We start from the raw sequence: 144,179 nt of genomic DNA, 5'->3' as shown, positions 1-144,179 counted from the left end.
TTACAGACTTCCCAGCGGATCTCATTGGTGTACGGCACCGGTCCACTGCAGGAGAAACAGGAAAGATCACGACTGACCTTCAGGATCAGAACAGGGGGGATGGGAAAGGTTCTGCCTTCACTCTGCAATTAATACACAGTGTTTTTAGCGCTGTAGTGTCAGCGTTGTCCCCAGGGCCAAGAGCACAGAGCAGGACTTTCATATTACGCTACATACTTCTGCTCTCTTTGAAAGGTCACGGATCTGATCTGTATTCAGAAAGCTTTAGATCTCGGAGCTGCCGCTGTAAACGGTAGAAAGCGAATCTGCAGAGTGAGGTGGAAGACGAGAGGGCGTTTGTGTCAAGTGTGAGGTCAACAGCATTTAAGAGCCTCAAACTGGACGTGATGTGTGGAGCGCCACAGAAAATATAAGTGTGTGTAGAAAAAAAAACAAATAACTGTGACTCACTTGACTATTTTGACCCTTTTAATTAAGTAAAGGCTTGCAGCATTCAGCCTGGAATGAAAGACTATGAGCACTGCTTTTGAATGGGCAAATCAAATATCAATTGAGTCTGAATGGAAAGTCGCATATGGCATGTTTCTATTCTAAAAGTCTCAATGTGGGATGTGTATTATTCCTGCTTGATATGTACCTCTTTTCACATTTTTTTCTTTCAGGAAGGCCTGGAATGTCCAATCAAACTTTAAAATGATTTATTAAGATTTCATTGAAAATTGTATTGACACAGTTGATGCGGTCTGTATGTCCGATCAATATACAGATTATTATTTTTTTTTTCATAATTTTAAAGTAAATGGAAACTTCAGTTTCTTGCTAATGCAAGTTGATCGTCATGTCAGAAAATATGTGAGTTGAGTGGAATATTTTCACAATATACCTCTATGTCCTGAGGACGAGAGGGCATTTGTGTCAAGTGTGAGGTCATCTGCATTTAAGAGCCTCAAACTGGACATGATGTGTGGAGAACCACAGAAAATAAAAGTGTGTCGAGAAACAAATAAATAAAATAACAGCGACTCACTTGACTATTTTGACCCTTTTAATTAAGAGTAAGGGTTCGCAGCATTCAGCCTGTAATGAAAGACTATGAGCACTTCTTTTGAATGGGTAAATCAATCATCAATTGAGTCTGAATGGAAAGTTACACACATTCTGAAAGTCTCAATGTGGGATGTATAATATTCCTGCTTGATATGTACCTCTTTCCACATTTTTTTGTTTTTCAGGAAGACCCAGAATGTCCAATAAAACTTTAAAAGGATTCATTAAGATTTCATTGAATAATGTATTGACATAGTTGATGCGGACTATTTGGGTTGATCAATATTTAGATTTTTTTATTATCCTAAAATAAATGGAAACTTCAATTCGTGACTAATGCAAGTTGATCGTCATGTCAGAAATATGTGAGTTGTGTAGAATAATTTCACACTATACCACTGTGTCCTGAGGACGAGAGACGCTTGTGTCAAATGTGAGGTCAACAGCATTTAAGAGCTTAAGGGTGCTTTCACACCTGCCTTATTTAGTTCGATTGAATCGCACTAGAGTTCGTTTCCCCTTTTGGTACGGTTCGTTTGGGCAGGTGAGAATGCAGCAATCGTACTCGAGTGCGCACCAAAAGCGGACCAAATAAGCGTACCGAGACCTGCTTGAAGAGTTTAGCTAAATTAATTCACGTCTCCTCCTGAAGTGACGAGCGATGCATTGAACATTGCTTTCCAGCCGCGGCCGCGCTTCATTTTTGTATAGTTTATCTAAAGCAGGGATATAATCACCCAGCGCAGTCGTCCCTCCAGAGTAAAAGGTTTTGTTTACCTGCGGAGTTCACTGGCATTTTCCCACACGTGTACTCTGACCAATCAATAAGCAGTTTAGAAAATATGTTCAACAACATCTGGCCAATGAGAAATGTGGATTTTGTAAGATGACTGCATTTTGGTTCGTTTCAACTGGTTCGGACCAAAGCCAGCAGTGTGGTGTGAAAACGACCCAAAGACGGCAGAAGATGCAACAAAGTATCATTTATTACCCTTGGTCGGGACCAAATGAAGCGAACTACAGATGTGAAAGCACCCTAAAACTGTACGTGGTGTGTGGAGCGACACAGAAAATATAAGTGTGTGTAGAAAAAAATAAATAAATAAGTGCGACTCACTTGACTATTTTGAGTCTTTTAATTAGAAGGAGAGGTTCGCTCTACTCAGCGTAGGATGAAAGACTATGAGCACTGCTTTTGAATGGGCAAATCAAATATCAATGGAGTCTGAATAGAAAGTCACATATGGCATGTTCCTATTCTGAAAGTCTCAATGTGGTATGTGTAATATTTTTGCTTGATATGGATGTCTTTTCAACTATTTTCCTCCAGAAAGACCAAGAATGTCCAAGAATGTCCAATAAGAGTTTAAAAGGATTCCTTTAAAGCTCATTGAATATTGTATTGACATATTTGATGGTCTGTTTGGGTTGATCAATATTTAGATATTATTATTTTAAGTTAAATGAAAATGTCAGTTTATTGCTGAGGCAAGTGGATCATTATATCAGAAATGTGAATATGCAAGTTGTATTGAATAATTTCATACTACATTTGTGTCCTTTTGAAATGTAAAAGTTTTGTATTTTAAGGACAGAAATGTTTATTTATTATTATTATTATTTAATGTTTTTTGTGTTCTTTGATATTTAAATCTGTGGGATAAGCAAGTCTCATGAAAAATGCAATTATTTTAAAAGATGGACATTTTGCATAAATTTGTGCCATCATTTTTAGAAAAGAAAATGTATATACACTCAAAAAACACTAAGACCTAACAGATAAGATTTATTTATTCTGATTGCATATCAAATTTCCATCCGTTTGGAATACATACTTTAACATAACTGAACTAAAATTTATGTGACTGATATTTGTTAGCTAAACTTAATTGAAAAAATTAAAAGCTAGATTTATGTAATAAAATCATCTACAAATATCAAACGAGTTTTAAATGCTTGTTATTAATCCATCTATTGTGTGGAGTATGAAGCTGTGTCATCTTTGCCCCTGATTATTAAGTAAACAAATCTTAAAGAATTTAACTAACTGGATCTGGCTTTTCTACAGCCAAATATATTTAACATAGGCTCATTCTGAAACGTAGCCCAATATACATTTCTGGAGATGGCAAATTATGTAGCCAGTGCTATATATGACTGTATTTTGTCTTTAAAACTAACCCTACTAAGTGGAATGATGCTGTTCCTTTTCTCGCTTAACAGCTGAGCTCTTACCTTCGTATGGATGGCTTTTCCACTGGTACCAGTTTGTCTGGTGGGTCGACATATACGTCGGCGTAATTGAGACAAAGAGTGTTGTTGACCGCGACAACGGGGTTTCAGTCTGGTAAAGAAAGGTTCCAGAAGGCAGGTAAGACAAAAACAAAAGCTAAAAAAAATATATAAGAAAAAGTAAATGACAGGGTGATAATGTGGTAAAATCTGAAAACGTAATAAAAATCGACTTCTTTTTTTTTCTGGATTGCTTTTTAAGACACTTGCAGGTGGGTTTAGGGAAGGGGGTGGGCGGGTCAATCTGTGCTTTTTAAAACACTATTGGTGGGTTTAGGGAAGGGGGAGGGTGGCAGTATCGATCTGTTCGTCAGTCAGTCAGTCAGTCAGTCGACAGTGCCCTCTGGTGGATTTATGTGAGAACAGCAGACTTGAAATGGCATTCATGAGAGAATTTTGAGATCTGAAAAAGTGTACACAACAGCCTCTAGTGGATTTGCGAAAACAAAAACTACAAAAAAAAAAAAAAAAAAAAGAAAGTAGCTTCTGGGATGTATTTAGCTCACTCCAGAAACGTATACAGGGGTAAGTAATCAGAAAGAGCCGGAGGTTGTATATATTATAATAATATTATCAATTATATTTATTTATTAAATAATTATTCCTTACATTTATAAAGCACTTTTCTGGACACTCAAAGTGGTTTACACATTATAAATAAAATAAGTTCCAGTCCTTACTTTGCCTTACCTAAAATAAATTACATAAAAATATATACGAATATAGGAATGAAATGAAAAATAAACAACAACTTTTCTTTTTGAGTGAACTTCTTTAAGATGATGGACATCTGATGCCAGTTCTGACTGAAGTATGGTTGCAATGGTATAATAAGATATATATTGTTATGTAAGATTTAATTCTATGACACATGCACATGAAGGATTTCAGTGTTCTAATCTAATTCCAGCCAGTGAAAGGAGAAATACATGCCCACACACTCATAACACAGTTACACAGCAGCTCCGACTGTCTTAATTCAATACATATTACATCGACCAGGGGACACCATGGAACCTGGAGCAATTACAGGATTGCTTGTGCAAAATCTAGTGGGTGAAATATACACTTGACTGTCATCAAAGTGGATTAGAAAGGATTATAGTCTGCATTGCAATAAAATCAGATGAACTACATCGCTCAAATTATGTATGTTAAGAAAAAAAAAATCCATGTGCTTGCAAAAACAAATAAAATATGCTACAGCTAAACAATTTGTCTTTTACATTGGAAAACACCATAACCAAAACTGCTAGCATATACAAACTCCTAAGTCAGTTAAAGTATTTACATTATGTTTTGCTTTGTTTCTTTCATTTTAAAGCAGAGTTTATGTGAGCAATGCTTTAATAGTCTTTTTTGTCATTTATTTTTGATACTTGATTAATGCCAATCGTTCAGACACCAATACTCATTCATTATTATTCTACATTTTATGACAAATGTTAAATGTAAACTATGAAATCAAATGGATATATGATCATTATGTTAAGTGACTAAGGCCCAATTTCAATTCTATTTTTACCCCTTCTCCCTTGAAACAGAATGTAAAGGAGAAGCGCTTCAAAATGTTTTCCTACGAATTGGAACAACACCTGCACACATCATCATATGCCATCGCGATCTGTTACTTCATATGAGATCTATGATCGTAACTGCTGTAGTTATTCCAGTTGCGTTATTTTTTTGGTGTTTATCTTCAGGAAGTCACTGAAGGCAACGATATCATGTTATCATAACTAATTAATTTGGCAATAAGCTTGTGATTGTTCTGTGCATTTACACCATGGAGCAGAGATGCTTATACAAGTTTGGGGTTACATTCAGTATGGGGGCGTGCAAGAGATCTGCAGCGTGAATTGCAACATCAACAGCTTAAGGTATCAAGACGTTTGTGCTGCCCATTACGTTACAAACCACAGAAGAGGGCAAACTCTTCAGCAGGATAGCGCTACTTCTCATACTTCAGCATCAACATCAAATTCAATGAAAGCAAAGAAGGTCAAGGTGCTCCAGAATTGGCCAGCCCTGTCACAAGACATGAACATTATTGAGCATGGGGTACGATCAAGGAGGAGGCTTTGAAAATGAATCCAAATAATCTTGATGAACTCTGGGAGTCCTGCAAGAACGCTTTCTTTGCCATTCCAGAATACTTTATTAATATGTTATTTGATTTCCCAGTGTTGGGTTGATGGAAGGGCATCTGCTGCGTAACACATGCTGGATAAGTTGGCAGTTTGTTCCACTGTGGCAACCTCTGATTAAAAAAGGGACTAAGCTGAAAAGAAAATGAATGAATGAATGAATAAGTTATTTGAGTCATTGCAGATATGTATGGATCCCGTCCTCCAAGCTCATGGGAGTCATACATAACATCAATTCTTTCTCCACTGCACCATGTCTTTATATTCTATACTGTATGTTATTTGTGTTAAGTGACAACACTTTAAAAGTCAAGCTTAAGTTTAAGCGAAGTCACACCTTTCAGTGCTAAATAAATAATTAAAAATCAAGGTCATATTGTATTTTGCCTTTCAATTTGAGCCACTTCTGATACCAAATGATCAACTAGAAGTCACGTTATTATTTGTTGTTCCTAAAACGTGGATAGGCAACAAGACTTTTGCAGGTAGTGTACTCAATTTGCCACCAACGCAAAGTACAATTGGTATGGTTATGAGTATTAAAGTTGAAATTTATCAAAATAAAAAAGCAAAGTAAAACACTTTCAAATTACAAATGAGCGTACAACAACTTTTCTCAGTGTCTTGTATAAGTAAATATATAGCTTGTGCTTCAAGAATAAAACAGCCTTCTCTATTCATCTCATTAAGGCCGTGACCTCACACATGGTGTGCAGGAAATAGGTTAATCAGGGGTTCAGATGTTAACACACACACACTGCTGGTTGACAGTCTGTGTTAATGACTGAGTAGGTGTGTGTTCGCCAGGCCTGGGTGACCTCAGCATGTCCAGCTGCTGTTGGGAGGGTTCACCGATGGAAGGAGATAATCGCCGGAGGTCTCAGCTGGGAAGCGGGGTCATCGGGCAGAAAAAAAAAAGAGAAAAGTTAATGCGTTTGAAATCACTTTCTTTTTAAACAGTTGTTAAAAAAAAAAAAAAAAAAAAAAAAAAAGGATTTTTTTTTTTGTTGTTGTTTTTTTGGTGGGTTTTGCTGGTTTGGTGCTTGTCTAGTTGGTCGACCAGCAGAGATGTTTCAGCCAATGAATCAGCAGGGTGTTGGTGGTTAATTTGGCCATCATTTGTGTCGCTGGATAAAGCATTTATTTGAATAAAGCAGTGAACCAGTCTTTAACCGGAGCATTTAAAATTAGCTGTTCTAGTGTAACATTCATAAGTTAGCATTTTGTTCTAGTGTATATGATTCTGTAACATTTAAATCATATAGCATCTTGGTATGTTTGCGTAGTTTTAATTTGCAAGATTTATTTATTTGGTTTATATATAAATATCTTGATGGAGATCTCTAACAAAAGATCACTGAAAAAATAGAATTTAACACTTTTATACATTATTTTGTTAAATACTTTAACACGTTATAGATAATCTATAAATATAGAACTTGTTGATGTCACTATAACAGAAAACAAGACTTGTCAATGGAAGTGAGTGTGTGCTGCTTTAAATAGTGCATGTAATTAGTCTTTGACAATCCTCAGGTGGTGCTAGTGTAATCAGTCAGAATGAGGAAGCATATGTGTATGTGAGCGAAGTTCATGTATGAAAATGTAGTCCAGAAATGATGGATTTGTAGTCCATAGTGATTATGAGTGAGATCCAGCGATCTTAGAAGTTACGATCGCTGGTGATCGTGACAATTGCAGTGCACTGACATAGTTTGAACAATTAAAATTTTTTTATGAGAATCAGTCAATGAGAAAATCATATTTATTTTACCAATTTTGTCCAATCTTGACTTTTTTTAAGGTTTTGTTTTGTACTTTTAAGAACTTTGAAACAATGTGATAATGTCTAGGTTGATCGTGTGAACCAGTGTTTTCCAGCCTTGTTTCTAGAGGCACACCAACAGTATATTTTGGATCTGAATCCTTCATTTCAGGTTTTGAAGTCTTTTCTATTGTTCTGATGAGTTGGTTGAGGTGTGTTTGATTAGGGAGAGGTTGAAAATGTTTACTGTTGTCTGCCTTCAGGTAAAGGGTTGGGAAACACTTATGGAAACTATGTTATAAAAACATGAAGTGAGCTGATAGTATTTTTCTGTTACTCTAAAATGTATTTTCTATATCTATTACTTCATGCAGTACATTATTAGTGGTGGAAAGAGTTCTAAAAATGATACTTAAGTAAAAGTACCATTACTTGCCAAAAAATGTAGTGCAAGTAGAATAAAAGTATCTGTTGTAAATATTACTCAAAGTCTGAGTAAAAAGACACATGTAACATGTAATTTGTGGATGTGTGCAAATGTAACATTCTGTAGTGCATTTAGTTATTCCTCAGCAGGCACACAACACCATAAGACGTTAATATTAGGTTAGATTTAGGTTGTGATGTCAGGTGACCAAAATTCAATGAATACCCAGTATCTAAGGACAACATTATTTTAATGTCCAATAACGACGTCAAATGATGCTAATATTTGGTTGATTTTAGGTTATGTTGGAAAGTGACCAAAATCCAGCGATGAGACAACATTTTAAATCAATGTTATATTGATATCAAATATTGACATTTATTTGTCAGGTATGGCAACCAAAATCTAACATCCGTTTTACGTCATAGTGGTAATGTCCACACAACGTCAAGCTGTAACATCATTAGACGTTGATATTTGGTTGATTTTAGGTTGAACGTTAAACAGTGATGTGGACCTGACGTTCAGATGTAGGTGTTTAAGGTTATGTCTGTCATCTTACAGTAAACGTCCGTCATCATCTCATCTGTGACATGTTTTTTCGAATAACTTCATGAACACTTTTAATGCTTCTAAACAGTTTGCTGCAATTATAAATCACGTCTTGAGGTAGTTCCTTATGATGACTCTGAAAGTTCCCAGACAATGTTTTGTGGCTGTTGTTTGTTAGGTGTTACCTTATCATTTATTTAACCTGTATGTATTTAATATCTAAGAAATATAGATTGCCTTGGTGGCGGACAAGCTGAAAACTTTATCTCAGTCACCTCATGTCACTCTCCTGCCTTATCAATTCCTGTCCAGTTGATCGGCTGCTATAGAACGGTGGGTTCTGCTACGAGGCACAGATGCGAGGTGCACTAATTTGGCACCAGGACTGCTAACCAGCGGACTAAACCAACCAGAAAGCATCATGAGCTGAGGCCTAATCCTTCATGACTGCTTTAGACCTGGGGAGATGGAGTTGGCTGTCAGTCTGTGCTGTACCGTGACCACAGATGGCGGTTCAAGGATGAAAAGAAAGAAAGAGAGAGAGAGTAAAGTGAGTCAAAGAAAGCAAGATAGACAGCCAGGGGTCACTATATCAGCATGGCCGGTCTTTCTTTTCCTGCAGTGGTCAGATGTGGAGAGAGAAGGCCTTTTTGTCCCTCTCAATGGGGGATCCATTCTGCCTCTCATCCTGAGTGCACCTGCTCGGGCTGTCACAGCGGTTTGCTCACAGCTCACTCCAGCCTCTTCCCCGGCTTTAACGCAACACTTTATAGGAAACAATAGCTTTGATTTTCTCGAGACGCTTGACTTGGTTTTACACTCTGTTCTTTAGTCGAGATATGTCATAATCATAACAGAAAAACTTGACCACAGCAGCCTGCCCTGTTACTGAAAGCACCCAGATCTGTTGAAGTTGTACGCCGCCGTTTCTAAGAAAAGAGGAGAGATCTCAATCAGGCAGTTTCCTTCACACACCACCTGCCTGTCAGTGTGATTACACAGCTCTGAGTGTCTTTAATTGAAATACATTGAACGCACGCACAACCACCCAAACACACGCATGCACGCATACAAGCACACACACAAAATGATGAGGTATATACTGATATTACTGGAGGACATATGTTCCCAACAATGTAAGGAATACCAGGATCACACACACACACACACACACACATAGACATATACAATTAAAATGCTTTGCTGTACACACAGCCTAACTGTACAGTTTTGAAAAAACTACAATAAATCTAAAACATTTTTATTTCTTAAATTGACACTTTTGGGAGGGAAATATTTTTAATATATAGGCTTTTTGCCAGATAAAAAAAGAGCAATCTTAAAGGGTGGTCCAGAGTGTATTTTTTAAGGCTTGATTGTGTTTATAAGATGCAAAGCAATGTGTGCTAATGCTTAATTTGTAAAAAAAAAATATATATATATATATATTATTTGAAATATCTTACTTTGATTATATACAGCTATTCAGCTAACACGAAAATAATTGTCATATTTCCTAGTTCCTCCAAAAGCCCGCCCTCAAGAGGCTCTGATTGGTCAGTTAACATAATGTGCTGTGATTTGCGGATTGGCTCCACGTCACTAGCAAAAGCGTCATGCCTCTAATAACATGCGCTCTGCCTCGGCTGTGTAAATACTGTCAGTCAGGGGTGCGTTCCCCAAACAACGACGTAACTCGCGTCGTGAAATCATTACTTATTTTATTCTAAAACTATATTTCTTCTAAAATAAATAAATAATGAGGCTATTAAGAAATAAATTTAATATTTATTATTTATTAGGAAATGAAAAATAGTTCTTTAATTATAATGTTAATATTGATAATAATAATTATTATTATTAAGTAGGATATTATTTTTGGAAAAGTCTACTTTTACTATTTGACACATACAAACCACTGCAGAAATGTTATTTCAAGTAGGCCCATGTCATGTACAGATACTTAATAAATGACCTACTATAAATTAAAAGCATTAACGGATGCTATGTTTTTTTTTTTTTTTTTTTCACAAACTTTGGAGATGTAACATAAATTCCGTTTTTAAATAATAGATCACCTGACATCAATGTTTTCAAAGTGCACTGCGAAGGGAGTGTAATTGTAAACATGAAGATCACTAAAACTTAACTGTAAAAATACTTTGAAAACAAATTACACCTAAGAGAGATTACTTTAATGCTTAAAAAAATCATTCTAAATTTAGATGTTTGACTGTTCTAAAGGAATAGGGCATGGGGGATAACTGGTAATACAACACAGCCAGGAACTGCTTTCTAACTACAGCTCCAGAGGTGTAGTTGCAACCATAGCAGTTTGTGAGGCAGTATACGAATGTTTGTTGGAACAATGGATTTGGGAATCACCAAATCAACTAACTATATTTGTATTGACACTTGAAACCTTAGTTTGCTAACAATGGTTTTTGGAAATGCACCCCATGAGTAGCTGTTATTTGTAGCAGTTTGAGCCTACTGTAAATCAGACATTAAATGAAAAGACACAGCTGAGCTTCACGCCTGCTATCTGAAATAAAATCTGACAAGTGTCTTTTACATAAATTCAGGATTAGCATGTGTAATATGAAATGTTCGTATATCTTTTTTGGTGTTTGTTATTTGAGATGTAGAACCCATGGACATCGGCCGCATAGAGAGACACTGCAGGGCTACTGAAGATTGTGTGTGTTTACAGCAGTTTGACTGATAAATATAAATTTGTAGCTAAATTGTTAATGGTGCCAAACAGCATTTTCCATTGTTTAAATGCTTGTTTAACTCCTTGCTACAACATACCGTTAATTGAAGCTGGAAGCTGGCCATTGTCAAATGCTAGCCATATCGTTTTTTTTTATTAATTCTCTGGAACATAATTAACAATAAATTATAAGCACATCTCTTGTTGTGTCATGTCCTTTAGGAGCCCAAATACAGAAACAGAACAAGCTCTGTGAAAATAGCAGCGTTTAAACGGCATTTTAGCTTTCTCTGTTATAACATTACAATGCCTCTGGCCAGGCCCCTTCACTGCGTGGGCTGTATGCATGTGGTGTATGCACGTAACATGAAGCATTTGTCATCTCACTAACCTGGATGTATTTTTTTTAGACCCCAAACTTAATTTTCTAAAGGCATTAACTCTGCAACTAACTCTGCAAAAGCCAATGTCTTTGAGCGTATTACATTCAGAGATGTTGTTTATTTACACACATCTACATTACACATGAACTAAATATGATATCGTAGTGGACCACCCTTTTAAGGTGCAATATTCCATGATTTCATAGGGGTTTTTTTTCAGTTTATTTAAAGGTATGAGCTCTGCTCTGTCGACTTTTGATGTTGAAAATCAAACTCTGTGATGTAACAAAGAGATTTTTATATACATTTGTAGTAGTTTGGAAAATCTACATATTGTTTAAAAAGCAGTGATTATTTTTTAAAATGTGAGGTCCTGGAACAGATCGGTGTAACGGATCCGGCATGTTACCAGAGGAGAGAGAGGTGTCACAGATAAAATTGAAGAGGATTGGGGAGTCGTGAAAGAAAGTGAAGAGCTGGGAGGGGAGGGGTGCATGTGAGGAGGGGGATTAGTAAAATGCAACTGAATGGGTTGTAAAATGAGGTGCTGGATCAGATTTTAGAGGTGCCGGCTCCGGATCCAGCTTACTTTGGCACAAAATAAGCCCTGGTAATAAGTAATAAATAGGGAATTAAGCAGAATATGTACTTACAGTTTATTACCAGGTTTTTGTACTGTAATTTACAAAATCAACTCAAACAATATATCACTTTAAAAAAAATCTAATACAATATTTAAAGCAAAATGTCAACAAAAATCAAAATTTATTAGAGGAAAATTCATGGATCCATGGTGCCACCAATAAATGGGGGAGGGGGAAACATGAATCACAAAATATAGAAAAATTATTAGAGATTTTGAGAAATGTTTAAGAAATGTTTCAGATTAATTTGCCTTGATTGGACTCTTTTCTGGTTTTGACCTGTACCTGCCTGATCTTGTCTAAACTCTGCATATGGATCATGATTTTGTTTCTGTCTCCTTGTCACAGTTAGAATCAGGACAGAGAAAACCATTTTCACATTTCAATGCTTTAGATGTTGAATGATTTATCCAGATTAGACCATTAGCATCTTGCTCATAAAATACAATATGAAATTTATATTATCACGATTCAACTTAATATCTAATTAGACAAAGCGTGACCACACTGTTAGGTATAAATACGCTTAGATGGCTAAAACTAAATTTGAAAATAGTTTAGATGAATGCATTGTTAATACTAAATGTATTAATATATTATTTATAGCATGAATAGCTAGTGTAAACCATAGTCTTAGTCAACTACTTTTGACTGAAGCACCCAATATGATGTTAAAGGGGTCCTATTATGATTTTTCACATTTGAATTTAAGTTAGTGTGTAGTATGTTGGCACAAACATTGATTCATTCATTCATTTTCTTTTCAGCTTAGTATCTTTATTAATCCGGGGTCGCCACAGCGAACCACTAACTTATCCAGCACGTTTTTACACAGCGGATGCCTTTTCAGCCACAACCCATCTCTGGGGTACAACCACACACACTCATTTACACATGCATACATAAACAATACAAACAATTTAGCCTACCCAATTCACCTGTACCGCATGTCTTTGGACTGTGGGGGAAACCGGAGCACCCAGAGGAAACCCACGCGAATGCAGGGAGAACATGCAAACTCCACACAGAAACGCCAACTGACCCAGCCGAGGCTCGAACCAGCAACCTACTTGCTGTGAGGCGACAGCACTCCCTACTGCGCTGCCGTTGGCACAAACATATCTACAAAATCACAAATCTCAAATTCCGCTCCAAAGTGAGATATTGTGTGGTTGTTGTTGTTTTCCATTGTTTGTGATGTTACAAAAGGGGCTATTAGAAGATAATTGAAATAAATTTCAAAATATTATTATGAAAATGTTTTAATAAATTGCTGACGGTATAATTCTGGGCAGTTTAACGTGATTTAGCCAAAAAACAAACTAAACTAAATAGTTTCATTACTACTCTGATGTCTTGCAGTATCCATGCATGCAGAGGTTCTGCGAGATCCTTTTGATCACCATTCTCAGGGTCTAAACCTGTCAGAAACTGATATGGCAATATTGACATCATTCTTAATCAAACTGGAGCAGACAGAACTTGCTTCTTTGGCAGGGGCGTGGCAACACTAAAACACCCTCTAAGCAGTTTATCAATCACAACGCACTGAGGCAGTTAACCAATCACAAAACATTTAGCTATTTGGGGAAGACAGGCCTTCATTTAATTGAGTCATTTGTGCATGACTGGAGAGAAAATGATTTTAAGTGTGAATTATGTTTAAAAAATAACATGTTTTTTAAAAAAAAAACATTAGGGCATGACAGCATATTTTAGTTCATCCCTGCCAAAAAAATACAAAATTACAATATTTTTGTAAAAAAGCATAATAGGACCACTTTAATAATTGCTTATGTAATTTGTGATATTCATTAAATGTTACAAATCAAAGACTTTGATTTTGCATTATACATTACTGTGATTTATTTATTTGTTTGTTTGTTTATCATCAAGCTTCCGCTAACATCTGACCCTTCTATTTATTTTTACAACATAGGCTCATTCTGATAACATAGCCCTATATAAATTTCTGGATATTGTGAATTATGTAATCAGAAGTACGTATGGTCGCATTTCGTGTTTAAAACGAATGCTACGGGTTGGTATGATGCCAATCCTTTTTTGCACTTACCAGCTGATCGCTTACCTCCATGTGGACAGCTTTCCCGCTGTTACCAATTCATACAGTTAGCTCGCCATGTACGTCGGCAGACTTGAGATGCAGAGAGGAGTTGACCACAACGACAAGATTTGAGTCCAGTGAAGAACTGTTACAAAAAGCAGGTAAGACAAAAACAAAAGCCAAAAAAATGAATATACAAATAATTAACAGGGTGAGAATGTGGTCAAATCTAAAAACATGGTAAAAACCAGGCGACGGCTTTTCTTTTTCTGGATTGCTTTTTAAAACTGTCGCTTGGGTTTAGGGAAGTGGGCGGGTGGGTCAATCTGTGCTTTTGAAAACACTATTGGTTGGGTTTAGGGAAGAAAGTCAGTCGATTGGTCAGTGAGTCAGTCGATAGCGGCCTCCGGTGAATTTACACTAGAACAGCAGGTGCGAATGTCACTTGCGAGAAAAACCTAATGTCTCAAAAAGCATACACAGCGGCCTCTGGTTGATTCACAAAAACAAAAACTGCAAAAAACATACCTCCAAGGATGTATTTCGCAATCTCCAGAAATATATATAGGGGTACGTTTTCAGAATGAGCCTGGGTTGTATTTTTCAGACATACAGTCTGACATAAATTAATATTCCTGTATTTTTTGAGAAAGTACAGCTCTCGATGTGCCCATCGTCACGTGTCGCCTTGGCCACTGACTCCGTTTCCACAGGACAGGCCTGGAATCAATACTTCTCGCACTGTCATTTGTCATATATTTACAAGGCTGAGAAGCACTCCATTTTAAGACAGTGTAATCTATCAGTTCAGAGTCTCTGGTTTCTTTTCCTCCCTCCTTCTCTCTCTTTCCCTCTCTCATTTCTTCTCTCCTGCATTGACTGTCCCGTCTGACAGATGGGATATGAGCACCACTAGAAAAGAATGAAGCCCCAAAGCTTGAACGCTTCTTTACTCTAAATGGTTTCTCTATGCTGATTTGTATTGGACTGCATTTAAAGCAGTTATTAATCTCAGTTGGAACTAGATTAAAATATAGTTATCACTTGACTTAAGGTACAATACATAGCCATTTTTTTTTGTCACAGATTCCTAGAAAGCCTATGGCGATTTACAAACAAATTGCAACCAGGGGAAAACCATATCCTAACCTTTGCACACTCCGAGCTGTGAAATAAGCCAGCAACACAAATTGAAGGGTTTTTTGAGGCACTTTAAAGGAATATAATCAATTTCCCCCATTTGCTGTGGAGCACTTTACGAAGGGCTTGATATCATTTCATTCAGAGTGTCTGGCTGGTATGTAACACATCTTAAAGGAAGAACATCCTGTTTTATGAGATTTTCCATCACTTGGGATAATAAACTTGATCTCTTATGTTACCCAATAAGAGGAGTGACTAAGGATGGTTGTAACCTTTTTCGCTTTTAATATAACCATTTTTTTATTGTTGTTGTAGTATTTTTTCCACTATCTCAGACACCTATGCTGAAAATTACAAATACACATTTAAGACATATCATCCAAGATGCAAACTGTAAATATTTAAAATCATTTTCCACCAACACCCATCCATAAATACTAAACAAATACAACCCCAAATCAGAAAAAAATTGGATATTGTGGAAGTTGCAAAAAAAAAAACATTTCATGTTTTGTCTGGTCAACTTCATTTAATTTGTAAAAATACTTACTTTCCCATCATTCAGACCTGCAACACACTCCAAAAAGGTTGGGACAGGAATTTAGGTCTAGCAATCAGGTAAATTCGTTAAATATTGATGTGATTTTAAAAAGGTGATGTCAACAGGTGATTGTAATTATGATTTGGCACAAAAGCAGCATGCGAGAAAGATCTAGTCCTGTAGTAGCAAAGATAGGCTGAGGATCGCCACTTATCACCAAGCGATATCACCACATGAGCACATGACCACTTTGGCAAACCTCTGTCAAGTACCACAATACATGGATACATCCACAAATTGCAGTTAAATTTGAACTGTGCCAAAAGGAAGCCCTACGTTGACAGTGTCCAGAAGCTCCATCGACTTCTCTGGGCTTGGATGTATCTGGAATGGACCAAATACTATTACAAACAATATGCTGCTTTCTTTTTTAGGGACGCCCTGCATATTTCAACAATACAATGCAAACAAACAACTGCAACAAATGTTTGTTGTATTGTCTGTAATGAATCTCATTTATATTTTTGGACAGAAAGTTTTCTCTAAAAACAATCACATATTGTCAAATCTTTAAAGTGAAGTGTTCTCTAGCTGGTGCAAATAATAATAATAATAATAAGATATAAAATACAGTGTTGTGTTGCATGCGTTGTCAAGAAATTATGGATTACAGAAGTTACAATAAATAAATAAATAAAATAAAATTTAATAACTAAAATATATTTTTTAGACTTAAACCTTCTATTCTATTTCTAATGAACAAAATCCTTTTGTTTTGTTTTTTTGTTTTTTTGAGAATTAGTTTTCTCAATAATCTTAATCATTGACAATGGCAACATCTTCTTCCTTTTAAATACTGAAAAATCCAACAAGGTGAAACCGTGACTCAGTGGTAAGCACTGTCACTTCACAGCTAAAACGTCACTGGTTCGAGTCCCGGCTGGGCCAGTTGGCATTTCTGTGTGAAGTTTGCATGTTCTCCCTATGTTCACATGAGTTTCCTCCTCTGATTTTTAAAGACATGTGCTATAGGTGAATTGGTTGGACTAAATTGGCCGTAGTGTATGAGTGCATGTGTGAATGCAATAGTGTATGGGTGATTTCTAGTACTGGGTTGCGACTGGAAGGGCATCTGCTGGGTAAAACATATGCTGGAATAGTTGGCGGTTTATTCTACTGTGGAATCCCCTGAAAAATAAGAGATTAAGTCAAATTAAAATGAATGAATGAACGAATGAACGAATGAATGAATGAATGAATGAATGAATGAATGAATGAATGAATGAATGAAAAATCCAACATCCTCTGTTCCACCTGTAAAGGCAAAGTTTGTAATTTTATCACTACATGTGGCATCAAACAAAACTGAAAATGTGACTTTAGAACACAAATGCTATTTCTTAGGATGTGCTGTTTACACTTATAGCCTCAGATATTAGAGTACTGTGTCTGTAGTCAGTGTATATATACAGTTGTCACTATATTTGTCACTGAAAAGGAGTAATTGAGTATATTTAACCTTCAAGATCATCTTGACCTCAGACACTTCTTTAGTTAGTCAGTTTTTTAACTGACTGTTTATTTAACAGCCAGTCTTCAGCATGATTAGTATATTATTTGGTCACACTTTTACTTTTGTTAATTTTAACATGTATGTCATGAGGTTGTCTATATTTTAATACCGTAGTGTTTCCTCCATAATCCTAATCATTAAAGATGGCAACCTTTCACTAAAATAGTGAAATGTAATAGATTAAGTACACTAGTGTGGTGTAAACATCCTGTGTCTAAATACAATTCAAGGTTTACACCAGAGGAAGCAAATCAAGCCATTCCAGTAAGTATGTGTTCAGTAAATCACATGTTGGGGGGGGGGGGGAGCAGAGATGTGACGATATCCATTAACACTATACTGCAGGGGTCAAATACCCACATATGACATCCCAGCATTCAAATGAGGATGCACGCCTCTTCCCTGGTTGTCAACAGACCCATGGGCCTGTTTGGTGTGACCCTACACCCCTTCAGCCATTACGGCCTAATTGAAACACATCCACTGGGACGTAAACACACACACAAACACAGACAGATTTACAGGAAACTTCACCACTTCCCAAAACACTGGATCCCGCTACCAGAAACAGCAGTGAGTTCCAAGAAGAGGGGATCCATTAATAATGGATCAGTTTAAAATCACATCCGAAACGTATGGATTTTCTGTTGCGAGGTGAACGACAGGCCTTGAGTCAAAGATCTCTTGCTGGAGACCTGGATGGGGAGAGTGAGCTAACATGGGGTGAGTGCTGAGTTTTGAACATCGCCCATTGATTGGCAAAAACCTCGTATAACCCTGTTATAACAGCATGTTCGACAGGCTGGAGCACGAGGGCCAACTTCTTGTCACCAGTTTCTAAGCTTGGCTGGGCAGAGCTCTGTTAAATATTAAAGATTAACCACAAAGCATCCAGCTTCTAAATCCAGACTGAGAGAAATCACACCTAAAACCTGAGGGAGTCCAACTGTTAGCTTCGGACCGTTCGGGTTTAGCGGTGCTACAAAGGGACATGTTTTCTCCATTTATGTACATTGATTTTGTCTATGACTCGCGTGTTGTGGTTGTTGTGATAAAAGGTTGCCATTTCATAGATGACATCTTCTTGATTTTAAATACGGAAAAATCCACGATCCTCTGTTCGACCCGTAAAGGCGAAGTTTGTCATTTTGTCACTACTCGTAGCATTAAACAAAATTGTAAAAATGTGACACGAGGAAAGTCATAGATAGATGTTATAATAGACACTGTGCTATCTCTTAGAGTGTGCTGCTTATACTTATAGCAATAACTGTTAGAGAAGATGTCAATAGTCTGTATTTGTCAGTGATAAGGAGTAATTAAGTATATATAACCTTCGAGAACAGCTTTACCTCAGACACTTCTGGAAGTTGCCACTGGCTCTGATGTATGTCTCTACCTGTAAACAAAGGATTTATTGTTTTGTTTTTTGTTTTTTTTATCTGACTTTATCTGTTTTTTTTATCTGACTGACTGTTTATTTAACAGACAGTCTGTAGTGTGATTAGTATAGTATTTGGTCTTACTTACTTTACTTATTTATGCATATAATGCTACAGGTATGTGCCCAAAAATTTGAATATAGAGGAAATATCTATTTATTTACTGCCCCTCACTGACTTTTTTTGCCCCCCCCCCCCCCCCCCCCCCCCTCAATAAATCCCCCACTCTCCTCTAACTTATACTCCTCACAATCATCGCACTGTTTAACCCTCTGGGGTCTGAGGGTGTTTTGGGGCTCTGGAGAAGTTTGGACATGCACTAACAATTGTGTTGTTTTCAGTATCTGGTAACACTTTAGAATAACTATCCGATATAACTATTTAATAGATCAGCAATAAACTGTTAGTCAATGTGTTATAACTGTGCCTTATAGATAGCCAAAAGATAACTTACAAGCTGTTAGCTAACAAGTTATAAATGGTTTGTTAACTGTATTTTAATGATTTATAAGTATAACTAATAAATTAGTAATAGACCATGAACAAGCTGTTAGTAAAGTACTTACTAAAGACTTGTTAAGTATCAGTTAATAGTTTTTATATGTTATTGCAACTATCATTGTTATATGTTATTGCAACTATTCTTCATTTATTAACTGTTAGTAAATGAGGAATAGTTGCAACTAGAATAACGTTCCAATAACACACATAAGCTAACAACTAATACTTAACTAATATATTAACTCACACTTTACAGATCAGTTAATCATGGTTTGTTAACCATTTACTAATACCAGTGAAACTTTGTAGAACAGCAAATTGATGGAACAAGTTCAAGCTACAGAAATTTGATGTGATATTTAAAATATACACTTTTTGTACCTTTACCTTGTTCCACTCATAGGCTTTTCTGTGTGTACCAACAGCTTGTTCATGATCTATTGGTAACACTTTACAATAAGGTTCATTAGTTAATGCATTTACTAACATGAACTAATAATGAACAACACATGTACAGCATTTATTAATCATAATTAAACATTTACTAATGCATTATTAACATCCAACTCCATGCTTGTTAACATTAGTTAATCCACCATGAGTTAACATGAACTAACAATGAACTACTGTATTTTCATTAACTAACGTTAACTAACATGAACATATACAGTAGTAAATGTATTGTTCATTGTTTATTCATCTTAGTAAATGCATTAATTAACATCAACTAATGAACCTTATTGTAAAGTGTGACCACTAATTCAATAGGTTTAGTTTTAAATCATTAAAATACAGTTTACAAACCATTTATAACTTGTTAACTAACAGCTGGTAAGTTATCTATTGGCCAGCTATAAGGCACAGTTATAAATAATTAACAAACCATTAACTTTTTATTTAACAAGTCATTTAGAACTCATCAACTAAAAGTTTAGTAATGATCTATTAACTAGTTATAACGGATAGTTATTCTAAAGTGTTACCCAGTATCTTAAAAACATATAAATGGCTAAAGTATGATAACACTGTAAACAGCACAAGTTGGGCTACAATAATACCTAAACAGAATGTTTGTATGTGTTTGTGTTTTTGAGAAAGAAACGTTTATGCGTGGTTAGTGAAAATTTGCACATATTCATTGCACTACATTGCGCCGAGTCACTTATTTGAACTGTACACACTCATTGCACATGGACATTTGTAATTATGTACACACCCACTGTGCATATACTTTTCTAATTATGTTTATCTATCTGCACACACTTTTTTTATTGTAAATCTCTGTTCAAAGCTAATACAACCTGTATATAATGTCCATAGTACATCCATCTATAAATATTACCATAGTTTTTCTATAACTGCACTTTATAACAAATACATGTATCCTGTATCTAATCTAATATATGCATACTCCACATGTCTTAGTTACATTTCTGTTTAGTTTAGTTATGGGTTTAGTCAGATTAAGGTAATTAAAAATCGCTGATTCGAGCTAATGTAGCCCCACGGTTCAAAACAATTGGTTCAAAATTCAAATTATTGAGTCAAACTGTTGAACAAATGTGAAATCACACTCATTTAACATGCAGTGACATGGCTGTATTTAAACACTGTTGAGATTTGTTCAACCCAGGCTCATTCGGAAAACGTACCCATATATACATTTTTGGAGAGTGCCAAATATCTCCCAGAAGGTAAGTTTTTTGCAGTTTTTGTTTTCGCGAATTCATCAGAAGCCGCTGTGTACACTTCAAATTTATCTTACAAGTGCCATTCGCATCTGCTCTAATTGTGTAAATCCACCAGCGGCCACTGTTGACTGACTGACTTGCCGATAGACTAGCCATACAGACTTCAGGCTACATAATTTGTGATCTCTAGAAATGTATACAGGGCTACATTTTCAGAATGAGCCTATGTTGGATTTGTTGGAACACTGTAGCTGTATTGCTGTGTTACTCATGAGATATTGCACATTTAAGGCTGCGTCGAGTGATTGGCGTGACCCACGGTGCCTGCCTTGCGCATAGCCGTGCATTTATACAGTAATTCTACGTGCTGTTTGTGTTGCTCTGCAATAACACTTTCGAACCGCAACCTGGCAGTAGGTTTTTATGTTCCTCTGTGTCGAGTTTCTTCATGGGTTTTTTTGTTTTATTCTGAAAGCTACCTTAAAGTACAATTAGCTAAAATTTGCTTATTTAGAGGTGGAAAAAGACGGACGTGCAACAACTTTATTCATAAGGTAAACACAAAAACAATAATTCCTATCTGGCGCTCCTTCATGGAACTCGACACTTGTAAACACTCACTCCATCCGGCTCGTGGTTATCAGCTCCGCCCACATTTGTCACTGCTATCTAGCCGACCAATCACAGAGCTTACGGCGAGGGCTATGCGACTGCGCAAACACTGCGCCCAACCATGCGTGTGCACTTGATGAAGAAGTATAAATCAGCCTTGTTAGCTTTGCTTTGGCAAACCTCTTCACTTTTAGCAGAACATTTTACTTTTGGTAGATTCTAACTCTGTTTTATTGTTGACAAAATAATAATAATAAAAAAACTTTTCTACATAATAAACCAAATCATAAAGTAAATAATATGGTGCAAAGTATTTCATTAAGCAAGATGGTGTAATAGTCAAATATTCAATTCTGTGCAGTATGGCTCTATGTCAAAGATTACAGAAGGCACACAGCCTGCAGTCTTATTTCAGCCAGCTACTTGTGTAACTTTGCTTCGTTCTTTATGTACTAACTGGCTCGCTAAGCTGAACAGCCAATCAGCATTCTCTCTCACACCTATGCCAATTTAACATGCTCAGTCGGCCAAAAAGCTGTCAGTGAGCTCTGACCATTGCTGACGAAGCAGAACATACCTCAAAAACTAAGCTGACAGATGCTGAACACAGTTGGCTTGGTGTGCTTGAACCATTAAAGTTAGGATTAGGTCATAGGGTTGATTATTATTTGTTACAAGTGCATGCCTTTGCTGCTTTTTAAACCAAAATGTCATACTAAGATGTTGTTGTGAACACTTGGGGCTTGGTGGTGATATTACCCCATCACTTTGACTTGAATAGCTCCACTAAAAGTTCACAGTCCAAAAACACCTTTTGTATTGTGGAAATACATTGAATGTCTACAGAGTCAGTGCTGTTCTCTTCTACTCACACTAACAGACAGCAGTTCCATTTGGTTCCACTAGTAGCAAAATGAGACACTTAACCTTTAACAAAGGCAGAAAAAAAACAGACACCATAGATCAAACCGGCAAGACCAGATCTGAAATGGACCCTTCTCAATATCTCAGAGTACAATCTTATTAGACAAGTCTCAGTTTCTCTGAGTGCGGTGTATTTATAAAAAGTATTGCTGCTGCCTTAGGGCTCTGCTCTGTTTATCCCAATTAATCAAGACCTTATGATTCGGTTGAACTTTGGGAAACCTGAAGCAACATCTACAGACATCAAATAATGTCATCTCTCTTTGCCGACACATTTAAGTTATGGCAATTAACCTTATAGAGCTATACTGAGGAAAGCGTATGTGCTCAATCCAAAGCGCTGTATTGAAATGTCATAGTTTGGAAAATGTCAAGCACTGCAGTTATATAACTGATCCACATCCATCCTTTCAGAAAACTAGACCCTTAAAATGAGTTCCCTTCAGCTGGGCTGGTCTTAAATGAACCATATAAAGGCAGTCTATCCACGCTTGAGTTACAAAAGTCTCCTTGGGCCGATTTAGGCCTTTTACCGTTCACCACTTCAGAAAAATCTTTGCTCCTTTGGAGGTGAACTTTTGTGATCAAGAGCCCAGGACGCTCATTGCCACAAGTGGGATAATGGCCAAAAGTTACCCAAAGCTAACAAGTCCAATAAAAGCCAATTACCCACAATCACCCTGGAAAAATGCTCAACAGGCAATTTATGCAAGTCTTTCTTTTCCTTTTTCTTTCGCTCCATCTTCTGTCTCTTCAACTGCAAAGTCTTTTCAAGCTGTCATTTGTCATCATTAAACAACAATGCAAGCAGCTGTCTCAAAAGCCATTACCGAAATTGCTGGAGATGATTTCTAGTGTCCTCCTCGTATGGCCGAAAAAAAAAAAAATCATTTTCCCCAATGGAGGCCTTTACACCCTTCACTATGGATTCTCAACAGCATCTTCCTTAAATTGAGAGAGAGAGAGAGAGTGTGGAGCACTGGGCTCTTTTGTCCGGCGGTTTGAACTAACACAAATGCTAAACGATCAAAACTTCCTACTTGACTGATAGTGGGGAGTCATTGCAACACTCAGGAAGCTCTTACCTCACATAGAGAAAATGAATGAAAACTCAACAACTCTTCTATTACTGTTTTCATTTGACATTAAGAACGCCAGTTGTTGAAAAGTTATAGAATCTTCTAAAATCGTCTTTATTGCTTTCTTAATTGAATTACTTCAAAAAGTGAGTAATCCTTTTGACAATTGAAGAGTTCAGATGCAAAAACCTCTAAATACCATTTCAATTTTTTCAAGACTTAGCATTTTTATCAGGATCCTGTGTGTAGGTTCAATAACATCACAGTTATGGCAAATAATACTTATATACAGTGCATCCGGAGAGTTTTTACTTGTTACACCTTTTTTATGTTTACAGTCTTATTCCAAAGTGAATTCAATTTATTTATTTCCTCAAAATTCTACACACAATACCCCATAATGACAATGTGAAAAAAAGTTTATTTATAATTGTTGCAAATTTATTAAAAATAAAAACCCCTGAAAAATCACATGTACACAAGTATTCACAGCCTTTGCTGTGAAGCTGTAAATTGAGCTCAGGTACATTCTGGAGTGAGATTCTTATGGTCTGATCTCTGAACTCTTTTGAGTGAATTCCAGGTGTTACATTTGGAGAAAACCAGGCACCGCTCATCACCAGGCTAATACCACTCCTACAGTGAAGCATGGCGGTGGCAGTATCATGCTGTAGGGATATTTTTTTCAGCAGGAACTGGAAGACTAGTCAGGTTAGAGGGAAAGATGAATACAGCAATGTACAGAAACATCCTGAATGAAAACCTGCTTCAGAGTGCTCTTGACCTCAGACTGGTGCTACGGTTCATCATCCAGTAGGACAATGACCTGCCAAATAATCAATGAAGTGATTTCACGACAACTCTGTGAATGTTCTTGAGTGGCCCGGCTAGAGACAAAACCTGAATCCTATTGAACATCTCTGGGGAGATCTAAAATTGACTGTACACCGTCTCTTCCCATCTAACCTGATAAAGCTTGAGAGGTACTGTAAAGAGGAATAGGCAAACATTTCCAAAGACAGGTGTGCTAAGCTTGTGGCATCATATTCAAAAAGAATTGAGGCTGTAATTGCTGACAAAGGTGTATCAACAACTTATTGAGCAAAGGCTCTGAATACTCATGCACATGTGATTTTTCAGGTTTTTTATTTGTTATAAATTAGAAAAATTTAGATTTTTTTAAAAATCACATTTTCGAGGAAATAAATGAATTTAATCTTTTTAGGAATAAGGCTGTAACATAAAAAAAAAACTGAAAAAAGTAAAGTGCTATAAATACTTTGTGGATGCACTGTAAGTGACTTTTCCTGGTCTTTAAAATGGGATAACTTAACATGAACAAAAAAGGCTGAGAAAAATGTTCATTTTCGATGGAAGTTTGAGACGACACTTATAGGTTTTTGCATCTGAACTCTTCAATTGACAACTTAATTTTTAGAATCTTGCATATAGTTTATTTCCTGAATCATACAAATAACTTTCTTAACTACTAATAGTTTTAAAAGCAATGGATTTATGCACTTAAATTAAAGGGCACCTATTTTACCCCTTTTACAAGATGTAAGAGAAGCCTTTGGTGTCTTTGGTGTTTTGTGTCTGTCCAAACAGCTTATAAAAGTTGATTTTCATCATAGGCGCCCTTTAAAGATTATCACTATTGTGTACACACTTTCAGTTACAAACTGACTTTTATAAATGAATTAGGATGTTCTGTTGACTTGCTTGAGTCATATCACAAATAGCACATGCATGCACTTTTAAAAAGCTTTTGGTCTGGATAACATCCGCTCTGTACAGAGATCTAATAAACATCTTTCAAGGGACTGCTTTACAGATTTTATTAGTTATTAACGTAATCATTCTAATAACATAAATATGTTAGTTTACCCAAAACGACTCTTTTACTCAAACCTTTGAGTTTCTTTACTTAATTGACTCATTTATTTTTCCTACAATGGAAGTCAATGTTACAGGTTTTTAGTTTTCTTCTGAATATATTTTTTGTCTGTTCTACAGAAGAAGGAAAAAACAATAAGGGCCCCATCATACACCAGGTGCAATAAGGCTTAAGACGTGTATGGCGAGATTTGTTGCTATTTTCCAGACCAGCGCAACAGTAATTTTCAATTTTTGCGTCATGTTGTTTAAATACCAAATCCATTTCCGCCACTTTAGACTGGTCGAAAAAGGAGTTGTGTTTTGGGGTGCATTGTTGGTGCGTTGCTAATTTGAGGAACTGAAATAAATTGCACCATCGACCAACTGAAAGCTGGTTTAAAGTCCAGCGCAGAGCAGTTAGTTATGCACCTATGCGAGTCCAAACACTTACACATTGCTTAATACACACAGGATGAACAGCAAAACACAAATATCTTGACAAAAAAATAAAGGATTAAAATGTTACAAAAATTATTATTTTCTACATAAGTATATACTACCTCCATGCCTTGTCTTAGTTTGCATTTGAATTATGTCATCATTATTAGCAGTATTACTTAATATATGCATATTTATGTTTTAATAAAGTCAAGTTTAGATTTGTCCACCTGTCGGGTTTTGGAGACTTATGCATCACTATGGGGCATAAGAAAAGGACGTGTGTTTGAATATAACTCAATTTCACCACATTTCATTATTATTGTTCATTTATTAGTTTGCTGGAAATTAGAACTGAATTCAGAAATAGCTTTAAAACAAATATTTGTATATTTTAATTATGTTGGCTAATGGATGTCTTTAGTGAGTGCATACAACACCATTTCCTTATCCACGAAAGTAAAAGAGTAAAGTGTTAAAGTAAAGAAAAAGTAAAGAGGCCAAATGGAGGAAGCTCAAACTTTATCCACAATCTGCACATAGTGTGTTTAACTGTTTTCTCGCTAGTGAAACGTTCAGTTTTTCCTTTTTCAAAGTCCACCATCTAAATAGCAAATATACCATGGCGTGGACCAACTGACTCTTAAAGGGAATGTGAGATTAGACTCTGCCTGTTTTAATGCACATTAAGCTCAATACTCGATCATATTCCATTAAGAGAATAATCACAACCCTGTTAGACCATGCGCCAGAGTGCAGACCGTATTTTTCTGTTCTTAAAATAGAAAAAGTAGATTCGGACACACCCTTAATGCTTTTGCGCCATGTGCATTAGACTTTGCACTTAGATTATTAAAATAGAGTTCTAACGGTTTAAACTATCAATATCAGGTATGTGTTGGAGGACTTTCAGGCATGTGGGTAGAGAAAGAGCAAGGGAAAACAGGTTTTATTTAACAATAAAGTCAAAAAAAGGCAACAAAAACAACACATTAACTATTAAACAAATCTAGACTGGGCTGGCAAGGCAGGGCAGGGCAGGATTAGACAAGACAGGTGAAAAAAAGAACAATTTCAGGGAAGTAATCACAAACAACAAACTGGCAACACGATGAGACTTGAATTATGACAAAGAGTATGATATAGAGCTAGACAATAGGGAGAGGACAGCACAAAAAAAGAGCAAAACAAAGCCATGTGCTCAAACAAGATGGGACGTGAACACACAACCAATGGTAATACTCATTAACTGCATTTTTACACAAAACAAAACAAGAAAGTGGGTGACGCAGTGGGTAGCGCTGTCACCTCACAGCAAGAAGGTCACTTGCAATTGGATAAACTAAGTTGCCCGTAGTGTTACCTTAACTTAATGGGTTTTACAGTGCATGAAAAAAAAAATCATTTGCCTGTTGTTGTTTTTTTTATGTAACTATTAACTACTATTTTTATCTTCTGTGAGTTATGGATAAAATATAGCAATTGTAGTATAAATGTAATGTGTATTTATATAGTGTATTTACATGTGAAAGCTAAGGTTGCTGCAAGAAGTGGGGTTAGTGAGGCCCAGAGTAGGTGCTCAGCCTGTGGTCTGGGTCCTAACACCCCAGTACAGTGACGGGGACACTATGCTGCCCAGTGGGGTCCTGACTCTGTGGTCATTAAAAATCCAAGGATGTCCTTCGAAAAAGATTAGGGGTTTAACCCTGGCATCGTGGCCAAATTCGCCTCTGTCCATCAAGGCCTCCTACATCAGATACATCAGATATGTCTAGATATTGCCGAGGCGTATATATACACACACAAAATATTTTAGATTTAAAATTGTCCAGATGTCAATGCACACATCTAATAGATGACTCCTTGAGTCTCTGGACCAGAATATTGGGTCTATAACAACCTAGCATCTATTCTAACTATCTACACTAATGATTTCATGCAAGGTAAAAAAAAAATAAAAAATGGGAGTACATATATACTTATAGGGGCCACACTGATGTCACCCCCAAATCCCTTAATGGCAAAATCCCCCTACTCAAACGTGATTTTGACAGGAGGACCCAAATATAAAAGAAAGGAAAAAAAAGATCTGTGCAGAATCCATTGTCACTCCCCATAACATACAAGCAGCCTCATCCATGCAATACCTACAACATATCATTATTCTAAATATTTCTGGCAGAGCTGAAAAGGAAACCTTTTTACATGATAATAACACGCGCCCGACCCCCGGTTAATCCCCAGTTTTGTTTAATGACTTCCATACAGGAGTGCCTGGTCAATGGTGCGATTACTCTGTCATAGTAGAATGCAAGTAGTTTGGAAGCAGTCTAGACTCAACACTATGAAGACACAGGGCCACATCTTCACATTGATTTCAGATCAACAGCTGTAATGAGCTTTAATGTCACTCTGCCCCTTGTTGAACATGATAAAAGCATGGGGATACACCCTCGCTTTCCCTGTGGAAATTATATCATTTCACTCACACATTCCAAAAATTCACACCAACACTGTCATGGTGATTGAAGTTTTTTGCACTAAAGATTTTTGGCAAAGTCCCTAAACCAGGATTTAGCGACTGAAGAGAACCTTTGGAGCACTTGCTCACAAAGCTGTCAGTTGTCAGCCATCCCTTTATTTTGATGGTCCGTTTGTTGAATTTAAGGTACATTGCAACTAATTCTCATTACAAAATCTAAACTAAACTAACTAAAATTACAATTCCTGAGAAAAACTACTCAATTTGAGTATTTATAATTTGTTACTTTACAGCAGTGGTCCCTAACCCCCGGGTCGCGGACCGGTACCGGTCCGTGGATCAATCAGTACCGGGCCGCACAAGAATTAATTATCTTTAAGTTGGCAGATAAAGTAGCTGCATTTAAAGCCAAACTGAGTCATGTTAGACATGTTTCAAACATTAGCGGGGATTTTGTGTGAGACTGAGCCTGGGCCCTCATCATTCTTCGCTGTTAAAGGAGTTTGAGCGCTACTTCCCAACCCACAAACAGCTAGGGAATGGATACGTGACCCATTTGTTAACAAACGAGCTGAATCCAGCATGTCTGTGCAAGAAGAAGACCCACTGCTGGAGATCGTAAATGACGGTGCCGGTGTTCTGGATTAAAGTAATGGCAGAATACCCAGAGATCCCTAACACAGCGCTGAAACCCTGTTGCCATGTCGAGATGTACATAATATGTGTGTTCTAGCGCTCACGGGCTTATCATAAGCATCTTATCGATAATTATTTACACGGTTGGCATTAAGATGAACATATAAACGTTATCTGCTTAATTTCTAGCAGCTAAATGTGTCTGAAAAAATATTCAAAGGCTTTTATTCTCATAAACCGCGCGGACGTGAACGCGTCTAACAGTTCTGATTGGCTAAAGCAGACGTCTCACGTCAGCACGTTCTAGACGTGCACGCGCTCGCCCCTCACAGCCCCCCACCCCCCGCTCATTTTTTTTTTCCCTTTTGTGCAGTTCTAGGTTTCTTTATTTAATTGAATTACTAAAGCTTTAAGCACAGAGACAGATACAAAAGTTGAAATCTTTTAACTAACCTTGGACTGATTGTATTTACAGTTTAATTCAGATTCAGTAGGGCTTACTTAATACTTGCTGCCATGCAGAATAGCTTCAATATTCACACAATTGCTGTTGTTTCAAATTTGATCCATTCTCATCTCGGACAATAACTCCAAAGTAATTTAGTAACTTGCTGACCACGGCCACATTTGTGTCAGTGTTTAAAAATCCTGCACTGGCCAGTTTGCTGACAGATGAGTCCGAATGAGTCTATCTGTGGTGTGAGCTCTCCGGCCATTGGCTGAATCCTCCATGGTCATCCTACCTGCCTGACACCCGGGAATCATGATGAATCGGCCCCAACTGCAGCTCCAGATTGTTTTTTAACATTTAATTCAGTTTCTTCCTGTGCTTGGATGAACATGGGCCGTGTTATGGATTTCTGGTCTAATGTACTCCAGCAGGTTGGGAGAAGGGCCCCAGTAAGCCATGGAAATTATGGAAGCTTGGATCAATACTCAAGGTCATCACCTCCACACAACCCCCACACCCCCGCCATCCTATGCGTGGTCCAGCCTTTGATTCACTGCCGTGCCCTATGATTCTTCCTGCTTTGGTCACCACGATCGCCAGTGCCAAAGAGCAAAGACCTCCTGGATTCAGGAACCAGAGAGATGGGAAGCCATGAAAGAAAAAGAAAAAAGGAGAAAGAGATCTAAATGGATTGAACGCACCCCATCATTTGATGAAATTATTGTGAAAACAAACACATGAATGAAGAAACAGTCACCATTGTTTCGCACAGTCAGAAAATAATACTAAAATGAAAAAATAATTAGGACAAATACATAATTTTTATCAAGTCATTATTGAAATAATAGTTTGAATGGATGAACCTAAACAAAACATAAAACAAACAAACAGCAAACAAATTCAATTTCATACACCCATTATAGATGAACAATAACAAATGCATGAATGAATGAATGAATAAATGAATGAATGAATGAATGAACAAGCTAGATAACTAAATAAAACATAAAAAATCAACAAATGCACAAAAGCAGGCAAGCAAATGTATTCCATTTTATAAAGCCATTGTAAATGAACAATAACAAATGAATGAATGGATGAATTAATGAATCAATGAATGAATGAATGAATGAATGAATGAATCAATCAATCAATCAATCAATCAATCAATGTATCAATGAATTAATGAATGAATGACCAAACAAACAGTTATACTGGTAAATATCCAAAAAAAAAATTGCAGGAAGATTACCAGTAGATTCAAATAAGTGCTGTTCACACAGGCAAAAATCATTCACAGATCCATTCCAAAATACCGATAAATCTTGACATCATTAACCAGAAATGAGCTCTAAATGGCTGAGTCTGCATTTGTAAACATGGAAGTTGTCAGGCTTTTGTTGATGATTTCACTTTTATTTAAAGCTTTAGCATTTCTGCAGCTGCTTTTGTCCCTGTGGGTTTCCTCCGTGTGCTCCTGTTTCCCAGACAGTCCAAAGACATGCGGTACAGGTGAATTGGCTAAGCTAAATTGTCCATAGTGTATGTATGTGTGCGAATGAGTGTTTATGGGTTTCCCAGTGATGGGTTGTGCCTGGAAGGGCATCCGCTGCGTTAAACAAATGCTGAATAAGTTGGCGGTTAATTCCGCTTCCGATCCCAGATTAATAAAGGGACTAAGCCAAAAAGAAAATGAATGAATAAATCAATGAACATATTCGCATGTCGAGATGTACACAATATGTGTTTGTACTGGTGCTCACCAGCTCCTTCGCAAACACACGGGTCAAGCAACTAAAGCAGAGCGTGAAGGTAAACAATCAGCGGTTAATCATTAGCATTTTACCAATAATTCTTAACACAGTTGGCATTAAGAAAGAACATAGAAGCATTATTTGACTAACATCTAGCAGCTAAATGTGTCTGGGAAAATATTCAAAAGCTTTTATTTTCATAAACAGCGCGAATGTGGATGCATCTGAGTATTCTGATTGGCTGAAGTTGACATCTCATGTTAAGCGTAAATGCACTCTTTCAAGTATTTTTTCTTCTGTGTTTACACAGAGCAGCATTCCGGCTAATTACTGGTGATGTAAAAACTTCTCTTTCCGGAAAATTGACAAAACAAATTTACAGGTTTTTTTCAAAAAAGGCCTGTTCACACATAATCACTTTTCAAAAAATCAACAGTAATTTTCCGGAAAGGTCTGTATGTTTGAAAGGAGCTAATGAAAGAATATAATTACTCTAAAATGCTACAGAATGATGCTACAGAAATCCATCAATCACCAATCAAAGAAAAGTAAAAATGAATAAAGTAACAGAAAATGTACGACATATTAAAAAATGCAGGGACGAAGGAATGGACAAACAAGAAATGCTAATGTAAACAAGTAAACAAAAGAACATTTTTTTTTTTTGTTTTTTTATACAAAAACAACAGCATTCTCTCACAACACAAAAAGAATGGAACACAACTGAAATGTTTCAAAGGAGCCCCAAAAAATGACAGAAACTGCTGCGTCGTGACTATTGCTCAGTGAAGTTGTAAGTGATCTTTTTTGTTTGTTTATTTTAATGTCTCAATTCCCTTGTCTTTAGTAAGTCAACGCATTCATACAGTAAAGTGTTTGCATTGTGTAAAAGTGCATATGCAATCAAACTAATAAGGATCTTTTCTTAATTTGCTGGTGCTTTTTGTAATTGCATGTGCTTTTTTTAATTAAATTAAATTTAAATGCTAAAAATAAAAAGGTTCATGGGGAAAATATGCCCTTCAATGGATAGAAAATCAAACAAATCAACAAACAAATAAATAAACAAATTATTAAACAAATAAATTGGCTAAAACATTTTTTTTATAAATTTTATAAATAAGATAAATAAAAAGACTTGAAAAAACAAACAAACATTAAAACCAAACAAATGAAAAAAACTAACAAGCAAAAAAGCATTGTTAATTAAAAGCAAACAAACTAATAACCCCCCAAATAACTGCCAAAACAAAACTAAACAAACAAACACAAAAGTAAAAAAAGTCAAAGTAATTGCATGCTCAATCAAACAATTATTGTACCATTTAAAACCAAAGCAAGCAAGAAAACAAATAAAAGTCCTACAAATAAAATGAAAAGAAAACAATCGGCCTAGATTAATTGGCCAAAACTAACATAGGCAAACAAACAACAATGCAAGGAAAGTGAAAGGTCACTTGATCAAAAAGTCTGAAATGAGTGTCAGAAATCAAACATCAATGTTAAGCTAATAAAAAAGAAAAAAAATCCCAACTACAAGCCACAACTACACCAGATTTTAACTCTATAGTGGAACATTATAAACTGATTTTCTCTATATTACACTTTACCTGCCCCATTTCTTCTACATTTATTGAGTTTCTTTTCTTTATTTTTTCTCTCTAAAGTACACAGAGAATAAAAGGAACCCTGATATCTAAGCCACTCAGATTGCTGCATTTGAGCGACGCTAAACCCTTTAAAACCTTTAGCGAGAGCTGTTCTGTTTGTACGGTTCTCAGTAAACGATCCGAATTACAGCACACAGCAGTGGCTCTCTGGTCGGTCGGTGGGACATTACACACGTCTGTCTGTCCGACGTTCCGTCTGTCCATCTGTCAAAGTGTCACCCCAAAACCCTCATCATCATCATCATCCTTCCACAAACTCTCCCTTTATTTAGCTCCTTTTTTCTCTTGCCCCGTTTATTTCAGAGTGCTGTTCTCCTCCTCTCTCCTGGGGCAAGATTACCCTTTTATTTTGTTGTGGTGGTAAAATTACTGGCTTGGGAAGATTGGACCGTGTTTGCTGTTGAGGAAATCAATTTTCTTTCTCTCGTATATGATCAACATGTCAGAGCCATCAGCTGGATAATAGCAGTGTGGAGCTCAAAATGGCTGCTAATACAGGACTACAAGGGGGAAGGAGGGTGCGCGCGGAAAAATAACACGTCCACCCGGCTGGACACGACACTGTGGTTACGAGGAGGCAATAGCGAGCTGGTGTCACAGGGCAATCTGCCCCCCGGCCTCGTCCGGCCCCCTTGATGTCAGGAAATGGCTCCCTGAAAGATATTTGGGGATGAACGAGATGGTGGCAGTGGCAAGAGTCTTTTGTTTGGGTCGTTTGGATAGCTTTCAATCAACTTGTTAATGGGCAAAGGAGGAGTCCAGGGGGAGGGTCCCAAAGGCATGATGGGAGTGCTGGAGTGAGTCTTAATTTGTCCATCACAAACACAAGGAAACATCCCGGCGTGACCTTGGCGCTGGTGTTAATGGTTTCTCTGTCCATCAGCAGAGCCTGTTTAGTGCTCTGTCCACATCCTCCACTCACAGTTTACTGACAAACAAAAGTACTCATTTACAGCCACTGCCACACTTATAGGAAGAGTTTGGGCAAAAAAAGGAATTATTTACTGATGGTAATGGCATTTCAAGCATTGATATGGTTTTCTGTCAACCATGAAAGGAGGTTTTTTTTTTTTCTCTTTTTTTTCTTTGCATTTCCGTCTTCCATGCAAGTTCATAGAGAACATGTCAGTCTTCAACAGAAAATATGGCTCTTTCTGAAAACATGGTATTTTTGTGTGCAATTTGGCTACTAAAATATTGCTGTGTTATGACAAATTATCACTTATGCGTACAAATATAGTGTTATGTATTTGTGTAATGTCATCAAGAAAACAAAATGTAGGCTTTATTTATTTATTTTTTTGTCTAGGTCTAAAGCGCTAGCGCAAAAGCATTAATGGGGTGTACAAATCCACTTTTGCTATTTTAGAACACTATCTGCAGTTCAAGGATAAAGAATGAGCCTCCTCTATTTAGCCTCTTTACTTTATCCTTTCTTTACTTTTTTACTCTTTACTCCTTTACTTTTGTAGATAAGGAAACAATGTTGTACACACTCCACTGAAAGCATCCATTAGCCCACTTTGTTCAAATACTATTTCTAATTACAGTTCTAAATTCCAGCAAACTAATTCAAGAACAATAAAAACGAAATGTGGTTATTTAGCTATATCCAAATACACGTCCTATTCTTATGCCCCATATGGTGATGCATATTTCTCCAAAACCTGACAGGTGGACAAATCTAAGCTTGTTTTATATATATATATATATATATATATATATATATATATATATATATATATATATATATATATATATATATAATAAATAATATTGCTAATAATAATAACAACAATTAACAAATGCAAATTGAAAAAAAAATGAAAAAAAGACATGGAGGCATGAGGAAGGCATGGAGGTAGTGGTTTTTAAATTGATGTGAAAAAATAATATATTTTTGAAACATTTTAATGCTTTAATTATTTGTGCTGGTCAGAAAATAGCAACAAATTGTGCCAAACACGTCTTGTGCCTTATTGCGCAGGATGTATGATAGGGCCCTTAGTGTCTAAATTCAGAAACAAGAGTGTATATGGATGTAACAATACACTAATATGTCTCAATCAAATACCTAATGACACAGTCTATTGACTGTGTGTGTGTGTGTGTGTGTGTGTGCGTGCGTGCGTGCGTGCGTGCGCGTTTGTGTGTGTGTGTGTGTGCATGTCTACCATTAATTATCTACTTGTAGCTAAATAAACTCCCAATTAGCTTCTTATTCATATCTATTAAAGGGCACCTATGATGAAAATCATCTTTTGTAAGCTGTTTGGAAAGAATTCTGTGCAGGTAAAGTGTGTCTACAGTCATAATGGATTAATACAAAGACAATAAGTCTCTTTTTTTGAAATCTCCTGACCTTAAAATATGATCCAAATCTCTCTCATTTTGAGGCTCACCACAATTTGACATAGCAGTGTGGTTTCCCCACCCACGGAATTGATTCACAGCCGCGTATTAACATAATGCATAAGTATTGCATATAATCATATCAACAAGACAGGACGTGCGCAAATCAACTTGGAAAAAAAGATCTGTTTAGTTCTCTGTGATCATGAGTCATCATTAAATGTGACCAAGAATGAGTTTTACAAGTTAAATGTTATTAAAACAGTGCATGTTTGTAATAAATTACAGTGATTTTACTGTCTTTACTTTATCACCACAGCCGGGTCTCGGTACAATTATGAAAGAAGACGATTCAATCCTGGTTTGTGGATGTTAAATCAGGTTTATTTTGTACATTGACATAACAGAGATCCATACAGCAGTGGATATTAACGTGTATCCTGTCACATTTACCGTACAAAAACGTGCGCCTTGTGTGAATCTGTGCGTGTGTGTACATGAACTTTGTAACCACACAGTGAGTCGATGAGAATGATGACTCACACACAAACTCCACAACAAAAACATAAAATAATCATTGGTAAAGTTCTTAGTGTAGTATTTCTCACAAACGTTACCTGAGATCCACTTCCTTCATGCCTATCACTGTGCTGTTTATCTGAGGCGGAGATTGAGGCACACTCCAACTATATTCATATATATCCAGACTATATTCATCCATCAGACAGAAAACATTCCCATGCACACCACTCCAACCTAATCACACACACATTTCAGACTGAAGAATGTCTTTTGCAGGTACACATCTCTTTTCTGCGCTTATGTGCCGATCCTCAAGCCTGATCTCACAAGGAAACATAAATATTTTACGTTTTGTCAGTGTAGGGGCTAATTCATATGACTTTAGTCGTACCAAACCCCACCCCTAAACCCAATCGTCATTGGACATAAGCAATTCATACTAAATTGTATGAATGGAATCATATGAATTCATATGGGTTAGCCACTAAATCAAAAAGTTAGGAATATCCTTGAGATAACATTGGATTTCTTTCTTTCTTTCTTTCAACCTATCTCTGAGTCTAGCAGGAGCACTTTTAATAACTAGTGGAAAGGATACCATTTTGTTTGTGCTTTGCTGGTTGATAAATCCTTCAGATGGATTAAAATTTCAATCTCTTTAGTCAGACCCTGTGATAGTTCTTTTAGGAGCTGCCTATAGACAAATTACCATGTTTGTGAACAATTAAGATGTGCGTGCAGCGAGGTTGCAGAAAAAATCAGGAAGTCTTGCATTTACAGCGAGGGAATGGAATCCAATGCGATACAGAGTTTGTTGTCGTCTTAGAAATAAGTTATATTGATTACATATTACAGATATTATTAACATAATGTTATTAAACATTAATAACAAAAAAATATTAATAATAAAACATTAATAATAAAAAAAATAATATTATAACAGCTTGTTACCCAGCTTGTTACCCAGTGATAAGCACAGTTATTTGAGAAAATGAACGTTAAAGTGAGCTGCGTTTGGCTAACAGGTCCATTTGCGATAGCACCCTCATAATATTGGATAAGACGAAATGGCCAAGCATCCAGCCCAAAATATACAATCTCATTGAAGCTCCAAGTGTTTTTACAAGAGAGAAGCTAAAGGCCTACACGTCTTTGGATGCCAACAGTTTGTTCTGTGTGGTCATGTGCAAGAAATATTGTTCCATGATCACCAGATTCAAAACTAAAACTGAGGTTCTGCCTAGCCAAAGACGAGGAAAAAAGACGGAGCAATACAAGGCCTGGGTAATCATAAACAAGCAAAACTGCATTCTGACAGCGACCTGCACCTGTACGGCAGGGTATGTGAACTTACACTTTTACATTTCATTTTTAGCAAAAAACGAGTAATGTGTATTATTCAGCATAGCGTGAACTTACCTGATATGAAATGAAAAGTTTTAATTAGGTTGCCGTTTCATTCAGCTTCCTTTTAGCCATACACGTCTGCGGTTGGCATTAAAAGCAGTGTGGTGTACAGTAAAAGTTAAGTTTTCTAGTTTCGGACTCGAATTTTGCAACCAGGAACCCGTGTGACGTCATGTCTGACGTATGTTGATAATTGATAATTCCTCTATAGGAATGAAACAAAGTATTTTGATTTCTTTTTTCTATTGTCCATTTTGTTTTATTTCTATTTGTATTTTTACTGCAGTAATTTTCTGTTTAATTCTATAAATTCATGTTAAACACTGCTTCTGTTCTACAGAATGTTGAATAAAAGTTTGGTGGTGAATTTATATATATATATATATATATATATATATATATATATATATATATATATATATATATATATATATATATATATATATATATATATTGTGCTAATATAAGAGCAGTTAAAACAAATCGGTCAATTTTGACACAGATCTACACCTTTGTAAGATTTAGACAATAATAAACTATGATGTGGCCATAACCCTAATATATATGGTGCTTTATGTCAAGGTTGTAACTCTTGAAACAGACATCTTACTGTATCTTGCTGGGTGTTAAAATGAGAAGGGCAATTCTAAACACCTGCGGTTCAATGCAGGACTTTAAGTAATGCACTATGGCCTTCCACTGAAAAGAGAGGGAGAGCCAGACAAAGAGAAAGAGAGAGAGAGGGGTTCAGGGTTTCTGCGCCGTTTGCCTGACTCAAATTGGAATGAAAGGGATGAAAACCTATAAGTGAAAATCAATAGGAGAAGACAGCAGAGGAGAAGAAGAAAAGGCCGTAAAATACAATACAGATAAATGCAGAGCGCCAGAGAGAAAAGAGGAGACAGACAGGGATTATTTCATAGTATCAGAAGATAATGCAGATTGTTGTGTCCACCGAAACTGTTTCCTCTTTCTGCAGTCTGACAGAGAACGAGAGGTTATATCATTTTCATCCATTTATTTTTACTTCCACAGTCAAAAAAAAAAAAAAAAAAAAGGTAAAAAAAATGGTTAGAATGGTTATAATAATTGCCATTTTGATCAGATATAAAAGAACGGCCTATAAAGTAGAAGTGATGTCTTGTGTTTTGTTTTTCAGTTTCTTCCTTTTTTCTTAATCATTATTTTCATATTAAAGTTGTCATGTACAGGCGCATGGTGGCGCAGGGGGTAGCGCTCTCGCCCCACAGCAAGAAGGTCGCTGGTTTGAGCCTTGACTGAGCCAGTTGGCATTTCTGTGTGGAGTTTGCATGTTTTCCTTGTGTTCGCGTTGGTTACCACAGTCCAAAGACATGCAGTACACCTGAATTGGGTTGGTTAAATTGGCCGTAGTGTATGAGTGTGAATGAGTGTGTATGGGTGATTCCCAGTTATGGGTTGCAGCTGAAAAGGCAATAATATGCTGGTTAAGTTGCCGGTTCATTCTGCTGTGGCAACTCCTAATTAATAAAGGGACTAAGTCGAAAAGAAAATGAATGAACGAATGAATGAATGAATGAATTAATAATTTATATAAATGTACATTAATTTAATCTTATTTAATACAATTTTATTTTTAAACTGTGTCGTCATTGGACAAAACCATATTTTTTATTCCATTTTGAACATTTCATTGACCATTCCATTGTTTCATATTCCAGTTTGCAAATTCATTTCTATTCATTCATTTATTTGTGTTTCTTTGGCTTAATCCTATCAGGGGTTGCCACAGTGGGATAAACTGTAAACTTATCCAGCATATGTTTTGCACAACAGATGCCCTTCCAGCTGCAACCCACTACTGGGAACAGCCATACACTCTCACACTCATAAACGATGGTTAGTTTAGCTTACTTAATTCACCTATAGTGCAAGTCTTGACCTTAAGGGGGAAACTAAAGCATCTGCAGGAAACCCATGTGAACACGGGGAGAACATGCAAAGCTGGGGCAGTGCATCAGTTTACTTTATAGGTTTTACTTTCAGAATTGGTTCTTTTATACTGGGCTCTATCAACATTACTCTAAAATAACAATGTGTTTACCATGTTTCACTATTACTTATGTTAGTCTGTTGTAAAACGTTTTATATGCGCTGATCATTTATACGTTTATTTGGGCTAAATGATTCTGTTTTCACATCACAGCAGCATCTATTATACCATTATATAAAACATGTACTTCTAAATTCAATGAAGTATGACTAATCTTTACAAAATATTAAATGATATGATTACAAAAGTGCATTTTAACTATTCCTGTCAGTATCAAACTGTAGAGAAAGTTTACTTTATAAGTGCACTTGCTGTAAGTAGCCTTTCACTCATAATATTAATGTTCCTGTATAGTTTTTTTTAATGTACTTTAAGATTGAAAGTACAATATGTACTGCACATTCAGTACAATTAAGTGCACTTTTCAATGTAATCTTGTTAAATCAATATTAGAGTGTATTATAAACTATATACAGTTTTAAAACACTTTTAAGATGTTCAGTAAACTTCATTTTGTTAACTTTTTGTTATCATGTGTGGCCCTGGACTATAGAACCAGTCTTACAGTATGTTGCACGGGCCAAAAATACATTGCATGGGTTAAAATGATTGATTTTTATTTTATGCCAAAATTAGAATGTTAATTAACAATTGAAGATATTGAAGATTTATTTTACTTTAAATATATCCAAACTATTATTTATTTTATTTTATTACTAATAATTTGCATTACAAAAACCTTTATTTAGACAACTTTTTCCTAAATGTTCTCAGTGTTTTAAACTTTTTTCAAGCCTCATAGTCCAGATATTCAAATAGTTGTATCTCTGCCCAATATTTTTATTTCATAAGAAAGTATACATCAATAAAAGACTTATTTATTCAGCATGGTGATGTATTAATCTCAGTTAATAAATAAATAAATAAATAAATAAATAAATAAATAAATAAATAAATAAATAAAATTAATCTTGTAATTTTATTTTTTATTTTTTGCTTTTGTTGCCCATGATCATATATTGTTATTATTGTTTTTTCTCTGGCTGGTACGGTTTCCCCCACAGTCCAAAGACATGTGCTATAGGTAATTTGGGTAAACAAAATTGGCCTTAGTGAATAAGTGCATGCGTAAATGTGGGAGTGTATAGGTGTTTCCCAGCACTGAGTTGAGGTTAGAAAGGCATCTGCTGCGTAAAACATATACTGAAATAGTTGGTGGTCCATACTGCTCTGGTGACACCTTATAAGTAAGGGACTAAACCAATGGAAGATGAATGAATGAAAGAAATATTAAAGTATATCTGCAAAAACAGTTTGTTTTCAAAATGCATTCTGATGAAAATGCTACATGTTGATATAACAAGATGAGAATTCATAGGCCTACTGCATACAACAAATGTAAACAAGAATAATAAAAAGTGAAGAAAAACAATAATTACGTAATGTTTTGGCAAATATTGGCTTATTCATATGATTCTAATCTAACATTTGCAAAAGCATGTGCATGCCTCATTATATTACAATTAACATCATCTAAATGTACACAAAATCTAGTAAAAAATGTATTTTTTTCTCATTAGATCATGTCGGTCTATCAGACAGGTGCATTTCCCAAACAACAACGTAACTCGCAACTGAACTGCCGTAGTAGCCTACGATGCATCGTTTGGGAAAAGAACAGTGTAGTGAATAAATAATAATAATAATAATAGTTATCATTCATTTTCTTGTCGGCTTAGTCCCTTTTTTAATCAGGGGTCGCCACAGCGAAATGAACCGCCAACTTATCCAACAACTTTTTACGCAACGGATACCCTTCCAGCTTCAACCCATCTCTAGGAAACATCCACACACACATTCACACACACACTCATACACTACGGACAATTTAGCCTACCCAATTCACCTGTACCGCATGTCTTTGGACTGTCAGGGAAACCAGAGCACCCGGAGGAAACCCACGCGAACAGAGGGAGAACATGCAAACTCCACACAGAAACGCCAACTGAGCCAAGGTTTGAACCAGCGACCTTCTTGCTGTGAGGCGACAGCACTACCTACTGCGCCACTGCTTCACCAGTAATAAATATTGTTATTATTATTATTATTATTATTATTTATTTTATTATGTGTAAGTAGGATATTTTTTGTAAAATACTTAAAAATACTGTAAAAAATACTTTGAAAGTAAATTACACCTAAGAGAGATGACTTTGTAATGTGTGTGTGTGTTTTTTTTTTTTTTATCATTCAAAGTTTAAATGTTGTAACATTTGAAAGGAATAGGACATAAGGGGGGGTAGATAACTGGTAATAGAACACAACCACTAACTATGCATCTAACTACAGCTCTAAAGGTGTAGTTGCAAGTGTACAAGTTTGCGACCCAGTTTGCGAATGTTCGTTGGAACGGCAGTTTTGGGAATCACCAAATTAACAAACAATGACTGTATGACAGAACTTGCGACCTTGGTTGGATAATGCTGGTTTTTGGACATGCCCCATAGATTGATAAAATAAACTACTAAACGAATTGATGACTTTGGGTCAATAACAGGCATTAACAGTCTGATCCCACATGGAAACGTAACTATTTTACGTTTTGACAGTTTAGAGGCTCGTAGATGTTTAGTCGAACAAAGTTCTATGAAAGGAGGCCACCACTAAAGCCACCCATCCATGGGGGATGAGAAGTACATACTTAAATGTACAAAAGAAATTCATGGAAATTAGCAACTTAATTAAAAAAAGTTATAACTTAACGTGATATAGCACTGGAAATAACACAAGTAATAAATGAGACTTACATATCTATGAGTAGTTTATGTGTGTGTATGAGTGTGTATGGACTGGGTTGCAGCTGGACGGGCACCACTGTGTAAAACATATGCTGGATAAGTTGGCGGTTCATCCTGCTGTGGCGACCCCTGATGAATAAAAGTACTAAGCTGATAGAAAATGTAGGAATTGATGAATAAACATCTGTGAGTATTTGTAATTTAGTGAATTATAATCATATCAGATTTTGTGTCCACCCACTAGCCTGTTAATATTACAAACAACATATTATTTGCACTGTGATAACTACGTGTTTTAGCACAGTAGTGGCCACTGTTTAACAGGCATGCTGAGTTGATAACGGAAGCCAGAATCCAACAATCCTCCAACGCCAACAGAGGTCAGGAGGTTTAAACAACAAAGTGGAGCAACATATATAATCCTGGAAAGCCCAGCCTCCCTCCTTTTCCCACCCGAAGCCCTTCTGTTGGACTTCCCTTTGATAAAACACAAGTCAATCCCTGGCCGTTTGCTCAATGTCTCTGACTGTGCTGAATAAGACAGTTTAATTGTATTTGAAAACAGAATGCCGGATGGCTTCAATGTGAAGCCCATTGATCTGTTTTCGCAGTGGCATGCCTGGAATATCGCATCCCAGCCGTGAGATATTTAAAAACGCAGATATTGATCAAAAATGGGAGCGAGCCCTGATCACGTGACCTCTGAAACGATTACATGAAACTCATTCCGCTTTCCTTCTTTTCAGGCACCAAAGGACCACAATCTTTGGGGAATGTTGTCAGGAATGTGTCATATTTCAGTGCGGTTCTGATGTTTCCTGTGTTGTACGATTTCACAATTATGAGCATCATTGTCGGGTAAACAATCAATGTCAAGTTCAAATGTCTCTAATGCTTTGTTGACTGAGATGTGTTATTTTCTTTACACTTACAAGTGTCAGGTTGACAGAGGATGTCAATCATGAATCTATAGAGCTCTTTTTCTTTCTGCCGTATTTTCTCTTATGACACAAGGATGTCACATGCTTTTGTTTCTGTGAATGGTTAAATGGTTTTCAACTTACATCTAAAAACTCTATGATGCCTATTGAAGGCAATTTAGGCCAGTGACACACCAAGCAGACGTGAAAGAATTAGTGATGACAAATATCAAATGTGTTGTCTTCTCACTTTGGCTGCATATGGAGTCCCCATCAATACACTGGGTGTTAGGACCCATACAGACCACAAGTTGAGCGCTACCTACTGAACCCACTAACACCACTTCCGGCAGCAACCTAACTTTCCTATGTGGAAAACTTCTTACAATTTATTAAACATGCCCAAAGAAAATCAGAGCTGCAAAGATGTGGACACAACTATATTTGCACCTGACCTTATTAAATATGAATTTGGGTTTCCCAGTAAGATTCATTTTTTATGGGAGGGGAGTATTTAAATGATTTATAAATGTGTGGACTCCTCAAACTATAGATGTTTGCACCATTATTTAACACCTAAAAAGCAATGTCTTAAATGTTTCAATAGAAATTACTGCAGTTGTTGTTGCCAGGAAGAGGCACCACAGAGAGCTCAGTGTAAGGTAGAATTTTTTCCACACGAATGTATTTATTTATGTTGCTAGGGGAACATTCGATGCTAAGCCATGTTCTTTTTATTTTGTTTCAGAATTTAAAAGACAACTTGGAACCAACAACTGGGGTGAGTTACATAAAACCAAGTCTCGCAAACTTCCTTGAATGCCTCATTTTGTACACTATAGACCTGTCAAAGATTTTAATATCCCTGGTTTTGCCCCCGAAAGGGTGACCAGAAGCCCCGTATATCCCAGGACAGTCAGAATAAAGAATTTCAACAGACTATGGAATACATAATATATTTCTGATATGTGAGTCTCATCTCACACTCAATACACTAAAATTACTATGGTATAAATACAGCACTACAGCATAAAAAAGAAAGAGATCCACTTAGTGTGTCACACCAATTTAATTATGATTTGATCAGCTGTAGCTTGAAAATACGCTGATCTTTTCTTCTCTATGTGCTTATTATGTGGTCTCTGTCGCCATCTTGTGCATGGACAACTTCAACCGTGTTTGTTCTGCTCTATGACAGGTTAATGTCTGCCGATGCGCTGTATCTCAGAAATTATAAATCTTTAACACAGGCACTATACTTATAAATAAACTGCATTATTGCAATTTAAACAACTACATTCTTGCCTAAAAAAAAAGCCTCAAAAGTACATCATGTTGTCCAAGAGCTGCGATATTTGTCAAACTGTAGTGAGTTTATTTATCTACTGTCACTCTATGTGGGCAAAGTAATACAGAAGGGTAAGGAGGCTGTACAAGTTGTAATATTGCAGAATAACGCACAATTATCAACCAATCAGATTCACAAACCAGACAGAACTGTTGTGTATATATACATAGGCCAAAAATAAATATTGGTCATGCATGATTTATGGTTTAGTAATCCCTTACCAGGAGAGGATATGATATTATTGAGTAACACTTAAGGTTGTTAATGACTTTAAAATGCATTATGTAACAACATGACAGGCATGAACTGACCATCAATCTCTGAAAAAAAAATAGGCAGATGTCAAAATGACTAAGGGGCACTGTCTATATTTTTTAGCAAATCTGAAATTAATTTCAGTACGTTTTGTTTTACATTACAGATACATGTCCTTTTTGTAAACATCCATGAGAAGTCAGGGCATATCGATAATATGTTTTTGAAAATATCATAAGTGTGAAAAGAAAAAAAAGTTGTTGGTATCACACTGAATGTTACATTCAATTTACTTAGAAACTGCAGTCATATGTATGTTTAAGTACATTTTTTGCAGTTTCACAAACATATAGGGCTTTATTTTTATTATATAGGCACAACGTCTAAAGCGCATGGCACAAAAGCATATAGGGCAGGTTCTAAATCCACTTTTGCTATTTTAAGGACCGAAAAAATGCGCTTAGCATTTGTTGTAAGTCACAACAAGGTTGTACTTATTCGCTTAATAAGTTATGGGTGTGTTTTAGCATAACTTGCATTAAACCAATCAGAGTCCAATCGCCCATTCCCTTTAAGAGTCAGTTGCATTGTGCCATGGCACATTTTCTATTTACATGAACGCTTCTGTAGCGAGTTAAACAGATTATCTGCACCCCTCCACTGAAGACACCCATTAGTCTACATATTTTGTTTGTAAGGCGCAAGGATTTCTTTCAAAGCTATTTCTAAATTCAGTTCTCATTTCCAGCAAAGAAATAAATGAACAATAATGACGAAGTGTGGTCAAAAAACTGACTTATATCCAAACAAAAGTCCTGTTCTTATGCCCCATGTGGTGATCCATACGTCTCTAAAACCCGACAGATGGACAAAACTAAACTTGTTTTTATTAAAACAAATATAAATATGCATATAAAAAATAATACTGCCAATATTAATAATAATAATTATTATAATAATAGGCGATCCAGAGGTGCAGTAGGTAGTGCTGTCGCCTCACAGCAAGAAGGTCGCTGGGTCGTTGGTTCAAACCTCGGCTCAGTTGGCGTTTCTGTGTGGAGTTTGCATGTTCTCCATGTATTCACGTGGGTTTTCTCCAGGTGCTCCGGTTTTCCCCACAGTCCAAAGACATGCGTTACAGGTAAATTGGGTAGGCTAAATTGTCCATAGTGTATGAGTGTGTGTGTGAATGTGTGTGTGGATGTTTCCCAGAGATGGCATTAATAAAGGGACTAAGCCGACAAGAAAATGAATGAATAATAATAATAATAATACATTTTAAAAATCCAGATTCCATGAATAAATTGAAAAACATTCCATCGGTAAAGAAGGCATGGAGGTATTTTTAAAAATATTTATCTAGAAAAAATATATATTTTTAATCTTTTAATCTTTTTTTTTTAATGTAAAGATATTGTATTGCTGTACATCCTGTGTGTTAAGCAATGTGCTAATGTGCTCTGCGCTGGACTTTTAGTTGGTCAGTCTATTTCAGTTCTTTAAAATAGCAACATGCCAACAATGCGCCTTAACACAACTCTTTTTTTTTTTTTTTACCGGAACACCCATGAGTCCATAAAGTGGCACAAATGGAATTTCTATTTAAACAACATGGCGCAAAACATGAAAATTAGGGTTGCACTGGTCTGAAAAAAGCAACAAATCGCGTCAAACACATCTTGTGCCTTATTGCACCAGGTGTATGAATGGGCCCATCGTCTGAAGTGAAGTGAAGTGATTCCAATCAGCCTATGTTGCAAATAAAATAAAAATTAAATTAAATTAATTCAATAATATTTTATAGGTTAAAATATTATTGCTGAATGTGTGGCATTTATTTGCATGGCAAACATTTAAATCAACACTATTTCAGGTTTTCTGCTGAGTAGACTCAATGAATCAGTTGCAAGACAAATTCTAGTAAATCTAGTTTACTAGATAAATCACATTGCATCCTCTTGCCATATCCCAGCATGCACCTGTTCTTTGGGCGGCGTACAGGAATGGCTCCTAACAGAGTAGCAGCACTTATTACATTTGTGATTCTTCAAAGAGTTTTGCCTAGTATTGATTTTGTGTCAAGGTTGGGCGCTGGTTCAGCCAGAGAACTCTGCTTTTTAAAGCTACTGGACCAACTTGAAACACACTGTGCGTAAATGGAGAGCCGGCAACCTTGAGGTGAAGAAAGAGAAAATAAAAAAAAGGACAGAAAAGAAGGAGGGGAAAACAGACTTGAAGCACTGTGGGGCCTCGTCTTGTGCTAGTTGAGATGCTTTTCAAGACACACAAACAAAAAGGAAGCAGATAAATAAATAAATGCTGAGAACGTATAATTCAGCCACTGGTTGGGCAGTAATCGGCCTTTTCTGTGGCACTGGCAGAGCTTGATGGGAAGGGGTGAAAGGTGGACGCCGCAGGGCCTTCTTTTCTATCTTTCTGAGTGAAGCGGTGGAGATTATCGCGCCGTGTTCATCAGGGACGATGGGGCTGCAGCGCTGCTTGTGTGTGAGGCGTTTTCTTTGCATCTGAAGCCTTGTGGGGTTGGTGAGGTTTTCTTGCTGAAGATGAAGCAGTGCTGGGTGCATGTGAATCAGCTGTGTTTGTGTGAGACAGGTCCCAGATCAGTGCAGGAAACAGCACGGCCGGAGGCGCTGACCTGAAACCTCATCAACACCCTGCCAATGCCAGCCAACGCTCTTCGACAGAGGAAAAACAAAGCTGAATGATTCCTCAACGCACTGGAGCTTTTCACAACAAGAATAAGAATGAGTGGGGAATTTTCAAGAGGATGCTTATTACCTCTTTGCCAATTAAATGATAAATTACAATATGTAGTAACATAAAATAAAAGCAGAAATAATAAAATATCAATACTACATGTTTGAGCTGGGACATTAATGTGTTTTATTTATTTTTCCTTTTGACATTTCAAGAAATTACAGTAATTATTCAGTAGCTGTATTTTTTTTGTTGTGTTCATGGATGTGTATATTGTCAAAGCTCTAGATCAGTATAGCCAATGAATGAACACACTGTAAAAATGCTGTAAAATTTACAGTATTACTGGCAATTTTAGTCAAATTTGCAAGAGCATTGCAAATTAATAATCACAATTGTTCAGTAAAACGGCATCAAAATTGTAATTGTAAATTTGCAGTGCACTTGTAAATGTTGCCAGTAATACTGTAAAATTTACTGTACATGCACGCTGTAAATTAATATTTGCAATTGTGTGGTAAAACTACATCACGGCTGTAATTGGTAATTTACAATGCGCTTGAAAATTATGCCAGTAATACTGTACAAAATGCCAGTAATACTGTAAAATTTACATGCACACTGGAAATTAATAATTGCAATTGTGCAGTAAAACTACATCATAGTTGTGATTGTTAATAAACTGTACGGTGTGTTTGTAAATTTTTCCAGTTATACTGGAATGCCAGTTATACTGTAAAATTTACATGCGCACTGTAAATTAATAATTTTAATTGTGCTGAAAAACTGCAATAATTTTGAAATTGTTAATTTACAGTACTCTTGGAAATGTTGCCAGTAATATTGTAAAAAGTACTAGTAAAACTGTCAAATGTAAATGCACACTGTAAATTAATAATTACAATTGTGTGGTAAAACTACAGCACAGCTGTATTTTTTTTTAATTTACAGTACTCTTGTAAATTTTACTGACAATGAAATCAGTTTTACAGCAATTTTGAGTGAACGTGTTTCTGAACATTCTTTTTTCTATAAAGGTTAAAGGGATGGTTCAAAAATGAAAATTCTGCCATAATATTCACTCTTGATTTTGTTCCAAACCGGTTTGAGTGTTTTTTTGTTGAACCTGTAAGAAGATATTTTAAAGAATGTTGGAAACTGATATATTTTAGTAGGACCAATGAATGCTAAGATAAAGGTTTTCTGCATTTTTTCAAAATATCTTTTTTGTGCTCAACAGAACAAAAAATAAACCTCAGGAACAAGTCAAGGGTGAGAAATTTCACTTTGGGGTGAAATAACTTGGCTTAATTCCTCTTTCAATGCTAAAATATCTGAAGAGAATCTAAATATGTAGATATAAGTATTTGACACAAACACTTAGCAGCCACTTTATAAGTTACAAATTACTATTTCTGGGTTGGACCCTTTTTTGCCTTCTGAACTGCCTCAGTCCTTCATGGCATAAATTCAACAAAGTACTGGAAATATTCCTCAGAGATTTTGGTATATATTGACATGATATCACGCAGTTGCTGCAGATTTGTCGGCTAAACATCCATGATACAAATCTCCTGTTCCACCACATCCCAAAAGTACATTATTGGATTGAGACTGGTGACTGTGGAGGCCATTTAGGTACAGTGAACTCATTGTCATGTTCAAGAAACCAGTCTGAGATGATTTGTGCTTCATGACACATCGTATTAGCCTGCTGGAAGTAGCCATCAGAAAATGGGTACATTGTGGTCATAAAGGGATAGACATGGTCAGCAACAATACTCAGGTAGGCTGTGGCGTTGACACAATGCTCAATTGATACTAATGGGCCCAAAGTGTGCAAAAAAAACTCCCCCCACCATTACACCACCACCAGCCTGAACCGTTGATATAAGGCAACGGCTTAAAACAAACAATACCTGAAATATAATGTCCATTACATTAATAAATTTCTTCACTGAGAAAAGTAGCACAACATTGCTTGGTCTACAAATAATTTATGCGATTATCATGATCAGGTTAATACTTTTCAAAGCAGACTTTCCATCAAAAGCCTTGAAATGCTTCCTACGACCACAGTTCCCATGGCTATTGAGCAGGGCAGTGGTTTCTCAGAACACAGTACACGGTGTCAGGGTTGTTTTCTGAATGTCTCTGAGACGGTATTTTAGAAAGTCTCCCACCAGTAGTGATGGATTTCCCCTGGGCTTTATCAGGAATAAAATAGCAACAGTGATAAAATAATCTCTTTGAGGCTCAGTGGGTGCCACCTTTGAGTAAAGTACAAAAGCATATGTTTTTTTTTTTTTCATCAAATGTGATTCATCATGAGAATTGTTTGGCACATCAAGGTTGTCTGGCAGAATGTTTCTGAATATTTAGCACGTTTACACTGCATTGTTGTACCACATGTTGCTGCTTCCTTGAATTTTTTTTAGTTAAATCAAATTAGCCTCACAAACCACTTGAACTGAAATTGAATAAAAGGATACCTATTATGGCCTGATGTCCCTAGAGTGTGTATCTTAGGTTCAAGCTCAAAATATCCCACAAACAATAATTTTATAACTCTTTGAAATGCCTCCTGTAAGGCTTTGATCCTAATTGGGCCATTTTGGTGATTGTCACTTTACATTCAAATGCGACTGTGCTCCCAGCTCTTTTCCAAAGAAGGTGGAGCTACAAATACCTATGTGTCAGCATAGTGGCAGATTCTAAAACGAAACTAACATTCTATGCTAATGAGGGAGAGATCATTACTAATGGGCTGGGCTTTCACCCTATGATGTCATGGACATAGAAAGAATGTCAATCCGAGGGCTCTATGAAACAGAACGCGCATGGCACAATTTGTTACTATTTGCAGACCAGTGCAACTCTAATTTTCACGCCACGTTGTTTAAATAGCAAATCCATTTGCACCACTTTGTGGGTGTTTCGGTCTAAAAAGGAGGTGTGTTAGGTGCATTGTTGGCCTGTTGCTATTTTAAGGGACTGAAACAGACTGCGCCATTGACCAACTAAAAGCTACTCTAAGGCCCAGCACAGAGCTAAATGTGTCTGCATGTCAGGTTTTGGAGACGTAAGCACCACCATATAGGGCATAAGAATAGGATGTGTTTTGGATATAACTCAGTTTTTTAAACAAATTTTATTATTGTTGTTCGTTTATTCATTTGCTGAAAATTAAAACTAAATTTAGAAATAGTTTTGAAACAAATCTGTGCACCTAACAAAGAAAATCAAATATGTAATCTTATGGATGTCTTCAGTGGAGTTTGTACAGTTTCCTTATCCACAAAAGTAAAGTCAAAAGAGAAAGTAAAAAGGATGAATGGAGAAGGCTCATTCTTTGTCCTTGCACAGATTGTCTGTCAGTGAAGCATTCAGTTTTTTCCACTTACAAAGTCCGCCATGTAAATAGCAAATGCGCCATGGTGCAACTGACTTAATAAATTGCGCTTTTAGTGCATAAATAGACACGTTAACATTTTGAGTTTACTCTCTTCATTCGTGCGTCAAATTCGCTTCATTTATGCATCGAATTCTCTTCACAATTGACACGTATTCGCATCATGGGCAGGACTTCTGTCAACCCGGTTACCTTAGCTTCATTGCTAAATGGCTAACATGGATTTATTGAGAGAATAGCTGTTTTATATGCTTTAGGAACGCTGATAAACAGCGTTGATTCATTTGCCTCCATGTCTGAGTTCATCAGATCCTGATTTCAGAGGTGCTCCCAGCTCTGATAGTTCATCAACTCCTACAGAAACTATACCTTGATGATGGAGGTTTTCAGCTGTGCTTCTGACTGAGCTGAGCCCAGTTTGATGAGTTTTGTTTGGTGTTGGCAAGAAGATTTTCCTACAAGACACCGACAACAGGTGCTACGTCATAATCATGCCTCTACAAAAGAAAACTCCTTACTGGTTAACGCGACGCGAATGTCCGCTGAAGATAGATTTTCCAACTCGAGCTATACGATTGATACGAGCATCAAGCGCGCAAAGTGCTCAACTTGCGCTGCCTCATTTTTGTGAAACATGCCACAGGATGTCTATTCGCATGTAAATCATGCACGTTTGATGCTTCATCCCCGTCTAGTGTGAACGCAGCGTTAAAAGAAATGGGAGATGAGACTCCTAGGTTTAATGCATGATATGCTCAAAACACACCCATAATTTTAACTAAATAAGAGAATGAGCGTTACCCATGCACCATGACGAAGGGCATATTTTTCCATCCATAAAATAGCAATAAAAGTGGAAGTTATTTTACGTATTGATAATATAAATGTTGATATAATTCCCATCTTCACACACGGATTTGACTGTTTATGTGGAAAATATTATGACATACTTTAAACAAAATTAATGCACTTTAGATTGCATTCAAATATACTGTAAATACTGTATATATATATATATATATATATATATATATATATATATATATATATATATATATATATATATATATATATATATATATATATTGTAGCGAGTCTACTGATGCCACGTCACACGTCGTTTAGGTACAATCCCAATTCTATTTTTTTTTTACCCCTATTCCTTCCTCTTGGCCCTTGAAACAGAGTGTAAAAGGGAGGGCTTCAGTTTTTACCCCTAAGAAATAACACAGAACAAGAGATTGACGATGGAGCTGTAGTTCAATTTTTTCGCTATTCTGTTTGCATTTTTCTTCAGGAAAACAATGAAGGCAACAGTATCATGTTTTTATAACAATTTAATGTGACAATAAGCTTGTACCTGTACTGTGTGTACACTGTGGCTATATACATCTAATAAAATACACGGAAACAACATTAACATAAACATTCTACCAGACAGTATATTCCCAAGAAAAGCTAATTCCCAGCCACAAGACTTTTCTGACAGGGTATTTGAGTGTCACCGTGCGTCAGATGTCAGAAGTATGTTGTGGTACTACTATGCAATAGTTATTATTATGGATTAGATCATTTTTATTTAATCCATATTTAAATTATTATTTTTTTTTTTTAAAGCATGATGGTAAAACATGAACGTCATTACGAATGTATTAAAGGGCACCTAGGTTACCCCTTATTTCAGATTTAATATAAGTCTTTTGCGTCTCTAGAATGTGTATATAAAGTTTCAGATCTAAATACCCATCAGATTTTTCATTATACCTATTACAAGATGCGGTTTTATACTGATTTCCAGCACGGGGTGATTTTGTCGTACTGCGCCTTTAAGACGAGTCTTTCCCGCCCACTATTTCTACATGCCTCCTCCCTCAGCTGCGTCAGACAACAGACAGACTTAAAGGAAGAAGGTCTCACGTAGCGTTTGTGAGATACTACAGTAAGAACTAACCTTTACTAATCAGTATTGTGAAGTTGCATTGATGAGTTACACACAATATCGTTACAAAGTTAACACGCGCGCCCGCGCACGCACACACACACACACACACACACACACACACACACACGCAGGCAGGCAGGCAGGCAGGCAGGCAGACAGACAGAGCGCGCTTAGCTTAGTTAAGGCTAACCTCAAGTACTGTGTGGATATCTGTTATGCTAATTTACAAAATAAACCTGATTTAACTTCCACAAACCGGGATTGAAGCGTCTTCTTTTATAATTGTTCTGACACGCGGCTGTGCTGATGAAGTAAAGCTGAAGTAAAACGCTGTAATTAATTACACACATACTCTGTTTTAAAACACTTTAAACATGTGAAACTTACTCTTAATCACATTTGATGATGATTGCTGATCCTAGCGAACAGAACAGACCTTTTATTCCCGGTTGCTTTGCGTATGTCTGCCTGGTCTTGTTGACATATACACGTGACTACCGGAACATGTTAATGCGCCCAGCTGTCAATCAATTCGGTGGGCGGGGGGATCGCACACCTACGTAATGGTACGATCGATTTGAAAACAGCTCCAATTGGCCGACCCTTTTTTTTTTGTAGTTAAATTGAAAAAAAAGGACTGGGTGTGTTCATATCACCCCAGTATGACGGTTTATACACTATACCAACACACAGATCTGTCCAAACAGCTTGAAAAGTAAATTTTTTACCATATGTGCCCTAAAACATATGCTTGAAAGTTGTAAAAATTTGTAATAATGACAAAAATACTAGTTTGTGCATATCCTTACTGGGAAATATTTGTACCCCTTGGTTTCAAGTGTGGTCCTAAATAATCTTTGTTTTAAGAGCTATCTAGCTAAAATAATTGGTACACCCCTAACCCTTCATGTGAATGTGCAAAACCAGGGGTAGGGGTAAGGGGAAGAGCTAAGGGATAGAATTGGGATTGGGCCTTAATGTTGTGTTTAATAAATACATTTAAAGATTGTTCATTTAAACATGCAACACAAGTTTCAGTAATAATACTATATTATATGATACGTTTATGATAACGTAAGAACATTTCAAACATAAGTATTTCTGCAATCACTTAAGCAAAGACTATAGAATATATAAGACGTATCACTTGTTTAGTTTTGAATGGGAAAAAGTGTAATGGTCAATATGGCGATTGAAGTAAAGGAGCCAACCATCGATTGCTATAGACTCACATTTGTCTGGGGAAAAAGCTGGGACCAGACATGTGCTTTTATGACAGTTTTGAGGTTAACAAACACACTGGAATCTCAGTAAATAATTGCTTCACAGACATAAGAAAAAGATCCACATAAAGCTTTAAATCTGTACTTTTACATGAACAAACTACACTTGAAAACAAAAGTGTGTTTGTTTTGTAATCAGTATGAAACAAAGGCAAGGTAAAGTATGTCCTGTCAAAGCACATCACATGACAACAATTACTCAAAAGCTCACAAACTTCTAAACAAAGTGTTGCTGTGGATTCTGGAAATTCACCAACAAGATCAAGCTGTGAATCACTTCAGAAGACCAGCGCAAGCTGACGAAGAATTTTTCAGAGGATGAGAATTTGTAACACGCCCATATGTGTTGTGATGTTGTTCTATTTAAGTGCGCTTGCGCATTAGCTCGGGCAGCCTAAAGAAAAGAAAAAAAAAAGTCTACTTTATTTGACTTGAACATGTAGAAATGAAACTTACAAGACAGGCGTTGTTTAATTTTATTGGTGATTCCAAATATTTAATAATCGTAAGCTTGGCAAACATTCATTCATTTTCTTGTCTGCTTAGTGGTTCAGTATGAAAATGTACGATTTCAAAAAGGAGGCGTAGCAGCCAACCCCACCACTAAACCCAACCGTCACTGGGGGATAAGCAAATCATACTAAATTGTATGGATGAGATCACACAATATCATACAAATTAGCCACTAAATCAAGAAGTTACAAATTGCTGTGGGATTGTGTTGGTACTGTAGGTCATGACTTATGTTGGAGGGGCACATTATTATTAACTAATTTTTAACTCACGAACTTCTGTGTTTAAATGTAAAGGTCATGTACTTCCTTTTAGTGCATGTTTACTTTGAAAAACAATAGAAATTTGTTCAGTCTACATCAAAATATACAGTTTAAACAAGAGTTCATAAGTGGTTAAAAATGAGTTAATGATAATGTAACCCTCCAAGTAAAGTCATAACAAAAAAGACACATTAACAGGTCATGGGTTCATTCATTAATTCATTCATTTTCTTTTTGGCTTACTCTCTTTATTAATCCGGGGTCGCTACAGCGGAATGAACCGCCAACTTATCCAGCACATTTTTACGCAGCGAATGCCCTTTCAGCCGCAACCCATCTCCGGGAAACATCCACACACACACTACGGACAATTTAGCCTACCCAATTCACCTGTACTACATGTCTTTGGACTGTGGGGGAAACCGGAGCACCCGGAGGAAACCCACGTGAACGCAGGGAGAACTCCACACAGAAACGCCAACTGAGCCGAGGCTCGAACCAACGACCCAGCAATCTTCTTGCTGTGAGGCGACAGCACTACCTACTGCGCCACTACGTCGCCCTAACTTGGCAAACAGTTTTGGAGAATTTGAGGTTTCCCTGTTTAGACAGAACACCCAAGTAAACTGCCCGAGAGGCGGTTCAAAGATGGTCGGCGAGTGAAATGGCCTGCCTTAAAGGAACTTTGACTTAAGCCCTAATTAAATTGGCCATAAGAGCACTCCCTGTATTTAATTTAAATTTAAACTATAATGCATTTTTATAAACAAGTTTATTTGTTTTATGCTGAAGTGAATTTATTTTTCACAAAGGCTGAATACAAAGAAAAGAAAAAAGTAAAAGAAAAGAAAAGATGTTTAGCTTAATGACACCTGTATTTATCACTGTTCACTTGACATGCTCATATTGAAGGTTAACATTAAAACTAGTCATCTTGGGGACCAATGATGATGAGTCCTGATCATGTGATCTTAAAAGGTAAATAAACAAATAAAAAAACAACAACTTGAGATCTCAGTGCCTATTGCGTGATTGTGCTCTTATTGACATCTGGTGAGGCTAAAGTCACCCTGAATATCAGACAGTCTGTTTTGACATGGACCTTCTGCTGGACTGAAAGACCCAGAAGCCCTTATGGGCACATCTGTGTGTGTGTGTGTTCAATTATTCATGCGGTGGAAGCTGGTGGTGAGTGTGTAAAAGGAGCAGGGGGGTCTAACGGATGACAGCGATGTCAGTACAAGCTCCACAGATACGACATGACAAGCAGCTAACACACTTCTGCTGCTCTGAAGACTGTGTGTGACCGGCCGTGTGGGGAGGCATATGACAAATTCATCATTTGGTCAAATTTTGCCAATTTTGCACATGCAATGCAAAAAAATATATATACTGTTCTGGCAGTTCCTCTGGTGAGTATGTTTGATATGATGGTGCAGACTTATTTCACAAAATTGTAAAAGAACACACACACACATGCAAGATATAGCACATTCACGGGCATGCGCACACACACACCTTTTTTTCTCACACTTGCTGGGTCGTTCACGCTTGTCCACGGATCAATATGAGCAATTCTAGGAGAACTACAATGTTGCCATGGCAACCGAGCCACAAATTTGGCACAGAAGGCAGGAAGTGTGTGTGTGTAAGGGACAATAGCGGGTAGTATTTACACTGCCAAAGTCAGGAGACATACAGCAGTTCACACACAGAGATATCATAGAAAGAGACCAACAAAAAAAAAAAAAACTCTGCAAAAAGTGTCACAAAATAGTCTGAAGGGAAAACTCACCTTACTGAAAAGAAGTACACTTTAGCATACAAAAAAAAAAAATAAATAAATAATAATAACAATATAATAAAAATAAAGCGTATTAGAAAAGAAAGTAAAAATTTTTAAATGTCGAGTTGTATTTAAAATTTTATCTTAACAGAAATAAAGGGGGATTTTAAAGCATATTTCAGTTTTTGAGTATTGAAAAACAGAACAGACACTTTCAGATATGTCTCACATTCACGAAAATAATAATAAAGAGCTATCATTTGATACCTTTTCTAAAGATAAACTTTTGAAACCTAAAGTGTCCATATTTGTATCTAATTTATGCAATTAGGTGGCACGGTGGTGCAGTGGGTAGCGCTGACGCATCACAACAAGAAGTTCACTGGTTCAAGTCTCAGCTGGGTCAGTTGGCATTTCTGTGTGGAGTTTGCATGTTCTCCCCATTTCCGCGTGGGTCTCCGTCAATGTGGTTCTCAAATCTGACTGGCTGGAAGCTATGTAATATTCTCAACCCAGACTTATTGAAATATGTGTCCAGGGATACATTTTTGAGAACAAAGAAAAATGTTTTTACAAATCCTCTAGAGGGTGCTGTGTACATTTTTAACAATCTCAAATACATTATTTGGGAACATTTTCTCATCTGTGCCATTTCCAACCCAGGCTCATTCTGAAAACATACCGCTATATACATTTTTGGAGAGCACCAAATATGCATCAGGAGGTACATTTTTGCAGTTTTTCTTTTCGCCACCAGAGGCTGCTGTGTATGGTTTTAGAGATCTTAAATTTATCTTGTGAATGTTGTTCGTGCCTGCTGTTCTCACGTAAATTTACAAGAAGCCACTCTTGACTTTCTTCATGACTGAATGACTGACTGATTGATTGACTGATCCACCCTCTTCCTTCCCTAAACCCAATCACTAGTGGTTTTAAAAGCACCAATTGACCCGTCCACCCACTTCCCTAAACCCAACTGACAGTTTTAAAAAGCAACCAGAAAAAGAAAAGCCCTTGCCTGATTTTTTTCCACATTTTCAGATTTTACCACATTCTCACCCTGCTATTTACTTGTTTATTTTATTTTTTTGGCTTCTGTTTCTCACCAGTTTTCTGGAACTGTTCTTCGCCAGATTAAAATCCCGTCATCGTGGTCAACTCCTTTCTACATGTCAAGTCCACCAATGTACATGGGAAGCTAATTGGACAAACCGGTAACAGCAGGAAAGGCATCCATATGGAGGTAAGCAGTCAGTTGGTTAGCACGAAAATGAACAGCATCATTTTTTTTACGATGAAATGCAGCCATACGTACTTATGGCTAGATAATTCGCAATGTTCAGACATGTATATAGGGCTACGTTCTTAGAATGAGCCTATGTTTCTGCCATTTGATATCCACTGACCCACCTACCAACTTCACTAAACCCAACCGATAGTATCTTAAAAGCAAACTAGAAAAGAAAAGCAATTGAAAACCCTGCCATTCACAGTGAGCTACCAAACCAACCATACATGCTGGAAAAGCAGTCCATATGGATGTAAGCAGTGAGCACTTCTGCCCCGAAGCAAAATGCAACCATTATGTACCCAGAGGCACATAATTCTCTGTTCTAAGAAATGTATGCCTTGGCACATTTTCCTGTTGAGCCTTTGTTGGATATTCTATTGGTATCAGTAGATAGGATAGTAAGTGGAAGTGGACAAATGAGTTAAATTAAATTATCACATGTAAACAAAACTTTTAGTCTTTATATATTAGGTGGTCACTTTATATTAGGTGGCCTTAACTACATGCACTCGCATTCAAAAATAAATACAATGTACTTAAAGTACTGAGTTCTTAATGTATTGCAGAACACTTCTGGTGTTATTGAGGTTAGGATTTGGTGGTATGGGTGGGTTTAGGAATGATAAGATGTAAGGGATGAGTGAACATTGTAAAAATGTAATTACAGAAGGTAATTTCAGTATAATTACACTATTTACATTAATACATTTATTTACAATAAACATTACATATTGCATGTATTTAATCAAGCATGAATACATTGTAAAAGCATGTATTTACACAATAATTAAAACGACATTGTAACAAATTATTAATTTCAGTGTAAGTACATGTTAAATAAGGACACAATATAAAATGGGGCCCAAAATGTTTATCCCTCATTTCTTATCATTCCATCAAACAAAATGTGTCTATGTCAAACAGGGCCATCATGTCATTGAAGTAGTTTTAAAGTGTGAATAAGATTGAGAACTTTCCCAGAGTTGGGTTGCGGCTGGAAAGGCATCTGCCTCGTAAAAACATATGTTGTATAAGTTGGTGGTTCATTCTGCTGTGGTGACTCCTGATTAACAAAGGGACTAAGCCGAAAAGAAAATGAATGAATGAATTGGATTGAGAGCTGAGGTGTAGAGGAAGAATTTCATTGAGTTCCAAATTAGTTGCTTGATTTTGTTTCTGTGTGTTTTTGAAATTTGATCCATCCACCTATTTTTATGCGAGTTTTGGAATGTTGCTTAAGAGGGGTGGTCCACTACGATATCATATTTTAAACTTTAGTTGATGTGTAATATAGCTGTGTGAAAATAAACAACATCTCTGCATGTAATATGTTCAAAGTTAAATGCAAAGGGAGACATTGGCTTTTATAAAGTTAGCTTAGCACAGCCTACAGCGAACAGGTTTGGGGAATACGAAAAATACATCTGCGCTAGTGAGATCACAAGGGCTTTAGGTTGTGCGCATTTACCATGCGCAGCAAAGGGGTGTTGCAGAGGCGTTGCAGCGCTGCAATGTAGCAGAGAAAGCTAAAAAGCCTTTCAAATGCTGCTATTTCCACAGAGCTTCTCGTATTTCTGTATTTGGGTTTCCAAAGGACACGACATAAAGACAGAAGTGCTTACAATTTAATTTGAAATATGTTCCAGAGAATTATAATAAATATATAGCAAGCATTTGACAAAGGACAGCTTTCAGAATCTCTCATTTCGGTGCTGTATTGGGTTAAAAAACTCCAACCGACAAAGCTGTGGATTGTGAGCCACAACCTGTGAGTGTTTTTATTTTTTAAAATTGAATTATTACCTGCACAATTTCAAGCATTAACAGTATGTTGTAGCGAGGATGTAAACAAGAATGTAAACAATGGGAAATGCAGTTTTGGACTGTTAACAATTTAGCTACAAATTCACATTTATCCGCCAAACCCCTGTAAACAGCCACAAACTTCAGTAGCGCCGCAGTGTCTCACTATGCGGTTGCTTTCCCTGCATTCTACATCTCAAATAACAAATTTGCAAAAGATATATGAACGTTTCATATAACTTAAACATGCTTATTCCAAAAATATGTGAAAGACACGTGTCAGATTTTATTTTAGAGAGCTTGCGTGAGGTTTAGCTGTGTGCTCTTCATTTTCTGCACAAACTGATAAGGCTAACAGCTACTCTGACTGACTGTTTATACAGAGCAAAAGCACATGCTTAAAGGTGCATGACATTTTTCCTGGTGACGTGGTAATCCAGGAATCAAAGTACATTATGTTAGCTGACCAATCAGAGCCTCTTGAGGGTGGGCCTTTTAGAGGAACTAGGAAATATGACAGTCACTTTCATGTTAGCTGAGTAGCTGTTATCAGCTATATTAGCTGTATGAACACCACAGTATGGCTTTACATTTGATTAATATGAGAAAAATAGATTATTAATTTAGCACAAATAAACAACCTAAGGAATCAAAACTTTGCATGTAGATGCTAAGAAACAGTTAGAAATAGAGATAAGGTTATAACACGGTAGCTATGTGATGGACTGGTACTCAGGTGTCGCAGTGGCACATTACATTACATACTTGTTACGTCCCATCATCATGACGGCAGGACCGGGCAGATGCTGCCACATTCATTTGCCAACAATTACACTCGGCTCCAGGTTTGGGCAGATGAGCCAATTGCACATATCCATCTCAACCCACTACCTGCTCAGCCAGAAACCCCAGGGACTCAGCTGAAAAAAAATCAAGCAATTTCTCTTAGAAAGGCTTCGGCAAACACACAAGTTGAACTTTTGCTTCTTGAATCACTATTGGGACTCTGCCACCACTCTGTAATGTGCAGGCGTTTTGCCAGGAGGAACAAAGAGGACATCAAATTTAATGGTAAAAAGGCAGATCTGATTAGCTGTTGGTGTGGTGGTGTATTGTCAAAGACACAAAACCAGCGAAGTAAGAATTCCTTATAGATTCCTGCTCCTTTTTTTATTAGACAGCTATATATATTTGGTCATATATCATAGAAAGAGACAAAAATGATGAGAAAGTACAAAATAGGATCATAACACAATGAAGACCAGATTGAAACCAGCATTTTCCCACATGGGAAGGTAACACTTTATAATAACTGTACATGAATAATGACGTACTAATATGTAAATTAAACAATACTTTATTATAAAATAGTGCTGAGGCACATGAGTTCAAGGGTGAATATTGGCAACCATCAGTTTTGTCAGTACATGTTTGTTTTAATGTATTAATTTACACATTAGTTTTAATTAAATGTAAACAACATGAACTCATGACCGGTTAATGTATCTGTATGTCCAGTCTGATCTCACAAGGAAACGTATTTTAAGTTTTGTAAGCTTGGTGATTCAGTATGTAAATGTACTATTTTAAAAAGGAGGCGTAGCAGCCAACCCCACCACTAAACCCAACAGTCACTGGGGGATAAGCAAATCATACTAAATTGTATGGATGAGATCACACAATATCATACAAATTAGCCACTAAATCAAGAAGTTACAAATTGCTGTGGGATTGTGTTGGTAGGTCATGACTTATGTTGGAGGGGCACATTATTATTAACTAATTTTTAACTCACAAACTTTTGTGTTTAAATGTAAAGGTCATGTACTTCCTTTTAGTGCATGTTTACTTTGAAAAAACAATAGAAATTTGTTCGGTCTACATCAAAATATACAGTTTAAACAAGAGTTCATAAGTGGTTAAAAATGAGTTAATGATAAGGTAACCCTCCAAGTAAAGTCATGACAAAAAAGACAGATTAACAGGTCATGAGTTCATTCATTAATTCATTCATTTTCTTTTCGGCTTACTCTCTTTATTAATCTGGGGTCGCCACAGTGGAAAGAACCACCAACTTATCCAGCATATGTTTTACGCAGCGGATGCCCTTCCAGCTGCAACCCATCACTAGGAAACACCCATACGCTCTCATTCACATACATAAACTACAGACAATTTCAGCTTACCCAATTCACCTGTAACCCATGTGTTTGGACTTTGGGGAAAATAGGAGCACCCGGGGGAAAACCACACGAACATGGAGAGAACAAACAAACTCCATACAGAAATGCCAACTGACCCAGCCGAGGCTCGAACCAGCGACCTTTTTGCTGTGAGGCGACAGCACTACCCACTGCGCCACCGCTTCATCTTCATGAGTTCATACATATAGTTTAAACTAAATTGTTGATTAATACATTAAAACAAGCAAGTTGGCTGCTAACAAATTAAGGTAGCCATTATACACACACATGAACTCATGTGACTTATGTTGTACAGTAGTTAAAAGTTAGTTCTTGATTAGAGCATGGCTTAACTCATCAAAATAAAATAACGTTTAGTTTACACATTAGTACATTATAACTTACTTTTTTAAGTGTTACCTATGGAAAATATTAACATAAAAAACAAGAATGTATTTTAAAGGCATAATTTAAATTGTCTTTAGCATCACTAATAATCTTAAGAAGGGGTTGTCAGCATGTGACCATTAAAACTGTAGAATTTAGACACTATATACATCAATTTCTGGCAGAAAATGTAAATGTCTTTTTAAAGTCTCTTGCTGAACAGCCTGTTGAATTGATAAAATGTAATTTTATGATCATATTTGTACAAGCCAGCTCCCATCATTGATAAACCATTAATATTTTTAAGCTCATACTGTTTGAATATTAATTGAATATTTTTAAGCCAACAGAATATTAAGTGGTATTGAGAGTATTTTGAGAACACCATTAACAATATGAGCATACCTCACACATTGATACTTTCATTTTCATACTCTGTGTACAGTAGATGAAACATCAGTGCTGACCACACTTTACACAAGATATGGTAATTGTGGACCAAATCCTCCAAATTCGTGTTGGCTTTCATTTAAAGCATCACATGATCACATGACTCTAGATCAGGGGTCAACAAACTTGTTCTTGGAGGGCTGGTGTCCTGCAGATTTCAGCTCCAACCCTAATCAAACACACCTGAACAAGCTAACCAAGGTCTTACTAAGTATACTTGAAACACCGAGGCAGGTGTGTCAAGGCAAGTTAGAGCTAAACCCCTCCAGGACCGAGATTGATGACCCCTGTTCTAGATGCACTGTTCTTTAACTTTGCCGTTTATGCTGCATGATGTTAAGCAGTTGCTTTCAGTTTAGACGCGTTGGTGATACAACTTAATGGATTTTATTTTTATTTAAAAAAAATATATGAAAAATGATAACGGGAGCTCTGTTGGTATGGGTGAGTAATGAAACTGAATGCTACTAATGTACTGTACAAAAAAAACACTATGCAACACCAAGCCAAACTCACAGCCAACCCTGAATGCAGCAATACAATCAACAGACATTGTTTTCATGCTGTCTGAAACATTTTTCTTCTCTTTTAGGGATTAGTTCATTTTAATACTGTAATTACCGTAATTCTACAACTACTAGAATGCCATTGCAGTCATTCCGACCACTGATATGACTAATATTTTCAATCTAATTTAAATTTTATCTTGTCATATTTACATTCAAAGTTTATTTTGAGAATTTACAATTAAGCTTTAAATGTCTGTCATCATCCTTAAGCCTTTATATATCTTTTTTGTAATATTCCCTATATTGTGTTATTTCTTCCCATGAATGTGTACTGTATAAATCATATTGTTTAGCAAACGGGAGAGCAATTTTTTCATCGCAGTGAAAATGTTGTTTTTTGAAAGCCCTGTCTGAAGTTAAGTTATATGTTTGCTATCAGAAAGTTATTTAAAGGCACAGAAAAAAGTAGTGAATACTGAAATTATGACCATTCAACAGAAGATAGAATGTAAAATGAAATATACACACATTTATGAAAAGTCAGGGTACTGTCGTATGTTTTTAATTTGTCATATGTATTTAGAAAGGACATAAGTACCAATGAAAAGTTCAAATATTTTGCTGCACAAAAGTGCTTTTGGAGCTTTGCATGACTGCAGTTAAAGTCATACCACTGAAGGCATATGGACTGTTTTTCTGGAGTCTGCTTCCTATGTCAGAGAGCTCTCAGACTTCATCCAAAATATCTTTAGTTCTGTTCAGAAGATTAACAAGTCTCAGGGGTTTGGAACAATTTGAAGGTGAGTAATTAAGAAAATAATTAATTATTGTGGGTGATCTAACCATTTACAATTTGCAACAGGATTAATTACAAGATGTGGTGATTAATCACAATTTTATTACACATTTGGCCATTTAATAAAGTGAGAAGAGGATGTTTGGGTTTAGCAATTTTTTTTTTACATTTTTTTTTTATTTATTTATTTATTTTTTGTATGTCGTTGGTACATTTTATATTCACAGTTATTTTTGCATGTTAATATTTTTAATTTTAGTTATTTAGGTTATTTTCCACTATATTAAGTTATTTTCCACTAATCACATGGCCATTTAAAAATCTAATTGTGTTTGCAGGAGATGCTGGTTATTGTCCACTTTTCACAGGGATATTATTTTGGATTTTGTAAAAATTTTTTCACAGAATTTATTTAATTTTTTTACATTAAAACTGATACAGTATATGGCTTTTTTTTTGTTTTTTCAAAAGATTTTTTCATTTCAAGCCAGGTTTGTTTTTATTTCAGCTTGAACTATTCATCAAATAACCATAAAACATCTGATTTTATTTAAGCTTGATGTATTCATCAAATAACCACAAATAGTTTGCTTTCTTCATTTAATTTATATTAGAAATAATATAAAACATACCCTTTGAGACATCCCATGTCTAATAGTTAAGTATATTTACAATACAAATATGTAAAAAAAAAAAAAAAAAAAGGTTTCCCAGTGATGAGTTGTGGCTGGAAGGGCATCCGCTGCGTAAAAACATGTGCTGAATAAGTTAACGGTTCATTCCTCTGGGGTCACCTGGATTAATAAAGGGACTAAGCCGAAAAGAAAATGAATAAATAAAATAAAATGATTGTTTAGTAATTGAAATCGAGGGAAAGTGTTCATTTTAGGTCGTATCTCTCACCCCTATGGTTCTCAAATTCTTATCATCGCTTTTTTGTTTGTTTCTTTATGCCATAAAACCGGGAATGACAGAATAAATACCCTTCCAGCTATATCCACTCTATATCAGAAAATGATGGACAGAGGAGCCCTCTCTATTCTGGGCTTATATGTCAGGTTAAAACTACTCATTAAAGTTGCATGCTGCTGAATTGGATACAGGAGGCAGTAAACAGCAGGCTGAGGATCTGCCATGAGAGGTCAGAGCCAGCACAGGTCTGAAGGCTCACACTGACTCTAGAGCTCCGTTTTCTGGGCTTTTGATGTGCTCCAGGACCCCAGCCTCTGCTTTGATTCTGTGGCCGGTGTCTGACTGAGCCAGAGGCACAACACCCAGCAGACAAATGTGCTAACCTCTCCAAAACAATGACCTATGGCTAGAAATTCAACATCTCTTGCACATATACTCTTAGGGTATGTTTATACGACAGAGAATTAAAAAGCAGAAAAGTTCTTCTTTGTGTTTTATTAGAAGTTGTTTGTGTACAGGCAACAACATTGTCAAAACAATCTCAATTTACACAGATCTGTTCAAATTGTTATATTATTTATGCCAGGCCTTTAGTTGGTGGTGTTAGGCCTATGCTATTGACAACACAAGCTCATAGTGGATACGTACCCTTGTCTACATTTCTGGAGAGCTTGAATTATGTAGCCAGAGGTACATCTTACCATTTTGCAAGTAAAATCGAATGCTATAAGGTGGTATGATGTCGCCGATGGCTTCTGTTCTTTTTTGTGCTACCAGCTGATCACTTACCTATGTGTAGACAGCTATTGTTCGTTGTTACCATTTTCCAAGTGGCTTGCCACGTACCTCTGCGGACTTAGGGCTTGGATCGAAATTAACCATGATGATAATGTTCGAGTCTGGTGAAAAAATGGTTCTAGAAACCAAGTAAAGCACAAAAGAGATGTAAAATAAATAAATAAGTAAACAACAGGCTGAAAATGCAGTGAAATCAATGTGGCCGCGACGGTTTTCATTTAAAAAAAAACACTATCGGTTGGGTTTAAGGACATAAAAAGGGAGTGAGTGGGTTGGTCAGTCAGTCAGTCAACAGCAAGCTGGCCTAGGGTACATTTCTGAAAACCATCATTAGCCAACTAAGGTCGCAAGTTCCGTCATTACAAACAAAGTTCATTGATTTGGGGTTTCCCAATTTCATTGTTCCAAGGAACATTTGCAAACGCTGTGGTTCAAAAGATGGATCTGCGACGGAAAAACTACGATTTTGGGAAACACTCGTCACTACACCATTCTTTTCCCAAACGATGCATTGTACAATGATAGTTCAGCCACAAGTTATTTCGTTGTTTGGGAAACGTATTTTAAACAACGTATTTCAACGTATGTCCCTTGAAATGTAGACCTGTGTACGCATCTGCAGTGAGCCTAGGTTGGCTAATGACCTGCATGCACACTGTGCTGTAATCGCCATTGTTGTTTAGGTTGTCAAGTATTTGTGCATGCTTATAGACTAAACATGTAATTTCAACTGTTGTAGTTTAAACAGTAGTAGTAATGAACACCCTCCATAATCATTCACATCATATAAATTTAATTCATTATAATTATTATTCATGTCGGGACAAATATGGATAACCCCAACTGCTGGTTTAAGAAGTGTAATTCAAATTTCATTGGAAAAAAATCACCCAACCATATATGTTTATCCATCTTTGACCCAACATTGGGTTATGACAACCCATAATTTTTTTAGAGTGTAGTTTTTGAAGTTTAGTGGCATCATTGATTCAAATCATTGATTCAGATTTTTCACAACAAGAAACAGTGTACAATAATCAACGTTCCCCAATGCATAAATGTAGCCTAAATGCTAGTTTTCATTGGTAGTCCCTTTGCCAGATGTTAAAGACCATACAAATAAAAATACAAATTCAACCTAAAAACAATATTCAAATAAACAACACCTAACAACCACAAAAACAACAACATCAAAACAACTAGAGCCCTATAATACATTCAGCAAAATGTGGCGCAATGCGCGACGCAATTGTTGTTAGCTAGTTTCAGCTTGGCGCAAGAGTCTTTTTGACGTTTTGTGCCACGCTGTTTAAAAAGCAAATGCATTTGCGCTTATGTGCACCCATAGGCGTTCTGGTCTAATAAAACAAAGGCATGTTGAGGCGCATTGCTGGCACATTTCTATTTTGAGAATAGATTTTTCAATACACCAGAACAAAGCCGGTCTATTGTCCAGCGCGTTAGTTGTGCGCTTCGCTTACACATTGCTTATTACACACAAGATGTAGAGCAATACGCAAATATCTTTACATATGAAAAAGAATTCAAATAATAAGGATATATATATAAATATAGGATATAAATATAAAGATTAAAATATTACAAAACATATTATTTTCTAGCCTACATAAATATAAAAAACATACTTTTTACCCACACTTGGTTATTATTGTTAATTTATTTATTTGTTCGTTTGTTCATTTATTCATTAGAACTGAATTTAGAAATAGTTTTGAAACAAATCTTTGTGCTTAACAAACAAAATGAATTATTTATAGGCTAATTGATGTCTGTGCTTACAAGGTTTCCCTTTTCCCTGTGGATTTTGTTATATCGAAAAAATCCTCAGCCATAAAAATAAGTGACCATACTTTGTGTATGTAGGATGTCTTGAGTGGAGTGAGTTTCCACCACTTCCTTATTTTACGAAAGTTAAGAGGAGGAAAGTAGTAAAGAAGTAAAGGGTAAAAATAAAGAGAGCGCAAAGAGGCTGCATGGAGGAGGCTCATTCTTTATGCTCTTTTCTTCTGTTTAACTGTTTTCTCGCTAGTGAAGTGTTCAGTTTTTCCACAAAAACTGCAAAGTCTGCTATGTAAATAGCAAATGTACCATGTGCTTTAGACTTTCTGCCTAGATGGTTAAAATAGAGCCCTAAAACCTAACATCTACAATGTAACATCCCCTCCCTCAATATGTATGCAAAACATTTTATAGCTGTAAATAGTGAAAGCTCTTCAAAATATCTCCTTGTGAGGGAAAAAACTAAAAGTCATGCAGGGTTGAAATGATGTGAGAATCAGAATTTTCATTTCTAGCTGAACTACTCCTTTAAGACAGCAGAACGCCATAGTCACGGTTTGTTTAAAATACACTAAATCTGAAAGACAATAAAGTCCATCCCCGAGGAACAGCCACCCTCTGCTGACTGCCCATTTATAGAAACGCTTCAAAACAATCTAGTTAAGACTCACTTTAGCGCTGAGCAGATCAGGAGAGAGAGAGAGAGAGAGAAAGAGAGAGAGAGGGAAAGAGAGAGAGGGGAGGCCCCAGAGGAGCTGCCCCGCAGAGGTGAGGTGCTTTAGAAAGCCTGTAATGCCTTGATGTGGTTTGAGCTCCAGTGATTTGAGATTAGCTCCACTGAGAAATATGAAATATGTGCTCAGAATTGTGATACCAGGCCAGGAAGTCAATCAAATTGGCCAGGACTGTTTGACTCGTATAAAAGAGGACACAGTTACCACTGAGATTTTGATCAAAAGCGCACTTTATATATGTTTATACACAACAGAATGATCTGAATGTTGTTTGCTGTTCAAAAAATTAAACATCGCTCTGATTTTCATCGCTCTCTACATCTTGACATTGTGTAGACGCTACCAATATGATGTCTATCAGATGTTGGATTTTGGTTGCCATACCAATCCTAATTATATTTTTGTAACCCTACCCTTTCCCCCTTCCCCTTTTACCCTTGGCCCTTTAAACCGAGTGTGAAGGGGAAGGGCTTCAAAATTTACACATAAGAATAGAGACAGCACTACAGTTCCTGCACACGTCATCATATGTCATTGCGATCTCTTGCTCCATATGAGATCAGATGATCACGATTGCTGTAGTTATTCCAGTTGTGCTATTTTTTGGTAGTTATCTTCAGGAAATCACTGAAGGCATATATTATGTTATCATAACAATATAATGTGGCTGTTACGATAACCAGCGATCGCTCTCCGGAGATCGCTGGTTTTCACTATAATCACGAACTTCACTTCCGCATTCCCCAGGACTACTTATTCACACATGCACTTCTTCCACACACGCACGCCTACTCATTCATCTCGCTTGATTACACTCACCAGCTGAACCTTGTCAAAGACTGATAACACACCATACTTAAACCACTCTGCTACCCTTCCAGTTTGCCGAGTCTTGTTAACTGTAATAGTAACACTACAACGCGGTTTCCTTGTCTTGTTTATCTGTGCTTAGACCCTAGCCTTGTGTTTCCTGTTATCCTGTTTAGCCGCCTGCCTTACGACCTATTGCCTGTACCTTGATTACGACTCTGGATTTGCCCGCACATACCTGTTCATACCTGATTTGACCATTGCTTGCCTGACTGTGAATAAACCTGCATATTGGATCTTACCTCAAGTTGTTGGTGTTACTCCCCGGCAATACAGTGGCAATAAGATCGTAATGCTGTGCATTTAACACAGTGGCCATATTCACGTACAAAACTAAACACACCTTAAACAACATTAACATTATAGCAGACGCTGTAAAAAGACCATTGCCAGCCACCAGACTTTTCTAACAGGGTATTCAAGTGTCATCGAGTGTCAGAATGTTGTGGGACTGCTGTACAGGAGATTGCAAAATTTAGCAGTTTTTGTTTTAGGATTTTTTTTTAAAAAGCATGACGGTAAAACACGTACGCGGTTATGAATATATTGAAATGTATGTTTGTTGTAAACTACAATGTATGTTTGTTGAAAAATACAAATTTATGGATCTCTTTACTTCTGGGTGTAATCATGTGGAATTGTGGCTGGTGTATTCTAGGACATTTTCTTACCCCTTGGTTCGAAGGAGTATTCACCCCTTCTCCTTAGCCCTACGCCTTCAAGCTAAAGAGATTTTGGACATTCCTACCCCTTCACGGGAACACGCAAAACGAGGGGTAGGGGTAAGGGGCAGGGCTAAGGGGTAGAATTGGGATTGGGCATATATGTCAGTATTTGACATCAATATGACGTTGGTTTAAGATGTTGGCTCGACATTGGATTTTGGTTTCCAACACAAAACCTAAAATCAACAAAATATCAGTATCATTTTATGTCATTACTGGATGTCAAAATAGCATTGTCCTTAGATGCTAGCGACCTGAATCTAACCTAATATCATCATCTTATGATGCGTGTCTGCTGGGTAGGTAAACATCCATGTGAAAAATTCAACCTTTTTGAACACAATAATGATAATAACAACTACGTGTTTCTTGGCTAATCTTAATATGTGGGTGAAAACACCTCAGACATACAACATCACACAATCTCATACCTCGTCATTATTTATTTAACAAAAACAATGCAAAGATAGAAAGTTCACTTTTGCAGCAATTAGATGAAGTAATCATTTTTTGTATGACATTATGGGTCTCGTATAGTGGTATAGAAAATCAACAAAAATATGAAATAAATAAAAGAAAAATTAAACATCTCAGACAACAGGGGAAAACAGTTCCTTAGAACATCCCTGCTATTATCTCTCTCTCTCTCTCTCTCTCTCTCTCTGTCCTGTTGCACTATTTGTCATTGTAGTGTTTCTGTAGTGTGCAGCATTAAACGACTCTCACCTGCACCGTCAGTCTCCTCAGGGGTGCATCCTTCACACACACAGGCATACACACACACACACGCACACACACTTCCTGTCGGGAGGCTGGCGGAAGGCCAGTGCTGAAATACTGTCATGCTCAACCGAACCGGCGACTTGCTGTGAAGGATCAGTGGACAGAAAAGACACATAAAATATATGCTGCTAAATATAACCCTCAGCCCTTGCTCAGACTCCCTTTCTTCCTGATCTTCTCGTCCTATATATCTGTCCAGCTTCAAACACACATGCGCACACACATTTTGTATTCGGATTTTACTTTGTATTGTTTGAAAGCTTAGAATCTCTATTCTCCTGGATATATGCATCACTTTGACATTTATTTTACTGCAGTGACTGCTGCCAGCAAGCATCAAAGGTACATAGTCAGTTTGCCATAGAGCTAACAAGGCCCGAGTTACGCACTTTCGAAAAGAGATTTTAGGACAAAAACAAAAAGGTTTAATTATTTTTGGTCATAGGACAGAAAACATGTACAAAAACATTTATCACTTTCTGCGTATACAACAATTTTATATAATTCCAAGGGTCCCAACAGCATGTAGGTATGAGGAGTTGGAATAGACAGCTGGTCACGGAACAATATTAGGTAGCATTAAAGCAATGTGTTTAAACATTGAAATATAACTATTACGTTATGTATTTGCAACATTAAAAAAGTTAAATATTTAAACTTAATCCATAAACATATTTGTATGGTGTATTTATAATGCTATCAATACATAATTGACATTTTTTAATCCCTTAACCCAACCCCCAAATCTAAACATTTTGTAACTATTAAAGTACTAGACAGAAATGAGGGGGGATACAGTCTTTGTAACAATTATGAAGCCATAAACATTTCTTAAAGGGGTGGTCCACTACGATATTATATTTTAAACTTTGGTTGATGTGTAATGTAGCTGTTTGCACATAAACATCAAGTTCAATGCAAAGGGAGACATTGGCTTTTACACAGTTAGCTTAGCAAAGCCAGCCATAGTTTGGGGACTACAAAAAAATGCATCCGGGTTAGTGTTCACACATGCTTTAGGTTACGCGCATTCACCACGTGCACACACCCTGCTGAACGGTTCAGATTTATACCTTCCAATCCATCTCAGCATGAATCAACATTTATCCTTTTCTCATCATCTTGTTTCTCATTATTTTTATTAAATAAAATTATTTGATTATTTGTATGAGTATTTAACTTTGAATTTATTTTAATTAATGAATAAGCTAACACATTGCTTAATATAAGAATGTTCAGTGCATTTGCCAGTCTCTTTATAACTATTTTCAGAAACCAAAACTAGGTCAGAGGTCACAGAGACATTGATAGTAACTGAGGGCTGAGGACGGGAAGCAAATGTTTATATTGTTATTTCTATGAGTTAATACTATCTAAAATGTCTAAAAGTGATTTTGATTTTTTTTTTTTATTCTTTTAAAGTGATTTTACTGTTTTTAAGTTGACACAGTGTGTAGTGAGGATGTTGTAGCAGACTGTTCATGGAAACAGTCTTGAACCAGTTTGATAACACAGTTGAATGTACAAGAAACAATCCTTGAGTTTCCACCCTAGATGGTCTCTTGCGTCTATTGTGTCCATGGTTTAGCATTTCACAGGTCTGGAGTCAGCTCTAAAACAGTCTAGTGGATGTCTGACGTTTATGCTTAAGAAATTGTTCAGAATATACGCACAAACCCCACGTGGAACTTTTTATTTGTGTTTTAACCAATCGGGTTAGAACACCTATATTTATGACGCAGTTAATGACGTTATGTGAGAGTATAATTGTTATTGATTGGTGATTGTAAGCAGAGTGGGCTAGGAACTCTGACAGACCGCTCATTCTTTGGGTCAAACTGTATACCATCCCTACACTGCGCAGCGAAGGGGCGTGGCTAGAGGCGATGTAATGTCATAGCAGACAAAGCTAAAATGCCGCCCAAATGCTGATATTTCTACAGAGCTTGTTCTGTTTCTGTATTTGAGCTTTCAAAGGACATGTCATAAAGAGAGAGGTGCTGTTGCAGAGAATTATGAAAAAAAATATATGTAGATATAGCTCTAGCATTTGACAAAGAACAGCTTCCAGCTTCCGCGTAACCTGAATCTTTCCCTGTTCAGTGCTGGATTCGGCTTAAAACTCCTTAAACCATAATAGAAGAAGCTGTGGATATTACTTACACATGCTTATTCCGAATAAATGTAAAAGACACTTGTCAGATTTTATTGTAGAGAGAAGGCATGAGGTTCAGCTGTGTCATTTTCTGTCTGATTCAGGCATAAAGTGATATAGTTAAAGCCTGGTTTATACTTCTGCGTTAAATGATTGGGTTGACCCACGAGGCCTGGCTTGCACGCTGCTGTGCATTTATACTTCTGCATGCTGTTTGGGTTGCTCTGCAATCGCACTTCTGAAATGTTAGATGGCAGTAGGTTTTATGTTCCTCTGTGCCGAGTTTCTTTGCTGGTGTTTGTTTTTTCTGAACGCTACCTTAATGTACAAGTGGCTCAAACTTGTACATTAATCATAAGGTAAACACAAAACAGAAAAGTTCCAATGGAGTTTCAATAGGTGGCAATGGGCATAAAACAAATTCTAAAGCCTCATGAAGCTGCAATTAAAAAATTTCAACAACCTCTAACTCCAAACCATGATTTTTCCTTCACCGAACTTGACCAATTTCTGTCAGAATCTTGGGTTAATTTGGGTTCCAATAGGTCTTCTGTGGTATTTGTGATGATTGGGATGCAGTTCAACAGATGATTAAAAAAATCTACCTTCTGCCACTTTACCAAATGATCAATTAGAAGTCAAGTTATTATTAGTTATTATTTACAACTGGGTCGATGACAAGACTTTTGTCAGGTAGTGTGGTCCTTTTTTTATTTTCTTCATAATTAAATTGCATTCATTATGGCACATTTGTTTGTTTCAGGTTATAACATAGACGTCTCAAACAATTTAACATTTGTATTTAAAACGACCAAACAAAGTCAACAACAGTTGTCATAAAAATGTATGAAATCTCATTTATGTTCAGGATGCATTATTTCATGATTATGAAGGTGCCATGACAATCTTATGAACATTCCTTTAAGTGTTAACAAATAAATTTTAAAAAGCATATATATATTTTTTTACACAGTGTAAAGGGTTAATGAAATAAAATTATTATTTATTGAACTATTTTAAACAATGTTATTACCTTGTGTACTGGCAGAAAATGGACATTAATGTTTAAGGTAAATGCAACTTTATATATCAAATATCAAAAAAAAAAAAAAAACTTTTTTAAAGGTCATGCAAATAAATTTTTACATTACACTATGATGGCCGTGTAGAAGAAGAAGAAACACTTCAAAGTCACTGTTATCAAACCTTAGGCTTTAGGAGTCTTGATGTTATTTTTTATTTACAAAACATGACCTTAATCCTGAACCCTTGTTTTGGGTTTTACCGAGTTATTTACACAAAAACTTAGCTACACCAGTAACAGAAATCGAAAAACACTGCGGCAGAAACACAGAAAACAACATCCTGCAGAGATCACACAAAAACAGAAAACAACAACTTTAATTACAGAGACCTTTTCTTCAACAACATGGATAAGGAAACATTGAGAAAACATCAAAAGGATCAATCAAAAAAAAAAAAAAAATCCCCCGCAAGGATGTGAACAATCACATTGAGTTACTATTACAATACCATTCCCTTCCAGACTGGTTCCTTTGCCAAATACACAATAGAGAATTACTGTTGATTCAAAACAAGCCAATAAATATGGATAGGCAAGACAGGCCAAGCAGATCACGCTCCTGATCGATATTATCAATAACACATTTATTATGGCTAACAAAGATATTCAGCCTTTCCCCGCAGTCATCCATCCTTTAAATGAGGAAATATATCCATTAGCTTGGGCTAAACACTTATTCAGCATGTAGCTGCATGTTTGCCAATGAATCATGATGTTGCAGATATTTTCTCCCCCGCCGAGCAACAGAGCAAACATCTTGTACTTCAAAAGAATTTCCTCAGCAGGATGTGAGAACACTTTGCAGATGTGTATTTATCGATCCGTCGTGGAAGTGTAATATCAACTGTTTAGGCAATTGGTGGTGCTGAATATGAGTTTTGACATTATTTCTTGTAAACAATCCTCTCAAAGTTTAGTTTTGACACTCAGTTTTTTTATATATATTTTTTTTCAAACAGAATTATTATCTCATTAGACCATTATCTCTCATTAGCCCATTAAAATGCAAAATTTGTTAAAAACGTTTATGTCTTCACATTTGTGGTCACCTGACAATGTCCATAAAAATAATAGGTAACACTTTACAATAACAGTACATGAATAATTATGTATTATTATGTAAACTAAACATTACTTTTATATGAATTAATGATGAGTTAAGAGACGTGCTAATCATGAACTAACTTTAACTACGACATGAGTCACAACAGTCCATGTGTGAATAATGTTTACCTTTATTACTCGTTAGTACATGTTGCTAATTAATGTATTAACTAACATTTTAGTTTAAGCTAAATCTAACCAACATAAACTCATAAGCTATTAATGTATAATTATGTCATGACTTTACTTAGAGGGGCACATCACCATTAAACCATCCTTAACTTCTCATGATCTCCTGTGTTCATGTTGATGTTGACAGAACACGCTTCTATTGCTATTCAGCTTAAACGTACTAGACGGACGAGTTGACATATATGACATAAGGAGTTTATGAGGACTAAAGAATGGATTAATGATGATGTGTGATTAATGATGATGAGTATATGATAGTTAAATTAATTAAACTAATGTGGTAATTAATACATTAATTAACAAACAATTATATACTAACAAGTAATTATGGTACCGTTACTCACATGAACTCATGTGACTCCTGTCGAAGTTAAATTTAGTTTGTTAGCTCATGCATTCTCATCATTAGTTCATGATAAAGTAATGTTTAGTTAACATATTAACGCTTATTACCATTATTCATGTACTGTTATTGTAAAGTGTTATCAAATAATTTATTATGCTGATGATTATACTAGTTATTATTGATTAAAGTGTTTAAAACAACTGTTATTTCCCTATAAAAGAGATACTACTGACAATCGTATTAATTAAAACATGTTTTCATTTTTAATTTGAAAGTTTTAATGAACACAAAATGTTTATCATGCACTCAAAACATGATTTTTGATGCTTGTTTAAATTACTTATTTATAATGAGCTGAATAAACACAATTATTGAGTGCAGTGCTTTTTGGGACAACTTAATTATTTTATGTTTAATCCATTTAAATAAATAAATAAATAAATAAATAAATAAATAAATAAATAAATAAATAAATAAATAAATAAATAAATAAAACATTATTTTTGCAATGAAAAAAATGTTGTCTGTAAAGTTGTTGCAAACAGTTTATTTGTGTTAAATTTAAACGAACAAATTCAAATTAATTAATCAAATTAATTTGTTTAAATTCAGCATAAACACATTGTTTACAATAACTTAACTTTAAAAAAAAAAGTAAATTTAAGGAATCATCTTTGAATATTTTTTTTCAATGTGTTAGGACAACATGAAGGAAATGAGTGAAACCCAGCATTTTACAGTGTGTTTGCATAAACAATTTTAACCGACAATGCATATACTTATTTATTTATATATTTAATTGTTAACTACACACTTCATTGTGGTTGTATTTCTAGTATTGATTTAATTACTGGCTTTATGTTGCCACTATGCATGGTGTAAGGCAGGGGTGTCCAAACTCGGTCCTGGAGGGCCGGAGTCCTGCATAGGTTAGCTCCAATTTGCTTCAACACACCTGCCAGGAAGATTCTAGTATATCTAGTAAGAGCTTGATTAGCTGCTTCAGGTGTGTCTGATTAGGGTTGGAGCTAAACTCTCGAGGACACCGCCCCTCTAGGATCGAGTTTGGACACCCCTGGTGTAAGGAAAGGAGAAATATGTTTACCTCGTGCTAACATGCTAGCTAGCATGTCCTAACATGTGCTTTGCTAGCTACAGTGATGATATTTAATCATTTTTCTTCAGCTTAGTTTCTTATTTTTTAAGGGTCGCCACAGCGGAATTTACCGCCAACTATTACAGTATGTGTTTTACGCAGCTGATGCCCTGCCAGTCACAACCCAGTACTGGAAAATAAAACAATGATTTAATATTTTATATAGCTTATGTTATATTACATTCATTCATTAATTTTCCTTCGGCTTAGATTCATCAGAGGTCGCTACAGCGGAATGAACTATTCCAGCATATGTTTTACGCAGTGGATGCCCTTCCAACTTCAACTCAGTACTGAGAAACACCCACACATTCTCACATTCACACACACATTCATACACTATAACCAATTTAGTTCATTTAGTTCGAACACGGGGAGAACATGCAGACTCAGAAATGCCAACTGATCCAGGGACTCGAACCAGAGACCTTCTTTCTGTGTGGTGACACTGTGCCACCGTGCCACAAATATAGTACAATCAATCATTCAATCAACCAATCAATTAATATGATGCCACTATGAAATGTCCTTGCTTCTGATGGTGCTGCATGATTAATCACAGCACACTGGGCCAGCTAATCAATCACAGAACATTTAGAGGCTATAATGAAAAAGAAACTAAACTTGGTTTTGAGTCTTACTGTGACTGAGACATACAAATGAACACAATGTACTCAACCTTAAGTGATGCAAAAACAAAAATATTAGTTCTTCAATCTGTTGAACACAAAAGAGGACATTTTGAAGAATGCCGTTGATATCCATAGCTGAGATAAGTAGTACTGAAGTCAATGGCTACGGGTTTCCAGCATTCTTTAAAATGTCTTTTTTTGTCAGTCAAGCATAACTTGCATTCAGCAGCCGCTGGAAGTCAGAGATTGCGGTTTATAACTTAAAAATGTTGAAATATTTTTGCTACAGAAACAGATTGATCCACTTCATAAGACACGTACTAACCCCCTGGTGGCATATTGGTTAATTTGATGACAAATGTATGTGCTTTTGGAAGTTTCAAAATAAAAGTCACTATCCAACACCATTGTACGGCATGAAAGAGACAGGATAAAATGTAAAACTAGTAGATTGTGTTTGTTTGAGAGAGGAAAGTCATATACACTGAGGATGTCTAGAAGGTGAGTAAATTCCATTTTTGGGTGAACTATTCCTTTAGGAAATGCTTTTTATGTGTGAAAAATGGCACAAATACTTTTAATTTGACTCCTACAAATGCATTTTCAGTAAGGTCAGACATACAGTACAAAAAAGAACAGGTTGTCACCTGTATTTAGTATTACTGTATGTTTTTTAAAAAATTTCAGAACCCTGATCTCAATTTTCAAAACTCTAGACACAAAACTCTAAACAGTCACTACTTTTAACACAGGCTCTCCAGTCCTTATTTGGGTTTAAAAACAACACTCAACATATAGCCTATAGTTAGCACAAACCTCTCACTTGTATCTTTAATCCTCATTAGCACGTGTAACCTCTTGTTAGAATTATGTCATTTTGAGTTCATAATAGTCCAAATGGTGATGATAATAGTTAAACATGGCAGTTTGTTCATCTTTTAGGTTGCTGAAAAAATCATTCGCTCCTTTGTTTTTTCACACTTCTCCTTTGTTTTGTTTGCGCATCACTCTCACGTTTGTTTCGGAAAAGATTGAATGTCAGAAGCACTTCTATAATTACACGCACGTCATTATCATCAGCTCAAGAAGATCCTTATTACAAATATAGATGTGCGACGAACGCAAGCGAGAACGCAAAACCGCTTGCACTTTAGACAGGGCACAAGGTAGATTCTGCTGTTCATGAAGACGACTGCAAGGTTTGTTTGAGCTTGGTTCAGCCATGGCTCATTATTATATGTATAAATTATTACAGTGTAATGTCTTGGTAGCATATTTAAGAATGGCGGTTGCTTTGTTTTCATTCTCCTGCCTTGTTGCACGAGCAAGTGAGGTATCTCTGTAAACCAATAGCGTTCAGTTGCATGGCTCCGCCATTTGGTACATTTTTGTTGATGAAGCATACCGAACTGAACTGTACCATACCGTACCACTCAGTGAAAACTGGCTATAGGGATCATTGGTTCACATAATCCTTTTATCATACAAATACCACAGGAACATTATTTTAAATCACAAGCACACAAGAGACACATCATTTCAATTAACAATAATTAACAGTCCTTCAATACTGTTGTTTAAAATGTATGATACAGCTTTCATTATGGTTTATACAAAAGTGTAGAGGGAACAGTACAGACAGTGGAATCACTAAACTAAAGTTTTATTCATTCAATCATAATGCAGTTTTACTGTAAAACAGAACAAAACAAAACAAAGAAACAGAATAGTAAAGTTAACCAAAGTGTTTCACACTGTACCCACCTCGAAAGCTGATATATGGCTTGATATATGGCAACATATGGCAATTATAATCAGATTTTACATACTGTACATAAAATATAATAGTTAATCACTTGTCAAAATAGTGCAGCAATCATCGTTTACATTTTTCAACCATATCATACAATTTTTTGACATGTATGACAAATTTTTTATATAAGTGAAATCCATATGAACTAGCATGTCACATATGTAGTTTGCATATATTTCCATGGATCCGATTTCTATTTTGGGATCTGTGTTTTCATCAATCTGGTGGTGTGGATTTGGCCAAGGTTCTCCTTTATATCACATTGGTGTTTTCGTTAGACAAGAATCTCAGAAAGAACCTTCTGTCAATGTGAATCCAGCCAAGACATTGGTCTGCTGTGGTGCTGTGATTGGGCTATCTTACATACAGTACAGTAATTGGTCATTTGTCATCTAAATATGTTTAAATATTTTGTACATCAGTTTCTGCATCAAGGGTAAGGCAACAGTTATTTATTAGTTTGAGAGCTTGGATCAGTTGATAGTTACATTATGTGAATTAAATGAAAAACAGGGTTATTTCAAATTAAATGTGTGAGTTGCATTTTGAAATAGGATCAATTTGATGTTTAATTGTATTATATTAATTTAATGAACAAAGTATCTTTGACTTGTGTCTATTGTATCCAAGTATTTGAAAAAAAAAGACAGGGTTCAGAAATTTGTGGCAAAGCGGTTGTAAAAAAACGAAGTAAATACTGACAGTACACTTGTAATGCCCAAGAGACACGAGCTCTTAGCAAGTCTATGTGCTTTGATCCAATGCAGCAAAGTTGTAACACCTTGTTTTTGTGCACTATACTTTCTTCCCCCATTTGTTTTAAATGAATTAATTAATTAATTGCGCCACGGTGGCACATATTAGCACGGTGGGTAGCACAATTGCCTCACAGCAATAAGGTCGCTGTTTCGAGCCTTGGCTGGGTCAGATGGAATTTCTGTGTGGAGTTTGCATGTTCTCCCCTTGTCCATGTGGGTTTTCCCTACAGTCCAAAGACATGAGCTGTAGGTGAATTGAATAAGCTAAATTGGCCGTATAGTGTTTGTGTGTAAAGAGAGTGTGTATGGGTGTTTCCTAGTGTTGGGATGCGGCTTGAAGGGCATCTGCTCCGTAAAACATATGCTGGATAAGTTGGTGGTTCATTCCGCTGTGGTGATCTCTGATTAATAAAAGGACTGAGCTGAAAAAAAATCATTTATTTATTTATTTATTTATTTATTTATTTATTTATTTATTTATTTATTTATTTATTTTATTAGTAGTATTATTATTATGAATATTAGTATTTATTTTTTTCACACGTTTAACTGTCTCTGGAAGTGATTAAAAGTGGAAAATGCTCAAAACATGCTGCCCATCTAAAGTGAAAGACTTTTTTTATATAAAATCAATTGTTATAGCAATGCACTTCTTAGCAGAAACACTAACTTCATCATTGTACATACATGTATAAAAGTATCTTCGTCCCCCTGAAGCCTGATCATTCATGGGGACAGTCTCTCTCCACCCTGCTGTTATGAATTTGCTAGCTGGGTGATTCGTCATGGCAACAGAGAGAGAGAGAGAAAGACAGACGGATCACAGAAGCGATCAATACCCCAGCACCCATCCCCCCCTCACCCGTACCTGCACATCTCATAACAGTTTAACACAGGACAGCTCCGTGTGAAGCCATTCATACACTCACAGCTAATCTCACCTTCAAACGCACTGTGACGGAGAGCACACATGCATTTGAATCATCCTGCACATTTTAGTATTTAGAAAATACAGTCCGTGTGAGAGTGTTTCGGGAGTTCAGGAACACAACTAACTGAAGGGTTAGTACAAAAGAGATATGTTTGCTTTTTTAATTTTGTATATGGTCCAATACCATTGATGTAAGGGATAAAGTACATCCAGACGGTTGTTTTCGCAGAATAGACCATTTTGAGGGATGTAAACGAAAACAATAGTCTCCTGTTTTGCATTTTTCATTTCTACTGCTTCCGAGAATCCAAAAAAAGCCACATGTTGATAAATAATGTTATGATGGCTGTTTTAACTTTAAGTTATGATTGAATTGCCTTTTGTTACAGTTATGAAATAGTTTGATAACAAGCAGGAAATGTTCATGGGCCAATGACATCACCACATTGAAATGGTCTATAAAGCCTGACAGTTTTATAAGCCTGAAGGGATTTATTCTGCTAAACCAACAGTCTAAATGTACTCTATTCCTATTTTTACATGACTACAATGTAAATATTAGATACAAAACACCGTTGAGTTATAAATGATTTATTATTCTTTAACTAAAGGCACAAGTGACAAAAATGAAAATGGCTGAATGGAGCAAACACTAACCTATGTATTATTCAGTCAAAAGATGGCACCAAGCAGTCAAAAACATTGATGGAGACAAACACTATTTATTGATAGCTATGGATGTGAATGTATTCACTGTAGGTCAAGATGATTCAAAGTACCCACATGAGCTTGTTTTATTTAGCCTTGTTATCTCTGAATGACATACCATTGAATGTCAACTGAATGATCAATCAGAATCAAGTATTCCAGAGAACTGTGTAGTATGTGTTGATAACTCGCTTTGCACAGAATGTTTAAGTGAAGCCTATAGTGACACTTTATGTTGGTCCATTTGAGTATTAGTAGACTGTCTGCTTAATATTTGTTGATACTGCTCTTTCAACAGAGATTTAACTGACTATAAGAACATGTCAACTCACACTTACCCTAACCCCAACTCAAACCCCAACTTAACAGTCTAATCCAATGATAATTAGTTGGCATGTACGTAGATGCAATGTAATTAAATTCACAAATGGACCATTAAAATGAAGTGTGACCTGCTTAAACTGCTTAAAGCCCAGTCAGATCGCACGATTTTTATTGTCGGTTACGAATGTCACTACGTCAGATTATGCAATTTTTTCTTACTAAAATTTTTACATGTCTTGGGTAACAAATAGGGCAGACTACACATTCCTTCACGATCAGTCATAACGTTATGTTTTTTTTTTTTTTTTGTCTTTCTGAATTTATGTTAAGTGCCTGTTGAAACACTGAAAGCAATGCGCTGTGATTTGTCCTCACCTGCGCATTTGCGCTTATCTCCTTTACTTGCCATGCTGAAACCCACAGAAACTCCACACGCACACACCGACAAGTGAGGAAACGTGATGTCAATAACAGATTTACATACTAAAAGGTGATTGGACAGTTCTTCGCACATGCAATGGATGGAAAAGGTAATCTTAAGCGTACAAAGGCGTAACTGCTTTGTTGCAGTTGTTTTTATTAACAAACCAACATTAATAATGCATATTCTAAACCACGGACCACAAGGCACACTGAAATACGTGTGATATATATATATACTGTATATATATATATATATATATATATATATATATATATATATATATATATATATATATATATATATATATATATATATATATATAATTTTGTTTTCTTTTTTTTTTTTTACTGAGAATCGTTGCATTCCTACTGACCAGCATTAAAGCCATCACCCACTGATATAACTGAGAAATGATGAGCTCCTATTGCACAGTGATGCCCACATAATGGAACTCATTGTGAAGAACAAGATCATGGAAGGCATGGTATCAGTTTTTAAGATTAAATCTTGTGTCAAGAAGCCCATTTGTTGGTTACAAATCCCCACAACACCCTACGTCAAGGAAATCATGTCGAAATCAGGACAAATTTGTGTGATCTGACCGGGGCTTAAGTTGGTTTGTGAGTGTTTAGAAAGACACTTGGACTGGTTCAACTGTTGTTAATTCATCGCCTCAGGCATTTTATCTTATAGACAACAAATATAAGGTTGTTGTCTTAAATGTCTTAGACATTTAACTGTCTTAAATGTACTTCATATGAAATATTCTGTATTTTGAGAAAAAAAAAATCTGATTTGAATGACGTTTTAGTCCTGAGGCAAGAATAATGGCCACTGAGGGCCTGAAACAAAGAAAAATCAGCACAGCCTTTGCCCTGATCCCTAGAGGTCAGAGTGCACGTGTGAATAATGAATGAGATCTAGTGACCCTTTGACCCTGGAGTGAACAGGGGTCATGATCACAAATATACAGAACTCAAACAAACATGCACACATGAGCAAATGCATGCCATGAGGTTCCTTTCCTCTGAGTATATCATGAGACTGATGGAATAGCATTTTATAAATGTCTGTTTTGTGACAGCAGAGGACACATGAATAATACACAGAGAACAGAAAAAATGTGTTTACAATGCATATGCATCATCCTCATGTTTTAATGCATTTTATCTGAATGTCTTGTTCTGGAGAAGACTACAAGATATTTGTCTATAATACCAGTCAAGCAGGTTCATAACTGGAAAAAATAGCAAATTATTTAGTGATAAGATACATATAGCTACACAAGAAAATTAGCACTGGTGACAGTAACACCAGTGAAAATTTTCATGCAAAAATAGAGATGCACTGATCCCGATAATTGGATTAAACATTGGCTCGATAGCACATATTTTTGCTGGATCAGGGATCAGCCAGCTGGTACCGATCTAAATGTTCTAAGGCCATTCTATAGTTTAATGTAAAGTACACATATACATTCAAGTGGTTAAATTCATGTTGAGCTTCCCATCACTGCACCTGTCAATCATTCTCCATTCATTCACAGTTCAAACTGAGTGAAGCGTTTATGACAACACGAAAACCTTTCTCCAAGACTATTTGTTCCTGGTAATATAAATAATCAGTGGAGAAATGCATTTAGTTTTCATTAGGACCTGCAACATGGAGTTCATTGCTGTTTCTAAATCATGTTGTGCTGCGTCTGTTAGATCAGCCGATTGAATTCGCAACACTGGAGTAGAGAGGGGTAACCCATACACCACCAGGGGGTTCAATGTATGTTTTATGAAGCAGAACTGTGTGTGTGTGTGTGTGTGTGTGTGTGTGTGTGTGTGTGTGTGTGTGTGTGTGTGTGTGTGTGTGTATATATATATATATATATATATATATATATATATTTGTTAAAATTGAGTTATTGACATATTCTAATAAAATGACAACTTATTTACATTATGGGATGTTTTTTTTAGAAGTTGTTTACATTTTAAAACTGTTTATTAAAAAAATGTTACACTCATACTGTTTGCTATGGAATGCAAAAACTTTGAAGCTCAATATCTTAAAATCATTCAGAACGCAGATAGAACCTTATAATTCAAAGGAGACGAGATATATAAATTATTAACTCAAATCTCTGCTGAATGCATGTTCTAGACTATACTAACTTGGCATTTGACATGATATAAGATGCATTAGTAACATATAATAATTCCAAGTCATCTAGTTTGTTTGTTTATGTAATTATGAAATGTTTGATACCGCACAGTGGATGGGAGAAAACAAATACGTAATTTCTCAGAAACTTAGATGCACTCGGTAGGTTGCGTCAGAAAGTCGTGTGTGTATAGACTATTATGTCACAAAATGCATTGAAAATTCTACACTCTTGTTAATTATACCTACTAACAATCCTGTTTTTCTCGGGAGTCTCCCGTATTTCAGACCCATCTCCTGTTTTGTTCTGTCTCCCGGAAAACTCCCGGAATTTCACCTCTTGCTTACTAACATCTATTAATGTAGAGTTAATACTTAACTGATAATGAATGATTCATAGTGTGGAATTATTATAAAGTGCTACCAAATAAATAAATAAAATAAAATTGAAGACAATAATTTTGTGCACTTTAAGTTATTAAACCCCTAACGCAATTGACAAATAATCAATTAAGCCCCTCATTGACAAATAAAGTAAATTATACTGTATTTCAAAACATGTTGTTTGTTTTATTGTGAAGTATAAATGCTGACATACAGATATTTGACAGAGGGTTTCCAGCATGTGAATAATAAGTCTCAATGGTGCTAAGGTATCTGGGGTGGTTGTGAAGGCAGTTTTGAGGGATTGTTGTGGAGATCTGAATTGGTTGCAAGGTGGCTGCTTGCTGACCCTCTTAAATCATTATCCTATACGCCTCACCTGGGTTCCCCATCAAGGCACCTCTGGAGATCGGCCCAAGTGCACTATGGGATAGAAAGTGGCTTCGAACTGTTTGCTAAACATAAGGTGTAGAAATATCATTGGTAATCCCATTGTGAATCTTTTAACAGAGAAACATGCAGACTACGTATTGAAATATTGAACCAGCAGTGATGATTTGAAATGCTTCTTTGTATCTGTAGCAGGCTATGGAAGCCGAGAGGATGCAATCACCACACACACTCTCTCGCCGGCCCTGGCATCAATAATGAAAGCAAATTTACTTTTATTTGATATATCACAGGATACTTCATTCATAGCAGTCTATTCATCATTGCCAGCGTTTGCACTCTCAATGTGAGCAGAGAGAGGTGCATTAGAAAGATGGAGGCGGTTATTAGATTACGCTGGGCCTCTATGTCACCCCACTCTTCACAAGCTCACAACTTCTCCGCTATTAGGCCTGCATGCATTTATCCACTCTCTTTCTCTCTCTCACACACACACAAACGCATTCACAGATAGTGAGAGAGAGAGACAGACATGTTTGTTTACCTGTTATGATGGGCAGTTTCTAAAGACTATATAGTAAGATTGCAATTCTTAACCTTGGCATTTGCTTTTATTTGATGTAAAAGGTTTTTTTGTTGTTGTCAGTTCATTTGTTTAATATTTTAGTTCTAATATTTTGATTCTTAGAAATAATAGATTAAGCATTTTCTGACAAATTTGACATTTTCGTCAAACTTCAGTTATTTACATATTCTTATTATGTAATAACTTCATTCATTCATTCATTCATTCATTCCTTCGGCTTAGTCTGATTTATCAAAAGTTGCCACAGCGGAATGAACCGCCAACTTTTCCAGTATATGTTTTATGCAGCGGATGTCCTTCCAGCCACAACCCAGTTCTGGGAAACACCCATACACTATTGAATTCACACACACACACACACACACACACACACACCACTGATACATTATGGTCAATTTTGTTTACCCAATTTATTTATATTGCATGTCTTTGGACTGTGGGAGAAACAGAGCATGCCAACACGGGGAGAACATGCAGACTCCACATGGAAATGCCACCTGACCCAGCTGGAATTCAAACTAGCTACCTTCTTGCTGTGAGGCGAAAAACATTGCCTGATCTAATGACTGTAGATTTCTGCTGGACATTTGGATGGTAGTGTTAGAATTTGACATCAACAACATGAAAGCATGGATCTGTCTTGCCTTGCATCAGGCTGGTGGTGGTGGTGTAATGGTGTGGGGGATATTTTCTTGGCACACTTTGGGCCCATGAGTACCAATTGAGCATTGTGTCAACACCATAGCCTCAGTATTGTTGCTAACCATCTCCATCCCTTTATGACCACAGTGTACCCATCTTCTGATGGCTATTTCCAGCAGGATAATGCACCAGTCATGAACTGGACAGAATATGCAGACAGAAATTGCTCAAACTGAAAGTTAATTTTAAGAAACAAAGACAGCTGCCGTATGCTGGTTGTTGATGTTGAACGCAGGCTGGATGTTTGGCAACAGAAAACTTCTCCCTCTGGACCCGTGCCAAGGGAGGTCAAAGGATCAGGGAGGGGAGATATCCCCAGTAGCAAAGTGGGTGCTGGAGCAGGCAAGCACAGAGGTGGAGAGGCTAGATTCAATACAGTGGGGAGACTGCGCAGATCTCAGGTATGATAACAAACTATTAACTTCACTAAGGCAAGACTGGTCTAGACAAGACTATTTAGAATGGTAAGAATTTATGGTAAGAAAAGTTACACAGAGTACGTAGATAAGAAATCACAATAATCTGGCAAACAGCTTCAATAATGGGCACGTATATGTAGAGGAGAAAATCAGATGAAAAGAGCCACAGGTGGGTAATGCGTTTGCACCATCGCTGATTGTGAGAGGCAACAGATGAGACAGAAAACAGAGATAATACAGAGAAGCCCAAAATAAACTTGGCCCATGACAACACCATTTCATAACTGGTGAATCATCTCAGACTGATTTCTTGAACATGACAATGAGTTCACTGTACTCAAGTGGCCTCCACTGTCATCAGAGCTCAATCCAATAGGGCACCCTTGGGATGTGGTGGAATGGAAGATTCGCATTATGGATGTGCAGCCGACAAATCTGCAGCAACTGCTTGATGCGATCGTGTCGATATGGATTAAAAAAAAACTGAGGAATATTTCCAGTACCTTGTCGAATATATGCCACCAAGGATTAAGGCAGTTTCAAAAGCAAAAGAATGTCCAACTCGGTACTAGTAAGGTATACCTAGCAAAGCTGAATCTATCTATATATCAAATTGTACACATTTTGGGACACAGTGCTGGCCAGTGAGGATGTATATCCCTAGATGAGATCATGAAAATTGGGCCTACTTCTGACAAGAACAGAAAAGAAAGCATACAAAAGACCATTTTAACGTTTTAGTGTATAAATGTACGTTAATTGTAACATTCGACATACAATACATGTGTAAAAATATTTTGTCATATTTAATCAAAAAACTTGCAAGTACTGCAATTTATTTTTAAACCTTTCGATTGAAGAGTAAGTCTTTGTGTGTTTGATAAATTAAAATAAAAAAGACATAGGTCTACATGACACACATAATGATACGTTAAACAAATAGCCTGTAGCTCAGATGTCCAAATATGTTAAAGGAATAAAATAACATATATTCTCACCTGGAAAACTCTAAAAACCTCATTTTGTGACAAAACAGGGGAGTGTTACCTTTTCAAGGTTTTCTCTTCAGCCATATTTTTTTATTTTATTTTTATTTTTTTGCACTTCCAAGGATTTGAACTGTACTTGGGGTGATGTGAATTTTCAATTAGAACAGTATTTCAGCAATAAATAAATGATAAATAAATAAAGAAGTATAAAGAATAAATAAGTTCACAAAGCCCTTCTTGAAGTGTAGGTCCCCAGCCTGCACTGTTTAAACCTTTTTAATTTAGAGAGCAAAAAGTTGCTTGTATCCACACAAATAAACTCCAACTTGGTTATGAATTAATCAAACACTTTGAATGCACACGAGAGGACCAATCAGGATCATCTCAGAGGCCAAGATACAGTTGATTTTATTAAGTCCATGTTTAAATTCATGGCATGGTTGTCACGTTTTAGGATAGGGAAGGATGAGGACTCAAATGCAAAACTAAAATGGGAAAAAAGGAGAACAAAAACAACTCTGAGGGGGGAAAACATAACTAAAGTAGACTGGGCTGGCAAGCACATGACTCGATGAAAAGAGTGACGGCGCAAGACAGCAAACATGAGGAGACTATAAAGGATAAATGATTGGCAACCAAACAGGTTAACATTCATTCATTTTCTTTTCAGCTTAGTCCCTTTATTAATCTGGCCATCCAAACATCCAAACATACTCATTCACACTCATACACTACGGACAATTTAGCCTACCCAATTCACCTGTACAACATGTGTTTGGACTGAGGGGGAAACCAGAGCACCTAGAGAAAACCCACACGAGAGCGGGAAGAACATGCAAACTCCACACAGAAACCCCAACTGACCCAGCCGAGGCTCGAACCAGTGACCTTCTTGCTGTGAGGCGACAGCACTGCATACTGCGCCACTGTGTCGCCACACAGGTTAACATAATAAACTAAGAATAGATTAACAAGGAGGGTGGGACTAGACAATAGGAGCACATGACACAAAAAGAAAAACAACACAAGCCATGTGCTCACAAAAAATGGGACTAGAACACGCCGTCAATGAGAGAACTCATTAACTGCATGTCCACAGGAAACACAACACTAAATCACGCAGCCGCAATGTAAACAACAAGCCACATGCTTAGACAACACCATCATGAACAGAAAGCAAGACATGAGCACATGATAAATGAAAACACCTACCGTGCACTCGCATGCGGCATGCATGTTTCTGATCCCATCGCCAACTGAAACCAACTAGATTGGAGCGCTGAGAACGAAAACACCACGCTGTGAACAAAACAACAAACACACCAGGATAAGAGTACGCATCCCAAGCAACCAAAAAAAATTAAGCCGAGCACAACATACTAGACAAGACAGGACTAGTGTCTGGACTAAGCCACCAAAACAAGAATTAACAAGACTGATGTGGCAGAATCCTGACACTGGTAACACTTTACAATAATGGTTCATTAGTAAATGATAACTAATGTATTTACTAGCATTAACTAAAGTATGAACGATCTTGTAAAGCGTTTTTTAATAGTTCAACATTAACTAAAGTTGTTGACATTACTTAATGCTCAGTGAATTGTAATGTAATGTGTATTTATATAGCATGGTGGTGTGGGGGGGTCTCTCCACACCACCACCAGTGTGCAGCATCCACTTGGACACAGGACAATGGCGCCAGTGCGCTCACCACACACCTGCTATTGGTGAAGAGGAGAGACAGTGATAGAGCCAATTCGGTGGAAGGGGATGATTGGGAGGCCATGATCGTAAGGGCCGATAGAGGGACTTTGGCCAGGACACCGGGGTTACACCCCTGCTCTTTCACGAGAAGTGCCATGGGATTTTTATTGACCACAGAGAGTCAGGACCTCGGTTTAACGTCTCATCCGAAAGACGGCGCCCTCTGACAGTTTAGTGTCCCCTTCACTTTTACTGGGGCATTAGGACTCACACAGACCACAGGTTGAGCGCCCCCTGCTGGCCTCACTAACACCACTTCCAACAGCAACCTAGTGTTCCCTAGTGGTCTCCCATCCAGGTACTGACCAGGCTCAGCCCTGCTTAGCTTCAGTGAGTAACCGGTCTTGGGCTGCAGGATGACATGGCTGTGGCATGAACTAACATGAACTAATGAAATGGCAAAAAAAAAAGTTAACGAAGCTAACTAAAATGTATCACATTTGTAATAAACTACCCCTTTAAAGTAAACATTTTACTTGCATTAAATACACTATGAGTGTAAAAGAATTATTGTTCTTTTTTTTATTGGACAAAAATAGGTTTTCTTGTCTTTGAACCAGACTCAAACTAAGTAAATCCAATCACACATACAAACTTACATGTACCATCAGAGCAGAGAGTCTGTGAGCTCACTAATATCCTGAAACCCATAAACAGCACATATCAGAGTGCGAGACTTAATAACCCACTGAGGCTAATATTCCTCCTGCTGCTAAATCACAAACAACAGCCTTTAATTCTCATCGAAAGAGCTTGATCCTGTCAGATATACCTCTGCCGAGTTGAATCAGTGCTGATGTGAGTGTGTTTTCATGCTGTCTGTCTGCCTGGGCATCTCTCTCTCTCTCTCTTTCTCTCCCTCTCTTTCTCATCGTACTGATTGCCTGATGCAGTGGTGAGCAAACTTAAGTGAATTGCACATCTTCAATCTTCTCCAATCACTTAAGGCTGCAGCATGGCGACGGCCATCCATCATCTGTGGCCTGAAACATACGGTGGATCAGCAGCGTGGGACCCACAACTAAATGATAGTAAAAGGTATGATAGCACTCAAGCAAAAGAAACCCAAAACTGGGCCAAAGCTCTGGACTGCAGCATTTTAGCGTGAACCAAGATTCATTTGCTCTAATATGTATTACAGTAGCCACAATATATATATAGTTGTATAACTAAGGCACACTTTGGCCATAAATTAGGTTTCACCATCTGAAGTGATATTTGCAAACTAGATATCGGAGGTTTGGAATAGCAATAATTTTGATATGACCACACATACTTCAGAAATAAAGGTACGCGAGCTGTCACTGGGGTGGTACCTTTTCAAAAGGTACACATTTCCACTTGAAGGGTCCATATTGGTACCTCAAAAGTATATATTAGTACCTATAAATTTTAAGAGGAACACTTTTGTACTTTTTAGGTACTAATATGTACCCTTGAGGTATTAATATGAACATTTTAGGTACAAATTTGTACCTTTTGTAAAGGTAACACCCCAGTGACAGCTTGCATACCTTTATTTCTGAGAGTGTAGACTGAAAAAGATATAGACGTAGTACCCGTGATGTCACTTGTAGGTTTCTGAAGAATGCAAAAGAAAATACAAGTAGGAGTGGCCAACAGTTGCTATTTTGTTTGCGCATCATCGCACCGACCGGGGGATACCAAACAAGGGCAAAGAGATGAGCGTGAGCGGAGCTACACACGCCTGCTGGCATTTTGCTTAGACAGGCTTTTCTTTGGGAGAAATGCTTAATACTTCATTACCTGTGACTCGTTTGTGTTTTGACGACATGTGCTTGGTTGTACACTATATCAATAAAGTGTTTAGTCTTTTAAAAACCCTGTTGTAATACATTGAATCACTAAAAATTGTTCTTATGATGTTTTTTCTACAGGAGAGAATCGCAAATTACTTTCAAAAAATTCAAATGTCTGTGTTAATAAATGCAAGGCTACTTATGAAATCCAGGCATAACACGAACATTTCAGATGACTGTTCTATAGACCAATTACCATGTTTGTAAACATTCAGGATGCGCACGCAGGGAGGTGGCAGAAAGCAACCGGGAGCCCTAGCATTTACAGCGAGGGAATGACATCAGATGCAGTACAGAGTTTGTTGTTGTCTTAGAAATAAGATATATTACTTACATATTATATATATATATATATATATATATATATATATATATATATATATATATATATATATATATATATATATATATATATATATATATATATTATTTACATAATGCTTACAGCATATTATAACAGCTCGTCACCCAGTGACAAGCACAGTGATTCAGCAAAATTAACGTTAAAGTGAGCGGCGTTCATCTGACAGCTCCATTTGCGATAGCACCCTCCCAATGAATATTGGATATGACAAAATGGCCAAGCATCCAGCCCCAAATATACAATCTCAATGAAGCTCCAAGTGATTTTACAAGAGAGAAGTTAAAGGTCTACAAGTCTTTGGATGCCAACCATGTTGTTCTTTGAGGTCATGTGCAATAAATATTGCTCCATGATGACCAGATTCAAGAGCTAAACACCGAGATTCCGCCTAGCCAAAGACAAGGAAACAAGACGGAGCTAACGTTATACAAGGCCTGGGTAATTAATCACCAACACGCAAAACAACTGCATTCTGACAGTGAACTACACCTGTACGGCAGGGTATGTGAACTTACACATAAAGGTAAAGTTGGTTTTATATTCGCACATTCAGACTTTCTCCTTAATAATATAATTTCATAAAAATATTATTTGCAAACTCTAAATAGTGAAATCATATTAGTAGCACCCAATGACTATCAATATACAACATTGTTCACAGTCAAATAAACAGTGTTAATGTTGTTTTCAAGTCACACTTGCAGGTTATTTCAGACCGTATATTCAAAGTGCGGTGGTAAACAATATAGGGAGTGTCACAAGTTGTCACTGAATGAATGTGTGAATATAAAACTAAGTTTACCTTAATAAACGTAACTTTCACGTATCATTCTTAGCATTCAGTGTCAGCAGTTTAATTAACCATATGTAACTGTTTTTGCTGAAATCATTTCTGCAATCAAAATCAAGTAATGAGTATGATTCAGCATAGCACAAACTGACCTGACATGACATGAGAACTGCAAAGTCCAGCATTTCTAGTTAGCTCCTCACTTCATTCAGCTCCCATTGAGCCAAAGACGTCTACAGTCAGTATTAAAGCAGTGTCTGGTGTATGGTAAAAGTTAAGTTGTCTATTTTTGGACTCGAATTCGGCATCCTACCGCAAAACACGACATCTTTCCCATTGTAGCCTGTCTGTTTTTTGCAGCCGGGGACCCGTGTGACGTCATGTGTGACGTAGGGTGGTAGTTGGTCTATAGCCTACAGCTAATAAATCTGTCATATTCTGAAGTGCATTCAAGTTCTAAAGAAAAAGTAAATGATAAAAGATTTTAAAAAATACATTTAGAGATGCTATCAGTATATAACTTAACTCACCTGGGAAATGGAGGCCACGTTGAGCGGCTAATCAGCTGGAATCAGCTTAGGTGAGGTGATGGCAACCAGCGAGACCTAGAGGTCATTGAAGTGGCCATGCCCTTAATTATGCAGACTTAATATACTTAATATAAATGAAACAGATTAGTTATTTAAAAAAAAATAACCCCTTCACAGTTGTCATAAAGGGTAATATTAGCTATATGAACCAAAATTGTTATTTGTACCAGGCTTTAAAAACATTTTTTTCTGATGTAAAGTTAGCCATTTTAACAGTGGGGTCAATAGAAATGTGCTCTATTATGGAGCTACTGTAGCAGTAGCAGAAATTCAGTAAATAGCAGTTTCAGTTACTTCCGTATTTGCTTTATAAGGGAGAGCGGGAGGTTGCCACTTGGGTCAGACAGAATCTGCAGACTTTTAATGGTATTTCTGCACAGTACTTTGAGTGGATGGATAGATGGATGGATGGATGGATGGATGGATGGATGGATGGATGGATGGATAAATGGATGGATAAATGGATGGATGAATAATTAATCTGCAGAATTATTAGGAATGATTTTGAGAGTCTAAGAGCTGAAAACGTAACTTGAAGAAAATTAGATTAGGGTATACAGTGTGAATCCATTTCTAAACTGTATTGTACACAAATAATCAATAATATCAACAATTGAAATAAATAATAAAAACAGAATCAATTCTTATGTATACACATTTATATAAGTAAATAAATAGAATGATGGCCTCAGCAATCTGGTTGCCAATTCTGTGTGGGCTTAGTTATGGCAGCATTAATCTAAATACATTTGAAATACATTTTCTCAAAATACCACTCTCAAACAGTTTCCAAAACTTTCTCTTTGCCATTAAAACTCTGCAAAACACAGAGATATTTACATTAGATGCCGCCTACGTTATTGATGTCTATTGGAAGGAATGGGTCAATAGAGCCGCCATTTTAGTACAGGGTAGTGCTCTTTTAAAAGGAATGTGGGACCAAGGTGCAGTGGAGGACTGTTCATCTAAAGCCAGAGATATCCCATACTGTATATCTACAATCTAGCAATCAAAAACTAGCATTAGAGGCACAAGCCTCTAACAAAACATAAGCTGCATTGTGTTTAGAGCAGATAATTCTGATGTTCTAAAAGATATTATAAATAATCTGACAGGTGTTTTGAGCTGAAACTTTCAGACACTTTCTGGAAACACAAAAGACTTGAATTAAATCTTGAAAAAGGGGTCAAATAAATGCCCTTTGAAGAGATTTATTTTAAGGATGTTGGAAATGACAGTTTAGAGGATGTGATTGAGATCACAACTATGATACAGATACAGAATTTATCATAGGAAGTTCCAAGGACACTTTGATGTAGCAAAAAAATGTAACATGCCTATATCACTGATGTCAGATCATGGTACGCATTTACTACATTGCTTTCATGTTATGATGCATAACATTTTTCATGTTATGATATGTGAGTGATGTTTGCACATGCATTTAAATTTTGGCTCGAGAGAGGGGTGCCTGGAGGGTGGGAGTTAAATTGGACAAACTTTGGGGGGGGCCGTGTGTTCTAAAAGTTTGAAAATCCCTGTTCTATGGTACCAAAAAGCTTATATTAATAATTTACTTAACTGATATTTCTAGGCTACAATATTACTTTGACAACTAGCAAATCACCGGAATTTATAAGAAACGAACAAGCAGTTTTAGTGTGTTAGAGACGTGAGTTGTGGATCATCTCCACTGACTGTCATGTTTTATAGCTCTCTGTCCAAGCACAGGCCCTGGTACAAGGTTCTTGGCCACATGACATTAGGACTACAGTGGCTTATTTCTAAATGCTTGACCTGCTTCCAACCCCTTTTACAAGGTGCAAAGAAGCTATCTACTGATAGCTCACTCCTCATTTCATCATGGCAACAGCATAGTGGATTAATCTGCTCCATAAAAACCAATGAATACACCTGATACAAAGAAACTGAGATGTGGTTTAGCTTAAAAGCAGCTGGATGAATGAACAGCGGTAAACTGTGGTTTACACGGTGCTGTACACTGAAAGGTTTTTAATGTAGGTGAATCGTGTTTGACAGGAATTCTTATTTAACTCGAGGTCTGCAATGAGCAGTAATAAACAGTGCATTTCTAGCTAGAGAAGCAAAAAATATGTAATTTGATGTGATTTTTTATGGGTATGACTGAAATTTTTATTGTTCTTTAATAGCTTGCATACTTAGTGAGGCTTAGTGAGACTATGGTTTATTATTAAAGCTGTCTTTGTTCTCAAACGTCTTTCTCGATTCTCCTAATAGTCATTAAATATAAATGAATAAAAAATATAGACAACTGAGCACATATAATAACTTTACTCTGCACTACATAAAGGTCATAGTAGATCATTTATAATTATAACACTCTTAAAACATTAGCTATCACAATATCAAGTTTTTCCGTACACAATTATTAAGATAAAATATGATTATATCATCCTAAGATTCTGACCATTGACTTGTGTCCTCTGTAGTGGACCTTGTGTTTTCATGAATTTTCTTTGAATTTTTGAGCTCTTCTGTCAAGTCCTGTTGTACTGTGCAGAGGACATCCTGGGCTTTCTAGTGATATGTCATTTGATTGGCTTGCATGCTATGAACCATTTTTTACACTGCATCCAAAATGGCTGGCTACAATTAAGCAGATTTTTGGGAAGGAGAGAGGTATGAAAAAGTTTGATTTTTAAATGTTTTTTTTTTTTTTTTTTTACTATTATTATTACATAGGATTATTTTTATGATGTAGGAAATCACAAAAAAATCCTTTTTTTTCTTTGGGTCTCAGGACAGAAAATGTTATTTATGGATTTATGGATTTTTTTATTATATCAATTTTGATTGATTCCTTATTAAATTGATTCCTTATTTGATTGATTGATTGATTGATTGATTGATTGATTGATTGATTGATTGATTGATTGATTGATTGATTGATTGATTGATTGATTGATTTGACACCTATGGCACCTATGATGCAAAATCAACTTTTGGGAAACTGGTTGGACAGACCTGTGCATAGGTCTTTATAGTATTGCAGTGACATGAACAAAACAGGTCTCTATTTAAAAATGTACTGACATTACAATAGGATCCAAATCCCAATGATTCCAATAGTATCTGAATGCAGCCTTTATGATGCAAGCTGAGATTGCTAAGAGATGCAATGTCAGACACAATGCACTCAATGGAGCAGTGGCGTCACTGTGAGGGGTGGGGTTAGGGGTAGGGTTAGGGTTTTCCACGCCCACCGAATTAATTGACAGGTGCCAAGGTAAAACTATATGATTTGCTTTTGAAATGCTATTGGTTCAGTTTAGGGAAGGGTTTAGGTAAGGGGTTTGGTGACTAATGGTAGTTTGGAAAAGTGCTCCATCGCATGGCACAAGACGAGTATCAAAACGTATAACCAAACACACCCCGAGTAAAGGATTTCATTTTTTACAAATGCTGGGAAAAAAATCTTGACAATGCATTCTAGTGGATTTTTTTATCTGAAATGTGCAATGAAACTTATTATCTGAGAACAACATATCTAAGAATGTCATGACTGACCGATCATTATGATGTATTCCAGTAGGTAGCGCAGTAGGTAGTGCTGTTGCCTCACAGCAAGAAGGTCGCTGGTTCAAACCTCGGCTCAGTTGGTGTTTCTTTGTGGAGTTTGCATGTTCTCCCTGCCTTCGCATGGGTTTCCTCCGGGTGCTCCGGTTTCCCCCACAGTCCAAAGACATGCGGTACAGGTGAATTGGGTAAGCTAAATTGTCCGTAGTGTGTGAGAGTGTGTGTGGATGTGTGTGTGAATGTTTCCCAGAGATGGGTTGCGGCTGGAGGGGCATCCACTACGTAGAAACTTGCTGGATAAGTTGGCGGTTCATTCCGCTGTGGCCACCCCGGATTAATAAAGGGAGTAAGCCGACAAGAAAATGAATGAATGAATGTTTCTATAGTAGGGGTGGCACGGTGGGGCAGTGAAAAGAGCTGTCGCCTCACAGCAAGAAGGCCACTGGTTTGAGCCCAAGCTGGGTCGGTTAGCATTTCTGTGTGGAGTTTACATGTTTGCATGGGTTTCCTCCAAGTGCTCTGGTTTCCCCCACAAGTTGAAAGACATGCTCTAGCTAAATTGGGTACACTAAATTGCCTGTAGTGTATATCCTGTTCCTCTAGGTTAGGGGTTGAGCAATGGGCTAACAACCCACTTTATAAAAATTAGATGTTACGAAACACCAACATGGTGCGGCTAAAAATCAACTTTGATTTTGGGATTAGCTAAGTATGTATCTCTATCTATCTATCCATCCATCCATCCATCCATCCATCTCTCTCTCTCTCTCTCTCTCTCTCTCTCTCTCTCTCTCTCTCTATATATATATATATATATATATATATATATATATATATATATATATTGTAAAAATAAGTTGTGTGTTGTTCTGTTTTGTCATGCGGTTGAAAGTTGAATTTGATCAGTACAACAATCAGATGGGTCCAAAAGGCCCATTGGAAGGCCCAATGGACAATTTTTACTCACTTGATGACATTTAATATGTAACACAGATGACTCAAGAAACTATCCACAGCCATCACTCTTTAGCCCAAGACTGGTTGTCTAAATGCCCACCTAAACTAAGTAGGCATGGTCAGTACCTGGACGGGAGACCAACTGGAAGAAATAGGTTGCTGTTGAAATTGGTGTTAGAGAGGCCAAAGGGAGAGTTTACCTTGCACTATGTGTAGGTACTAATGCCCCAGTATAGTGATGGGGCACTATACTGTAAGAAGAACTAAGGTCCTAGTCATTAAAAATCCCATGAATATTCTTCTAAAGATCAGGCGTGTAACCTCAGGTCAGTTTTCCTCCATCTGCTCTTACCTTTCAATCCTTTCATTGAACTGGCTCTATTACAGTCTCTCCTTGCCATCTATAGCTGGTGTTTGTTGGCGTCATTGTACTATGTCTATGTTAAAAGCACTATACAAATGCATTCATTCAGTCTTTAAAGATGACACAAAGTGAGTTTCAAGGTACAGGTTCTTTTTTCATCTATAGTTTTCTTGGTCATTCCTTCAAAGCTCTCAGTCTGGATGGCAAACCTTTTGAAGGGATTAGGACACAGGGATGAGATTTTCTACATGAAACACAGGCATTAAACATTATATTTTTTCCCTCTTTACTCATCGCTATAAGATCACATTCTCTCCCTTCTGTTTGGCACTAGTTCAGCGAGCACTAAAAACACCTCTAAATTCTCTTCTCCCTTGTTGACTTTCTTTAGCAATGAAACATGTTGTAGCTGCCTCCTTTTTTCTTCAGTAGATCTACATCCGGTTTTGGAACAGAGACAGGTGTGTTTTTCCTCTGAATGATGTGAATGAATAGCATTCCATACAAGAAAAGTCTATCTGTCACCTTGAATCAGTGAACAATATTTCAAGCATGCAAATGAACAACTTCTCATTGATTAGTGTAGGTGAGCGTCAAGCCACACAGGTCAGCTGCGTCTCCATGACAACGGCATTCACCTCATCGTGTTGACTTGTTTGGAAATGAGCCAGTCATGGACATCTGTTTAAGGCTGGTGGCTTTCATGGTATAAAGAAATCAAGAGAGATGCCTAGAGTTTTCGCTAAATGCAGTGTGTATAATTATATATGATCTCTATGTCATGGCAACATATTTGTATGTTATTTAAAGAGCTTCTTTTAGGGATTATAAAAGGTGATATTTTGGTTTTGGGGGTCTTCAACAACACTCCAAAAACACTTTCATTGTCTTATAATATGCATTTATTTTTAGCTAATTATCCCAACGACTCCTATATGGTTTGTTCAGCAATTCTTTTGTTCTTAAACCGCTTCTTTGCATGATGCTAATCTGTGATTGGTCTGATGACCCAGTGCGTTGTGATTGGTCAACTGCATTCAGCGTGAGACGGTAAAGGAAGAAGCTTGCGTTGAATTTTCAACGTTGATTTGGATGCAATATGTGAATACCCCCATACAAATTTAACCTTAGAGATACAATACAAGCACTGATCTGTTATAGATAAGTGTTTACAAACAGCGTGGAGCAATTACAAGTTACAACACACAATTTAATGCATATTTTGCAAACTACAGAAAACGATTTAAAAATTTTAATGACACTTACATGTTCTATAGGAAGGAGAAACACATACAGCATCTAGAGGAAGAAGAAACTGGTCCATATGAACTGTTTAACAGTTGCTGAAAAAGTCTTGTACATTAGAAGTCTTTGCTGCTCCTTCCATTAATAACAAATAACTGGCAAATCACACGTTGCAGGGTAGGTTATCGCAGGGTTTTTCAATTTTTAGGACGTTTAGAGCTATGTTACACATTGCATGGAAGGTAATTTTCAAAAAACTCATAATAGGGGTTCTTTAATTCATGGCCAGTTCATTGATTGTTGAATTCTACAATCAGATATTAGTTTGGATTGTTCAGCAATCTGAAATGTTAACTTAATATTAGCTTGACTGAATTCATTACAATGCAACTCTTTATTATTGTCACAACCAGCGATCGCTCCCCAGAGGATCGCTGGTTCTCACACGAACTCTAAACTACATTTCCGCATTTCCCAGGACTACATTTTCATACATGCACTGCTCCCAAACACGCACGCCTGCTCACTCATGTATCCTGATTGCAAGCACCAGCTGAGCCTTGTTCACAGACTGATTTCATTCATTCATAAGCCACTCTCTCATGCTACCAGTTTGCCGAGTTTTGTTTCCCTGTGTACATTACAACGCGTTTCCCTGTCTTGTTTCTCCGTGTCTCGATCCTAGCCTTGTACCCTTGTTATCCTGTTTAGCCGCCTACCTTTCGACCTTTTGCCTGTTTAACGTTTACGATTCTGGACTGCCTTCATATACCCGTTTGCACCTGATGACCACTGCTTGCCTGACTTTGAATAAAACTGCATATTGGATCTTACCTCCTGTTGTCTCCTGTCACTCCACCCCAGTCGTGGTTACAATTATGTCTTTAGTCTTGGGAAGTAAAATGTCACTCTGAACCACCAAACGAAGTCATAAGTTTAATTTATGTAGAATTTTGGTTGTGAAAAAATAAATTATGCATTACTTAAAAGCTGAATATATAGGGGCATTTTGGCCTAAAATCAAGAGCTTGATTAGTTGAACATTTTAACTTGATTAGGATTAATGAACTTTTTTTTTTTTTTTGCCCTCATAGTCCATTGACAAGTTTTGTACAGTAAATATGCGCACATATTACAGGTGAGAAATTTTTGTATGAAGGATGCATTGCTTGATTTTAAAATAATTGAAAGAAACACACACTATGTAATATCTATGATTATTTATAAAACATCAACATTGAACAAATGAACACCCATTGCCTAAAACGAGCAGTCACTTTTTTTCTTATAAAAACATGAAAATAAATATCTTGCACTTTTGGAAAGGAAATAAATTATTTTAATTGTTTTTCATATCAAAAGTAGAAGGTATGGGGTACTTATAGTGTATTAGGGTATGTAACTGCGTAAAAGCTGTGCCAGACCATATGCGTGCGCTCAATGCAGAAGTATAAAACTGCCAGAGCGGAGTCATGTGACTTCACATGTGGTATGGAAAGTAATCCATAATCCATAAGTAATATGTGTTGGGACAACATGAAGGAATTGCGTGGAACTCAGCATTGTTTTTACCGTCTACACTCAAAAAAGATTTTTACGGCATGTTCAAACTACTTATTTAAAATGAGCTGAATAAACACAATTCTTGAGGATTTTTTGGCACAACTTAACTGTTTTATGTTCAATCAACTTTTTAAATCATTTAAAAAATAATCAAGTTATAATAATATGAAGAGAAACACCTGTTCAGGACCCATTAATAACACCATTTACAGTAGATGTCATGAGCAGAACACAAAGTGCGCATATCAGTGTAATACACTTTTTTTTTTAATAGTTTCTAAAAGGGTGTTTTCAGCAACACCAAGAATATTTTATTGATTTTGTTCTATGTGAAGCCTTTTTATTTATCATTTGAATAACATTTTTTTCCGCCATACATAAGCTTTTGTGCAATCTAAAGGCTTTAAGAATGTATAAAGTTTCAAGAGTGTATGTATTACTGCTGAACATGAAGGAATTGCGTGGAACCCAGCATTTTTTTACAGTCTACACTCAAAAAAGATTTTTACGGCATGTTCAAACTGCTTATTTAAAATGAGCTAAATAAACACAATTCTTAAGAATTTTTTGGCACAACTTCACTGTTTTATGTTCAATCAACTTAATTATTTAAAAAAACAATTGAGTTATAATCATAACATAGGGACAATAAGAAGGAATAGTGCGGAACCATTTTTACAGTGTAGAGGGGGCCATCAAAAGCTTTATAAAGGGTTTAATCAAATATAAATATAAATATGAGGGAAAAAAACTGGCATTGTGTTTATAATATCACATTTGTTAATCCTTTATGTAATGTGTTTTTAGCATATACATCTTATACATAATATAATGTAGATGCATAAGCATATTATTTATCCCCTTTATAAGTGATATTATAAATTTAATTAAATAATATGAAAGATGTGGAGGGAAAGATCAAAAACAGCACAGCAATTCCTCCCTTAAAACATTTGGCAAATATTTATCCTAGAGATAAGATACTTGAGCATTTCCATTTGGGGACACCACAGCAATTAGACAGCAGCTTTAAACGTATCCAGTCATTTGCAGCGCTCATATAGAGATTCTCTAGTCAACCGTTGTAAGCCGCCATGTGGCTCTCTGTCAGACACAGTTAACACAGTTACAAAGAGCCGACACACTCCTGGCACCTGCACCCACACTGACCCACATTCAGACACTCGCAGCCCAAACCCTCCCTCCCCGACCCACCACGGGCCACAGCGCCTGGTCGCCCCAGCCCGTGCCGGGACACAATGGGGTTAGTGGCAGCTGCTCCCATGTAAATCTTGTCAGAGTCAAATGGCAACTGTTGAATAGCGAGCAGGCCGGTGGGGCACGAGCGTGGGGGTGTTGTGGGTGGGGGCCGGCCGCCCCTTAACACTGCACCACAAGCAGTTCATGTTCTCCTTCTCTATGAGAGCTTTCGGCTCGTGCTGCTCCAGCACAATAGAACATAATAGCTGGCGTCCGCCAGAGAGCCAAATCACTGTTTCCTAATCTCCCTTCATTAGGCCCCTCTCGTCCACCACGGGCCTGCTTCCTTTCATCCCCCTATCGCTTCGTCCCGCAGCCGGACAATGCTGGAGCTTCTGTCCTCACAAAGGGCGCAGCGGAAGTTCAGTTAATCTTGCTTCCCTTCCTGCTTGATGAAGAGAGAGAATGTGGCTTTATTCGGCCTTTAGTCACTTTACAGATCAAAGCAAACGTTATTGTGACTTTGCACTCACAGATGTCTATCTCGTGTTTGAATACAGATTATAAAACATGTTGCCTTGTTGGTTGGCGATTGGTCAATACAGCATTCTAGTAGAGCTGGAATTCATAATAACGACTATGAAGAGAAACACCTGTTCAGGACACATTAATAACCCCATTTACAGTAGATGTCATGAGCAGAACACAAGGTGCGCCTAGCAGTGTACTACACTTTTAAAAAAATAGTTTCTAAAAGGGTGTTTTCAGCAACACCAAGAATATTTTATTGATTTTGTTCTATGTGAAGCCTTTTTATTGCTCGTTTGAATAACATTTTTTTTTCTGCCATACATAAGCTTTTGTGCAATGTAAAGGCTTTAAGATATAAAGTTTTAAGAGTGTATGTATTACTGTTGTAAAGAAATATGCAGTTTGTGCAAGACATGAAATGGAACAGCAATAAAAAATATAAAATTGCATACTATTTTAATCAGTACTATATATCCTTTCAATTTCAATTAGGACTTAGTTTAGGTTAGGACTCAATTAGGTTTTACTGCTTCACTCTTCAAAGTACACTTCTAAAAAGTTCCTTTCCCCATTAAAAGAGCCATTTTCTTAGTGTTAATAACATTATAGTAATTTAAAGAACCATTTTCTTACTATAATGGAGCTTTTGTGGAATAAAAAGTTCCCATTGATGTTAAAGGTTCTTTATGGAAGCATCAATGCCAATAAACAACTTTTATTTTTCAGAGTAATTACTTTGTAATTGTTGTAGTATGAATGTGTGAAGTTAATCTAGTCAGAATGCACTACATTTCATATATTGTCAGTGTCATCTGACTAGTGTTAGGAGTAACGCATTACAAGTAACACAAGTTACATAATATTACATTTATAATTAAAGAGTAAAGTAACACATTCCTGAAAAATAAGCAATAGTATTTAAGTTGCTTTTTTAAAAATGTATAAAACTTTTTAGCTTAATTAATGTGCTTTTAAACATTGTTTGCTGAATTAAAATAAGTGTAATCATGCTGATTCACACTCATTGAGAAAATGAGCTCACTGCAGTAACAGACAAAAACGAAAATGGAAGTTTTTCATTTTGAACACATGAAAGAAAAGGGGATTGTCTCAATGGACAACATATACAAAAAAAAGCTTTCACATTGCTTTTAACTTGTTTAGCACCAGGAAGTTTTCAGAAGGTAACATTATTATAATTTATTATCATTCATTCATTTTCTTGTCGGCTTAGTCCCTTTATTAATCCGGGGTCGCCACAGCGGAATGAACCGCCAACTTATCCAGCAAGTTTTAACTTCCAGCCGCAACCCATCTCTGAGAAACATCCACACACGCATTCACACACACACACACACACTCATACACTACGGACAATTTAGCCTATCCAATTCACCTGTACCGCATGTCTTTGGTCTGTGTGGGAACCAGGAGCACCCGGAGTAAACCCACGCGAACGCAGGGAGAACATGCAAACTCCACACAGAAACGTCAACTGAGCCGAGGCTCGAAACAGCGACCCAGCGACTTTCTTGCAGTGAGGCGACAGCACTACCTACTGCGCCACTGCGTCGCCCCTAATTTATTATTATTATTATTATTATTATTATTATTATTATTATTATTATTATTATTATTATTATTATTATTATTTAAGGTAAATTTAGGTGTAGGTTATACGGTGTGTCATTAAATGTAGAGCTCCTTTATTTAAAAGAAAGAAAGAAAGAAAGAAAGAAAGAAAGAAAGAAAGAAAGAAAGAAAGAAAGAAAGAAAGAAAGAAAGAAAGAAAGAAAGAAAGAAAGAAAGAAAGAAAGAAAGAAAGAAAGAAAGAAAGAAAGAAAAATACCCTTAAGTTCTGAACTCAAAAGTAACTTAAAAGTAATGTAATGCATCACTTTCCATAAAAAGTAACTAAGTAATGCAAGTACTTACTTGTTGGGGAAGTAACTCAATATTGTAATGCCTTACTTTCAAAAGTAACTTTACCCAACACTACATGTGACTTCCTAAACTTACAAATCCTGTGGCCTCATCAGATACCAAAGTGTTCACTGAATCCAAACTCTACTTATGAATATCTCTGCAAGAAACACAAATTTATCATATGGAAACTTTACCTCTAATTAGGACATCTTTGTGTTTTCAGAAGCCATAATCCGGCATCGTTTAATCTGGTTGAAAATTGCATAGTTGGTACATACTGGTTACATAGCTCTGTTCACACAATTCCCATGAAGAGTTCAGATGTAAAAACCTCTTAAGTGCCATCTGGAATTCTCTTATACAATGAGCATTTTTCTAAGCCTCTTATGTTTATGTTCAGATATTTGATGTTCAAAGTGATCAAAACAACCTATTTTTTGCCATAAAAGTGAAATTACTGAATCAAGACATAGGAGCCTGAGAAAAATGCTATTTTAGAAGAAAATTACACGTGGTGGCACTTAGGGGGTTTTGCATCTGAACTCTTCATACTGTATGTTAAGCCAGTTTTGCGATTAAAGGATGTTCAAAAAAACAGAGCATTTTTTTGTTACATTTCCCAAACCAATTACCAACACATTGCCTTTTACATCTGATATTAAAATGCATTCAAATATGACCTCTTGTGCTAAGATTTTGTCAAAACTCATCTTAATTTAATCTATATTCACTTTCAAAATAAGTGTGACGCATGAAAGAACCCATTCAAGTCACACTCGACACACACACAAGAGAGCAGAAATCAAGTCAATCAAAAGGATGTGGATGGCAGCTATGATTGCGACAATAATCCATGTGTTTCAACCATGTGTTAATCAAGTCAGATTATGGCTGGAAAGGGCATCCGCTGCGTAAAAACATATGCCAAAATAGTTGGCGGATCATTCCACCGTGGTGACCTCTGATAAATAACTGACTAATCTGAATAAAAATGAATGATTGAATCAAGATGGGTCAGTATGTGGTAAATACATAGTATTTATTGGCTGTTTGCACCCATCTGACTAAATGAGCGTTCACACTAAATCAATCCGTTCAGTGGACTGATTGAGTGCATTTTTGACTACATCTGGAAGAAGTCGAAAGTGGACCCGCAGACCACATTTGAGACCCTGGCTAACGACTATGCTTAATTTCATCAGCTTGTGATGTGATTGATGAATCTTGGAATCAGACATCTTAGAATCAGATGTAAAGGTGGCTTGTGTTAATGTTTTTCATGTAAACCGACCAACAGATTCCAGCATATTAGACTGGAACGAAAAGGTTTACATTGAGAATATTTACAAATTAACCTTTAAATGAAACCTAATAGTGCTTAAACAAAACGCTGAACAGAATCAGACCTGGGAGAATGATCATGGGAAATTTAGAACTTCCCAATTGCGAAAGCTTCCCTAAATGCTTCTTGAATGCTGTCCTGCTAGAATATAAATGAACGAGTCAGTCTGATGTCTCCAGCTTGCCCCCTAGTGTTTACTCCTGCACACGACTCACTTTTTTAAAAAAGGGCCTCACAGGGGCCTCAACAAACGGTCGCTCAAGCCACACAATGATAGGAGAGGCACCAGATCAAAAAGCCCAGTGTGTGTGTGTGTGTGTGTGTGTGTGTGTGTGTGTGTGTGTGTGTGTACGTAATTAGACTCCTAATAGGCATGACTGACTGAAAGAAGAAAAGAGATGTCAGTGGTACAGTCCATATGGACAGATAATAAGATGTAAACGGGAGTGTGCAGTTTATTAACAGTAGTGAATTTGCTTCATGAAAAGTATTTTCAGTCAATTCAGTTTTAGACATTTAAATCAATTTTAGGTTGTATGAACTTAAAAACAAGTTTAGTGCAAAGATATCATTAGTTACAGGCAAGAAAACCAAACGCTAAATGTATTTCTCTTTCATATTTGCCAGACGTGTTGTTATTTTTAAGGCTTCAGGTGTAGTGCTGAAAATTTTATAATAGAATTTATTATATCATAGTCTAAATGTCACTTTTCCATGGTGGCCAAGCGAGTTTAGCGTGCTGCAATTTAAGAAAACACATGCAATTACAGAAAACGCCAGCAAATTGAGAAAAGATCTTCATCTGTTTGACAGCACACGTGCTACAAATTCTCACAATGCATATACATAAAAAAACGTGCTGCATTTTTACAAAATGCAAACAATTTCTGAAATTGCGCTGCATTTTCTCACAACACAAACAAATTAATAAAATGTGCTGCATTTTCTCACAACGCAAAAAATGAATGAAAGCATGATACGTTTTCTTACAACACTTGCAAAAACAATGGAACACAATGGACATCTTTCAAGGGAATCCAAAAGCGTGATAGAAGCCGCTGTGCCGTGACTATTGCTCAGCAAAGTTGTAGGTGATCTTTGAAAGGCGAGTTTTTTTTGTTTATTTTAACATCCTTACTCCCTTGTCTTTATTTTTTATTATATGGCTAGTATTTTATTAGCCCAAATAACCATAACCTAAATAGCCAGGTCTGTCACGTTCATTTGCAGGTCTGTCCATTTAGGGTCCACTTGAAACATTTCCATTGTGTTCCATGCTATTTTAAAGTGTTGTGAAGTAATGCAACGCATGTTTTGTAAATTGTTTGCATTGTGAGAAACTGCAGTGCCTTTTTTGAAAATTGTTTGAGTTGTGAGGATTTGCAGCACGTCTGCTGTCAAACAAATAGAGACTCTTTATTAGACTCTCTCGGCCACTGTACTTTTCAGCCATAAAAGTGATTGGGCGTACCACACCGTAAGTTACTTAAAACTTTGTAAGATGGTAATACTACTTTTTCAAACTATTTATTTTATTTTTTTGCCCTATTTGAACCAAAGTGGCATAATCAGAAAAAATACAGTCTTCCACACAATTCATATATGTTGTCCAAACACAATTCAATTGGGGTAACTTAATTGTTTTGTAACTTAAGTTTTGTTAAATTTTAAGTGGATTAAACAAAAAACTAATAAATTGCAATAATTGAGATTTTTCAGTGCATTGTATATAAGTACCTTGAACATGCAGCATTGAGTGTACACTCAAAGAAATGTTGCTGCTTGTTCCAGCGACTAATATAAAATGAGTTTAAACAACATCATTTTTAAATTTTTGTTGGGAAAACTTAATTGTTTAACGTTCAATCCACTTAAATTTGATAAATTTGTAATGTTTACTTAATTGACTTTTGTATTGGGACGATATGAATTAATTGTGTAGAGCCATGTATTTTTAGTCTTAGCCTGAATATTAAAGAAAATCCGAAAAAGAAAAAAGAAGAAAAAAAAGTAGACATTTCAATTCAGGTTCACCAGAGTTAAACATCCTAAATTTTTACAAAAATCTAAAAAAAATAAAAATAAAAAAATAAAAAAATTATATATATATGTATGTATTTTTGTGTGTCTGTGTGTATGTGTGTGTGTGTGTGTGTGTGACCTCAGATCGAGCTCATACATTTAGATTTTGAGTTTATTGACAATATCTATGATATGAAGATTTTTGTAAAAATTTAGGATGTTTAACCATCCTCTGGTGAACCTAAACCATGTAAAAAAATACATGATTCTACACAATTTATTCATATTGTCCCAACACAAAATCAATTATGTTAAATTTGCAAATTTAACAATTTAAAAAAATAAATATATATATATATATATATATATATATATATATATATACATATACATATATATATATATATATATATATATATATATATATATATATACATATACATATATATATATATATATATATATATATATATATATATATATATATATATATATACATATATATATATATATATATATATATATATATATATATATATATATATATATATATATATATATATATATATATATATATATATATATAAAAGGTCCAAGGTGGCTATGTGTAAATGCAGCATTTTATTTGTGTACTGAGGCTGTACATTCCACAAGATGTCTCAAATGATTTTTTAGCAAAACCTCAGAACTTTAAAAAGTTGGTGGAGCACAACACAGTCCTAAAGAAGCATGAAAATAAATAATTTAACAAGTTCAACCAACTGGCCACTCTACAACTGTTAAAGAGTTGTAGATTATGCTGTTCTTTTATGGCGATTGGCCTAAAATTTTTATAATTTTGGTATTTCTGTAACACTTTGGAGTTTGCATGTTCTCCCTGCCTTCGCGTAGGTTTCCTCCAGGTGCTTCGGTTTCCCCCACAGTCCAAAGACATGTGGTACAGGTGAATTGGGTAGGCTAAATTGTCCGTAGTGTATGAGTGTGTGTGTGTGAATGTGTGTGTGGATTTATCCCAGAGATGGGTTGTGGCTGGAAGGGCATCTGCTGCGTAAAAACTTGCTGGATAAGTTGCCGGTTCATTCCGCTGTGGCGACCCCGTATTATTAAAGGGACTAAGCCGACAAGAAAATGAATGAATGAATGTAACACTTTGAGCTAGTTACAGATTAAAGGAAGGTGAATACCACAGTTTGATTGACACTTCAACTCATGATAATTGATGCTTGCAGTTATATTTATTATGTTTATCCTTATTTATGCATTTTTGTAGTCATTAAGCCATTTATAGTATCTTTCGCAAGATTCACTTCTGCCTACCACGGTTTTGATACCACAAAAATACCACTCTAATTGTTGGACATTAAATATAGAACATACAGAATATATTGTCAAACTGTAGATTAAAATTACACTTAATTTTGTTTTAAAGTGTGTTTAAAAAGAAAATAAAAATCAAAATAAGTTAAATTCAATTTCAGTTGAATGCAATTTCTTAGTCAGAGAATTTTACTAGCAATTTCACACACACTTACACACTAAACTCTGTTCAGTAGCAAAGGAATAAAGCATGAGATGACCTTTCACCCCCTGTGTAATCCGCAGTTGTTTTGTGGTGGGCTGCGAGAGACTCCAGGTAAATCAGCTGCTTTATTCTCTTTCATCCACTGATTTTGCACTCTCTGCACTCTTGTGTTTCTGACTCGCTGAAACTTGACCAGGATGCATAATTAAACACGCACACTCCTTAATGTTCAAAGGCCGATTGATGGGGTGAACAGGACTTTTTTGGATGCGCAAATCTACAGGGACGAGTCAAAATCAGAACTCGGAGACATAAAAGAGCTCATCTCCAGCAGGACTCACCCTGAAGCTTCATTAAAGATTCACAGACGCTAGCAAGAAGAGGTATGAGAGAATAACAAAGAGAATACCGTGGCTCATCATTTCTCCTCACATTTTGTATTCAAGGTGCTCACAGACTGCTGTGTCAGATCTCTGATCAGCCTTTTTTTTTTTTTTTGCATTTCGTTTAACAGCGCAGGGAGGTAAATGCCTCTTTGTTTTTCTCTCGGTGCATATGTAATTACTTCTGGCGGGCGAGTGGAACAGTATCCTGGTCCCTCGGTCAGAGAGACAGAGGTGGCGTCTCTACAATGTAATTTGGTTTAAAAATACACCCTAAATCTCATTTCCTCTGCATTAAAGGATCCCGTGTTAAAACAGGCTAGAGAACAGCACTAAATCATCTCTGTTTAACACGCTACACATAAACAGATGAATGCTGATGAAACTGAAGTCAAGCATACAGATTGTTTGATGTGTGATGATTAACGAAAACATGTTAAATCACTTATTTTAGGGATTATATGTAAATCTCTGACCCAATGCTGCTCAAAAAGCTTTTCTTACTTGGAGTTTTGGTCTTGTTTCTAATCCAAATATCTTAAAAGTCTTAAATCAAGCTTTTTCTAGACGAACAAAAAAGAAAAAGAAAAAAAAAAATAGAAATAACACACCAAAATGAAATTAGTTTTTCCTTTACACATTAAACATACATCTATTAAAAACATTTTATATGAAAAATTCTCATTGTTACACGCAAAATTAATATATATATATATATATATATATATATATATATATATATATATATATATATATATATATATATATATATATATATATATATATATATATATATATATATATATATATATTGTTTGTTTAACTGGTGTTTAACAGTGTGTTTTTAACACCCTGCAACTAACACCGCTGTGTCATGTTTTACTCAAAACTGGCTGGTCACTGTGCTATTTAACATATTTCAAAATGGTTCCATCTTTTAACCTAGAAGACGATAATGAAATAAGTATAGGATTTTACGTACATAATTTCACAATTTCTTTAAAAAAAATAAAATAAAATTACTATAATAAAAATACTTTCATGCTGCAAAAATGGTTTCTCCTGTGTTTCTCACTCAAATTTCACCTACTTTTACAATAGCAGGCAGGAAGAGGTGTGTAGACACTGTGGTTGAAACCTTGGAAACATATCATGGTTTACCCTGAGCAAATACCCTAAAACTCTGTTACATTTTACCCCTACAGTAATACTATTTTTCTTAGCCAATTAACAGATTATTCAGCTTTTAAGTGAAGAAATAATTAATAAAAACATAAAATATTTTTTGCAATAAATGAAAATAATGCAATAATAAAAATATATGAAATAAAATCTTAAATCAAGAAGCAGTTTCTAGACAAGTAAGAATCATGGTCTTCTTTTCAGGAAAAACAATACAAATTAAGTTTGTTAGATCAGTGGTTCTCAAACTGTGGTAGTGGTATTTGGGCTTCCTTCTAGTGGTACGCAGAGGAATCAAATACAGTATGTCATAAGTACTTGCAACATATATTTCAAAAATTATCAAGAATTATTTATGTTTTAATATGATGATATATAGTCTATATTTATGAGGTCCAAGCAACAGTTCCAGGTTTAGATAAATAGGCTACTATATGTTAATACTTTACATTTTAGTACAGGAGTTTTTTACAGTACAGTAGCCTACTATTTTTAACTAACTTTTAAAAGCACATTTCAATGTATATGTTTACATTTTATTTTGTTTGTTTGTTTTTACCTGTAAACACTGTACAGTGTTAATGTTCAAAGTATTTATAATGTTTGAAGTGACTGACAATAATAGATATTCTTAATAATAGGAATTAATCTGCCTCGTTTTTTATCTGTGCAGAGCTTTAGCTGCTTTTTTGGGCCTACCCTACTCTATTTCAATACTGGTCATTATGGTGGTTCTTGGAGAGACAATTTTTTTTCTGAGGTGCTACTTGATGAAAATAATTTGAGAACCGCTGTGTTAGATTATTTAGCTTTTTTAACTCATTTAATAGAAAATTCTTCTAGAAAATAGTAGTGGTTGATTGTTAAAAAAGTAATCAAAATCGACTTTTAGAACCTATAATTGATCCAGTTTTTTCCAGGTAAATATTTTCAATTACTTTTCCTACCGCAAGTGGAGTGATCTGGCTCTGTTAAGGCTGATTTATACTTCTGTGTCAAACGCACGGTATGCTGCTGGGCAGCCTTCGCACGGTCGCATAATCTCACACATTACAACAACAGTAACTTCACATTGCACATTTGCATTACATTGATGATGACTGGAAGCTGTGCCAGAGAGCCCTTGATGTGTCATATTTCATATTTTAGTGAAATTACTATTTACATTAAAATAAAATAAGGGCTGGGTAAGTAATCGAAAAGTAATTGAAATAGACATTTAGGAGCTAATCGGTCCAATTTTCCAGGTACATTTCTTCAATTACTTTCCCTACCACATGTGGAGCCAAGTGACCTCGCTCTGTTAAGGCTGATTTATACTTCTGCGTCAAAAGCACAGTATGCTGCTGGGCAGCCTTCACGCGGTCGCATACATAGTGAAAAACGTAACTACATGTCACACTTTGCATTGCACTGACGATGATTGGAAGCTGTGCCAGAGATGCCATGAAATGGCATATTTAATATTATAATACAATTATTATTTACACTAAAATATTTGTTTACAGAATATTAAATATACTGTTTAAAATGTTATTTAAAGGATATACGAGAGTTATTTTATTTAGAAGAGACACTGCTTATTTTCTACTTTTGAAAACATTAAAAAATAGTTAATTTTGTTTTAAAAATAATAGTTATTTATTTTCACTTTTTATAAGTAAAAAGTGACTGTTGGTTTCAGGCAATGTGTGTGTGTGTGTGTGTGTGTGTGTGTGTGTGTGTGTGTGTGTGTGTGTGTGTGTGTGTGTGTGTGTGTGTGTGTGTGTGTGTGTGTGTGTGTGTGTGTGTGTGTTTTAGGCATAGGAAGATATTAGTTTACAAGGTATACCGTGGTTTGGAAAAGTCAAGGTATTAAAACCGCCAACATTTTCTGTTATACAGTTCCGAAGGTATATGTAAGATTTTTTTTTTTTTTATTTAATTTATTTTATTAATTTATTTATTTATTTAGGGAGGAGGTTAGAACAACAGTATCTCCAGCAGAAATAATATCCAAAAATGCTGTCTTAAATTGTAAAGAAATCTGTGTTTTTGGAACTAATGAAGACTGCAGAAGTCAATGATTTATTTGAATTATTCAGCCTGACATGTTCACTGGTCCAAAATATTTCAAACGTTTCCCAAGTTAAAAAAATTTTTGTTTGTTTTTTACCCAGACATTTAAAAAGGACATATTTTAGAGCAGTAATACCAATCACAAAACCATAATATTTTAGCCAAGGTTATCACACCGTCAGAATTATATACAGGCCCATGCCTAGTGTGTTTCCTTTAATTATTTTAAAATCAAGTAATGCACCCTTCATTCAAAAATCTCTCGCTTGTAATATGTGAGCATATTTACTGTACAAAACCTGTCAGTGAACTGTGAGGGCAAAAAAAAAATAAATAAATAAATAAATAAAATACCTTAAAATTTTCAATTTATCGATATTTTGAATTTAGACCAAATCGCTTCTGCCATAGTAAATGTCTTTTTTTTTTCTTTTTCTTTTTTTTTGTAAACAATTTACAAATATTTGGACAATAAACAAAACAAAACCTTTTCTTTTTTTTTTTTTTATTTATTTATTTTTTTGGCAGTGCAAAAATTTATACTTAGAAATGCAGGATTTTCAGTGAAACAACTTTAATTAATAACATTGTTATTTTATGTGATCTAACGCATATGAATTTATTGCACAGCTACTGTACCACATCAACAAATAAATCTTTAAATATTTTTTTATCAATGGAGAAAGTAAATCACAGTGGGGTTGCAGATGCTCAAAATTGATTGAGAACAAGTTGCATGTTGACCTTTGACAGATTTGTTTTGTTTACCGCACTAGAGGACATGAAGTGTTGCCATTGCTGCAAATGAAAAAGGAACAAAATCAGTCAGGGAAATCCTTACTGTGCTTCACATCATTCAAACACCTGCCATAAAGGTGAAATTCACCAGAAAAGCTGCAGGCCTATAAATGTGTGTGTGTATACACTCACCAGCCACTTTATTAGGTACACCTTTCCAACTGCTGGTTAACATAAATTTCTAATAAGCCAATCACATGGCAGCAACATAAAGCAATTAGGCATGTAGACATAGTCAAGACGATCTGCTGCAGTACAAACCAAGAATCAGAATGGGGAAATAATTTAAGTGACTTTGAATGTGGCATGGTTGTTGGTTGCCAAATGCTGGTCTGAGTATTTCAGAAACTGCTGATCTGCTGGGATTCTTCAGCACAATCCTCTCCAGGGTTTACAGAGAATGGTCAGAAAAAGAGAAAATATCCAGTGAATGTGGGCGCAAATGCCTTGTTGATGCCAGAAGTCAGAGGAGAATGGCCAGATTGGTTAGAGCTGATAGAAAGGCAACAGTGACTAAAATAACCACTCGTTACAAGTGAGGTATGCAGAAGACCATGTCTGAACACACAACACGTCAAACCTTAAAGCGAATGGGCTACAGCAGTAGAAGACCACACCGGGTGCCACTTCTGTCAGCTAAGAACAAGAAACTGAGGCTACAATTTACGCAGGCTCAACAAAATTGAACAATCGAATCTGATGAGTCTCGGTTTCTGCTGCGACATTCGGATGGCAGGGTCAGAATTTGTCATAAAGACCAGACCATGTCATAAAGCATGAATCTCAGACTAGTCTCTTGAACATAACAATGAGTTCACTGTACTCAATTGGCCTCCACAGTCACCAGATCTCAATCCAATAGAGCACATTTGGAATGTGGTGGAACATGAGAATTGCATCACGGATGTCCATGAATGTGTTTTCAGTAACTTGTATCTATGCCACAAAGTATTAAGGCAGTTCTGAAGGCAAAAGGGGGTCCAACCCGATACTAGTAAGGTGTATCTAATCAATTTTCCGGTAAGTGTATATTTTATATTTAAATCTCTTCAAAAGATTTAGATAAAAATTCATAATTCTTTTTTTTTTAAGCAAGGAAGTTTTAGGTTTTATTTTTTCTATCGTTATTGAGCTAATGCTTTAAGAATTACAAGGGGTCTTTATGCAGGACAGTGACCAAACAGAATGTAATAGAATTAAAAAATTATAGATAAGATAAAATACATGATAAATATATTCGATTAGTTTTCGCTGTGTAAAACACATGCTGGATAAGTTGGCGGTTCATTCCACTGTGGCGACCCGCTGATAAATCAGGGACTAAGCCAAAGGAAAATAAATGAATGAATAACAGATTAGTATTCTAAAACAAACATGTAAAAATTGACAATATATCTTGCAAAGATTTTAATTACACTGCTTGATTCATATGTATTTTCTTTCTACTTTTATCTCTTTAAAGACATTTTTGAAGCATCAGCGTTTTTAATGGTGAACAGATTTCCAATGTAGGCACAGAAATGTGATCTTTAGATTTCATTATAAGAATATATTTTATTGTTTTAGAAGATGATCAAGTTTTCATTCTGAAGTGAACTGTCAAAGAACTACAACGGTTTTCACACAGAATACACAGCACATATTCAGGATGCGATAGAAACGAAAGAGAACTCAATACATTTATATACTGTAAACAGGCCTTTACCAACACATGGGGAGCTATAATGAGAACTCATCTGCTAATGCACAGCTTTCAAAAGAACTTTGAATGAGCTCGTTTTGACCCTCAACTGAGAGCCTCCATTAAGGAATCTTCGTCTTATATGTTTCTTTTTATTCCCACTAAGATTTGATCCTTTCAATCTCCCTCTGTCCTTGGATTCACCAAAACAACTGCTCCACGGCACACTTCAGGGCGGTCTGCTTCATGGTTGCTCCTTTGAGTACGAGGTTACGGTTCATGGACGGTTGGAATAGTGAAAAATCGGATGCCGAGCCCTACAGGTTTAGAGGGAACACTCGTTTTTATGTGTTGCTATAAAGGACGTTCATCCTCAAAGGCTTTCCATCCACACAAAACATGGCCATCAAATGAGGCCTGAAGTGAAATCATTGTGTAACACGTTTCTCAAGGCCACTAGATTACAGTGATGATCGCAAATGAAGGGTTTCTGTCTGTCCTTGCCAGCTTTATTATAAAAAGCGAACAGTAGCTGGTTATCTCCTCTCTTGAGATGCCACTACCTGACAGACCACACTAGACAGACTTTAAACAGCATCATGCTGATCGTTCTTGACAATGCAACAGGTCACATGAGGAGAGACAATGAGCCAAAGAAGGGCTGTACGGTGTTTTTAATTGCAGGTATGGTTTTATAAAAGAGAGACGTTCGCTTCATTATTCAACAGCGAGCTTCATTATTGTTGATGAAACTTGGTGCTTAGAGCGAAGCCTCTGGCTATAAGCCAACTGCTTCTGTAGCGCAGTCTCAACGCTGTATTAATAAAACGAGAGACAGGTAGGAAGAATAAGAGAGTGACTTCTAAATAGGCTACATGTGAAAAGCAATGTCTGAGTCTTGTCAGAATTATCAATTATCAAGTTCCTGTGAAGGCAAGTCATGCATTCTCTTTAAATGGGGAAACATCGAATTATTGAAATGTTTGCCTAGCTTATGATTACATTTCACATTTGAAAGCACCAATGAAGTTTAACACCTGTCTTTTAAATTTTCTGAATGAACATTCAAATTAAAAAGAAAAATAAAAAAATCAGGTTGCCTAATCTAATGTGCACACGAAGGCAACGATATCATGACACCAACCTCATCAGATGTAATCCTTTCAAGCAAACTTTGTAACTACACTAAAAATAAATAACTGACTTGTTGGCTAGTTTATACTTCTACTTTGAACGATCGCCGTGACCCACAGCACCTGCCTCGCACGTAGCCATGCATTTATACTTCTGCGTGCTGTTTATGTTACTCTGCAATAACAATAACATAAGAAATGCTAGATGGCAGTTATGTTCCTCTTTATTGAGTTTCTTCGCTGGTGTCTTATTTTTTTCTGAATACTACCTTAATGCCCTGCTGAAAAATCCAGCCTAAACCAGCCTTGGCTGGTTGGCTGGTTTTAGCTGGTCAACCAGCCTGGTTTTAGAGGGGTTTTGGCCACTTCCAGGCTTCCAGTATCAATTGCAGTTAAAATCCTGTCATTTTTATAAACAGTAGTTTTGATCGGGACTGAGGTTGATTAACAGATTTATGTAAAAATGCATCAAATATTTTTGCATCAGTTAATTCAGTGGATGTCTCATCCCTAACATAACAAAAGGGTAGTAAATTTGTACAGTGCACAAGGGTTAAAGTCACAAACATGTTTGTTGTTTGGACTTACTTGTCCTTTACAGTTTATATGATGATTTATTGACTACAACTATATAACTATAACAAAATAAAATCCATATGCAGTTCCATGAATTAGCGAACAATAGGTTCAAAACATCCAAAAAGACAGTCAGTCAGTCAATAAGTGTGTGAAAGATGCTTCTTTGTTTCGACTCTGAAGATAAGGTCTGATCATAACTCTACTTCTGATTGAGTGTGTTGATGTGTGTTTTGCTCACAGTGAGTAAGTAGATGTGCATTATGCTGTTTGACTTTGAGGGCCACACCCATCAAGCACATTAACAATCTGCTGGTCAGGGGCCATTCCACCCCCTGAGGGCCATGATCCTTGACCTCCCTTTATCCTACTGTATCAATCTAACAAAGCACATCAGGAAAATTTGCAGTGGACACCGATCATTTATTACAGACAGACAATGGATGGATGGATGGATGGATGGATGGATGGATGGATGGATGGATGGATGGATGGATGGATGGATGGATGGATGGATGGATGGATGGATGGATGGATTAGATAGATAGATAGATAGATAGATAGATAGATAGATAGATAGATAGATAGATAGATAGATAGATAGATAGATAGATAGATAGATAGATAGATAGATAGATAGATAGATAGATAGATAGATAGATAGATAGATAGATAGATAGATATTTTTTCAGTTTTCAGTCTTATTAAACTTTCTTAAACAACTCATTTGCTCATTGTCTGTTTTCTTTTAAAGTCATTAAATTTGATATTAAGTCTTAAAGGACAAATACTTTAATTATTAATAATTTAATTTAATTCACAGGGCATATAAGTCAATAAATACATTTCAGTAACTTAAACATATAATTTAATAATTATTACCATATTCATAAGATAAAACTAACATCTGCACTGAACAAAATACTGGCACAGTCATGTATGCTTAATTTGAACAAGTAAAAATATCCATCCTAAAACATTAAATAAATGTTATAGAAAGCAAAAATGTAACTTTCTCAAACATAGTTACAACACCATTTTTTTATTATTAATAAGCAGACTGATTGCATTTCTTGAAAAGTAATGCTTCAATTAATGATCCTTATAATTCATTTGCCCTGTTTTTTACCCCAATTTGCAAATTTAAGAGAATTTTGATCATTTAAAATTAGAGTTCATTTAGGGTCTCTGTCATGTTAATGTATGAAAGAGAAATGTTACACACATATTGTTTGCTATATGGAATGCAAAATCTTTAAAGGTCAATATCTCAAAGTAATTTAGAACGCAGAGAGAATCTTATAAATTGAGAAATAAATAAATAAATAAATACATAATGATAATAACAATAATTATTATCAAATAGATTTTTGGGCAATAGCAATGACTATTAATATAGAGTGACTGAAGCTGTTAGGGTTGCTGGGATATTAGGTCCCTTTTTGGCTAAATTTAATGTCTCAAGTCCCAATGTGTTTTTTTTTTGTTTTTTTTTTTTACATTTATTTTTATTTCTCTTTGATATTTAGGCATATTGGAACCTAATTAGAATAAAACGTAAGTATCATCTTTTGATATGATGTACTTTAGAGAAAAATTATGTCCATATACAGTATGTGAACTTGTAGTTTGAACTTACATAAAACACTTTTTTCTTACTGTTTTAATGCATTAATAACACCTACTGTACATATTTTTGACTATCAGAGATAGTAGATAGACTATTTGTTGCACATTTTGGACAGTGAAAAAATGTGTGTGGGACATTTCATATGCTGCAAAACAGTTGCAAGATGACACTGTACGTCTGTAACAAAATTTAAAACATTCAAAGTATTTTAAAAATAATACTGCGTCGTATTGTCGTACTGCGCCTTTAAGACGATTCTTTCCCGTCCACTATTTCTACATGCCTCCTCCCTCAGCTGCGTCAGACAACAGACAGACAAAGGAAGAAGGTCTTACGTAGCATTTGTGAGATACTACAGTAAGAACTAACCTTTACCAATCAGTATTGTGAAGTTGCATTGATGAGTCACACACAATATCTTTACAAAGTTACACACGCACATCGCAGATGACACACACACGCAGGCAGGCAGACAGACAGAGCGCGCTTAGCTTAGTTAAGGCTAACCTCAAGTACTGTGTGGATATCTGTTATGCTAATGTACAAAATAAACCTGATTTAACTTCCACAAACCGGGATTGAAGCGTCTTCTTTTATAATAGTTCTGACACGCGGCTGTGCTGATGAAGTAAAGCTGAAGTAAAACGCTGTAATTAATTACACACATACTCTGTTTTAAAACACTTTAAACATGTGAAACTTACTCTTAATCATATTTGATGATGATTGCTGATCCTAGCGAACAGAACACACCTTTTATTCCCGGTTGCTTTGTGTATGTTTGCCTGGTCTTGTTGACATATACACGCGACTATCGGAACATGTTAATGCGCGCAGCTGTCAATCAATTCGGTGGGCGGGGGGATCGCACACCTACGCAATGGTGCGATCGATTTGAAAACAGCTCCAATTGGCCGACCCTTTTTTTTGTAGTTAAATTGAAAAAAAAGGACTGGGTGTGTTCATATCACCCCAGTATGACGGTTTATACACTATACCAACACACAGATCTGTCCAAACAGCTTGAAAAGTAGATTTTTTACCATAGGTGCCCTTTAAGTTGCATGTTTTTTTGACGGTGGGAGGAAACCGGAGAACCCGGGGAAAACCCATGTGAGCATGGGGAGAACGTGTAAACCCTGCACTGAAATGTTGGCTGGCTTGGTAAGGACTAGAACCAGTAACATTCTTGTTGTAAGGCAACAGTGCTAACCACTTGGCCACCGTGCCACCCATCTAGGAAAAGAGGAGGAGTAGGGGCGGAAGGGGGGATTCTTCAAAACGAAGATGGCTGTCATATGGAACTTAGGGTATTTAAGGAATCGTCTGATTGGTGAATCATGAATTGAATAATGCAGGGCCAGCTGCAAACAATCATGAGCACATGATCCTCTCGACATTAGTTTATAAACAAACTTCACAAATGCCAACTGACCCAGCCGAGGCTCGTATTAGCAACCTTCTTGCTCTAAGGTGTGCTACCTACTGCACCACCGTGATGCCCCACTTTAAACTAATAAAGACTTTAATAAGTCACTTTTTGGAACGTTTTAAGGTAAAAAGTTGTTGGAAGAAAGATCCCATGAAACATAAATAAACAGGAAAAAATGAAAACAAAACATGAATCACAACATAAAATTAAATCACAAAATAAAATTTAATGAACATTAAACTGATGTCTTTTTTACCCTTCTTTTTTTCAGAATTCATATAGCCCACTGAATTAGGCTTGTCATTTAATATAGTATCTACTAACATGTTTTGCTATAAACTATGGTGCAGGAACTCCATCTAGTGCTGATGTCTGGATGGTATCCTGATCATCAGCTCTATCTGCTTTAGTGTCTATATCTCTCTATCAAACAAATTTGTTCATTAATTAGGGACTATAAAGGAGCGAGATCACAGATACACACAAGGAGCGCCCTAACAGATACACACAATCACAGACACACACACATACTGAAAAAGCTAGGTTGTCAGCTAGCATGTCAGCAACCCTCAGATTTATCTGCGAAAACTTCATTTATCATCAGATCCTCCATATAAATAAATGTCAGAGTCTACCAAGGCTAAAGCTAACGCCCTGGCTGAGATCCAGCAACGCTCATGCTATTAAACTGGCAGCAACACAGCTATGCTAATGCTAGCATGCTGCCTGTGACCCAGAAATACAAATAATTCATTTTGGCTCCGACATCCTTTTTAGTTCATTCATTCATTAAATTTTCTTTTCGGTTTAGTCCCTTTATTAATCCGGGGTCGCCACAGCGGAATGAACCACCAACTTATCCAGCACGTTTTTACGCAACGGATGACCTTCCTGCCGCAACCCATCTCTGGGAAAATCATTTGTAGTTTTGCGAAGAAATTAATTTTGTAGTATTATAGAGTTATGTTATCTTATTTAAAAAAAATAACTATGAGTTTATTTTACACTTCATTTTGTCGCCACAGGCTTGCTTGGTTTAGGACTTGTAGAGCTGCCCATCGGTGGATTTGCTTTTCAATGTAGTGAAATTTAAACCACACTGAACTGAACTTCAACTCTGAAAACTGGACTGACAGCTTTAATTTACTAGAACGTCTATGTTAAGCTGACACAATCTACGTTGTAAAAGCATTATAGAAATAAAGATGAAGTGAATTAAATTGAATTACTCCCATAGCAAATTATGTTACTTGTTTTAAGGAAAAAAAATTAAGGATTTTTTTTTTAACACAAATTTCTGAAAACAAAAAAATTTATCTGTACTTGTAGTTGTTTCTTGATATTAAAAACAAGGCAAACAGTAGTTTAGTTGTTTTTAATTATTATTATTTTTTTTTTGCAGTGTAGTAAAATTGCAGTTACTATGGGTTGTTGGCATATATATATATATATATATATATATATATATATATATATATATATATATATATATATATATATGTATAATCACAGATTTGCCACAAACCACAGTTAAACTATGGTTAGTGTAGCAAACACATGGTTGTGGTTACTACAGTTTAACCTATACAAAAGTCAAGGTTTTTGTTTACATTTGTAGTAAAATTTAATTAAAATATTCTAGTTATTAAAACATGGTATTATACAATATGATGTAAATAAAACGCACAAAACCAAGTTGTCTGAAAGAGATCTCTAACCTAATTAGGGATGAAGCAACTATGGTGCATAGGCCCTATTCAAATAGCTCTTTTTATTCATTTGAATCTCATATTTTAAATATTAATCTGGGAAATGAACTGCCAACTTATCCAGCACATGTTTTACGCAGCGGATGCCCTTCCAGCTGCAACCCATCACTGGAAAAACATCCATACACAGTCATTCACATACACAGACAATTTCATTCATTCATTCATTTTCTTGTCGGCTTAGTCCCTTTTTTAATCCAGGGTCGCCACAGCGGAATGAACCGCCAATTTATTCAGCACGTTTTTTACGCAGCGGATGCCCTTCCAGCCGCAACCCATCTCTGGGAAACTACAGACAATTTACCTTACCTAATTCACCTATGAAACTATATCTATATGAAAGGAAGTTAAATAACTATTTTGTTGAATAATTAAAAAATTATTTTTATGATTATAAAATGTTTAGTTTTTCCTGTAAATTTTAAAAGTGACATTGATGTACCTTGCTCTTTCTGGGAAATTTCTACTTAAAGTGTAGCTTACTTATTTTGGGAATGTCCTTTTGTTCAATCTTTTTGGATTAAAGTGCTTTTTTTAAATGCTTTCATTATCCAAAATAATCCTAAACATTGTTTAAGACTTAATCAAAACACCTTGTTTTATGTAATACCCCAATGTATACTGGAAAGTTTTAAATCTGTAAATGTAAATGAATGTAAACCTCTTTTTAGCATATTCAAACAAGACGTATAAGGCTAAAGAGTGATGTTTCAGCCTGATCTCACGAGAAAACGTAAGTATTTTACGTTTTGCCAGTTTAGTGGCTAATTCGTACGAATTCGTACGAGTTCAGTCGTACGAAATGGTACAATTTTAAAAAGGAGGCGTGGCACCTGACCCCACCCCTAACCCCAACCGTCATTGGGGGTTAAGCAAATCGTACTAAATTGTACGAATTAGATCGTACGAATTCATACGAATTAGCCACTAAATGAAAAAGTTACGAATTGCTGTGAGATTGTGTTGAATGTTTAAGCTCCTCGAATTTGTGCTTTTTGCTTTGTATTTAATAGGCCTATTCATTTTTATGTTAATATTACCCTCTCGTTTCCACTTATTTCTCTCATGCACTTGATATATATTTAATTCATAATTCTCTTATTGTTTAAAAATAAACTAGCTAGTAGAGACTGTTCTGTTTTATTTGTATTGTAAATATTTTGTTATAAATAAAAAAAATTCAAAAATAAATGATGATGACACCATGTGATCGGTCATCATGACTGCCACAACTTTGAGGCCTGAAGTGTCCGGTATGACGCCTTCGTTTTCAACTCCCCCCTCGCCTGCGCATGGCTAATTTAGTTGATCACCGGCTGCAGCTGGGGTTCAAGTCGAACACACCTTAAGTTTGTGATTTGATGAAAACAATAGTCATCAACACTAGTGATTTGATGAAAACACTAGACATCTCAGCACATTTAGTTATGTTTTCCTAAACCAAATTAAAAATAAACTGCAAACATTTCTTACTTTCTTTTTTGTAGTCTTGTTTTGTAGTAGTTTTGCATTTTTGTAGTCTTTTCTATATATATATATATATATATATATATATATATATATATATATATATATATATATATATATATATATATATACATATATATATATATATATATATATATATATATATATATATATATATATATATATATATATATATATATATATATATATATATATATATTGTTTTGACAGTAGTGCAAGTAAAATTATTTAGTTTTTAGGTTTGAGAGTATTTAGCTCATTTTAAGGAAAAATCTACTTAATTTTGACTTATTATTTCTGTAAACAAAACATATTTTTACTTGTCTAGAAAATGCTTCTTGATTTAAAAATTTTAAGGTATTTAGGCTAGAAATAAGACAAAAACTTTTGCAGTTTTTAGCCACCAACGCACTTATTAAACAGGTATCAAATATCAATACACTGTTTCCATTACAGAAAGATGAGAATCTAATGACAAAGCAGTTGCTTCATACAGTTGTACTGCACATATCAAATCATCAGATCTGCAATTAAAATAGCTTTAATGGTTAATAGAATAAAAATCACATCTACAGTTACACTCCATTACCCTGCCGAGGACATATTGCTCATAAAAAATGACACTACACTTTCAAACGTGACTCTTTATCTTGCCAACAACAGCAAAAAAAGGGGGCAAAATATCCTCAGCACGTGGCAGACCATATTGTGCATGTGTATTAGCGATGGCTGTGCCCAGATGTCCACTGCACTCAGCGAGCGGCCATAAGGTCAAGGGTCATGGTGACCTTTGTCAGTTAGGACGATGCGCGTGGTCACTGCTTTAGTAGCATATCTGGAGGAACAGATGGAAGGAACGACCCTCCCTTCCCCCCTCAGAAAACCCCAATCCACTTATAAACCAAGACAAATGAAGCCTTGCTCATCCTGCATCTATAATTTCATAAAGATGTACAGCAGGGGGGAAAACAGCTGGAGAAATATTGTAAATAGAACAAATAAAGAGCTTCCCTGTAATATTATGAAACATTAATGCTCAGTGTCAACATATGGGCTACTATGACATCATAAAGGCAGAAATATTTTATTCTGTTGTATAATTGGGATCATATCTATCTATAAATCAGGCCACTACAGTATGTTTTATATTATACAGTAGCATGTAAACAAAAAACTATTTAATATAAGCCATGTTTTATGGAAAATATTTAATTATTTGGAATGAATAAAGTAAGGAATATCATTAAATTAATTATGATTAAAATATAAATACAACTTACATTAAGCATATGACACTGTTGTTTTTTTATTGTATATGTAAGCAGCAAAATTATGTTTTATAAAACCGCATTATTAAAAAATACACACATTATATTATATTATATTATATTATATTTTATTATATTATATTATATTATATTATATTATATTATATTATATTATATTATATTATATTAGTTGTATATTATACTATATTACATTTTATTTTATTATATTATATTATATTATATTATATTATTTTATTTTATTTTATATTATATTATATTATATTATATTATTTTGAAATATATTATATTATATTATATTATATTATATTATATTATATTATATTATATTATATTATATTATATTATATTATATTATTATTTTCAAGATTAATTTTAAATAATAATAACGCAAGCCATGCGTAAAACATAACTGTACTATAATATAATTGTGTGTTTGCATGTTTGTTGAAAATGTGATTTATTAAATATTTAGTTATTAAATATTCTAAATGCTTGTATAAATAATCTATTTAACAATTATAATGAAGAAACTCTTGTACACAATATCCAAATTCAAATTTCTAAGGATTAAAAGTGATCTTAAGTATTTTATACCTTATAAATTATGTAATATTCTAAATGAACTAAATCACAACAACAACAAAAAAAATGTATGCAAGTATTTCATATTGCAATAAAAAAACTCAATTCAATCAAAAATCAAAAAATCACAAATCAAAAAAGCACATTTCATTATTTTTACATTTTTATACAAACTATTTTTAATGTAAACATTATGTAATAATTTATTTGTACCTTTCAATTGTATCTCAGATATTATTTTACCTATTGTGTTAAGTATTTAGCTTTCTAAATGTTAAAATGAACATAAATAAGGAATATTTTTTTACCTCCAAATCTGCGCAGAACCCAATAATATAATTATTATGTAATTGCTTTGTATTACAGTAATGAAAATTCCATTTACAAATGAACTATGTTCAACATGCTAAATATAAATGCTGAATAGTTTTGCTTTCACAATCTCAAGAAATACAGATTTTTGGATTTTTACAATAACAAATAAATGTGTACTACATAAAGCACACATTAGACATGTATTAATTCATACACTATTTTACATCTCAAAAAGTAATGAACTATTATTGTTAAATTATAGAGTTTTACAATAACTAATAAAAATGATTACATCCAGCTTTCTAAACATACATGCCAAAATAATCTTAAAAACCAAACTGAAATATGTGGCAAGCATTTCCCTACAGAACTCTAGCATTTCTTCAGATAATAGTAGCAATTCATTTTTGAAGATACAGATCTTAATGACAGGAATATGAGCGTTGCTGAAGTGTTTGTGTGCCGAATGTCTTAGATACACTGGAGGAGAGCTGTGAGTCTTTCACTCTGTTATTAGTGAAGTGTGCAAGACAAAACTATAGTATAAGTGACAATTTAACCAGTAGGGTCATTATCCTCTCACTTTTAACCCTCTCGGCTTATAAGTGTGTGCGTGTGTGTGCGTGTGTGTGTGTGTGTGTGTGTGTGTGTGTGTGTGTGTATGTGTGTGTCATCCCCCTGGCCTGATAGCCATTGTAAAGCCTCAGGGAACAGCCCAAAATCAATAATGTTCCACTCCTCCATCTCTCTCTTCATTTAATAACTTGCAACCTTTGTATCATTGTTCAGCTTATCTTTCTTCATCTACCAAACCTCATTGTCTAAAATTCATCCTTTTCCTTATGATTTCCCCCCTGTTTGGATTGTATAATTATGTTCATGATCATGAAATGACTTTATAAATTGACAGATGTAACCTGCCTATTTTAAATTGATATTAAGATTCAAAATGTAAGTTTATATTAATGTGTTATTAATTGTTTATAGCTTTGTTGTTGAAGTATTTCTTTTTCTGTTTAATTATTATTTCCTAAATCACATTTGGCCATATTTAATGTCTCTGTATTGTGACTTCTTAACTACAAATATTATAAGTAGGTAAAATAGATTGAAATATTAAAAAATGCAAACCAACCTGAAAATAGAAATTGTACAGTTTTGTGTAATAACAAAGAAACGACAACAAAACAAAAGTATTTTTCTTGTAATAATAATAATAATAATAATAATAATAATAAACAAAGTGGTTCATTCTGCTGTTACAACCACAGTTAAATAAAGCGACTAAGCCGAAAAGAAAACCAATGAATGAATGAATGACAATAATAATAATATAATATAATAAAATAATAATAATATATTAATAAATAAACAATGTGTTAAAAATAATACATTGTTTTTATAATACAATATTTGTATTTTATTGTAATAATAATAATAATAATAACCCTTTAACTGCCTGCTCTATCAAATGTTTGACCATCTTTTGACTGTTTTAAACAGAGACGGTTAAAGAATGACTGTTTCAAATAATGGTTTACACAGCATAGTTGGTTTACAAATAAAGAAAATCAAACAAATATAATCCTCTAGCACTACTACACTTGATTTTGGTTTCATTATTAAAAAAAACAACAACAAGAAAACATGTAAAATGAGAATCTGAAATATTTTATGCCAAAATAAAGACAATTTAGTTTTTAAAATGTTTCATTTTGATTCAGTTTTTATATAAATTGATCTTAACTTTATATGTTATGATTATATGTATTAATTCTGGTACTATTTCCATAAATCGACATATCAACCATTTGGTAGTGGTTGATATTTTAGAAATTATGAGATGTGTTGGGAAAAAAAAAAAATTCTTGTTGCATGGGGCAGTTAAACAACAACAACAACAATAACAATAATAATAATAATCATAATAATAATAATAATAATAATAATAATAATAATACATTGTTTTTGTTATTATTACTTATTGTTGTTATTATTAATGTAAATAATTAATAACATCATTAATAATTATTAATAATAATAACAATGAACTGTATGTTAATAACATTAACAATAAAATTGCAGTATTAAATGTATTGCTTTATTAGCTGTAGTAATTTGAAGGAAATAACTAAATAACTAACTAAATAAATAAATAAATAAATAACGTTTTAGAGACACTTTTAAAAACATTTAGCCATTTATACAACTCACAAGAACTGTCATGAAAATTTGATGAACAGTAAATTAAACTGTAACAAAACAACTGAAAACAACCTGCATTTATAGAATTCTATGTTATAATAGCACTAAAATTATTTATAAATTAATATTTACAGTGTATGCTTATTTTAACACTTAGAAAGCTTAATGTAATACATTTTGTGCATTTATTAGTTATTGTAAAATCCAAAATATTCTATCAATTTATACATTTCCAAACTGTATTCATTTAAAGGAGATTAATGTAAACAAGAACAAAAGTTTCAGATACACTTGTGACAATGCGTAGCCTAAATAAATGTATACAAATCAATTTGAACTTAATATTTGCTTCCTTCGGCATTGTGTATCCAAAGGCTTCTTAACGCAGCAGTTATTTCCTTCTTGAAATCATAATTCTCTGTCAACTTGTGTTTTAAGCGTCTCGCAGTCTGGCTGTTAGAAAGAGAAAGCTTACCATAATGTACAAGAAAAGACAGACAAAAATGCATTTACTCAGTCTTTCGAGGCCCTGGTGGGTGAAATCAATAATGAGACGCGCAATTTTGAAAATGGTGCGAATAGATTGTGTTCATACATAAACCCTTCGACTGCACAAGCCAGTCTATGATGTTTTCCTGAAGAGAGAGAAATGTAGGCAAAAGGTTTCCGAGACAAACTCAGCTTTTTTTTTCTTCTCAAAGCGTTTAAACCTTTCTTTGCACAAATGTTGAGCGTCTGCATTCTTTCCAATGGAAAGCCCAAAGGTTTTCTTGTATAAATCAGGGGAGGGGAGAGACGCGGCTGCCATGAACAGGAGTCCAGTATTGATTTCTTTTTGTGGTGCAGTCCTATTTAGCTGCTGTCAAAGCTACTTTCCACTAGCCGGAGTCAAATTGCCGTATTTACAGCAAGAGCCCTTGTGGAGTGGACTACGAGCATTCAAACAATAAGCCTTTTCAAGACAGACAATCCAAAATATCTGTCAGAAAAAAATAAGAAGGAAAAAAAAACAACTCGGAGTACAAAAGATTTCGCTCCAACTTTCTTCTAAACAAGTGTATCGTTTATTATCATACTAAAATAAGATAGCGGTAGGCTGAGCAAATTCTGTGCGCGCGCGGGCGTGTGTGTGTGTGTGTGTGTGTGTGTGTGTGTGTGTGTGTGTGTGTGTGTGTGTGTGTGTGTGTTTGGAGTTAAGAAGGCTACTTCATACTCGACTTTAGAGATTTAAGTTTAATTGTTTTTCTTCTTTAAAGAAAATAAAATCCACAAAATATTGGACCTTTTCTTCCTTGTGCTTAGTTATTTTTTTTATTTTGTACTACTTTTAGAATCGGTTGTCTACAGGAAAAAATGCAGACAATCTCTAAAGCTCAAAAAAGCAACAGTGATAATTTTAAAATGGATGACTTTGGTATATTTTACTTATTTATTATTTTTGTGAAGGACAAAATATTGTATTCTTTGTTAAGTAATTGTTTTTATGATTATGTTTAAGTCCTTCACCCTATAAAATGTTTTTTAGTGTTGAGTTCTCCTTAGTGTTTAAAGGACACGTTTTAAAAATGTAAAATATAAATCTGTTGGTCTTTGTGTTAAAAATATGCCAAAATCACACATTCGCCATAGAAAGTTTGGTAAAACATAACCACTTTAAAAAATGCTGGGTTCCACACAAACGAGTTGTGTTACAGTATAAATGAATTAAGTTATCTTAGTTTTGTACAAATTTAAGTGGATTAACCATAAATAAGTTGTCCCAAAAAAAATCTCATGAATTGTGTTGTTTCAGCTCATTTTAAATAAGTAGTTTAAACAAACAACAAATAATATTTTTTGAGTGATGTTTTGAAATAATTTTTAGGAGTTTAAGTTTATTTTTCTGTTAACAGTAGGTGGTTTACCCATTCATTCATTCATTTTCTTGTCGGCTTAGTCCCTTTATTAATCCGGGGTCACCACAGCGGAATGAACCGCCAACTTATCCAGCAAGTTTTTTTTAAGCAGCGGATGCCCTTCTAGCCACAACCCATCTCTGGGAAATGGTTTATTCTCAATTAAACATAAAATCTAAAATATTGTATGGCATACTTAAAAAATAAAGATGATTTAGTATTAAAATGTTTTAACTTGGTCATGTTTTTAAATAAATTGGTCTTACACTTCATATTTTCAGATTTGTCATAGTATATCTATTTATTCTTGTACTTTTAGCATAAACCAACATATCAACCACTTGGTAGAGGTTGATATTTTATGAATTATGGGATGTCTTAAAAGAAAACACATTGAGTGTGTTAACTAACAACATTCAGAGTTGAGAAATGCAATACATTTTATTATTATTATTTATTTATTATTATTATTATTATTGGTGCATGGGACAGTTAAAGGGATAATAATAATAATAATAATAATAATAATAATAATACGTTTAACAACAATGACATTTGCTGCTTGTTCAAATTACTAATGTAAAATGAGTTAAAACAAAACAACTAAGGCGTTTTTTTTTTTTTTTGGGGGGGGGGGGGGGTGGGGGGCAATGTTATTGTTTTGTGCTCAATACACTTAGATTTGTAAAAGCTAATATGTTAACTTCATTATTTCTTGTTGTACAAGCATTTTTTACAGTGTTGTTTTGTCTTGATTATCTTTAGATATTGGTTATGTGAAATTGCTTATGAAGAACTGTACTAAACAAACAAAACAGACACAATTCTCCATATCATATTGTTAACATTATTACAATTTATACAGCACATTCAGCATGGTTTAGGAGTAGAACTGTACCTCAGAATGCTTTTACAGAGTGTTATTATAATTTTTGCTTATAGTAATTTTACATAATGTAAATAGGATTCTACGATTTTAATTCAAAGCAATCCCTTTTCTTATCTAAAACAATGTTGTGATGTAACCGTAATTTGATTACCATATTTAAAAAGTCAAGCCACACTTTTTTCTATAGTGTTTTATATAGTGTTGTGCCAAAGCTACATGGATACAACAGAAAAAATAACAATATTTGAGATTTAAGGAATAAAAGCTAATTATATTTAACATTTATGCTGATATAAATCACATTAGCTAGGTACCAGAGTAAACAAATGACTTGGATTGCAGTACTCCCCATCCATGTGTGTGCGTGTATGTGTGTGCATGTGTATAATGCACCAAAACTTTCCACAAAAGGACGCGTGTGTGGAGAAGAGATTTGTCCCACTGCGTGAAGGGCCTCTTTATTCTTCTGTGACACGTGTGAGGAGAATAGGACACACGGAGGAAGGCGTTGAGTGTGAAATCCCAGCACTCGTCCATTGTGTGTGTCATTTATTCTGAAGAGAGGCTCCCCTTTACACACACACACACACACACGAGCATGCACAAACACACGCTGAGGGGTCGACGGGTGGTGGAGGTCATTGTCATGGACACACACACATGCCACACAGACACACAAAAGTCTTAAAAATCAAGAGTGTATTATTGAAGGTGGTATAATCGGTTATGGATGTGAAGAGAAATAACTATTTAGACATACATGTAAGTTAGTTCACTATTTTAATTAACAGTTCAAATTTTTTTAGTCTGTTATTTATTTTTTTTTCCCTTTTACTTATAATCCTAGATTTTTACCACTGATTTATTGTTATTGTTTATAGGATTAGTTTGGAAACTAAATTTTCAGTTATTATATTTTAATGTGAGCTACTAAAATGAGTTTTAAGTTAATGGTCTTGCACAATTTAACCATTTTAATATGCTGTTTTTGCTAATGTTGTTAGAAACATCAATATAATAATAATATAAAAACATATTAGCAAACCAGAAAAAAAAAATTCTTTAAAAACTAAATATTCACATTAGAAGGACACAAAAAAAAACTAATTTTCCACAGCACAAACAGCCAAAATATAACAATAAAATACAATAGAACAATAAAAATACATTTATATTACTTCAATCTTGTCATTTAAACCCTAAAAATATATAAGTCTTTAAAAATAATAATAATTTAGTGCACTATCGCATTGAAAACAAGTTTAATTGTCTCAGATTCTGGATAAAATCTATTACGCAACAGTCCAAATTTCATTCACACACTTGCTCATTTTATTTGTTTCCTTCTGCTGTCAGATCCAGAATAGATTTGCTGAAACAAAGCAGCTCTTCTTCATCAGCTCTTTATGAATTAGTTGAGTGTTTGCTATTGATCGCAACATACACAGTTCATTGTTGGGGCTTCTTGTTCATTTGTTCAATTTAATCATGAAAAGTCAAACTGTTGTGACTACAGTCAATTTCTTAGTGTATAAAGCCTTACAAAGATTTTTTTTGTCAGGTTTATTTTTATTATTATGTTTACTTAAATGCTGAAATTCTTATAAATAGCGGCAAACTATGTTGTGCACTTATTGAGATGTCTTGTGTATTTAATTCTATTTTGTCATTAATTATCAGTAATAAAAATCTAACCTGAAAGCAAATGCATGAAGCACTGTAGAACCCAAAATAGATAAGGTGACTCAAACCATTTGAGGAAGCAGATTGCAACAAACCATTTAAGTTCAAAAACTAGTCTTAATAAATACTGTGAACTTAATCCATTTGAGTAAATGAAGCAATTTGAGCACAGTAAAACCCAATAAATGAAGAGAACTCAAACCAACTGAGTACTGTAAAACCCAATAAGTTAAGGCAACTCAAACCGTTTAAGGAAACCAATTGCAATAAACAATTTGAGTTAAATTACTTCTCTATATGATTACTGTGAACTTACTCCACTTAAGTTGAAGTAGTAAGGTATTAAATTAACTTATTATTTTCAGCATTGAGTTAAAAATTCTTTTCAAATGAGAATTAACTTTTTAGTACATTTTGAGTTAACTACTCACTTCATTTGATAAAGTTGACTGTTGTGTTTTACAGTGTATATATATATATATATATATATATATATATATATATATATATATATATATATATATATATATATATATATATATAGAACCCTCCATTTTTTACTGTGTGTAACAATGTTTTGTTCTGTAGACTATTGAAAAAAAAATTAATCGAAAAAAAATATAATTTTGAACATAAAATGTTTTTTGAAAAATTTTAAAAACTGCTTTTATTCAAGCCGAAATAAAACAAAGAAGACTTTCTCCAGAAGAAAAATATTATCAGACATACTGTGAAAATTCCTTTGCTCTGTTAAACATAAATTGGGAAATATTTAAAAAAGAAAAAAAAAATCAAAGAAGGGCTAATAACTCTGACTTTAACTGTATATATATATCTTTAAGTGTTTATTTTGTCACACATTATCACTTTAGTGATTTAACTTTAGTGTTTATCAGATGCATATTGTTTAAGGCTTACTATTATTCTACATATTTTGTACTATACTATATTATATTACTCTATTTTTATTCTATATATTATTGTTATCTTTTAATCAGTAATATATATATATATATATATATATATATATATATATATATATATATATATATATATATATATATATATATATATATATATATATATATATTATAAATATTTTTCTATAAAATTTTATTGTACAAACAGTAAATTTTTTTAGGAATATAAATATAGTATTTTATGACTGTGTGTGTTTGTGTGAAAGAATTGTTAACGTGAAAAGTAGCAGATATTTAAAACTAGGGCCCGCAAGCCAAAGTTGGCCCATGGTAATGTTTGATCTGTTCTACCCTCCAATCAGAGAAGAGAGTACGGTGAATGTCTTTAACTTTAATTTCTAATATAGCATAACCTTCTTTGATTGTTTGTTTTATTGCTGAGCTACAAAAAAAGTTAACTAAAATTAAATGTTTCAATTTAATGTCTGATGTTCAAAAATACTGTAACTACTGCAATCTATGGACACACTGTAAAACCCAACAGACAACGTTATCAAATGAATTAACTTAAAATGTACTGAAAGTTAAATTAAATCTAATACTAATTTGAAAAGAGTCTTAAACTCTGTGTTGAAAGTAATGAGTGAATTGAATACCTCATTACTTCAACTTAAATGAAGTTTACAGTACTCATATAGATATGTCTTTCAACTCAAGTGGTTTGTAGCAATCGGTTTCCTTGAAAGATTTGAGTTCCCTTAACTTATTAGGTTTTACAGTATTCAATGATCTGAGTTCTCTTCATTTATTGGGTTTTGCTGTGCTTAAATTGCTTCGTTTGCTCAAATGGATTAAGTTCACAGTACTCATTAGGATTAGTTTCTTAAATCAAATGGTTTGTTTCAATTGGTTTCCTCAAATGGTTCAAATTACCTTAACCTATTGGGTTTTATAGTGCAGAGAACAATGCCGAAGAACTCCAATCTGTTATAAATGGGACTGCTTTTGTTTTTACTGTTATAAATGTATTATTAAAAATTACATTAGTTGATATAAAGCATGGGTTTTCTACTTATTTTAAAATATGACTAATTACCCATGGCAACTTTAATGTAAAACAGTTTGAAATATTTACCTTTGGTCAACAGCCCTCAATCAAGTTTTCTTTTTGACCTTTTGAAAAAAAAATTTTTTTCAAAACGTGCCATACAAAAAATAATAATAACATGAATAATAACAATTATTATTATTATTATTATTATTATTATTATTATTATTATTATACATGTTTGAATGACCCCCTTTACAATAAGGCTTCATTAGGTAATTTAAGTAATTAATAAATAATGTAATAATTGTATTGTTTATCATTTGTTCAAGTAAGTAAATACATTAACTAACATTAACTAATTCAGCCTCATTGAAAGTGTTTGAAATGATTCAGTTAATATAGCTAATCAAGTGCAGAAGTATAGTGAAAATAAATATACCCTATTTTTTTTAAACAGTAAAGGGGTTGAACCCCAAATACCTAAATTAAATAGGAATAAATACATATTATATTTTAAATATGAAATCTGCTACAAAATTCTGCATTTGCATTTCAAGCTGCTGTATTGAATAATACAATACGAGTGTGCTATGAACTGCAGAAGGAATAGTAAAAAACACACATACACACACACAGGCACACACACCTACAATCGACATTTCATTGATCTGCACACACACACACACACACACACACACACGCACACACACACACACACACACACACACTTTCCTCATAAGCTGCACATGTGACTCCTCCCCTCTCAACAGCATCACGGTATGTTTATCACACACACACATACGACAGCAAATCGCACCTGCAAACCCCCGCTTATTCTCGTGTAGATGGCATTGGTATTATAGTAAACGTGAAATGATTTCTTCAACATCGCCCAGAAGAGTAAAATATCCAGCGCTCTTACCTTAGACTGGAGACGGAACTGTGTGATTCTTCCTGTCGCAACAATCTCCTGCATATCGGCTGTTTCTCGCCGTCGCTCTCTTTCAGTATAATGGTGAGAGCCCACCAATCAATTAGCCCTGCCTTTGATTGATCAGGCCTTGTTTTGGTCACTATTCGTTCAGCCACACACACACGGTTTCATCACTCTGTGGTTTCATTGACACGACGATGGGATCAATGCGTCTTTGTAATTCTGTGGTGTGACTAAGGGAAAATAATGAGGCCTAGTAAAGACAGTGACAATGAAAACACACACGTAGGATTGTTCAGCCGTCTTCGAGAGGATCTGCTATTCTGTGGTTTAGTTTTTTTTATATTAGAAAATTTAGCAGACATTTACTTGTAAATACATTATATATATATAAATATATATATATATATATATATATATATATATATATATATATATATATATATATATATATATTATACTTACATTTTTAATCTGCTGTAGATTCAGAGCTTAAATTTTTTTTCATCTAAAGCTAGCCATCACAAAAATAAATTTTCAGAAAAAAATAAAGATAATTTGGATTTTTTTAAATAATTATTTTGCTTGTGATTCATAAATGTCAGTTTTTTATTCCGGTTCTTGAGGGGATGTTAGATCCTTACAGCAGAGCGCAGTGTGAAGTGTGTGTGATTTTTTAAATAGTTGAATGTGTGTTTTCACCATTTTTAGTACACTGATGTGATAGCATTTAAATACATGTACTAAACTTATTTGTGCATTAAAATGAGAATTAAAAAATCTGAGTTGCAAAAAATTAACAGCATAAAGACAATCAAGCTTTAAATACTAAATAAATACACAAATAAATAACTGAACGCAGTGCAAGTTTTTATATCAATTACGTCATCATTTAAAAATCAAACCACATCTCATTGATATATGCAATGCGTCTAAATGTTATGCAGCATTTGATTTGAAAGTGAATTGCATGATTAACAGATTTTGTCTATTTATTTATTTTGTGTTATTTTGTCTATGAATATAAGATTTTCTTCGTGCTGACTGCTGTTAAATTATAGAACTTTGATATTTACTTGAGATTGACATAAATTAAATTTAAGGTAAGGGTCTGTCTTACTTTTCATGTATAACTTTTATTTTATTTCAAATTTATAGTCATTTTTTTCTTTTGATTTAAGTAATTTATTGTGTTGTAATATGTTTTGGCTATTCCATGGTTGTCTAAGACAAATTTCCCAGAAATGGGACAATAGAATCGGAATCAGAAAAAGCATTATTGCCAGGTATTTTCACACATTTGAGGAATTACAGAATGAGGCAACAGAATTACAGAGACAGGATGGATAATCTTAAATGCAGATATTTCAAAACCCCTCTACTACACAGTGTCTTTATAAAAGAAGTTAAAATCTTTTCGGATGCCCTGTCTAATATTAAAAAAAATTGCTTTAAAAATGTTAATTTGTTTGCATCGTATATCTTGCCATAGCCGATATCTGTTTTATATTCATTTATTTTTATGTTTTTTTTTTCACTCCAAATTTTATTTTAGTTTAGATGATTTAGATGATTTTTGTAATTGACATTTTTTTGTATTTTTGCATATTATTTTGTGTTGAACCTTCCATGTGTGATACGTAGTTTATAAAGTTGAGTGCCATTTTGTTGTATTTGGATTTTGTATTTCCAATAAAAAATTAAAATAAAAAACAGATAATAAATGTTTTTTTGTTTTGTTTTTTTAAGATAAAAGAAAGTAGTGTATGCAAATATACAAACTGACAAGTGTTTGTACAATAAAGTATAAAGAATCAAACAAACAAATAAAATCATTGATATAATTTGTGGGCGACGCATGTAAGAAGGTCGCTGGTTCGAGCCTCGGCTAGGTCAGTTTGTGTTTCTGTGAGTTTGCATGTTCTCTCCGCGTTCACGTGGGTTTTCTCCGGGTGTTCCGGTTTCCCCCACAGTCCAAAGACATGCAGTACAGGTAAATTGGGTAGGATAAATTGTCCGTAGTGTATGAGTGGGATTGGCTGTGTATGGATGTTTCCCAGAGATGGGTTGCAGCTAGAAGGGCATCCACTGCATAAAACATATGCTGGACAAGTTGGCGGTTAACTCCGCTGTGGCGACCCCACAATATTAAAGCCTAAGCCGAAAAGAAAATGAATGAATGATATAATTTATAATTTTAGATATTGTATATATGTTGTGAATTCTTAAATTAAAAAATCCACACCTAATACTGCTAATGCTTCTGATGTTGTATTTTATACATTCACAATGCATTCAATACAGTTTGCTGATGTAAATATATTTATATATTTCCTCAAATTTGTTTCACCTTCTTGTGAAAGATATGATATTATAAGTGATTGACAAAACATTAAAAAAGGTATTACATAACACTAAATAATAAATATTACTCACAGGAAAATACAAACAGCACCACACAAAATAAATAATTAATAATATTCTCAAAACTTGGTTCAAATACAGAAAAAGTGTTTTTTAAGCATAAAACACTACAATTTTATTTAGTTTATCACTTTATGCTGAGCACTGTATATATATATATATATATATATATATATATATATATATATATATATATATATATATATATATATATATATATATGAATACCACCTTTAAAGCTATCTTTTAAATTCATATGATGCTATACAATATTATATGTGTGCAAATACATTTGATTAGTTCAATACTGAGGCCAAATCCGGAGATAATCTTACAAAATAACTTAAGGGTCCAAAACATTGTATATCCTAATTTCAATCATACATTCATTTTATTTTTGGCTTAGATCCTTTATTAATCTGTGATTGCCACAATGGAATGAACCAAATAATCCAGCATATGTTTTATGCAGCGGATGCCCTTCCAGCCCCAACCCAACACTGCGAAACACCCATACACACTCTTTCACAAACATACACTAAGGCCAATTTAGCTTATTCAATTCACCTATACCGCATGTCTTTGGATTTGTGGGCGAAACCAGAGCACCCGGAGGGGAGAACACACAGGGAGAACATGCAAACTCCACACAGACATTTTATATTATTTTGTCAATAAATATAAAAACGTCTTTGTGCGACTGATGTTGAATTATTGGACTTCAATGTTTACTTGAGTTTGACATAAATTCAAGGAAGGGTGTTGTCTTACTTTCCATGTATGATTTAGTTTTTTTAATAAATATTATTTTAAATTTTTAAGTCTATTTTTTATCTTTTGATTTAAGTAATTTATTGTGTTATAATATGTTTTGGCTATTTCATGGTTGTTCAAGACAAATATAATCATTAATACTACAGTTTGTTTTTTTTTTTCTAACTTTTTACACACGTTTTAAAAACTGTCACCTTTTTTTAAAAACTCTACTCACAACTCTCAAAACTGCACACTCAAAATACTAAATGCCTCACATCTCCTTCAAAATGTAACACTGCATTCAAAATGCCATACATCATAATAAAGCATTTGCATCAATTGGCAAACACGTCGTAATAAATGTTTGGATATGACATGGGGGAGTTAGCATCCATTGACTGGAGAAGCTTTACAAACAGTAAATTATACTTTACAGAATTCTTTCATTTTTTTGTAAAGGAATTTAAATTTTAGAATTTAGAAAAGGTGAGTATACTGTAGGAGAGGTCAAAACTACAAATTGTGGATGGATGGGAAACCATTTTTTTGTTGTTTTTTTTGGACCAGAACAGCCCGGTTTTCTGTCACCTTTAACCTATGTAGGCCTGTACTACCGTAAAGCGGTTAGTGATCAGTTAGTGTTTCCACATTTGAGCAGTGTGTGCAACCTTGTGAATAAATGTAGCATTTTGATTGATTGTGTTTGGAAAAGGAAAGCAAGTAGTTATAATTTTGTGTTTTAGGTAGAGCAATGTATTTAAAGTTTTGAAAAAAAAAAAGTTTAATCCAAGTTCAAGGCTAAGAAATAGCTTCTGCTTTGGGAGATTTGTTGTGTAGTTTTGAATATTGAGTGAGATGTTTCAAAATTGTATGACATGAAAAGATTTCGCGTGTAAGCAGCTGTCATTTATTAAAAAAAACTGTAATTTATTATTTTAGATATCATATACAGTACGTTGCAATTTTTTACTCACTTAAAATTTCACACCAAATACTAACCCCTGATGTTTCTGCTGTTGTATTCAATACATTCACATTACATTCAATACATTCTGCTGTAAATATACTGTAAAGTCAGAATTATTAGCCCCCCTTTGAATTTTATTTTTATTTTTTAAAATATTTCCCAAATGATGTTTACCAGAACAGGGAAATTTTCACAGTATATCTGATAATATTTTTTTTTCTACAGGAAAAAAAAAGTCTTGCTTGTTTTATTTTGGCTAGAATAAAAGCTGTTTTCAATAATAACATATATATACAGTATATATATATATATATATATATATATATATATATATATATATATATATATATATATATATATATATAAATATATATATATATATATATATATATATATATATATATATATATATATATATATATATATATATATATATATATGTATGTATAGAATGTATGTATAGAAGTGTCTTGAAAAATATCTAGTATAATATGATTTACTGTCATCATGGCAAAGGTAAAATAAATAAGTTATAAAAACTATTATGTTTAAAAATGTGTTGGAAAAAATGTATCTTCGTTAAACAGAATTTGACAGAAAAAAACAAACGGGGCTAAAAATAATAATAGTTCTGCTGACAAAAAAAATAGATAAAAAATATTCATTTTCAAAATGGAGTATACAGACACTCACACACACACACACACACACACACACACACACACACACACACACACACACACACACACACATTTTGCCCATTTAAAATATACTATCATTTTATGTAACCATTTGACCATAACATTAAAGTACATGCTAATATTTTTATGATTACTTTAAAGCATGCAGTCATCAAAATGTCTTTGACCCATTTCCAATGAACTCTTTTCCCCATAAACTCACCTTGTATTGATCTGATAACTATTTCTGGAAATTGATTAATTGTGAATAATCAAGTAATTAATATCCCTCAACTTAAGATTCAAGATTTTACATAAATACTTCTGTAAAAAAGGCAAAGCCAGTAATGGACAGTGGGTGTGGGTGTCCATGGCAAAAGGATGGATCTGTCAGTGTGGTCAGGCCTTTGCAGCCCTTTATCTGTGCTTAAACACTGACTGCTGTGGTCCTGATAACTGACGTCCCACTGCCAAAACCTGACAGAACAGTGGAGAACATCAGACATCTGCTGCAGCTCTGGGTGGGTTGCAAATCTTACAGTCCAGTTGCATCATTTTCAGAAATCAGAGGGTGTGTTTCACTGGTTTTCAGAGCTACAGCTTGAAAAATATACAGTCAAGCCTGAAATTATTCATACCCCTGGCAAATTCTGACTTAAAGTTACTTTTATTTAGCCAGCAAGTTTTTTGATTTTTTTTTTTTAAATGGAAATGACAATGAAAAAATAGCTATTTTTATTCATTCATTTTCTTTTTGGCTTAGTCTCTTTATTAATCTATGTACTTGATGTACTGGATGTACTTCCAGCAAATACACATACACTCAACACACATACACTCCCATTCACACACATACACTACGGCCAATTTAGCTTATTCAATTAACTTATAGTGCATGTCTTTGGAATGTGGGGGAAACCAGAGAACTTGGAGGAAACCCTCATGAACAAGGGGAGAACATGCAAACTCCACTCCACACAGGAACACCACTAGTGGTGATATTCTGTATAATATTATTTCTTGTTCCTAAAACTTGGATATATAATATTTATGCCGTTGTTTGATATATATATATATATATATATATATATATATATATATATATATATATATATATATATATATATATATATATATATATATATATATATATATGCGACATTAAAGTATAATAAGATTCTTTGTAAAAAAATAAAAATTCCATTCTATATCGGTCATGAAAAATCAAGTAGATGTAGTAGGTGTAGTTGTATGAAATAGTGCTTAGCATGGTTTGTGATTGTCAGTCTTAGTGTAACGATTACAGTGTGCTTTCTTTGGATTAAGTTAAATGTAATTAGAGGTTTACATTTGTTAGCTGTAATATTTGCACACGCATGCACACGCACACACATACAGAGCAAGCAGTATTGTGAGTGTTTGCTCTCCTCGTGGCCCTGATGCAGTAGTGTACATCAGTAAATCATCCTCGCGTATTGATCAGTCTTAGCTGGTTTATGGCCTGATGTTGTAAATGTCATGTTTTAACTGTTCATGTTTGATATCAATCTGATTAAAGCAGTTACTTCCATAAAGAAACTGTACACAACAAATATTCCGAATCTGCCATCAGTGATTACTCAGTGATTAAATAGCATGTAGATTACTATATGACCATCAATTTGTCAAAGCAAATATTTCTCTGCCTTTTCTGTTTGCACTGTTTCACTAGCAAAAAAGGAAAGAATCAATTCAGAACAATGTGCTTCTGTCCACATGGCTTAAGCAAAGTACAACAGCAATGTGGCCATTTACGAGACATTTTACAAATAATTATGTCGGCAAAAACATACGTTTGGATAAATACCATTTAAACCTACTGTACACTATTAGAAATAAAGGTACAGTAGCTGTCACACTGCAGTACTTTTCAAAAGATACATATTTTAACCCAAAGACTCTAAAATGGTACCTCAAAGGTACATAATAGTACCCAAATGTACCTAAAAAGTACATTTTAAGTTAGCATTATGGACCCTTCAGGTACAAATATATACCTTTTGAAAAGGCACTGCCTCAGAGACAGCTCCTGCATAGTACCTTTATTTCTGAGAGTAGACTCACATCTTTATGTGCATACTTTATTTTGGTCATTACGATGGCAGAACTATTTATTTATGTTTTGACTTTTAATCAGAAAATAAGGACACAAGAATTGTTTAATCATTCATTAATTTTCCTTCAGCTTAGCATTTTCAGTAAATAGTATACATTAGGTGAATTGGGATGCAGCATTTGACTCATTGGATGGAAAGGCTGCTTTATTCATAAATGTTTTATGCAATATTTCAGTATAAGAGTAATTTGTATCTTTGGATGTAAACAAAGCGAGAGTAAACATGATTTTCTTTGGAGGAAGCAAAGTTTGTTTTGGCATCAATGTCACATAAACCGCCGTGGTAATTAAGGTATGGCCGGCTTCAGCCCAGAGAGATGCAGCACAGAGTGGATTATATGAATGAGATGGCACAGTCCAAAAAACATCAGACCCATTTGAATCACAAAGAAAGCTGTATTTTAGAGTAAAGAAACTGTTAGTCAGACTAAGTGTTGCTGTTATGGACTGTTTCTCTAAGAGTTTTGAAATAGACTAATGCAATTGGCTGTCTTTGAAAAGCAACTGGAGCTATACTGCCCTGTGTTCCTGTTTCAATTGAGAATACGTTGAACATTGAAACAAAAAAACATTTTATAGCACTTCAAGGGACCTTTAAGGCTGTGTACAGAAGAGTTTCAGTTCTCGAACTGGTTTTCCACAGATGTAATGGATCGGTTCATAGAGTGGTGAAGACATATGTGAGCAATATCACACAAGCTGCAGTGCACTATGGCTGCGACCTTGTGCTGTCACCGCTGTGCTGATATACTCTACCACAGTGTAACATGTGTGATATTATGCTTATACAACAAGTTGACCACACACTTTTTAAATAAAAAACAACCATGTAATGTCTTAATAAGGTTTTTGTATGACGAACCCCTTCCTTTCGCCACAGATTCAGATCTCAAGTTGACAGTTTTAACAATTGAGCAAAAGCTTCTGTCACTCCAGAATTAGTAACAAAAATGTACATTTTGTAAGTGAGGAATTCACTAACAGCAACCTTAAAAATGCACAAGAAAAATAACTCTGAATTACATCTATGTTATCCTGAAGGCTATAATGTAAGAGAGAATATATTTGAAAATGTGCCTTTATTTTATACTCATTTGAAAATGGAAAACAATAACCCAACAGCGGGGGGTTTTAACACTGCTGGTTTTGATTCCTAAAAATATATACATTTTAAGTGCAGGGTCACAAGACGCTCTTGTGTTACCATTTGATGGCAGAACTATTGTATATAGCTTGAACTGTCAATAACGTTTACTAATGCATACAACACAATCTCGAGGCAATTCGTAACTTTTTGATTTAGTGGCTAATTCGTGTGAATTTGTACGATCTCATTGGAACAGATTAGTAGAAATTGCATGTCCCCCAATGATGGTTGGGTTAAGGGGTGGGGTTTGGAGCCACGCCTCCTTTTTTCAAATCTTACATTTTCATATGGCTGAATCAGAATATAATAAAACAATATCAGTTTGCAACATGAAGCATAACTAACTGTTTTTAACATTTAAAAAATCTATGGAAGTCAATGAGACAGGAAGTGTTGAGCCAAAAATATTACAATGGCTGTGGCCAATAGCAATATATGCAGATTACATGCAGATGAAGTTTATAATTAGATTTCACATATGTAAAATTTACAGGTTTCCTTCTGGTGATCTGGTTTCCCCAAACAGTCCAATGACATGTAACCCACCAGTCCTATTGCACCCAACCCAGTCTGAGCTGGATCGAACTGGCGATTCTTTGCATCATAGTACGCTATTAACAAGGAGGCTAAAGACTATGGCCTGTAGCGTCTGTTGCTAGAGCACCTTTAGAGGCCAAATGAGTCAGGTTTACCTGCATAGCACTTCACTAGCTGGCCTCCATTACAATCACCCGCCTAAACCTCACTCCCATCCTGGACGAGCCCCATGTGTAACCAACTGGTCCTACTGCACCCAAGCTGGTCTGAGCTGGGATTGAACTGACAATTCTTTGCATGAGAGTTGGTTGCTCTAACAAAGAAGCTAAGGACTACGGCCTCTAGCATCTGTTGCTAGAGCAC

The 144,179-nt window shown here is 35.3% G+C and overlaps 1 long non-coding RNA gene across 2 annotated transcripts; it reads right to left on the bottom strand.

Annotated features, from left to right (window-relative positions):
* Positions 1–26,791: 26,791 nt before the first annotated feature.
* Positions 26,792–135,227, bottom strand: LOC141378759 (uncharacterized). Of its 2 annotated transcripts, XR_012394088.1 has the most exons (3): positions 135,139–135,227; positions 88,909–88,995; positions 26,792–30,049 (listed from the first exon to the last, which is right to left on the bottom strand). It is a non-coding gene; the product is annotated as an uncharacterized lncRNA (long non-coding RNA). The 2 variants fall into 2 exon arrangements; XR_012394087.1 differs by lacking the exon at positions 88,909–88,995.
* Positions 135,228–144,179: the final 8,952 nt, after the last annotated feature.

This window comes from Danio rerio, chromosome 18 (assembly GCF_049306965.1).
Source record: "Danio rerio strain Tuebingen ecotype United States chromosome 18, GRCz12tu, whole genome shotgun sequence".
Taxonomy (NCBI): Eukaryota; Metazoa; Chordata; class Actinopteri; order Cypriniformes; family Danionidae; genus Danio; species Danio rerio.
This window is presented reverse-complemented; position numbering and strand designations above follow the sequence as displayed.